General features: G+C 42.9%; 4 protein-coding genes, 2 long non-coding RNA genes and 4 other non-coding genes across 11 annotated transcripts; 2 read left to right on the top strand and 8 right to left on the bottom strand.

The window, feature by feature from the left end:
* Positions 1–5,227: 5,227 nt before the first annotated feature.
* TOGARAM2 (TOG array regulator of axonemal microtubules 2) lies at positions 5,228–46,963 on the bottom strand. The gene is given in 21 exon segments (XM_075089793.1): positions 5,228–6,065; positions 8,362–8,448; positions 14,701–14,917; positions 16,103–16,307; positions 17,645–17,748; positions 18,683–18,800; positions 19,874–20,032; positions 21,243–21,478; positions 23,206–23,311; positions 24,897–25,038; positions 27,128–27,292; positions 28,485–28,638; positions 29,575–29,765; positions 31,602–31,648; positions 32,886–33,058; positions 34,637–34,872; positions 35,314–35,430; positions 36,372–36,503; positions 37,495–37,532; positions 37,534–37,626; positions 46,791–46,963. Coding segments are annotated over 21 exon segments (3,138 nt in total). The 3' UTR covers positions 5,228–5,820.
* Positions 46,964–68,514: 21,551 nt separating this feature from the next.
* WDR43 (WD repeat domain 43) lies at positions 68,515–93,250 on the bottom strand. The gene is made up of 18 exons (XM_075088668.1): positions 92,958–93,250; positions 88,215–88,349; positions 86,465–86,586; positions 81,246–81,366; positions 79,888–80,027; positions 79,308–79,410; positions 78,155–78,219; positions 77,601–77,772; positions 77,001–77,087; positions 75,042–75,173; positions 74,449–74,586; positions 73,532–73,618; positions 72,151–72,182; positions 71,267–71,330; positions 70,273–70,386; positions 69,751–69,820; positions 69,043–69,098; positions 68,515–68,947 (listed from the first exon to the last, which is right to left on the bottom strand). Exons 1-18 carry the CDS (start codon positions 93,189–93,191, stop codon positions 68,828–68,830), a joined length of 1,992 nt encoding a protein of 663 aa, XP_074944769.1. The 5' UTR covers positions 93,192–93,250; the 3' UTR covers positions 68,515–68,827.
* Positions 76,128–76,206, bottom strand: LOC142055859 (small nucleolar RNA SNORD53/SNORD92). The gene has a single exon (XR_012660104.1). It is a non-coding gene; the product is annotated as a small nucleolar RNA SNORD53/SNORD92 (small nucleolar RNA).
* On the bottom strand, positions 79,684–79,767 carry LOC142055863 (small nucleolar RNA SNORD53/SNORD92). Its single transcript, XR_012660107.1, has one exon. It is a non-coding gene; the product is annotated as a small nucleolar RNA SNORD53/SNORD92 (small nucleolar RNA).
* On the bottom strand, positions 81,025–81,108 carry LOC142055861 (small nucleolar RNA SNORD53/SNORD92). Its single transcript, XR_012660106.1, has one exon. It is a non-coding gene; the product is annotated as a small nucleolar RNA SNORD53/SNORD92 (small nucleolar RNA).
* Positions 85,964–86,040, bottom strand: LOC142055860 (small nucleolar RNA SNORD53/SNORD92). Its single transcript, XR_012660105.1, has one exon. It is a non-coding gene; the product is annotated as a small nucleolar RNA SNORD53/SNORD92 (small nucleolar RNA).
* LOC142055143 (uncharacterized) lies at positions 90,917–92,427 on the bottom strand. The gene is made up of 3 exons (XR_012659820.1): positions 92,198–92,427; positions 92,072–92,113; positions 90,917–90,996 (listed from the first exon to the last, which is right to left on the bottom strand). It is a non-coding gene; the product is annotated as an uncharacterized LOC142055143 (long non-coding RNA).
* Positions 93,251–93,297: 47 nt separating the features above from the next.
* Positions 93,298–101,329, top strand: TRMT61B (tRNA methyltransferase 61B). The gene is made up of 7 exons (XM_075088664.1): positions 93,298–93,881; positions 93,989–94,091; positions 98,181–98,371; positions 99,607–99,698; positions 100,113–100,348; positions 100,950–101,030; positions 101,214–101,329. The coding sequence occupies exons 1-7, from the start codon at positions 93,363–93,365 to the stop codon at positions 101,255–101,257; spliced, it is 1,266 nt and encodes a 421-aa protein (XP_074944765.1). The 5' UTR covers positions 93,298–93,362; the 3' UTR covers positions 101,258–101,329.
* Positions 101,060–113,255, bottom strand: SPDYA (speedy/RINGO cell cycle regulator family member A). 2 transcript variants are annotated; one of them, XM_075088665.1, is made up of 8 exons: positions 113,183–113,255; positions 112,591–112,657; positions 110,097–110,343; positions 108,977–109,035; positions 108,619–108,704; positions 106,868–107,039; positions 105,405–105,702; positions 101,060–101,586 (listed from the first exon to the last, which is right to left on the bottom strand). In XM_075088665.1, exons 2-8 carry the CDS (start codon positions 112,648–112,650, stop codon positions 101,498–101,500), a joined length of 1,011 nt encoding a protein of 336 aa, XP_074944766.1. In that variant the 5' UTR covers positions 112,651–112,657; positions 113,183–113,255; the 3' UTR covers positions 101,060–101,497. The 2 variants fall into 2 exon arrangements, with proteins under 2 accessions (XP_074944766.1, XP_074944767.1); XM_075088666.1 differs by lacking the exons at positions 112,591–112,657; positions 113,183–113,255 and adding an exon at positions 111,182–111,344.
* LOC142055141 (uncharacterized) lies at positions 111,430–114,165 on the top strand. The gene is made up of 2 exons (XR_012659819.1): positions 111,430–111,628; positions 113,199–114,165. It is a non-coding gene; the product is annotated as an uncharacterized LOC142055141 (long non-coding RNA).
* The last annotated feature ends 7,365 nt before the right edge of the window (positions 114,166–121,530 follow it).

The raw sequence follows: 121,530 nt of genomic DNA, 5'->3' as shown, positions 1-121,530 counted from the left end.
CCTGCAACGTGCTACCCTGCCTGGGCCTTATACAGAGACCAGGATTAGACCCATAGCTAAGCAAGCACACACAGCCACATAAAATAGATGTTTTTCCTTCAGAAAGCCTAATTAACACATCACACATGCATTTTCTTCTGTAACATCACAAACTGGCAAACATGCAGGCTTTGCTGTCAAAATGTTATGGTTTGCACTGGGCTGTGAAGTGTTTTTCCCCAAGGCAGAGGAATAATGGCAGCTACAAATTAAAATGTAAGCGTAACAGATTCAAATGATTATGAAATGAAACTGATAAATAATTTCTTAAAAGGCAGCATTGTCAATGATCACGCAGTCCACCAAGAGTCAGAGCTAAACCCAGAAGAGCTTGTTCCAGCTACGCAGGAATTCATTACGCTGGCAAGCACTGGCCCACAGCAATAAATTATCACATAGCTCTGGGCTGAACGGCACCCAGGCTGGAGTATAAATAGATTTGAGAAACCCTTCTCACCTGTTGTTGGCCTCACGGTCAACCTATCCTTCTGCAAACAACTTACAACAGCATTGCTTGCCTGCTGTCCCAGGTAAATATACATATACATATACATGCCTTTTCAAAAGCAGTGCATCTATTCCCAGTGAAATACATTTTCTTTTCTTACATATAAAATTGTGATTGAAGACAGCTATGAGCCAGAAATGACTCAGATTGCAAATGTGCACAGCTTTGGGATTTGGGCCAAGTTTTGTTTGCTTAGGCTTATTGTGAGCAAAGAATACACCTCCTTAGAAAACTTTATTCTATGCAGGACCTCTCAGGTACATTGTCCCCAAAACATGTAAATAAATGACACCATCATAACGCTGAATAATCAATAGCGGCAGCAGATGACTCAAAGAAGTCTTGGAAAAGAGGAAGAGGAGGAGAGGACCAGTGAGGAAAGGATATGGTGGGACAGATTTATTCTTTGTTGGATTTGCACTAAGATTTTAGGCCAACACTTACTGGGCCAAGAGCAATCTGTAAGTTTGCTAAAAAATAGCTTCCTACAGGCATGAAACATGAACTACTGTCAGCCCTGGGCAGGACCAGAAGAGGGTCATGCTGTTACCATTATCTTCAATGGAGTATTAGTTGCAGGATCACTGGAGAATGAAAAAGCAGTACCTGCCAGCAGCTGTCAGACTGTGCAGGGAGGTCCCACAGCTGCAGAGGTCCAGCCTGCCAGGGCACCTACCAGAGCCATCAGGCTGATTCAGCTGGAGGGAGGCTGTTCCCTGGGGAAACAGGAGCATGCTTTGTTTGCACGATGTAAGGCTGAAAATGAAAACTGCCAGAATAATACGGCAGTCAAAGCAATAGAGATCCTAGTGTTGGCACAATTATGTCCATAGGAAAGTCATCTTACTAGTATCACCGATTTCCCTTCTTGAAATAACATGTACTACTATTTGAATATTTGCACTGACACAGATGTGTCGACACTGAGCAGTTTTATAGCCTGATATATTTATACACACTGACAGCACACACGGAGGAGGAATATTCTGCAAAGGAAGCATCTCCACATGTAGACACATGTATAGATGTGCATGTGTCTGTAGAGGAAGCCAAAGGAGCAGCAGTCAAACCACAGGGACATGAAATTTTAGGCTACGTGTGAAAGCCTGGGCATAACTGCAGCGCTGGCCTCTGGGCACGAGCATCCTTTCCAGGTCCCAGCAGCGGGTAGCCACAGACCTGACCATCCTGCAGCCTTCACTGCAGTCTCCGAAGGGGACAGAGTTTTTACTTTCTGCTTTCAAATGCAGCAGAGGTGAAACGTGTTAAACAGCTGTGAAAGTAGCATAGTCTTCATTTATCCAGGGCACAGCTATTAGCACAGAGAGAGGCTTTACAAGCTCCTTTACCACTGCCAGTTGCATTCAAAAACTATTGGGGGGAATTTTAAGGATACACAGGGGCAGTTTGTTGGCCAAAGTTACTGGTTTTTTCAGCTAAAGATACCAAGGCAGAGTGGAGGCTTAAAAGTTCAGGTCAACTCTAATTTTAGCTGGAGTGGTTTTCTCACCTCTGCCAGTATCAAAGGCAGTATCACAGTATCAGGATTCAGTGTCAGCTGTCAGAGATTTGGTAGCAATGCAACCACTTTTATCCCCATCATCACTATTTAACAAGGATGAAAATAGCTACCTCGGTGCACCTCCCCTCCTTCTGCTGGAGAGAGACACTTCAGCAGCTGGTTCCCAAGCCCACCTTTAACCTTGGCAAGAGCAAGTTCTACCAGAATCACCTTGTTACACTCCATGACCCAGCTGCATTTCTGCAAAAGCAGCACCTTTCAGGTGCATTCTTTAATTCTCTCCTCCACCTCCCACAGCAGCACCACAAGGCAGCATCGACATTATTTATAACAGGAACCTTCAGCCTCCGCTCTACCCTTCAGGTCCATCCTTCCTTCCTTGTCCTCCCTCCCTGGCCACCCTCCCTATTTGCCTTATTTTTCCATACCATCCCCAGAGTCCTCTTGGCACTGCCAAGTTCATGCATTTACCTTCCTGCAGGGTTTTACGATTGCATTTCCACAGGGAGATTCAGGGTCCAGCTAACACATTTGCATGGCACAAGCACTCTGAAGAGCAGATGAGCCACACCACCAGGCATGTGCTTTGACTCTTGGTGAGAAGGAAATGCCCGTTGGTGGAAAAAATGAATTTTGCAGACTGGATTCAGACTACATTGCACCAGTCTCTCCACTCATGCAGCTTCAGAGCTCTAATGCTCCCTTGGCACAGGGCCATGGCAGAAGACAATTCTCTCCCTACTCCAGAGGGGAATGTAAGCTTTATTCTCTCCTTTATGGTAGAAGCAGAGTTGCCTTTTCTCCCCCACCTTCCCTTGATGACAACTCCTCTTACCTTCAGCAAGCAGGGGGAGCCATCTGTGACAGCCAGGGTCTGCCTGGGGCTCTGGCAGTATATAGGGTAAGAGTAAGCCAGTGAAGAATATTGCCATACGTTTATTTTGCTATACTAACTTGTGTAGGTTAGCAGCTGCACTGCACAATAAATGCAGTAATTAAACTGGCCCTTCAAGTGCAGCTTTCAGTCTCCTCTCTGGTGAGACTTCTGTAATAAAATTATAATAAAAAATAATTTAGAAAAAATAAATATTTAAATTCTTACCAATACTGGAAGAAGGACCAACACTGCTCTGCCTTTTGTGTCTATCATCCAGAAAAACTTGGCAGCTTCTTAATAACTTCTGAGATGACCACCTGTGCAAACACATGGCAGGAGAGCTCACCTGAGCTGAATTAACCCCTACCTGTTAACCCCTCTGCTTGTCACTGCAGGCAGTCACATTGTCAGGCAAATATGATCTCACTGTGGTAGAAGTGCCCCTCTCATGGGGAAACTGTCTCAGCTGGAGAGTTAAAAAATCAAAACACCTAGACAGAAAATAGGTAATGGCAGGCAACGCTTTATTCTTGTCAGCTGTGGGGAACAGTATGCATGAAAGAACCGCTCGAGGCCAATAGATAGTTAAGAAACCAGTTACATGTGTTGCTTTTCAAACCTACTTTGCAAGTGCTACAACTAAATGCATAAAAACAGGTTCTGGGAGGCCTGGTATGATGTGCACACAAGCTTTTTTCTCCCAAGTGCAGAAACTTCCCCCCGTGTTCCCAAGGGCCCAAGCACAGCCAAAGAGAAAGTAAAACCAAAGAGCTTTTATTCAGCCCAGCAAAAGCAGCCTGCACAGAGCAGTGTTTACTGGGCTCCAGAGGGAGAGATCTGCAGAGGAAGGAAACAGTGAGAACAACTTTTGATGTAGAAGAGGTAAAACCAGGAGGCCCTCTAGAGAGGCGAATCACTTAAAAGAAAAAATAAAGTTACCTGTTAAAATGGAACTCCAGCAGTAGCAAACTGCAGGTGCTTAATGAAGTGACCATAGTTCCAGATCTGCTATTTAAACACCACCACCCTCTATTTCACCCTTAGCGTCTGGGCGCACACATATACTGTGCAGAGCCCGATCACACCCGCAAAGCAACTGCATGCTACCAGGCTGTTCCTCTTTCTGGTAAGCTGTTATAAATTTCTTGAGATGTTAAACTCCAAAATGCTCTAGCAGATCTGCAAGGACTATGGCTTCCACTAGGCTCTGCAGGATCACCAGGGACACCTGTGTTTCAGAGCCAGGTCCCTTGCCTAGGTCACATACCAAGACTCACAGAGATGTGTTCCTGAGTGCTCCCTCCTATCAAAAGTTGGGAGTTAAAAACAAAAGAAGAGCAGCAAAAAGTGTTTTAGAAGAGTCTACTAAATAATTTTGCTGCTTTAGTACTGTACTAAAAAGAAAAAGATATTCCTTAAGAGGTGACCCAGTACAACAATAGTATCTGGCAAGTTGGAGTCCTGTATAGCTTCAGACATACCAAACAACACAGCAAATAAATGTAAGATCCCAAGACCCCTGGGATGGGCAGATCTCCCTGGATTGTTGTATGGCCTCCCAGCTTCATACGAGGTCCTTGTACCTGTCAAGAACCTGTCAAGGCTCTTTTAACCTTCCATCGACCCTGTGTCTTTCATGGCATTATTCTCCTATTTTTCTTCTCCCCAAAAATTCCATTTTTCTTTCTTTCAAAACTCAATGCCGGTATATTGCGATTATATGAACATAGACCAGGCTTCTCTGTTTTCATATCTGATTATGCAGATGCACTGACATCTGCTGCTTTCAGCCCTTCCTCTCTTTCTCTCATCATTTCTCCTCTTCATGCTTCCAAACCTTTGTACGGTAAAGGACTGGCACATCCCTTCCTCACTCTGTTTCCTGAATCTTAGGTTCAGAAGTGCTTTATTGGTCCACATATAAGGCAAACACTTCACAAAAAAAGAGAAGACATTTAGGAAATGTATATATATTTAAAAATTGTACCTGGTCCCATGATGCCTGCCCACAGCTTACCTCCCGGCAGCTTCTGTAGGACACCCTCAGCCTGCGCAGCACCCCCTGCAAGATGGCAGAGCCCCCTGCCCCGAGCCCTGCTCCTGCACCTCACCAGAGGTGCCCCAAGGTGCTGTGAGGCAGTCAAATGGCACCAGACACCTTGCCACATGAGCCCATTGCATGGGGGAGCACAGGGGACTACAGACAAGATGCACCACCTGAAGTGGGAAGAAATTTTTAGTGCAGCTGGGGAGATTTTTGCTGTCATGGGACTGGGGGTCTGAGCTTGACATGGACATCTTGGGTATCTGCAGTTGCACCAGCAGCTACCAGAGTCTTGTAAAGGGGCCACGTGGTAGCTTCACAGCTTCTCACCTATGGCATACGCTGGCACATACAGTAAACTGCACATCCTCCTATAACTCCACCACATATCCTCCAGGCTAGCAGGTCCTGGTTTCTCATTCTCTGCTTCCCAGATCAAGCCATCTAATCCTGTAGCCCAAATGCTTCCAAAGCCCATCTCTTACTTTGTACGTAAATATATATATACACATCTCTTACTCTCTAAGTACATATATAAATATATTCTTTTCCTTTTTACAGTTAAAAATTGCATCTTACACATGGGTTTTTTTTTTTTGGTGTCTATGCGAGCTTCTTAGGAAAGACAAGCTCAAGATATAAAACTTTTGACAATACTTCCTTCTATTTTTTATTATTTTTTAAAAGCCTACATCAAAACATACTATGTCTATCTGTTCCTATAAACTGTAGGGTAAAACCCATTCTTCAAACACAGAGAATAAAACAAATGCCACCACCACATCCAACTTTGCCTGTCCCACGTCAGCTTCCTGGAGCACACCAAGCCTTCACCCGACGTTCAGGTCCAAAACTTCCCAGAGGTTTTTCGCCACATGCTGAGGCTGGCTGGCAGCATGCTCCTTCAGGCTGGAGCCCATCAGCTGGTAGAGGATCGCTGCAAGCTTGATGACCACAGCCCTGACATTGCCACTTCGGACAGGCAGGGTCCTATTTCCCAGGAAGAACCAAAGCACAGGTAGGGCATAGCGCTTGGCAGCTCGGGGTTTCATGGGATAAACAGATGCCACAAGCACTGCCAAAAGAGAGACATGCTTCTTAATAGCCATAATGCAAACAAGTACCTATCTTTATTTTTGGTTCTTAGAAGCCTTTTCTGGCTAATATAAGCAAGCGCCAAGAGCCTGGTGATCCAGAAACAGGCAACAGTGGCTGATCATCCACTGAACAGAACAACCAACTTCTAAAGACCTTAATTTCTCCAAATCAGAGGCTTTGTATCCATGATAGACTTAGCAAAGTGAATCATACACATTTTGTAAATCAATTCATTGTCTGCTTTTGCATTACAAATGACAAAAATGTCAAATAGCCGTTTATTTCCATTAAGAAGTTGGCTAAACCAGCTGCTGAAGATTTTGAAATGCAGCTTAGAGAGGTAATTGAAAGATTTCTAATAAAAAGGATGATTACTTTTTTGTGACCTTTGATGAAAAATACCAAAAATCTAATCTGGCAGTTCCCTTTGCTCAGTGGCACACAGCAAACAGCAGTACTATACCACACTTCAGAACTCCAGCCCACAAAAGATGTGTGCTGCTTGACCGCTTTATTAGAAACATCAGTGACTAACTGATGTCTTTGGCAGAATGGTCTAATTTGAGCTTTTTTCCCCTCATACTTGGTGGCTTCTAATGAAGAGCTGTTTCAAACTTCAGGATGTCTTAGATAATTACCCAGACCCCATTGCCATGGCATTTGAACATCTCACAAGTGGAATGGCATTTGAGTATTGCACAAGTTTAATGGCATTTACCCTCACAATGTTCCCTGAAATAGGCGAATAGAGATAGAAAAATCTTACACAGGGGGCTGAAATTTAACCAAAAAACAAGCATTCCCTCCCCCTCTCATTCCCTCTGAAGTCTGCTCTCAGCTCATTTTCTGAGCTGAACTACATTAAATACAAACAAAAATTTACTACCAAAAGGCTCCTTGCATGGCAGATTTTGCTGAGAGATCAAAATCTGAAATGGTCTAGGGACAGAGTTCTTATTTTCTGTTCAGTGGAAATGTTATGCAGTAACCATTTATTATTCTGTAGTGGAAGGACCTTCATTTTCTCTACGCTGTTAATCTAGCATCCGTCATCAACATTTAAACGGCTCCTGAAAGTACCTAAAAACAATTCTGGTAAGCAGGAAAAGGGTTATGGTACCTATTTTAAAATGGGAATCAATTTGATTTTAAATGCTATTAAACACAACGGTCACTATGGAGCTTCAGAAGAGAAAGAGCTGTCTGTTCCCACTAAATCCCAGAGAGAACATCTGCTCTCTCTAAAGTAGTCCCAATTTATGTTCAAATGCTTTATTTCAAAAAGATTAAAATAACTGTAAAACTAAATTCTATGTTTATGGAGATTTACTTTATTCAAATTATCTTTAAAGGCCCTTTTAAGAAAAGGCTATTCACTATGGTTAAACATGCCCTTTTGAGATTCATAATGAAGAAGCAAAGTGTATTAAACCTTGGATTAAAAGATGCTGGCCTAATTAACAATGGAATTAGCCCTAATTAAAGCAAGGCTATAAATAGTCTTCTCTAGTATATATTGAGATTATAATTTTTTCCATTCCTTCACTATTGCTGACATAGCAAGCTACTATTCGAAATCAATTATCAGCTGCATTTGTAGTGTGTCAGACACCGTTGATACAGAAATAGACTGTTTGCACGTCGTGAAGTGCTCAGAGTCCAAGGTCATATCTGCAATACAGGCAGGAAGCCTCAGCGCGTTAACGGGCTGAATTGCCTGCTTCTGTCCCTCTGCCCCCAAATCCTGCCTTGCACAAAATCCTCACCTGTAATATGTGTGTTGAGTCTTCACCTACACTATGATCCCCAAGCTCTGCAGGATTCAGCCTCAAAAGTTTCCAACAGGAAAACAAGAATCCCATGATGACAAAACAAACTGATCCTCAGAAATACCAGTTGCCACAATTTTTTCTGAAGGCTGGTTGTTTGCTTTAGAAAAGGGACCTCTTACAGACATCCATGACCTTTACTGTACTGTCCTTCAAAGAGACAAGCCAGCCAGGGTATTTTTAGCCCTTCTCTTTCCTTGAGGTAGGTCCTGAGATGCCCCAGTGAGAGCTCAGCACCATCATCACACATGCTGCACACCTCTGCAGCAGTCAGGCAAACCCCTGCCAAATACACCTAGTATGTGTGTTTTGCAGGAGGGACAAGCTCAGGACCTTCTGGTGTTTGATGAGCTACTGCACTGTCTGTTCAGAGGCATTCCCTCTCAATATTCCCTCTGAAAATGTCTTGACTTAGAAATGGAAAATAGCTGAAGCAGGCAATACCTGAGAGACATTCTGTGACATCCAGCAGAGCTTGGCCGCTGAGCAAACGCACTCGGTGGGCAAATGCTTGCAGCAACAATGCATTATCTGAAAGAGAAACATTTATTTCTGCTCACTCTTCTGAGGTTATAAGAAAGAAAAAAAAAAAAAGGATGGAGGGGAAAGGGCAGGGGTAACTGCATTTTGTAAAATAAAGTAAATTTCTGGCAGTTTCTGAGTCCTTTTCCTCTTCCTTCCTTCCAGCTTACTTGGGAGGATTTTAAATTAAAAAATAAAAGCTCCCATTTCACATTTATAAATCCAAAGTTGACTGCTGTACAGGAGCTGTGTTAAACTATTCACATGAGGGCCCTCAAAATTTAAATCACATGTAAGCAGTGAAAAGGTTTTGCATCCCGGAGCTTTACAGAAGTGACCTCCTCCCTTCTCTAAGGCAAAAAAGTGAGAATGCTCAAAAATCCACCTATCCATTCACACTTTAAGGATAAGCTGGTGTTAAATCTTTAAGTTACCTGTTGGGATCTATGGACAAGACTTCAAGTCACTCTTACAAGAGAGAATTACTGCTCATTTCCAACACCATATGCCTTTGGGGGCTCTTTTAACATCTCTGAAATCAGATCTTGGCACAGAGACTAGAAAACAAACTGATTTCCTGATACTTGACTGTCATATATATTTTAGTTTTTCCTATGCTGCCTGTTATTGACCTAGGGTCTTGTTTTAATTTATAAATTGTTGCCCAGATTGGTCTGCAAGCCTCCAGTCTTACTGCTTTAATAAGGCAAGCAAAGCTTTTCTTGGAGGCAGAATGCACATGGGAATCACTAGAACACTTCACGGCGTCACCAGGAGTGGCACCGATAAAGCAGGCAACCTACTTCTTTGTGAACCACTGCAGAACCAAATCCCAAAGTGTTTTCAAGTAGCACTGTGCTATTAAATGCTCCTTTTTGCATGAGATATAAAAAGGAAGTCCCTAATGATTTTCTTGCAAGCATGCAGTAAAGAACTGATCCTGCTACCCTAATTAAGCTCTGCTTTGGTAATTACACTCTTCATTCACCATTTTAAATAGGCACTTCACTTTCTGCCTCATACTCTTGCAGTATTGGCAGAGGCTGTTTCACACTTGCTGTTCCTCCCCAGGGATTTACCCTACAGCTGCTGCTTTGAAAAAAATGCCCTGAGATCTAGAGATCTTGAAGGAGCACTTTAAGATTACTTCAGTGAAGTAATTAATCTTTAATATCAGTACCTACACAGATTTTCAGGGGAACACTTGGATTTTGGGTGGGTGAGGAGGAACTGTTTGTTTGCTTAGTTTTTAGGAAGCTACATGTATAGGCACTATTCATGTTTCAATTTAAGGGTTTCACAGAATCACAGAATGGTAGGGGTTGGAAGGGACCTCTAGAGATCATCCTGTCCAACCCCCCTGCTTGAGCAGGTACACCTACACCAGGGTGCACAGGACTGCGTCCAGGTGGGTTTTGGATATTTCCAGAGAAGGAGATTCCACGAACTCTCTTGGCAGCCTGTTCCAGTAAATAAGTTTTTCTTGAGCTTGGGGAAAGTGCTACTTGAATATTGACCATCTCTCTCGGACCCCCCTACCTTCTAGAGCCCTAGCCCATGGGATTCCTCCAAGAAGGTCTTTAAAGAGGCCAAAGTTATCTCTCCTGCAGTCCAGGGTTGTAATCCTACTTGTTGCCTTGCTTCTACAACACAGAATCCTGAACTCCACCATCTCATGGTCACTGCAGCCAAAGCTACCCCCAACCCTCACATCCTCAACTAGACCTTCTTTGTTTTAGTATAAGGTCCAGCAGCACATCTCGCCTCGTTGGCTACTCCACCACCTGTGTCAAAAACTTATCCTCGATGCTCTGCAGGAACCTCCTGGATCACACACGCCTCGCCGTGTTGTTTTCCAGCAAATATCAGGGTGGTTGAAGTCCCCCATAAGAACCAAGGCTTGCAATTGTGAGGCTACTTCCAGCTGTCTGTAGAAGTTTCAAATGCCCTGTGCATTTTGAAACACTAAAGCTCAAGTCAATAACAAAATTACCCAACCATAACTTTAGCTGCCTTGAGACCTACAGACAGAGGAACTTTTAATGGCTTTTAGAGAAAACAAGGCAGCAGGCAGTTCAGTTCTTATTAACTCAGCTTTAATTCTCTGCACTACATATTGGCTAAACCTCTTGGCCACAGGACAGGCAGCCCAGCATTTGCAGTCTGAGCAAAAGAAGAATCTGCTTCTCTGTGCTCTCATTTTTATTGTGGCCCCCTCTCTTTGCTATGTTAACACCTGCAGGGGAAATTTCCCTTCCCCTCTTGCAGAGGTCTGGTTCCTCTGGGAGCTACCCGGACTGCTGGCCTGACTCCACACCCTGGCGTCAGGCAGTGGCCATGTGAAGGACATTTCTTTCATGAAAGAGGACAGGGTCAGAGAGATGTCAGAGGAGAGCAAGATCTATGTCTTGGTCCCATCGCACTCGAGTTTGGTTTGCTGATTCGCCCCATCTACAAGGTGGCTCCCTCAAGTCAGATTAAGGTCCCAGGTCACAGCTAATGAATGTGTGTAGCCTTCAGCTGGGGATGTCCAAGCCACTGTAAGGGTTAAGCTAAATAAATAATTCAGGCTTTATTTGGGAGCAAATCAGTTTGTTTGTACGTAGAATTTTGGTCTCGGGAAGGGGGGAGTTATTTCTGGTTTGGGGGTTGTTTTATTTTTTGTTTTTACATCAAGTGATCAAGCAATTTTCTAATCAGCCTGCATTTTTGCCTGGATCATCAGACATGACAGATGAAGTTTCTCCTAAAACTCAGAATCTGAGGCATGTCAACAAAGTCTCAGAGCAATAGCTGGGCTCAGCTCTGAAACTCAGTGGAGCAATGGGGCAAGATGTTGTATTCACTTACTCTAAGCTAGCAACATTGCACAATCCTTTAGATTTAGAGTTCTGGGGGGAGTTTGTCATTCGCCACTTGATTTTAAATTGTAAAGGCAGACAATTTTAAAGCCTATGGGAAGGTTTCACTCATGCATTCTTCCAGTAGAGCCTACCTTCCCCCACTAAAGCTCTAGGTGTTGAATTTTGAAGCATTTGTGATTCAGTTGCCTGTTTGAATTTTTGCAAATGTCCATAAAAATGAACAGAACCAAAAAAATATATCCCTCCTTGTTTGCTTGAACCTGTCTCTGGGTAAAGTCAGTGTGAAGAGAGACAGATGTGCCTTGCTCCTGTCCTGACATCTGCCAGCATAGAAAATTTACAGTGATCTCTCAGAATTGGTGAGAGGGGAATGACAGAACGCTCCATACAAAACCCTGAAGGGATCTGTTTGCCACATCCTCTCTTAGCAGGATTCTGCAACTTTTCCCCAACCTCTCCCAGTCACCACAAAAAACATGTAAGGGCCAAGAGCAGTACAGGTCTCACACCCTTCTCCCCACTTCATGGTCAGGAACAACCCTATACTTGAGACACAGAAAGGCAGTGGGTCAGCAAGTTCCCTGAGTTTGCAAAGCAGCTGATGTGGAGAAAGTTGTTAATTCCCCTTTAAGACCTGTCCCTTCAACACTAAATTTTTCAGGCATGTTCACCCAGTGCTGCATTTTCACAGCTGACATAAATCTAGGTGGCAAGGGAATTTACAGCAGACCTTGGCTATGTAGTTATTGGCTATAGCAATCTTGCCCCATGCAGAACAACATGTGGAACAAGCCATCATTTACAGCTGGATTTATACCTGTTTGTTTTAAAGAAATGAACTTGGGAAATCATAAATTCCCTTTAAAAAAAAAAAAAAGACGACAAAGAAGAAAGGTGGAAAATAGACAGGACCAGCTGATGCCTATAATGTAGAGCCTCCCAGGAAGCAGTTCTACAGAAGCTCTGATGGGCCAGTGTCCCTTTGCACCAACAGCAAAGCAATTCATTTGGGAAGTCAAATTGGGCCCAAACAACCTCCAAAACTCCCTTTGTCCCTGAGTTCTAGCAAAGTTGTACTCCAGGATTTATTGTTCAGCTCCTTCTGTACCAAAGCAGACAACAGCACAGAGCCAAAGGCTCCTGGGACTTTGGGGAAATGCTGGTATGCGTTCAAACCTGACTGGGAACTGGTATGTAAGGACTACACCACCACAGCTCACCAGTTACAGCTGGCAGGAATTCAAGTCCTTTGATATCTAGTATAAATGACACAAGTGATCTGCAAACCTGGCATCAATCATAGAACCCAAACACTTTATGTGGAGCCTGTTTGTCTGTAGTAGATTTTCATCAGTGTAAAAAAAACTCCTGGTGAACACTTTCATTGATGGCCTTCATCTTTCCAAAACCAAACTCCCTGCATGCATAAGTACACACACACCAGCTCTCATCTCACATTTCAACAGAAGTCAGAGCTGGAGTAAACAGCAGATGAAGAGCCCCAGGGACCAGAAACTTCTGGTCACAGCTGCAGCAATGACAGTGGTAGCAAAAGTATCGCCAGAGTGTTTCTGAATCAAGAGGGAAATTCAGACCTGGATCCATCTCACCAAACTTTAAACACTACACTGAGGTTTCAGCGGGCAGACGTAAATACCTCCTGTTAGCTACACAGAGTAGCATGAGTCTTCCTCCCTGATGGAAATGTGTGCAAAATGAAAACCAGGTAACATCAACACCTCTCTGCTAGATCCTTGCAGCTGGATCCTCCAGCAAATCCAGCTGCCTAAAATAAAGTGCATAAGAATAACCTAAGAGTCACAAAGAACACTTGCTACAGACTTGGGTCTTTGTTTTTAACCATGTCCTCTGGCTGCATCCAACCCTACCAGCCCCTTCTTCACTTAGAGGGCCACCCAGTTGTCTATCCATGTTCTCAGTGTGGTGAATCATTAATACCAACCATAAAACTGAAGTGAGAGAAAAAAAAATGTTAGTATAAACCCATTCTATTTTACTCACATCTTTTTATTTCTGCTTTTCTGACTCCCTTATTTTTAGGTTACTGCCTCCAAATTAAGGCAAATTGAGGCCTGTGGCAGGTGAGGGGAAGCAAGGAGCTAACTTCAGGGTAGTATCTCCATATGATTTTAAGAAACACATACTAGCCACATGCATATAGTTTCTAGGACAGATCACAGGTGAATAATTCCAAATGCACTGACCCAAAAGTAGCTGTTAAAAGCTGTTTTGATGAACCGTAAAGACATCAACGTAGACTTCTGTAGTATTACCCATGGAGGAACACGCCACTATATTTGCCAGTCCAGAGCATGCAAACCCATAGCTTTTGGACAGCAATAAGGGACTGGCTGGAGGTATACTCTGCAGGACAGGTCCTACCAGCTGAAACAAGCCTGAGAATCCCTGAGAGCTTCAGCATGACCCTGGTAGGCAGCACAACCTGTAGCAGGCCATATGGTTCCAGAGACAATGCAGATCAGCACCTCACCCTCCCTCTACTGCAGGTATATATTTAACATCAGCAGGCATACTTGCAGCCCCATGCTCAAGCATCCAGAAAAGGTGATGATAATGGGCTCCTGACCCTTCTGGAAGAAGGAAGCCAAGGCATTTCTAACCCCACACATGTGGAGACCTTCAGCCTGACTACGGAACAAGCATTTCATCCTTCATCTGATATCCGCTATGATCCTTCATAACACAGTATCTTATTAAATTCAAGGTCTCAGTCTCTGAATTCAAAAGGACGTTTTCCTTTGGGCTTTACATGGCTAAACTACCACCTAAAACTGTCAAATGAGTAACAGAGTTCAAAGCTTTTCATACTGGTGTCAGCAAGGGCCAGACATCTGCTCAGGAGGCCCGACACTGCCAGAGCATGGAATGAAGCCCAGCAAGAGCAAAAAGCCTCCACCACCCTTCCCACCATGCGTTTCAAGGAAAAAGCACATTCCTTTCATCTTGTTTTAGTGGATATAAACTTAACAGACTGCAGATCTGAGAAACCCAATTCAATAAAAACAAAACACATGCAGTTTTGCAGGAGAGGGGGGGAAAAACAGTCATGACAGATGCTAGTCACTTCCCTTACGCTCTTCTGGCAGGAACTTAAAATAATCTCTATAATGTCCTCTCTACTGAGTTAATAAACAGATATATGATCCAGGTGATAAGAAGCATCCATTCAGCTGCATATCACAACATGATACAACAGATTGGAATAGAAAGAATAGAAAGGCAGGCAGGACTTCATAAACACCTTGCAGCAGCTGGATATTTCCACAGATGACAACAGCTACCAACTCAGTGTTCATTTGACTCTGAGATGGAGAAACCACGGTTGAGGAGAGTCAGTGTCCGAGGTTAGCCTTACCTAGGTGTGCAATGAATGCTTCCAGCACTTTCACAGCTGCGGTATAAATCCCTGCATGCTTTGAGTTCAGGTTGTCAGTGACTGCTGCTACCAGAGGGACCAGCACTGGGTGTAAGACATCTCTGAGCATGGGCGTCATCAAAGCCAGCGCCTCCAGTGCCTGCTGGTTCACTTTCTTGTTGCAATCCTGAAGTCTCAGGACAAAAACATCAAAAATCTGTTAAGAAAACAAACAACATGAAAGCTGGATTAAAATGTCTTTGTTTCAAGAAGGGATATAGAAACAAGAACCCAGCAATGCAAAAGATGAATGTGATCCTTTCTGTCAGGTCAGAGCTTGTTAGCACAATTTGACTGTTTTCCTGTGGGCTACTCACTGTAGTGGTTGCACAGCCTCATCTGGTTGAAAAGATTTTCATATTTTATTAAGAAGTTTGGGTGGGGACAGTATAGTTCATATGGTGTTTTTACCTATAAATCATTAAATTAATCCCATTTTAATAATGTAAAATAGTATCTTTGGCATAGAAGTATGAAAAGGGGTATTTACAATGCCCATTTTTTCCATGAAGTTCTCTCAGGTACAGAGGCTAGTTTTGATTTTGCCAAAACTGCGGCTCAATGAGATCAAAGTTTGTTTTATCTGTCTCAGAACCTGCGTCTGGAGGAGTGCAGGGGTCTGATAAACTCTTCAGGATCCAGACCATTTGTGTGGCTAACAGGTAGACTTCTGAAGTTTAATGTGCTCTGCAGTTCTCGTTAGAGCAGGTTCAGTTCCTTGACAGCCACATTATCAGGCACCATTTTCTGGAAAAGTGGAAAAAGCAGCTTCTGGAAGGAGAAGGAAGAGAAGAACTGTCTCTAGCTATTTTCCTCCTCTTTCCAAAAAGAAAAAAAGACCGCCAGGAATGGTGAGAACAGCCTTTCCCAAGCAGGAAAAGGATGCGGATGGAAGTGAATAGGCAGAGTTGTATCTGTGCAAGGCGAGATGAAGTTTACAGGAACATCCTTTGAAAAAAAAAAAAAGAAAAAAAAAATCTGTTTTTAAGTCAACCCAGCCTGCCTTATACTTCTCTCTCCCATCCCAACCCATTTTTCTTTCAGAGAATAAATGCCAAGCTTTCAGTGGCTGGATTTCCTTTATTTCAATCTAATTGGTAGCAGGAGACAGCAGAAGTTACGGCAACAGTAAATTCTGTCATCACCTCATGATGCACCAGTAGGCACCTGCCAGAGAAATACATCTGAACTGAACTTGCCCTGAAGCCTGGAGTTGAATTAAATTATCTTGGGTAAGAAGGGACCGGCCTGTCCCAAACAACTAGTATGTAGTGCCAAGACACACTGAATGGATTTTACTGGTAGAGGCTTGGGAAGAGAGAAATAGAGATGCCCTACATACCTGGATAATATTAGTGGAGATGAAATGGGGGCTGCTTTTGCAGTGGTCTAGGAGGAACACCACTCCCTGTATTCGTGTCTGGAAATCTTTAGCTGTCAGGAGCCTGATAAGCTCTTTGAGCTGCTCAGTCTCTTCCGCAGTCCGAAATGACACACAATGGATTGTCTCATGGGGTAAAACATGTACATCAGAGCCAGACCTCAAACTGGAAAATAAAACCAAGGTAAGACCTTTTGGTGATAGTATCTTCAGCTAATTGTGAGGAAAACATCTTAAGGAGACTTCCTAATAATGTGATTTCAGCTAGGTCCTGATCTGAAAAGCACCTTTGATCTGATGACAATCATTACAGGAGACAATCTGCAAGTAACATTATCACTAGTGCTTACTTAGGAAGACCAAGGCACAGAGGATGGGATTCATCTCATTTATCTTCAGGTTTCTTCCCAGGTACTTATCTAGCATCCCTTTGTGGGGAAGAATAGGCACTACTTCAAAGTTTAAATGCCTCATCTTATGGGAGGAGTCTGTATTACAAGGAAATTAATTACTCTGGAGAAGTGCCTCCACAACAGGTATGGGAGTCTGGAGATGCATCTGAACAGATGAACCCTACCCAGAGAGATTAAGTGGCATATCTGAAAGGATCCAGAGGATCAGTAACAGAGATAAAAACAGAAGCCAGCCATCCCACTAATGTGCTCACATTATTGCTTCCCTAGGAACTGCATCCACAGCTTAACAAACCCAATGGAAACAGTTCTCTTGGATCAACATCTCTGTGCCATGACCATGGGGAGATCCTTATTATGTTAGTGAGGTGTGTAGTCACCTTCCTGCCACCACTGAGCACAACTGAGCTAAATAAATCCACTCTGTTATCAGAGGAGAACAGGTACAAGTAGCTCTCCCACCGGCATGGGGACACAGCAAGGACCAAATTCCTATCTTGAATGCTGATTGCAGCACATGGGAAAAAACATGCTGTCCATCAACCAACCAGTAATAGGTCTGAATGACATGAATAGCTACAGAAAAAGTCTGCGTTGAGACATCTGTCAACCAGAACTGCTCATTAATTGTCTTCCTGGTACTGTCTGAGGGTCAGAAAACAATGATTTAGCCAGGCCAAACCACATGCATGAAAAGTAATAATTTTGGGAATGGCATCTTGGTTCTAGACTGGGACTTCTCATCAAACCACCCATCTGAAAAAGACTCCACTCAAATAAGAACACTATGATTGAAATTACTTGTCCCAGATCAAACAGCAGAGACGCAACCCTCCCACAACACTGTCCTCACCACTGCACTGGATCTTCTGAGCTGCACCCAGTGGTTGTCTCTTCCTCTCTTTGTGGAAAACCCTCCAGAGAACCTGTGTTCAGCCTAATGCAGAAGTAGACATTTTTTCTCATAGAAGATTTGTGGGGCAAGGAAAGAATTTCGGTCACAGCTCATCTCCACCAGAAAGATTTACTGAGGAAGAGACATGTAAAGTTTGTCATGTGCTTTGTCAGATACAACAGAAGCACTCCATACCCGCTATTAGTAGTCAGGTTGTCCTGGGGCATTGTCAAGCCACTGTTCCTAGGCTTTCTGTGGTCCTTGGCAGATGGAGGTCCATATTTATGGTCATCTATTCCCTACACGAATATATATATATAAAAAACCCATGAATCTATAGAAGATAAAAGAGGGAATTACTTGTTTAAAACACAAGTTAAAACCAGGATCACTACCATGAAGAAAGGCTTAGGAAAACATGCATTAACTTAGAGAGGGAGGCAGGCCAGAGATTCAGTGTAATGTCTACGATTTGTTTTCAATAACCCAAGGCAGGTTATAGGTGCTACCATAATGGGCAGCAGTATGAAATCGTGAATTCATTAATCTTGAGGACAAATGGGAATAATGCAAACTGGTAGGGAACAAGACTTCTTAAAGGGAATAGTGGCAAACTTTTAGACTCTTTGCAGGTTGGCCCATGGTGTTGGGAGATTATTTGGTTCACACACACTGTCCCTATTCCTGCACAAAGGCACATTCCTTTCTAGGATGTAAATGGAGAGGAATGAAAAAAAAATAGGGATGATTTTCCACTGCATGCTGAATTCACAAAGCCTATTCCAGCTCCACAGTGCATGACAGCAGGGCAGTATTCCCAGAATACAGACAATAAGTGTACTAATTATGATTGCCTTGTGCATCTTTTGTATATTTTGAAATTTTCTTGGCACTAGTACTTCCTTCATCTGTTGCAAAGACTCTATTATCTTCTGAAGCACTAGTCTCACTTCCTTGCTTTATTAGGGTGTGGTGGCAGTGTTGGGGTTTTATGCTTGAAGGTAAAACCATTTTCTCCTACTTCCCTTTCATATATTCAAAATACACCCATATTTCTAACCATACTAGTTCCTTCACTGTCTGCAGATAAACAGGCTAAGGATCAACAGTTCATTCCCAGGAGCAAAATGATTCAGTGGAAGAATGAGATAAAGAAAGATTGGGTATGTTTAATCTCATATTAGCAACCTCAGTACTTGCATAAAGGAGACTTTTCTCCTGCCAAGCACTTACTTTCTGCTTAATTGTTGCCATAACATCTTCCAAGTCACGTGAGGGGGCTGACTGTTTCAAATACTTATCAAATTTTCGATGACTCATCAGTATCTTCAGCATCTTCCGTCCATAACACCTAACACAGGAAAGAGAGAAATTACTGTTTTTTCTATAGACTATTACTGTCTCTTCTCCCTAGCCTTTTGAATAAACAAAGGAAAAGCATTAATAAAATAAGTTCATATTTTAAACTTTTCAAGTGTAACACCTTCATGAGAAGGTATTACCTATTCAGCAGAGAGAGAAACCTCCACTTATTGTCACAGTACAACGCTGCCAACTGTACACAAGAAACAAGAAGAAAACACAGGGCAACAAGAAAATACAATTTCACTCTGAAATTGTGGTTATGCTTCTCTGGGATGGCAGGATCCCATGGGACAGCGAAGCACATCTCCTGCTTTGCTGTCATGGCTAACTGCAGTGTTTTGCTGCCATTGCACAATAATTTACCTTTCTTTAACTGGCAGAGAAGCTAGGACAAATCACCTCATGCTTACTCTTTATTATTCTATACTACATGTACGCTCATGGCAGGTAATTGCTCGTGTGTTCGTGCCATCTATTAATGGGAATTTAAATTAATAATCAAAGTAACTTTTTTGGTTGGTTGGTTGGTTGGTTTTGCTACTATGAAACTACAGGTATATTCAAGAGGAAATTTGGAGGCTGTTCAGCCACAGACAACAATATACAATGATGTAAAGAAAAATTTGTGACTATCCCAGGCAACTAAATCTGCAGAAGAGGTTTAGAAAGTCTGAATACATTGGTTAAAAACAGCTGGAATTTTTCTAGGACAGTCTTAACCTTACCAGAAATAAATGCTTGGGATCCTTCAGTGATGAACAGCAGCCAATGCTTCAGCTTTGCATTGCACACATAGGCCAAACAAAATTGTTTGACTGACTAATCTGAGCTCAGCTGATCTGAATAAAGAATCATTCAAGTCACAGGAATTTGGCACTAATCCTTCTTGCTGGACAACCTCACATTACCCAGTAGAGTCATTTCCCCAGACAACATTATCCACACTGTGAAGTAACTTTCTTCTTATTTACTTTACTTTCCACCCTTTTGTGGTTTTATCATTTATAGCCAGACATCAATCAGTTTTCAAACTTTAGGAGGTGAAATAAAGATCATCACCTTGTATCCTGATGACAGTCCTGAGCAAGCTTCACCAGCTTGCACACCAGCAGCTCTGTACTATCACGTGTGCCTGAGAGGAGCTTGTCAGCTCCAATTTGCTTCATTGCAGTCAGTAGGTGTTCGGCCGCACACTTCCGCACCAGGGCATTGCGGTGCCTGGAAACAAGAGGACAAACCCTGGGGCAAAGGGAAAAGCAGGGCCAGAAGCACAGGCCTCAGTCATAGCATGCTCCCTGTCATTGCCAGGGGAAAGAGACCTGTGTTCTTGCTGCAGTTTTAGCCACCCGTAGAAGATCCTGTCCTCAGATAAACACAAAGTTGGCATTGTACAGAAGGGCTTCCTGCAAGGAAGAGGGAGGAATTCAATCTCCCTAGACTCTTTGATACTCAACTTCTTTCCTGAAATTAACTCTGAGAAAGTGGGAAAGATAATTTATGCTGACTCATAAGAGAGCTCCCACTATACAGGCAGAGCTGCAACAGGACTGGGGCTTGTCCCACCTGTTTATCTCCAAATCTGCAGACCCTTGAAAAAAGTCAAATGGGGGGAAAAACTCTGTGGGGTGTGAAGCTGCAGAATACCCAGCAATGCAGCCAGTTTGTTCTTTGAGGCTTGGCAAGAGGTACGTTTTAGCGTTTTACCCTTTTCAAAGGCTGCGGAGTGTAGCAGACATTTTAGCCAGGTTGTGCCTTTTTGAAACTATCAGGCACAGCACTAGTATTTTAAGGCAGCATTTGCTTCAGCTATCCTATGGGAGTCGGCCTGTGAAGGTGCCTGTTAAGTGACTCACCATCTCAAGGCTAACACGCAGCGTCAATCTGAATCAAAAGTGGAGCTCTAAGGACATGACAGTCAGACAGCCTCCTCTCGGAAGGAGCTGTGCCTGCTGAGCAGGCTGTGCAGCACCCAGCGGGTTCTTCCCTGTGTGCTCCATGTCCCATCAATTAGCCTCCTTATTTCTCTAAAGTTAATGGCATAATGATGATGCATGTTTTTTCCAGCACCTCTGTGGTTAGTGTTGTGAAATATCAAAGGGCGCTCACCGCTGGAATTACCATTGTCCCTCTTCCTGCAAAGCCACAAGGCTGTGTCTATGCTGTGTCCACCCTTTGCAGGGACTTTCACTTCCCTGTCATTTACCATATCTAGGCAGCGCTGGCAGACTGTGAGAAATGGGCTGCAGTAGGGCAGAAGTAGATGACAAGAGGAAGGGAGCAAGGCTGATCAGAGAATCTAATCACCAAGTGCACACAAGATGCAGAAGAAAGGACCCTTCCCTCCCATCATTGCCCTTCTGCCTCCCATCCCTTCCCCCTACCCACACAATTTAAGGTGAAGGATACCACTAAGAGAAGAATGACATACTGGATTCCACTAGCCATGAGAGCAGTCATTGCTCGTGCAGGAGTCACACTCTGCACCATGATCCCCAGGGATCGATTGGCTGCTTTCTGAATGAACTCGCTGGAGTCCCCCATCTTCTGGAGCAAGACCCGAACAACCTCATCCACCTCGTGGTCCATGTGATTCTTCACGGTCCTGAAGAGCTCTCCAAGAGTGCTGATGGCAAAGCGAGACACCTTCGAGCGGAGGTTGTTCACCTGGTGAAGTCATAAGGGGAAATGTAAGAACCACCTTGTAAAGAAAATCAGTTCCCCATGACAAACATCCCAGGACAAAAGAAGGCTTCTTACTGTGTGCAGTAATACTGGTATAATACCCATTATACAATACAGTTTTAATGAGACTGCAGGCCTAAAAAGTATTGTTTCACCTAGAACAAAGTGTGCTACTTAGCCTATAACGTACACTGCTTTGATTTTAGGCCCTTCTATTGAAAACAAACAAAAAAAATTAAAACAACGGCTGTTTTTAAACTATGAAGCCACAATTCATAAAGAGAAGATAGAGGAAAAGTAGTAGTTTCCTCCAGTTAAAAATTGCAGCACTGACAGTTTGAACACTCAACAAGGAAACAGAAAATACGGGCTTAAGTCTACAGACTAATTCACAGCAGGGACTTGAGTCCATCTGCTGCTCTGTCTACTAAGAAGAACCCTAGCTGTTGGACTCAAGGCACTGAAGGATCCTGGAGATCACATGTAGTTACAGCTGTGATCAGTGGGGTTTTACAGCATTCACTGCGGCTCTGGAGTGATCCCTGCTTCCAAAAGGCCCTCCCCCAGGGGTAAGGAAGAAGCATCTGAGAGTCATGTGCTTCATTTGAAAGATACTTTGGACAGGCCAGTGGTCCTTTCTGCTAGATTTAGTTGTGCCTGCTAGTAAAAATGAAAAACATAAGTGCTAGAAGTGCTTGTGAAAGCAAAACCTGGGACTGGACTGAAATGAAAGCTGAAAGATGTCTCTGCACATGAGTATGTAGAACAAAAAGGAAGACATTTCCTCAGAAATGTAAAAGTGATATAAAATCAGATGAGCTAAGCTGAAAGGACTTTTTCCTCTAACCCTGATCTCAGAGTGGGAGAATCTGAGTCCTGCATATCTAAACAGAAAGTTTTGAAGAGTCCAACAACACAAGGGGCATTCAAGCCTCCGACATCATTAAATATTGGATAGAAGGACTGATTTTCATGGAAATTATTTAAGTCTTACTGTCTTCTGTGAGCAAAGGAAAATTTAATATATTCGACAATCATGTATTAAGAGTACAAGGCAGCTGGCTCAGGCCACAGGCAAGTGCCAAGTTGGAAATATAGCCACAGATTTTATTAAGGAGCTTAGGCTGAGACCTCTCTGTTAAATGAGAGATGAGACAGTGAAGCTGTGCATGACTGCCCTGCAAACCCCACAGCCAGGATGTTCCACGCACCCAGTGCCTGCAGTGCAAAATTCCACTGGTGCACAGAGGCAACAGATCAGTGGAAAGGGCAAATTAGCATAAAGCATGCAAAAGGGAGAAGGAGAAGACATAATCAGGAAACACTGGAAAGTAAATACCTGCAGTCAATCCCCCAAGATGCTGAGGAGGAGGAGGAGGAAGCTGGGAGGCAAAAGCTGCAGTGTTTAATTACAGCTTGGGCAGAGATTTGGGCTGTGGCAAATCACCTGTTTAGTGACTGAGATTCTGCATTTGTATATTGCATTATAATGACACCTAGCTCAAAGAGGAGAGAGACAGATGCCCTACATACTAGTAAATATAGCTACATGTACAGAGAGATCATATAGATAGGTGACATAGCTATTAGAAAGATGAGGTCTAGAAATAGTAATCAAGGCAGACACTGAGCACACATGTAAATGAACAAGAACGTATCTATTCTATGTACATAGGTACATGAGATGCAATTAAACACAATGTTCTTACCTCTTTGCAAACTGCCAGGGAAACGTCATGACGTCGGCAGAGAAGGACTTGTAAATGGCAGATAGCCAGGCGTCTGATGCTGAAGAGCGCCTTCGCCTTCTGCTGCCTGAAAGGCAATTACCAAAATGATTGATTTTTCTCACCACCCAAGAACTAGGCAGCACCCTCGGAAATTACCAGGGTGTCTGCTCAATCAAAGGGAGGTGCTTCTCATACAGCACTTAATTGTGGAACTCGTTTATGCGGTCAAAAGCATACAGAAATCCAAAATGCAAATAGATGTTTTCAGAGTGAATGTGTTAATTTGTGGCCATTAAACAAGACAGCCTTTCCAAAATCCTTGGCACAAAAGTCCCTATGTCACTGCTTCTTAGAAGCCGTGACACTGTACCATGTTTCTGTTTCTTGCACCCTCTCTGGACCCTGTCCCCGAGATACAGTCCTGCCTGGCTATTACTGGGGCATTTTCCCTCCTCACCATCCCCAGAAGGCAGTTCAGGAGTGAGAGTCTGCAGTGCCACTCCATAGCTGAGTTTGCACTCTGCAATCTAGTTCTATGTCCCCTCCCCATCCCCCCAAAAAAGCAGTATGTCCTAAAAGATTCCACACCTGGGAAAGAATAGCCAAAATGCGGGATTTTCCAGAAAATCCCTACTTAAAATAACAACTACAACAGCACAATGTTATTTAAAAGTAGCAAAACCACACATCTTTTAGCCCTTTCTTTGTGAAGGACATGACCTACATGAAGGCACATGATGCAGTCCCTGGTTCACCAGGGCTGCAGGGCAAGACTGGGGACCCATGCCCACTAGGGCTCCTGAGTGTAACCTGGACCCCTCACACCCGCAGCAGCTCTCTGCACCTCACAGGGCACCAAACAGTAACAGGGAAGAGAGGGAGCAAAACAAAGTGAAAGTACAAGTAAGATTTTTTTCATGGTTATCCCACTGTGAATGGAGCCCTAGTGAGTGTATGCTGACAACCAATATCACCTGAAATTTGTAGTCTCCTCCTGGCTGTGTCTAATTTCAGGACACACTGTGGTTATCAACAAAACATCTTCAGCCCATATTAAGCAGTGAGGAGGAAAAAGTTTAATTCTAAAAGTGCAAGATTCCTAAAGGATTCTTTTTTTATTTTCCTTGTCTTCTGCCATGAGCCCTTCAGGAGAAATGACAGGCTGAACAACTGCATTGCATCTCAGTCCATTTCTCAGAAACAGGAACTCCATGTAGGTGGTGCTGGGACTCGTGCAGCAGGTCACAGGGAAGCCCTGTCTCCTGCTGCTGCAAGCAAGAGGATCAGAGGTAAATCCTTACTCAATCCCACCTGGGCCAGTGACCTGAGGCCCCCAAATCTCTAAACTCAAGACTGCTTCCATCCTGCTTCTGGCTTCAGCCAGCAAATCATCTTGTTCCACAACTTACTCTCTTCCCTGAAGATTTCATTTGCAGCTACATGGAGCAGAAGGCAAAGCTATGAAGCAACATGAACCTGCTGTAGCACTGCTACTGACCATGGCAAATAAAAGGCTGCCCTCACATCTTTACACTGTCATTGCTCTGGAGTGGTTTCACTGGTTCCCTTTGGACATCTGGGCTATCTGGGCTCAGAGGCACTAGAAAAAAAATGTTTCTAACTTGGCTTTACACTAAGAGGGAGACAAAGTGAACAGGGTGCTTTCTTACCAGTCATCACTGCTGAGCCATGTGAGTGCGTTGAGCAGCCCCTGCTGTGGGTTAGGGAAGGGTCTGACTTCCTGGGTGTCCCCACACTCTGTCTCATCTCCCCACTCCAGGAAGTCCAGACCAATGGTCGGCAGTGAATTTGCTGTAAGGACAGGATCAGATAGCAGCATTGCATACCCCAGAGCAAGACACTCCACCACTGAGCAGACTGCAACCCACTCTCCCAGCCAAGATTACATATGGGTGTGAACTGGCATTGGTTCAGAGACTTCCCTGCTGAGCCCAGCACCCAGCTATCTCCCAGTCACCCCCAGATGGGCATCAGCTCCTTGTGTATACCTGAAAATTGCACACACAGAGACAGCTCCCAAGCCTATATAGGTACCACAGCCAGCTTGCAGATTTATAGTACCACAGAGCTCACACTCATGGGTAGCCAGTGCCACCCAGCAAGGCTTACTACCCTGGGAGTAAGCTCCTGAAATGTCCACATAGCGCTCTGTACCACCTCCCTGTTACCTGGAGCACTGGGGACAGAGGCACACTGTAACTTTCCAAGGAAACAATCCCAGCTGCCTACAGGGAGCACCAAGCCTGAACAACTGAGTCCTGCTGGGCTTGAGCAAATCCCTAAGGAGCAACCACCGGGGAACAGTGATACCTGACCCTCTAAATCTGACAATGCCTCTGTTTCCATTTACTTCAAGTATTCTAGACAGCAGGCAGCTGAGTGTACATACATTTTAGCATACTCTTGGGAAAGTAGTAGTTTATGGATTTTGCTATTTTCCAAGTGTTATGAATATTTACTATTTCAGAGGTACCCACTGGCTATATTTTGAAGATGCTGAGGTGAAATTTATTTGTCATCAAATGTACTTGTTTGCAAACTGTGCAATGCCTAAGCTTTCTCTTGTGGAAAAATACAATTTCTATTCTAGGTAGTTGTGACAAAAGTGCCTTCCAAATGCGAACTGAGAATAAAAATATGTAAATATAGATGCAAATTGTTGGCAAAAACACTCTCTTGATGATAAATATACAAGGTATAAGAAAATTCAGATGACAAATGCATTTGTTATGAAGCCTATTTTTCATCAAAAGCACCGTAGGTCAAAAATTTCATGTCTTGCACTCAAAAGCTCATTTTCTAAAGTGTAGATGAAAATATCTGAGTTGTCTAAAAGTATTGAGTATAAATATTGCACAGATCTAGATGAACTGCTATGAACTCTGTAGGGTTTTTATGCTACCTTGCATGTTCTACAAAGTATGGAGTATGGAAGAACTGTAAAGTCAAAATATTAGATGGGCACTAATTTGAATGTCACTGATATCACTGTCAATGACATCAGTGATTCCACTGCACAAGTATGTAGATATACACATCCATATTCAATATGAATGAAGCATTCTGGTCAATTTTGAAAATCAGAGTAGCATCACTAGGAAAGACAATGCAAAGTATAATTTCTAGCTCCCTTTTTCTTAAGTCACACTACTCTGGGTCATAACACAAGGTAGGCTACCCACAAAGGAAAGATGAGAATCACTATGGATTCACTAGCTGTTGTATGTTTCTCGCAGGTAGCAAGCAGCCTGGGAGTACCAGGCAGCCTCTCCTGTATGTCATCTGCTACACACAGCCACCATATTTGAGTGAGGTGACAGAAAAGGCACTGCTTGTTCCCAGTTTGCACCACAGGTGGTAGGATGAGAGAGGCTAGAAGCCACTGAGCACTTCTAGGTCCAACAGCGTGATTGTACCAAGTCACTAATTTCTATGCAGAGAAAACCCTTGCTGTGATAGCAGAAAAGCTGGCTGGAGAGCCAGACAGCAGCACAGGCAGAGGGCCGAGGCAATGGGTGGCTAACTGATCATGGTGGTACACATATGTTGACAGTGAGCACACCCTGCCAGGCTGCACTGGAGCTCAGCCCTGCAGTTACAGCTGCCTCCTGGGACCAGTATTATATTTTAGACTATCAGTATGGGCAAAAGCTAGAGCTTAAACCTTTACCACTAGTTTATTCAGCTCAACTTTCCAATGGATCTGTAAGAACCAACTGCTCCAGTATCACCAAGCTAGAGTGGGTCCAAAGCATGTTTGGTCTCAATCCTCAGGACAGGCTTTGGGCCCAAGATCCTACTTGTGGTTGAGGAATGAGGCAGTTTGTGCTCCTTGTACAAGGAAAGAGCTGGTGCAGGGGCTGGAGCAGAGTGGGCTTACCTGAGGAGCTGCGCGGGAAGCTGCCACCCTGGCTGATGATGGGGATGCTGGGCAGTGAGGGCCTGCTGTCCCGCTTCCTCAGGGCAGTACCAGCACGCTCTCTGCGTATATTGCTCATGTTATGGGAAACGGAAACTGTCCCATTGATAGGCGGTAGAACAAAGCCTGCAGAGACCAAAAAGGACCTTGTAAGTGGAGAGTGCTGGACAGGCTTGGAAAGGGATAGAAATCTTGTTGGAACTGGATAACATCCCTTTGTTGTCCCAGACAAATCCAAGCGTAACAGTCGCACACTAACGTGGGACAGTGATCACAGAATCATAGAATAGTTTGGGTTGGAAGAGACCTTTAAAGGGACCTAGTCCAAACCCTGCAATGAGCAGGGACGTCTTCAACTAGATCAGGTTGCTCAGAGCCCTGTCCAACCTGACCTTGAATACCTCCAATGATGGGGCATCGACAGCTTCTCTGGGCAACCTATTCCAGTGTTTCACCACCCTCATCATAAAAAACTTCATCCTTACACCTAGTCTAAATCTACCCTCTTTTAGTTTAAAACCAAATGCAGTCATGGTTTCCCTAAGAAATGAGAGGAAAACTCATACCACTTTTCTTTTGCTTTCCTGTTTCAGAGGCTGGATAGGAAAGTTACATTTCTGGGGCTCTGACCTCAGCACTCCTCACCAGTACTTCACAAAACAATAGCAAGAAAAGAGCAGATAACTGACCGATGCCCTTGGGCTGAGTGCTGACTCTTAAGTTCCCTGCTGCTGCACTCATGACAGTATGTGCAGCAGTACAGTCAGAGCCTGTCAGCTTCAATTAAGTCAGTAACGCTGCTTGCTTGGGTGGTTAAAGCATAAATGCTGGCTCAGGGCTCCAGCACAGCTCTGCAGTGTGAGCTCCTCAGCAGGGAGTGGTGTGAGCAGGATAATCTGTCCTATCATGTGAGCAAGATCTTTTGTGCTTTAATTAGAAATAGTTTAATTTTGTTTCTTCGAGGTTACACCTTGGTTGAAAAGCATTCTTTTGGACTCACTCATTCACCTTTCCTGGAGGCTACTCTCAATTAAAGAGTTTGAAGACCCAGTGTAGTTTGCAAGACAGAATTATCTAGTCTGAAAGACTTTATAGGAGAATGGGAGAAGGTGATATTCTGTGACTGACTCAGTGTGTGCCACAAGCAAGACACTTCATGCCTCTGTATTTTTCTTTTGAAAACAGAAATAAAACCTATTCTAACTTCCACTCAGATACAAGTGTAACAGCCTTCCAGTCTGATTTCACAGACATTTGCAACACTATGCAAATAGCAAGCAAGTGAACAAAAAGGCCCACAACTATAGCAACCACTTACTTTCTTTGGTTGCATCCTCAGGGTCACCACTGTGTCTAGTGAGGTACAAAGACTTTTCTCTCTCTTTCTCCCTCTCTCTACGCAGAAGTGCCAACTCTCTCATTCGCTTCTGGTGTATTTTCTTCTGAGCTGATTTTGACAAGATAATATGGATCTAGATGCAATGGAAATACATCATGGAGCGTAGAGAAAGATACGCAAACCATATACAACACCTCATCAGGAACACAGTGGTAGAGTGTCACCTTCTTTAATGCAGCTCCGTATACATCCCAATAGTTTCAGAGGAATTCCTCCTTTCCTCACCTTGGCATACAGTTACACCCAGTGATGTGTAACACTTCATTGCCATAACCTTCTGCTAGTCCAAGATATGGTTTCTCAATCTATGTCAGGAAGCCCTGCATGAGCCAAGAGAGTCATCGGAGTGTTCCAAGACTTATTAAGAGCTCAAATTACCAGTGAACAGGCAGTTCAGTTCCTACAGGCCAAGGCAGGGGAATAAAAACCATCTGCAATAACCAGCAATGAGAGGTAATTTGCTGTTTCTTAACACTCACAGCCAGTAATTGCAGCTACTTCTCTCTTCCTTGCTTCTGAAGGACTCAGCTGCTCTTTGAGAACACAGGAGTCCAAAAAAGGAGTCATGTGAAAACAAGTTGGAGAAACATTGATGCAGAATAGAGAAATTGAGAATGAGAGGGTTGTGAGATACAGCAAGAAAGGTAACCAAGGAAAAGCAAGCTTTCCCATTTTATTTTGCAGCCTTGCTTACACTCAACATTATAATATTTGCTCGTGTGCTTCTGAGAATGCACTTTGCACATGTTCACCTATGTGTAACTTGCTCTGCCATTCAGATCTGCTCTAAACTGGCCTTCATACATAAAGAATGCTTCTTGCACAACCTTAGCATATTCTCCCAACCAGTGACTTCTGCACAAGTGAAAATACTCAAGCAATTGCTCTGTAGCTATCAAATGTATTCCCAAGAGAATCCACTCCCCAGGAGAAGACGACTATGATTTTTAGTGACAATTTGTTCTAAGCACTGAAAGGAAGCCTACTAACACCTGTCCTTAGCCCTTACCCTTCCATTGCTGTCCTTCAAGTCGTCATCACTCAGAAGGGGAGGGTTCACGGGATAGTCCATCTTGTTGGCCTGGCTGAGAGGGAAGCCTGTTAGCTGGGGCACACGTTCACATAAATGTCCAGCAGGCTTCATGCCTCCAAAAGCACGATGCTGGAGAAGAGGCAAGACGGGCTGCACACTCTGGAGCTCTGATAAGACACAGATATAGACTGTGTATGAGAACAGCAAGGAACATATCACCTCTCCAAACAGACGGGGTACTACCGTATTGCACTAGCAGAAATGACATTACTTTGTTGGCCATCAGACCCAAACTTACTGCATGATAAAGGCCTCAGCCCTTGGTTTCTTGGGAGCAGCTGTGTTTAATAGAGAAGAGCAGAGAGATTGAGATAGCCCTTGCCAAAAAGATTCTTATCTGTTCCTATCCATTTTGCTTTTAGTAAACATCCTATTTTTCCCAGTTACTAAAAGAACTAGATTTTAATAGCTATATGCCTTTGTAGAGGTAAGAATCAACACTTCCTCCTCTTTGCTGGAATATTTTAGAGGTCATTTAATGAAAAGCTTCGGATTTCTTGTGTTCTTGAAGTAGAGATTAATTTTCCCCAAGGAGTTTCATTCTAAATTGTAGCAGATCAGCCCACTTTCTGGGAAGCCTGACTAAAGGTTGATTTTTCTTAATGGGAACAGCACAGTGCAGGTCATTCTGAAATACTCTCCAGCAGAGCTGTTAGAACTCAGAGAACTAATCATTCCTTACATGGCTTCACAGATGACAAAATCATGTGATAGCCAAGTAAAAATGTAATAACTTTCTTAAATCAGGATTTTTTTTCCCCAGTGGAATGGTCAAGTCAAAAATAAGAGAGACAAACATGGTTTAATGATGTAGCTCATTTTTAGTCCAGACTGTATCCAGCAAAAATGTCACCTTACTTACTCAGCAATACTTCTCCCTAGTTGCGTTCAGCTTCCTACCTGCATACCAGCAATAAAGGAATCATTCCTATGGGGCATGCCCATTATTTGGCAGAGCTAACACTGAGCTGAGGGACTAGCGGATCTTATCCTTTTTTCTGCATCAGCAAAAATTATTTGTTAAATTCTCTTCTTTCCGATCGATACAAACGCACAGATGGCAAAGGGACAGCAACAGTGTCATTCAGGTTTTCAAATTAGAAGTGTTGGCTGACACAGGTGCACCAGACACTGCATTTTTTCTTGCAGAACTCTTATTGCTAGTGATAATGCAAGGCAGGGATGGGGGAGAAGCCAGTAGGCGTCTCCTACCCCAGCCTCAGTTTGCAATACTGACAAATGCAGATAGAGTAGGGGAAGAGATTTGTAATCATAAACCTAGCACATGTGGTTTGAGGTAAATGAGTTGTACAAAGCAAACCTCAGTTCGCTACTCAGTATTTAATTTAGTCTTGTGCTTTAAGAGGACAGAAAGCTCAGATCCTGCATAGGCTGGATCCTTCGTTAAGTCTCTTTCTCTGTAAATGGAAAATTCACAAGGACTTCCTATCACATGAGGTTTCACTGTTTCTCCCAGTGCAAAAATAGGCAATGTTGATGAATCTACTTCAGATCTCAAAGGGTTCAGTTCAGAAACTGCTCCAAGGGAAAGTTTTCTCCTTCAAGTGTAGCAGGAAGGAGTGGGAACATTTCTCATTTCGTGTGAAACGCCTCACTTTTCTCTAACCTTTGTAACATTAGAGAGCTTGCAGGGAGATAAAAAGGTATGAGTGTGAGGTAGAGGAACACTTTCTATTCCTCCTGTGCATTTCTGGGGCCCCAAGGTACCTCTCCAGCTCCTGCCATACATAATCTGATGCTGGAATCATTTTCACTGGATCACCAGAGCACATCTCCCAGTGACTGGGCTCTGAGGGAGCCATGTGAGCACATCAAGAAATCAAAAAAAATTACAGTATGGTTTTCAACAGAACTATCATGGTGCCACACATGGGTCAGAAGTCCCATGGTTACTTTAGGATAGCCTTGCCTTGCGTACCTACCTAGATATTGAAGAGTTGCATCTTCACTTCCGCTACCTGATCTTGGCCTTAAAAAAAATGAGGACAAAAGAATATATGAGGAGATAGAAAAAGAAGGGAGGGTAGTATTAAGGGAGGAAATCTTTCTTAGCGTGGTTATTCTTATGAAGGAGGAAATGCAGCCCATAAAACCAACAATACACAAAGCTGATTAATTGCCATTAAACTTTCAGTTGCTGGAGTCACACAGAGCTCATCAAGCTCCAGCTGAAACACAGGAGTAATTCTTCAATTTGGGCCTTAACTATTAAATTCTGCTGTCTCTCCTTTTGGAGCTAAGTGGTTCTCACCATTACATACACCCTTTCTGAAGCAGCAAGAAATGTTAAGCCAGCCATAAGTCTGTATTGAGGGGAGCAACCTTTACACTGCTGCAGAAGCCTAATTTGCCTGGTCATGACTTCAGCTGATGACAGTATCTTGTTACACATGGTAATACCACTGCTGCCTCCTGATAATGTTTTTACACCTCCCTGCTCTTTCAAGAAGAAAAAGGGGTTTTCCAACTCAACTAGTAGGTAAGTATATTCAGACTGCACTTTAAAAGCCCTGCTGAAGCTTTTAAATTGGAACTATATTTCTATGACTCCCTATTTATTGTTATAGCTAGGATAAGATTGACAGCTAGATTTCCCCATGCATAGCCAAGCAAATATCTTTCCATTAGTTACAGCCCTATAACTGTCCTCTAACACCTTGCCCCCTTTGACCTTAAAACCATATGTAAATATTAAACACCTATAGGATTATACATCTATAAACTGAAATTTATCTGGGCTCTCATTTCACAGTGAAGGCCCAAACACAGAGAAGTTACAACTAACATTTACAGAAGCAGCATCTGAATTTGCAGATGGCTATACAATAGCCAATATTTACCCTACCATATTCTTGCAGGTATAGAAACAGGCAGACAAAGATCATACACAAAACCAGATGCTGTATTCAGATCCCTGCAATACAGTCCCCAAATGGCACCACAAAGATTACAGAATGAATCAGTATCAGAGTCCGGCAGAGGACCTGCTTTTAAGGTCCTCTTAAGTCTTCCCTCCTCCTCTCCCCTACTACCCCTGCTCTTAGAGTGTATGTTTTGTCATTATGCTGGATCACCATAGATATGCAAAATGGTGAAAGCACAGAAGTTTCCGTAAATATATTGGAGAGCTGACTGTGGAAAATAACCTCACAATACAAGAAGTACGAGGTGAACAGCATGTCAGACAAACAGACGCCTTGGCTTACCTCATCTCCAGGGTCTCTTGGAAAACCAGGTCCTTGGGGGAGCTTGGGAGAGACACTGCTTCGCTGCCAGGATCCCCTTCAGATGGTCTCTCTGACTTGGGGATAGGGGGAATTAAAACCACTCCCAGTGACTTCTTCCCATCCCCACTGCAATACAAGGGTGGCAGGGAAGCCTGGGAATAGTAGAAGGTAGCGGTCAGCTCAAGCATCCAGCCTTCCCCCTTTGATACTATGAGAAGTTTAGCCATGCTTTTAGGTAGGACTTGACAGGAAAAGAAAAGTCAAACTGATGGGGCAGCTTGGCCTAGGATGGGCAATGGAAGGGGAAGTGGTGAGGCAGAGACCATGTCGCATGCTGTTGCCAGCTCTCTCCCTCACTCACTGCTCTGGCAGTGGCTACATTCCCACCTGGCATCCATCTGCTTGGTGTAAGGATGTTCTGGGGTGCCATTGTCTCTGTTAGCCTTTCTGATGGTATGGGAATGAGTTTAGATCACTATCCTCTCCCTGCTCCTGAAGTGCCTACCAGCCGTTGCTGAACCGCAGCCAAGCCCCCACAAAGACATTTTGCATGCTGACAAAACCTGCTTTTCTCAAGACCATAATTTTTCTGCTTCTGCCCTTCCTACAATCCCCCACCAGCCTTTCAGCCCAGATGCTAATGTGCTCTCCCAGATGCTTGGTGCTTTCCAGCTCCCACACAATTCATCCTCTCAGCCTCACTGTCATTTATTAAGTTCAGCAGAGCTCTCTACCCTGCTGCTCTGTGTAAGGTCTCTCTGCCTGCTGGAATTACTTCAGGTTCCCCCTGCCATGGCTAGGAAGGGGGGTGGAGGGAGCAGGGGAAGATGCATGCCCTTCCTTAGTATCCCATCATTCTTGTTTCAGCTAAAGAGGCAAATAAGGACCTGGTCAAACACCGGTGAAACCAACAGACTTAATGTCAGGGATACATTTGGTCCTGTATCTGGAAGGCTGAAATGAAGTACACTAGCCTTTTATTGGTTATCCTGTTTACAAAAGTTATTTATCTGCCTTGTCCCGCCCACCACCGCAAAACCAATCCAACTGCAGCTTCTGCCCCTCCTGCACAGGCAATCAAGTGGATGGGGTATTGACTCTATGCCCCATGGCCAGAATTGCCAGTTCCTATCACTTACCCCTGGGCAGACCCATGGGAGAGGATAAAGTTGTGCAGGGGCTGGTGAAGTCTAGAAATATTAGAGATAACTGTGCAGAAGGATATGGCTGTCCAACTCAAAAGCTGAGACAAACTAAAGCTGAGTTTTCAGGACTGCCTGCTCCAGAACACATCTTTTTCCATGTAAACTAGACAGAGCTGATATAAAAAGCCACCAAGACACTGGTGTGTCTGCAACAGTAACAGCAATGTACAGATGGTTCACAGATATGTGTATTTTACTAACTGTAGAAGGATATACTTGACCAGATTAGGCACATTTAGTTGCTCCCACTGGTTGCTGATATTTTCTCCGTCACAGAACACAGCAGGAGCCACTAGAGAGCACAGAAACTATTCAAAAACATCTTCTCCTTTTGATATACACTGAGGACATGAAGTCTGCAGTATGCATGTTGCAAAGAGAGCCTGAAATGCAATGTCCAGCTGAGCTCTTCCCTGGCTCAGCTGCTTCACTGGGCTCACACCACAGGGAAAGAAGATCTCAAAACTCTGCCTACAAGAAATAAACTGAGGATGCCCCACACGTGATTTGGCTTGGTTTCCTTACATTATATCCTTTTCCGTCTGACACTGGCTGCTCGTTATTCCCATCGCTGTCATCACAGCTGGTGCCATTTTCCCCATGCTCCAGCTCTCCGTTGCTCACCCTGCTGGGCTCTGAAGAAGGACGCCTGTTCTGGATGGGAGGCATGGGCTCAGAGATTACCAGGCAACTCTGGGAAGCTGACCTGGAAACTACTGGCTTCATGATAGCCCCCTGAGGGTCACTGCAGTCAATTAGGCCTGCAAAGCAGAGACACAAAGCATAATAGAAATAGAACTGCAAGCGTACATCATCTGAAGCTAGATATTTCATTGAACAGATATCTTGGAAACTTCTAAATAACTGCACAAGGAAACATGCTCATGCTCCCAGCCACTTGAAGCAGGCCAGTGGGCAACACTTATCCACTTCCACAGAGCCACCAGAAGAACACCCTGGACCACTGGGCTCCCATCAGACAACAGGGAGCCCATGGATCTGAGCTTACCCAGAATAAGTCACCTGTACATACACCCTCCTGCTACTCTCCCTGCCCCACAGCAACAGGAGGGCTATGCAGGGGACTGAGAGCAGGGGACTGAGACACATGCAGATAACTCTTCACTGGGAATGTGTGCTAGCTCTCTAAGCTGGGAAAGGACCCTTCTTCCCACAGGAGAGCAAGCAGGCTCCTGCCTTACCGCTCCACGATGCTAACAGGCCCTCAGGTGTCCTCCTCATCTTTAGCTTGTTCTTGATCGGAATGGTTCCCAGGGCAACGCTGCTCACATCCTTCTCTTGGGGGTCCTGCATCAAGACTTGATAAGAAAGGTGGGACAGATCACTTCCATCCCCAGTTCTGAGGTTGTGCACACTAGCCTTGCTGACCCAGCCACCCAGGGGAGAAATGGCCCTTGGATAAGGAGGTTTCCCAACTCTATTGCCATCCCAAAAACTCGGATGCATCTTCAAATGGTTTGTTAATATGGACTGTAAACAAGCTATAGAGCAGGTAAAACAGAAGTGAGTTAGTTGACCTCACACCTTTACAATCAACCTATCTAATGAGTGAGGCATTTAAAGGGTTTTTTTGAATAATTCAGAAGATCCGTTTGTTTTTATTTTTCATAAAACTAGCATCAGTTTAATTCTTCTGAACAGCATTGAGCTAGCAAGCCAGGAGAGAGACTTTGAAAGCCCCACTGGTAAGAGGAGGAAAAAAAGATTCCCATTTCAGGACTTGGGTTCTGTGAAGACTACTAGTAAAGACCCACAAGGCGCTACTGGGATTTCTGGAAAACGGAAAGACATCTCAGCAAGCAGGCAGACCTTGCCAGTGTTTTTACAGCACTCTCCCATCCTCAAGGTCAGATCTGATGGGCAAACAGAAGAAGAATTGGGAATTTACCTATGGTGAGACCACACATTGATAGCAAGGATAGAAACAGAACTCACATCTTATTACCATGCCCAATTTATGGCCAGTTGGGCCACAGTCCCTGTCCTAGCTGCCAGTAGTAGTGATTTGGCTACTGCCAATAATGGAGAAAGCATAATAAACTAATGATAGAGAGAAGTGATGTCATGTGTACCACTGGAGGAAGGCACGATCATCTGCAGCACTCTGTCAGCCACCTACTCTAACACAGAGACAGCACATGAGGACTGACCTCCAAGGACCATTTCTCCCCAGAATCAGGGTTTTTTTCTTCATTTGGACAAGGCTGCCATTGCATAGTCAACCCCTTTCCATCCTCACCTTCTTCAGTAGTCCAGCTGCTGCCACAAAACTGCAAGTTCAAATCAACAATTGCGCCCCATAGAGCTGTGCGTCTGGGTTTGAATTTGGGAATGCTCCAACAGTAGACAGCACCTGGGGCATGGTACTTAGCTTTAAAATAAGGACATTACAGATGACTCAAATTCACAGCAGTTGGTATGGAGAGGAAAAAACAGACATCCCTTTGCCATGGGAGACTAACATGGCAGTGGTGCCCTGCAGTCCCAGCCTCTGCAACGTTCTGTTTGACCTCTCAGTATTCTGCCTGGTGAGCGCTTGCATTCCAGCACTTTGACAGCTGAATGTTCTACAAATCTGCATATGTTTTGCATATGTAATTGCTCATCCACCACTGCAGGACTTCTTTCATCTTCTTTCAAAGGGTAGGAAACCCACAATGGTCTCTAGAATTTGACAACATCTAGTAAGTAGACGCTTTCCAAAGCTAGATTTAAAGTCATTTTATTCTGTAATTCCTGCTCGATTTTGGGCTGGGTTTTGTTGGGTTTTTATTTCTCTTAACAACAAAGAAGATATGAGGACACAAACAATTAATCACCAGGAGTTATAACTAAAAGAAGGTTTGCATGCTGCATTACATGTCCCAGTTATTCACTGGGCTTATTTGATTACTCTATCTGTAGGATATAAATTGTCCACCCAAACATTCTCCTTTGTTCTGCTTCACTGTTACAGGGGTTTATTCCCTGGTTTCTTTACTGAAGAGACACCCAAAACCAACATAAACATGGCCTGCCTCAAAAAATTTCTGATCTTGGCTGTTCCTGAAAATTCTAAATTATACACAGTGTGTTTCCCTGTCCCTTGTCCTGGCCAATATCTTCCCCATTATCCAGCCTCTAAGGCTGGGTTCTCACTTGTACAGCATGAAGAATAGCTGCTGCACTTGCCAGCATCTCCAGGGTTTTGTGATCAGCACTTTGAATGCAGCTTTTGTACACGCTCTGCCTCCCTGAGCCGAGCAGCATTCCTGGACACTGGCACTGCTGCTGCAGGTGAACATCCTCCAGGCAAAGGCTGCAGGAATGGGATTGCAACAAGGCTCAGCTGAAGAAGTCTCCAGTCTGCTGCAGCCCTTTACCTGCTGCAAAATCATCTTGTGTTGCCATGGCAGGGGGGCGATGGGCTCTTCGCAGATGAGAGTCTACCCGATGTGCTGCTGGTCACTGGGCCTGATACAGCTGCTGGTGAGTTCCCCCACAGCATCAGGAGCCTACATGGAAAAATAACACTGCTAGTGCAAGTGACAGTCAGTGATGCCTGGCATTGCCCTGCCTACAAGGGATTCCTGCATACAAAACTGGTCAAGTTGAATGACCAGTTTAACAGGTGTTAAACCAACACAAAAATATATTCAAGCTACGCATTTTCCACATTCTGTCAAAATCATGGCCAGAAAGTCCAAATGCTGGAGGAAGACCGTCCTAACTGGATCCCAGCAGCTGCTCTCTCCATGGCTGTATGAGCATGGCAGCAGGGGCAAGTCTCTCGCCACACCCACGGCTGTTGGACACAGTGCAGCGCATTGAAGTTGTTCCCACTGAACTCAGTGCTGCTGCTGCAGCAGGAGCATCCTTTCGTACATTTAATAACAAGGAGCTGTAATGTTCATGGGGCAAGTCCAGTGTGACAACCGAAACAATGGGTGTTTCCTTAAACTTATTCATTTCTTATGGCCCAAGCGAGAGGTAAGAGGGGATTTTGCAGAGCGTACCTTAGGAGAAGAGGTCAGAATGGTAAGCCAGCAGTAAAAGTCTTACAAACCTCAGTGAGTACAGAAGGACGCCAGTGTGAACTGCTTTTAAAAATCCACTCATAGGTGCCCCTAAAGCTCTGCAAACAGAACAACTGTCACATGGTAGCTAAATACAGCCAGAAGGATCTATCACAGACACAGTTCTGTTAAATTATTACAGAAGGAAAAATGCCTCTGCACTCTATGGAAGAAGCAAAGGCAGGTCCCTATTAATGTGTTCTGTAAGCTTAAAACAAATAACAAAGAATGTCTGTACAAGGACTTTAGGTACCCTACTATCAATAAAGCTTACAGTCAGATAAAATGGTATCCTCAAGCAAATTTCAATAGAAATCGTTCATATTGCAGCAAGGCCCTGTACTGCTCCACCCCCTGCCCAAGAGATTTATCTCTGCTCAAAAGCTGTCAAAGCATTCATCTGTAGTAAAGCAAGTGATTTCAGAAAGGCTGGAGTTAGCTGAGACAGTTAACCCACTTCCAACTTTCACGCTTTTTGTTAGTCTAGATAAATTCACAGAGACAGCTTAAGGTCAAGGAATGAAGGTGCTTAGGGGGGTTCTAGAGGCTAATTCCATTACTTTCAATGAAAGGCAGGCACTAAATACCTTTAAAAATACAAATGTAGGTCTATTTGGAGTGTGTACTTTAAAACAAGAAACGGACGTATGATTGTGAATGGGACTAGGGCATAAAGCAGGGATTAAGATATATTTTCTTTGGTCTCATTGCATAGAATAAATATCTAAGAAATATGTCAGTGGCAATTTTGGCTGGTTAAGATCACCTCCTAAATAAAGCTGAGCATTGCTTATAGTATTAAAAATGCCCAAGAGAATGCAGTAAGTATAAAAAATGAGCATAACCTGTAGCTAGGATAGAAGGCTGCCTCTGCCACTGACTTATCCTGTAACACAAAGCCAGATTGTCCATGCCTCAGTTTTGTTCCTCTGCCAGGCTGTCCTACCTAAGTGCTAGCTATAAAGCGTAATTAGGAAGGGCATTACTTATGGCACCTCCATGGCCCCTAAAGGCTTAATTGCCTAAATTCAGGGCATAGTTCCTAATTCAGGCCAGACACATGATAAGGAAAACTCCAAATGTACAACTGTGTAGAGTGACCCCTTTCTCCTTTGCACCAAAACCACTGTAATCAGAACAAGAATGGCAGAGCAATTTGCCCACAGCCTGGGGGAAGCACTGGGTGTGCAGGATTCATCTTCTGCCACTGCTGACAGGAGCATGGAAAACAAGCTGGTGCCATTCTCTGTACAGAGGAGAACGGTGGCAGTGGTTCACTGCTGAGTGAAAAAAAAGTGTTAGAAAATGGCTTTCTGAAGAGGAAAAAAATGGAATACAGCTGCATTTGAACAGCTTCAGGGCCTGGTGATGTTTCAGTAGACAGTAACTGTACTCCTTTACATCCTTCTGCAGGGTTAATTAAAAAAAAATGCATCCTCTGGGATTTTCAGCTTCTTTGGATCATTAGCATCCAGTAAATGAAAACAGAGATTATTTAATACTATCATTACTTACTTTCCCAACTAACAAGCTATTTCTCTGGTGGCTTCCCAGCATAGCAAACATACAGTATTATGTGAAACGTGCTGATGCCAACAACCCTATAAAGCCTGTCAGGGTCAGAGTTGCTGTGGAGGTTGAACCCAATATTTCACTAGCCAGAGGCTTGTTGTGAGGATAAAATGAAATTGGAGTGATGACAGTTGTTTGGGGATTTTTTGGCCAGTGGATTTCAGCTTACATAGCCATAATGCATTTGTAGCATGAAGTTTTTATGCAGAGGAAAAAGCCATCGCCCCAGTGGAACTGGGCAGTTTCCCCAGGCTTGTGGGAGAATCACGAGGCAGATCCCCGTGCTACTAATTACACCTCTCCCCACTTTTCTAAGTTCTTGGTGTCAAAGCCATTTAGGTTAGACACATAACTCATGAGAAGTGCTCCTGTATCTTTTCTGCTCAGTGATCCAAGCAAGATTACACATCCAAAATCTGTTTTCTCTTACCATTGAATTTGCTGTTTGAGGAATTTCTGAACCAGCAAGCTTCCTCAAATATTTACTGTGCATGGCAAGGACCACAGACAAAAGATGTAACGTGAAAAGCATCTCCCACGTGATGCTCTTTTTACAAGTTCTGCCCTCAGCTTTCATTCGGAAGACCGTAAAAGTTCAATGTCCCTATCAAAACTCCTGCAATGGCTGTTTCTCAGCAGAGCAGGGCTGCTGAACCATGAAACAAGAGTTACCACAAGCAGCAGCTTACCCAGGGCAGCAAATCAAGAGTTAGCAATAAGCTGATCTGAATGCCAAACCTCTTTAGCTCCTTCAAAAAGCACTTGAACAATCCCTCATTCCAGCTCTAATGAGGTGCTGTGCTGGGCAGCATGGTTATCTCCCACTGAGCACTGCAACAGTCTCCACTGGAGCAGTGGCCAAGGGCGGTTGTTCCCCAAAGGTGGGTGACCAATTGCTCTGCGGGCTCCTGTGACTGCCAGACACAATGAGATGAGAAGGAGCCAAGTACCCTGATGCACCTTGGCCTTGGGCATAACCCTCCTTGTCGAGGCACTTTGAAGAAGACCCTGAAACTGTGAGATCCTGAGCCCATGCAGGGGTTTGCAGAGCACCTCCTGCAGAGGGCTCCTCACCCTGAGGAGCCTCTGGGTGCTAATGCTGTGTGAACATAAATTAACTGACAGCAGTAGTGCTGTGGGGGCTAGCACTAGAAAAAGCAAGCAACAATCTGCATGCTTGCAGAAAAGAAGCTGCTGCTTCTCTTCTGAGAGCAGGTCTTCATGGCACTTAGGATTTCTGCCACGAAGGACTCTAGGAAAGGCTCTAGATGCCCAACACTCAACACTTGGGTACAGAAGCAGTTACAATCAGCACCTTGACCTAGTATATCCTCAAATTAAGCCCAACCAGTGACCTATGTATTGAAATGTTATGGAAGCTGTTTGTCAGCTCACACCAGTTTCTTGTAAAAGCATCTTTCTTAGAAATATCGGGCTCATCTCCCTTGGTACCTTCTTCTCAGCTGCCTTGGGGAAACAGGTCTCCCACCCAATACTGCTGTGTGGAGCCACCTCAGAGGGCTACTAAAACACATTCTCTGCCAGTAGTTTTCTCCTGGTAGGGCCCTGCATACTGTTCCACACGTCTTTCATAAAAGCACAAACCAACTCCAAGCACTCTGACTGTACAGCAGGTTCCCACAAACAGCTGCATAAATCCAAGACAATGCCAAGTGAGCATCCTAAGGGCTCTGTCCTGTTTCTGTGTAATCATCAGGCATGGAAATTCTCAGTGATCTGAAGCAACTTCATTCACCTGCAACATGGCATCCATGTTTTGTATTGAAATTTTTCATTTTGAGTAACAAGCATTGGGAGTACAAGGTACAGGGCTGACATGCAAAAGCAGGAGCATATCCTCTAACAAGACCAGTTTAATTGTCCATTTTATTACTCTTACAGCTATTCCACTAGAGTCCCAGTGCTGTTCTTAGTGCTGTATGAACCTTGAAATACAACAGTTCCCACTGCTCAGATTTTATTCCCTGGTCTTTGCAGTATTTAAGCACCTCTGTCTTGTTCAGGGCTTAAGTCCACCATTCAAGCATCACTGAAGTATTTAAAGCCTCCATTCACCTAACCAACAATGTATCACCTAACTCCACAGGCATTTAAATCCCTGGAGCACCCAAGTGTCCAAGGGCTGATGGCTGCTAAACACAGAGGCTGTCTTGCACCTGACCTGCTGCTCAGAGCCCCACACCGTGGTGCACAGAGGGCCCAGTGCAGGATCTTCAGTCAAGGTGGACAAATACCTATTTTCCAATACCCACCAGCTGGCAGCATCTACCTTGGGTGAGCTGGAGGCCGCTAAGAGGTAAAGGAGTAATTGGCTCTCTGTGCAACAAACTACAATGCTTACAGGGAGGGAGACAAAGAGAGCGGCCAGATTACAAACACACAACACAGTAGAGCTGGCTGATGAAATCTTGCGATTGTTTGGCTCACTGACCTGACAGAAAACACCACGCTTCCCAACTGCCATCACTTCCAATGTCCAAAAGTAAACAAAGCCGAAGAACAGCATGAAAAGTGGAAGACTGCAGAGGCAGGGCTAGCTCTGCTGCCGAATCATTGCCTGGCCTGCAGAGAAACAGAAATATAAATCTTAAGGCCAGAAAAAAGAAGCATATAAATGTGACCTCTGCAGGCCACAGATTTTGAATGTCAACTTCAGTTTCTTACAGGTCAATATCTCCAAATGAAAAATGCAAATGTTGCTTGGAAGATTTGCAAAGCTCTCAAAGGCCCTGGGGTGATGGATATTACGCAAATATGAGCTGTTACCACTGTCATTACAACAGCAGTCCCTGCAGCAGAGCCCCAGCTTGCTAAATTGTTAGGGATGAGGGAGCATGGGTATCACCAGGAAGAAAGGGAATGAAAAAAAGTGAAGCAAAGACATTCTCTCTGGAGAGGGAAAGAGAAACAGAGGGAGAAAGTAAGCAGCAAACTCGTCTGAAAATGAGAAGAGTGAAGAGTCCCTGTATCTCAGCCTTCAGAGAGTTCAGTTTCTCTCCCCTCTGCTGCTGTGGCAGGCTGGCATCTCCACACCCCAAAAGGAATTCAAGATGCATTAGACTGTGGATCTTCCTTCCCTCCTCATCCTTCTACATCTTTCCCAGATCCAATTTACAGAGATTCCTACTTTTAATAATAAACCCCTTCAAAAACAGAGGCTAACCTGGAGGCAAGCTTGTTCGTCAGAGCTGTATTGCTTTGGGACTAGGCATTTACGTATCAGAGAGTCAGTGAGCTCACTGAAGTTCACTTCTGCTCTCTTTGCTTGGAGCAAAATGATTTCACTTGTCTCCCACATGCTTTAGAGTGAGGTACCAAAGTTAAACTTAGTAAAACACAGCAATTTAAACCATTGGCAAGACCAGACTTGTTTACCATCTGTAGGGATGAACCAGCACCCCCAGGAGTCATATAACACTGACCTAAACCTCAGCAGGGGCCAATTCAGAAAGTCAGTTTGAGTTTGACCTTCCTTGATTCTACCTGGAAAATAACAGTGTCAGCCCAGGAAGGACCAATGGTGCAGTTTTTTCTTTTTGGCCCCAGTCAGAGCAACGGGACTTTGAGCAAGAGCTGAGTTGCATCTTGCCCATTTGCCCACACACAGCAACAAAGGGAGCCCCAGGAGCCTGAGGGCAGCACCTGAGCCAAGGTGGGAGCTCTCACTCTGCCTCCCATGGTGGGGCAGAGGCCAGGCTGTCACTTTTCTTATGAGGACCTTCCCTATCTACAAACCACCCCGTCTGCTTTGCGGTTCCTGCCTGTCCTCTCCCCTCCTTCCATATGCTACCCCAAGCATTGCTCTTCTTCCACATTTCCCAGGACCATATATCTGAAATGACACCCGAACTCCAGCACACAGCTGGAATCACCCAGCAGTTTCCCTTGCTTGGCTTTAAGACTTTTCAAAACAACTTTTTGAAAAGAGAAAGATAAAAGGAAGAATCATCAAATCTTTCTCCCAGATGTCATAGCCTGCTGGGAGAGATGCTTGCACCAAGCAACCTCCACCTGAGCACAGTAAAAGCAACCCCTCTACCTAGCTCCTGCCAGACCCCACCGGAGCACCACCTTGCTGAGAAAGCAACAGCGCACGAGACAGGGCTACCCACCAACCTCCTTCACAAACACGTGTGTCCTTCACTTTGGAAATCTAGCTCCATGTTGTTAAGCTTGTAATCCCCCAGGAGCTGTAAAGCCCTGCTGTGGGTTGCCTCCCACAAGGGAACGAGGATTTCTTCTGCTCCAGACCCTGTGTTTCCAAAACTGGAAGCAGGGACGGCCATTTGTCAAGCTGGACCCTTTCTCCAGGAGGACAGCAGGCTCCCCCTTCCAGGTGTACGAGCTCAGCAGGCAGTGTCACATACCAGGAATAAACAAGGCTGCATAGCAACCACTTCTCTGAAGAAATCTTGAGCATGAGATGCAAGGAATATCTTTCGCCTGCTGGGCTGGCAGGCAGCTCCGCAGGTGCTGCAGCCACGAGCACCTGAGGGACCTCAGCAGCCCTCCAGCCTTCAGGCAGGGACACATTCTGAACTGCAACATGCTCCCAGTCCCTCCCTGCCTGCTCACAACCGCTGAGTGAGAATCACCCCTAAAGCTGTGCACAACGTGCAAGAAAGCAGCAAAATATGCATCTGCTGGAACCTGATAAAAGGGAGGGGAAGGTTTCCACCCCATTTGCTGCAGGGTTTGATGACATCTCTGCATCGTAAATTGCTTAGCTAGGCAGCAGGAGCTTGGACCCCCTCCTGGTTAGATTGGTGTATTCCATACCAGCCCCACAGAAAGCACCGTATTCAGTCAAGATTAGGAAAAGAGGAGAGCTAATTCCTTCAGCCTGGCCCTCTCCAACATGGCATGGCCATAGTCACTACACTCTCCACTAAAAGCTGCCAAACTGGAACTCTCCACCACCCCCATTACAAATATTTTATCACTCTCCCCTGTGCTGTGGGTAATTATGCAATATGCAACGCAAAGCAGAAATTTAGCTTTGCTACTGCATGTGTTTTGTTGTTGTTATGCTCACTCAAAAGCTACTTTCAAATGTAAAAATAACTCTTTTTTTCATCATTTCCATGCCTAGTTTGGAAATCTTCCATAACAAGGTCACTGCTGGCTGTTTTTATAAACACTCATGTACACAAAGAGAAATTTTGTGCAGAGGTGCAAGGGCTCACATGAGGTTCTCTGTTAACCATGAGGAACAGCAGCTCAACCTGTCTTTACAATGATATGGATGGAGAGTGTCCACATGAGTACTATAAGAAAAGAAATTCAGACACTAAGCAGTGAGTCCTGGGCCACTGTACCCAACCTGCAAGCCAACAGATAAGTGGAAAGGGGCTCTTTAGCTGTAAAAAATGTGCAAAAATTCAGCTCCTACGGGGGGGGGGGGGGGGGGGGGAACACAAAAAAAATCTGCAGGAGTTAGCAAACCTTCTCCAACTAGCAAAGGCAGCACACTCACCCTGTTGTGATTTGGGAAGGTAACTGTCACCTCACTTGGTAAAAGCAGCAGCAAAGCCAAAGGGAAACATCATCTTGTCACTGTTAAGCCACCCCATTGGTACTGGTGCTGTGGGATTACAGGATTCAGCCTTACAATGAGTCATCTTAAACCACAATTCTCTCAGATTCTCCGAGGCTGGGTAATCAGATATGTGAGAAAATAACAACCCTATATATTGCAGAATGGCAGAAATTAGCTGACTGCAGCAAATGGGTCTCCAAATGGGACACCTCCTGCAAGAAACAGGAGAATTCTCCTAAAAGGCCTCTCCTTTTTGCTACAAAAAAAAGAGGCAGAGGACTGCCCTCAGACTCCAGCACTGCTTTAGACCTTAGGAGACACAAGGAAAATTCTGCCTCAGCCTTCAGGCAAGACTTAATCTGCTCCAGCTCCTGCCTGCAAAGCAAGCTTAGCAGAAATGCTGCTTGTTCACCTTTCTCCCTATTTTCTTTTAAGGCAATAAACCCTTTAAGATAGTGAATTGTCTCTTCCTACACGTGTGTGCAGTGCTGGTCAAGCTGTCAGCTAGGGATGTTACCATAAAATAGTTGTGGCAGTAACTCTTCAAAGGACTTTCCCCAATACAGTGTTTGGTTGTTCCCTTTAATTAAGGGGCCAGCAATGAGCTACCAGCTCAGCTCTAATTAAAAAGTTAAGCTCTTAGGAGTCTCAAAATGAGCACTTCTACAGGGAAACAGCAGCTCTGAAAACTGTGATCCTCGTTTAATCACCAAAAGTGACAAAAGTAGAGCAAAGATGATCAGCTGGTCAGGCTAAGACCACCCAGAAGCGTCTAATGTCCAGTCTCTCCCCCAAGCACCTGGTTACACTCTCTTTTCTTTTGGCTTAATAATACTGAAGCTGATGGGGCAGATTCAACCAAAGAGAAAGCTGAAAGCCTACATGCTTAGCCTTAAAAACAGCAAGCCAAAGTTTCTTCCTTTCTAAAAAGAAGAAAGAAAATTGCAGCTGTAATCGGGGAAGAGAGTACATTCCCTCCTGACCCTAACTTGTGTCAGACCAGCTTCATCTCCAGCAGCATCACCCACATGGCCATGCTGTTATGTCACCTACACACCCTGTAATGATGTATTACATCATTATATGGGGAAGGGGCAGTGTCCATGTGCTCACATGCATCCTGGAAATGAACCTGGTGATAGCTATCATGCTGTTCCTTGAGACAACCACCGGATAAACCTTGCCACAAGGTGAAACCCTCTCTCTCGTCCATAGCACCCCAAGCACCCCCACCAGCCCCCCCTGACAGAACAGTCCAATCACCCCTTATAAGTTAACAAAACAAATTGCCTTGAAATCATCCCCTTTCTCTAGACATGAAGCATGGCCTATCTATTTCAAAAAACACATCTTGGACTTATTTGGCTAAACCTCCACACTCTGCTTTGAAGCCACAGGGCACCGCAGGCAGAGGCACAGGGCTGAACAGGGCTTTTCTCCCTATCCACAGCAGGGATGGAAATCATGTCACCTTACATGCTTGTATGCAGAAACCTGATCAGCTGTTACTCTCAGCACTTTTTCTTTCACACGGCACGCTTGCTGACCAGCACAGCCCTTTGCAGCAGCCTCCTGGCACACAGGCAGCTTCGTTTTTGTTCGCAGGAACCTCTGCCAGATTGCGAGCCCTTGGGCTTTCCCCATGGCTACTTCAACATGCATTAGGCAAGGGCAATACCATGTGGTATCTGAGCCTGCGAGGGAAATGGCCCAAGCACACAGAGTAAATGTTAATTAGAGCCCAGCAGACAGCTCTGAGGCCAGTGAGCTTATACAGACCTTTTTAAAGTGTTCATTTTTATCAATCCTGAATTCACAGTGATAGGAAAAGGGAGAAAAAAAGCTGGACAGACACCAGGAGTTGATCTGTGAAGAGTACAGATACTGCTGTATCTGCCTTTCTCCACCTGCCTCAGTTTTGCCCAGCCCTGGGGTGCATCAGGACCTTCCTGGCTTTTCCTTATTCATTAGACACTGTCCCCTAATCAGCAGCATTCTGAGGGCCTTGAGAGGGATACCACCTTCCACAACCCTTCTTCCACCAAGTGCTGTCATGAAGAATACAGCAAATTATCCAATGAGTGACAAGAGAAGTGTGCAGGGCATGCACCTCAATGCCATGAAAATAAAGCAAAGAGAAGCTGTTAAGATACAAAAACATGCAAGGTAGAAAAACCTGCAGCTTCAGCATCTACATTTTCAGAAATCTCTGTTGCAGTGGAATACTTCTGCACCACTGCGTGCTGAGGCCAATGCCTGAAATAAAAAACTCTGAAAAACAGGGCTTCTGTTTCCTTAAAGATGTGTTTTGTGAACAAAGCTCATGAAAGAAAATGGGAAAAGAAATTACAACTTTAAACTTTAAGGCATAAACACAGAGACTTAGAAACTAAACACTAATGTCAAGGAAAATTACAACAGTAATACTTTGGACTCATAATTATATTGCAACTTCTTCCCTCTGATGAGCCCAGAGAAGTTTGCATCCCCACAGGTGGCACTTAGCACCCTTCATGAGGTGACTCAAGCAGTGTTAAAATACACTGGGAACCGAGGGAGGCAAAAGCTTCTCTTGATCTAGCGACAACTCTCTCTGGCAGGGTAACAATTGGGATTGGGTCAGCTGGAGGAGAAAATGCTGAGGTGTTTCAAAAAGAAGTCTAAAACAACAGAGGGTTTAAGGGCACAGTTCTCATTTACAGAGGTACTTTATTAAGAGTTGCTAGCTAAGCATTATTAGAGCTTTACATGTGGGGATCAGGGGTTTTCAGACTGATGGAGAGAGTATCTTGACTATGGCTTGCCAATTTTTTTTGATGGAGAATGCAGTGATTCCACAAAATTGATGTGATCTGTGAAAATGTGCTTGTTTCAACTATTTCTGTGAAAAAATAAGCTTTAGACCTGAACATTTTGTATTTCTTTCGTTAAATTCTTCCATGAAATTATAAAGTTATCTCCATTCTGAGTAACCCTAATTCTATGCAGTGAAAGCCTACTTACCACCTATCCCAAACATATTTCCAGATCAGACTTTGGTGAGACAAAAGCGTATTTCCAGTGCTTTCTCCATATAGCAGTGGAGCAGAAATTACTGTATGTCTGGGAAGTCATAGAGAATATTTCAACTTCTGTAAGGGTTGAAAAAAGGACTTCAGGATGCATCTTGGACACTCGTGATACAAAGGGATGTGGGCAAATAAACTCCAAGCTGCAAGTGTGCCCTAGAGGACAAACACAAGGTGTCTCAGATAGAATCATAGAATGTCCTCAGTTGGAAGGATCGAGACCAACTCAAGCACATCACGGTGCCAATCCCCATAGAGGACCCACAAACTAGAACAGAGACCTCCATGAGGCAGCAGAAAAATAGCCCACCCTCTGGTGATCCAGGGCACTACACACACACCGTGCTTTCCTACCCAATTCATTCAGGATCACGTGGTCCTAAACTAAGGCCACTTGGTTCCCCATGTTGCTAATCTAGTTAACTGCATATTGGCTAATTGCAGGCTTTAACTCTCTGCCAAGTGCAGCATCTCACCCTCTGTTTGCTCTGGCTACCTGAAGAGTCAGCAGCCACATGAAGCCACACCTCATCTGGGGACGCAGAGAAACCAGCTGCTAGCGCCTGCTGTCCAGCGCAAGTCTGCATTTCATTTGCTTTGCCATAAAACTACTATATAATGTGGTAGGGGGGAGAAACAAAACAAAAAACCAATCATCACCTCAGTACATCCTTCACAAACACAAAGTCTGGGGGAAAAAAAGAAAAAGACCCTGGTTCTTACATAGGCATGTCAAAAGCAGGGCCAGCAAGCCAGTTTGCTAATCCAGTGTATGCAAATATACCTCTCATATTCCTGAGGGTCAGATATGACTCAAAAGGCCAAAGCCTTCTCCCCACGTTTACCAGAATGTAGCCCAGATAATCTGGAAGACTGAACCCAGCTGCTATGGTTTTTACCGAATACCCAGTCTCCTGAAGGGCAGCATGGGTACCTGCCTATTGGAGGCAGACCTGGGCTGGGGCATCTCTAAGGGTGTGGGCAAAGTCCATCAGCTCCACCGACACTGCACCATGGACCACTATTACAGAACAACATGCTGTGCTAACTGCTACACCTGCTCTGTTGCCTTCAAGTGCAACTACAGTGGTTACAGGCCCTGATGACTCGCTTTTAAGTGCTTCAGCAAGCTACTGTACAAAGCGAGGCAGCTGCACAAAAAATAAAACACTTTCCCACAACAGCACATTAAAGCCAAGGCAAGAACCATGAATTGAGCCCAGTGATGCAGAATTCAGTCCTCAGACTTTAAAATCCCTCTGCTTCTACAGAAAGATTACTTGCACTTGTCCCAAGAGCCCCATTTTTCCCCTCAATACCATTCATCTGGTGAGCAAAAAAATCTGTGGACACAGTTTGGGATGCAGGGCTGAGGCTTCAGGACTGCATTTCTGATTTGAAGGGCTCATGAAGTTTACAAGCAGAGAACACACAACCTCAAAACCTGTAAAGCAACAGGTATGTTCATGCTAACAGAGACAGACCACCATGGAGATGAAGGATGAAAGCGCAGGGTAGGCATGTTTAGAAACCCACATTTTCCCAAGTGTTTGACCAGGTGGCAGCCACCAAACCATGTTTGGGATGCTGGAACTGCTAAGTCCCCTCAGTACCCACCATAGCACAGCACGGGTCAGACAGCTGCCAGCCCTGAATCCACTGAGGGAAAAGTGACACAGAGAAGCAGAGCTGTTTCTTTATTTTAAGTCTTACAAACAGCTGGAAAAAGATCTTGTTTCATTCATTTCTGAAAGAGAAAAAAGTGTGATCATTCAGACGGAAAAATAAAAGTGCTAGGACATTAAACAATTTATTCAGGCTATTGAACATCCATATAGCGAAGGTGATGGAGACTTGGATTAGTGATAGAGACAAGAGAAATTAGGCCTGCAACTCATTTTACCTGCCATCAACTTTGAAGAGGTCCTGAAAAACACTTTCATCTTCCATCAATCCCTGGTTAGAGTTTGGCAAAGCGCATACCACGAGCTGAAGGATACCCAGACTCACAAGCAGGTAACAGCCTGTCTCAAACAGGCAGTGACGTAACAACTTCTTCCTCATTCTCCTGTACTGGACAACATCGTGACAAAATAAACATGGAGACAAGACATGATGAGGAAGGACCCCATTTGCTTGTTAACTGCTTTCCATTCAAATCCTCTATGGCTCCAGAAATCAGTTGCCTGAGCACTACAGAAAGGAAAAATAGGCACAGGCTGGTGGATTTTTCTCTAAATAAATAAATAAATCTGAGTATTTACAGATCACAATAAATTCATGGAGAAGACTGCAGCAGTATATGGGTATATTCCCCTTCTCACCTTCACTATATTAAAGAAAATTCTGCATCTATGGTAGAAAAAAAGATTCGTATGGCTACCTTGAATGTGAAAGGGGCGGTGGTTTGGGGTTTTTTTTGTTTATATAGCTGCTTTTGAAATAAAATTATATAGGATTAAATTCCGCCCCCTTTTCCCTCCATTGAATCTCCTGGGGGCAAGGGAGGATGCCAGACCAAGTCTGACACCACTGAAATCAAACTGCCACCATGCCCAGCCTGAGGACATTTTGAGAAACGGCTCCTCTTCTGAATCGCATTATCCCTGTCAGTCTTAGATAGAGAATTATTTCCAGTCACTAGCCCACAGCAGACGATAATAACAAATGAAAAATAGCCAAGCTATTGTTTATACTAGATGCCAGAAATGAAGTATGGGGGAATTCTGCAGGCACAGCACATCAGTGGGAGAACCAAGGAGGAACAGCATCACCCCTGCCCGCTCCATGGTGGTGGCAGCACAGTGGGAACAGCTCATTTAGCAGACAGCTCTTTTTCATCAAGCTGGTAGCTGTGTGCTGAGCCTTTTGTACACAGTGGAGTTTGCTCACGAAAAGAGGCAAACAACAAGTGTATTGAAATGCCACAAATCCTGTATTTGAAGCAATTTGAGCCTCCATGCAAAATTAGGCCTCATGACTGCACTTAGATGCAGGCAGGTAATTGAAACATCAGTACATCTAAAAGAGACCATGTGAGTGCCAAAAAAAGGTAGAATTTGGGGACAGGGACTAAAACTTCACGTGGAACTAGTGCCTGGGTAGAGGTTACTGATAACCAGTTTGTGGATCCCAAGCCAGCTGCTCCTCAAGGCCCTGCAAAGTAGATCCCACATGGCCTCACCAAGAACAAGGAGCAGCTGTTCAATGGGGTGTTCCATTTTGCAGTGCATATCTACCTTCTCATATCCTCTCTGTACTCTGGCTGCAACAGTGTGTTCGTCCCCGTATCTTGTTGACGGTCTTGGCCAGCTACACTGCAAGATTGCTCAGGCTGGAGATCCTTTCTGCAGTGTTTTCCTCAGGAATAAGGGAAGTTCAGCAGCATGCACTTTGCCTCCACTATGCATTCTTCTGCAAGAAATTCTAGGCATTCAGCCACAGATAATAATGCGTTTTGGTAAACTAGGTAAAAGGTTACCCTTTCTTTGCAGATGGGGAAACTGAGGCACAGAACTTGGACACAGAAGTTTTCAGCCTTGATAGTTGCTCAGTCCTGAGCTACTTTGGATACCACTGTGATAGCTTCAGCTGCTGAGGAAACAAGTCTCTTTCCATACACCCTACTCACGCTGCATTATTCAATTCCTCATCTGCGTGAGTGCGATTATGTTGGTGGTTTCACCATTATCTTAAAGCAAAGCCAGGACTTCACCACCTATCTTGAACATAAAATTCCACCACCTAGTTAAAAACATTTTTCTGAGAATTTGGTAAGGCTTCTTTACAAGGCATGCTGCCCCTCAAGCAATGAGAGGACTAAAAGGTGAGCTTCCCACAGGCAATATCTTTGTGCTCTGCTGTTGGGCATCAAGGGCTGCTCCGTACCAATGTGGGCATGCCTTAATGATGAATTTGATTGTTTTTGAGCAGTTACTGAAAGACAGTAGAGGTTTGCATTATCTGTACCTAGGAGTAGGTAAAAGCCTGAACAAAGAAGTGTCCTTGAAAGTTGGTGCTAATGGCAAGGTTAATATTGTGACAGGTTCTGCTGGAGTCTTACGAAGGGTCATTTCCCACTCTACAGCTGCCAAAGACCTCTGGGTCTGTGGAGCACACATTGACCATGAAATTTTAATAAACCCTAGGACTGTGGTTGATTTTGGTTGCTCAAGCTTTTTGGTTTTGCATTTGTTTTGGTTCAGGGATTTTTGGTTCGGTTGGGGTTTTTTTAGTTGGTTGGTTTGGGGGTTTTGGGGTTATTTGAGGGCGGGGTTGTTGTTGGTTTTGTTTGTTTGGTTTTTTTAAACCATAGAAGCCACAGGAAACCATGAGGAGAGATGACAGTTTAGGTCTTATCTCATTTCCATCGATAGTAACAGCAAACCTGTAATTGATTTTAAATGTCAGGGAAAAACTTTCAACACACAGACTAAAGGATGGAATAAAGCTTCTTTATGTAGCCTGCTGCCTGTGCTTTTTTTAAAAGATTCAATAAAAGACTTCACTAGAAATATATTCTTCAATAAAAATACAAATTTTCTCCAAACACATAGTTTGGTTGTGAGCTTTTATTTTCTACAGAACGGGTAAAAAAGACCAAAACAATTTTCAGCTAAACAGTAGTTGAGATGGTTGGACACATTTGACAAAGCTGTGCAAACATCTGAAACAGCAAAAACTCTCATTTTTATGTCAAATTCTTGCCTTGTTAAGTTTCCCCTAAAATACATATAGAGAGAGATATATGAGATATATATATAGGCTAATATGCCTAGTGCTTTTGTAGGAAGCCTAAAGTTTTAGAAATTTCCCAGAGAAGCTACAGCTTCTCAGAGGAAGTTCTTTGCCAATTTTTTTCCTAAAACAAAGGAGTTGCCCACTAGGATCTCACTGGTCCCATTGGTCCCCAAAGAAGCCCTAAGGAGAGCCCCGGAGGAGCTGCAGAAGGGACACAGTGCACACAAACTTTCACATGCTCAAGCAATCCAGATCAGCACAGCATTCAACAACAGAGCCTTACCTGAGATAGATCAAAATATGCCACCAGTTCAGCCAGCAAAGGAGTACACAGGGAGGCTGGCTGCAGAGCCCTGAAGCCTATTACAGTGGGCATTTAAGGCAAGCCTAACTGTGTGTGATGAAGGAAAACCACAGACCTGTTTCTCTGAGCTCTAATGAAGTCTGCTTGGACTGAACATCTGCTAAGGCTCACCCCAAAAGTTCTGATGGACCCTTGCATGGATGGATCCAGGCACCCTCCTCATACTGGCCAAAAGGCCAACTGCAGTCATTTCAGCATCTGAGTGGCCTTCCCAGTGTGAAGAGACATGCAGTACACTGTTTCTTTGAGGATCAGTGCCACTGGCTACAGGCTTCTTTTTCAGGAGTATCAGAATTTTGTGTACCAGCCCTAACACATAAAAAATATCTGCTACAGAGCTGTTGGTGCATCACCACAAGAGACAGAAGGAGCTAGCATGCACTGAATCTGGTTTTCACATGCATTTTTCTAGGAATAACAAAGGGTATTGTAATCCTGCATTGCAACTGATCCTTTAAAAAAAAAAAATCTTTGAAATTATGACTCAGATGCTAATAAGTAAAATATACTCCCATGCAACTAGCCAAGGAGTTCAAGTTCCTTTGCAAAGGGCATTAACCACAAAGCAAATAACATGTTTGCTGCAAGAATGACAAGAAGGGAAACCTACCTTCAACTCTGGTTTTTGTTTACATGCTTCCATTAGTACCCAGGGAAGTTTAGCTCTGGGCTGGGGGACATGGCATAGTCAAGTCCTCAGGTTTCAGATCTCCTCTGGCCATCCATCACCCTGCAACTTCTCCTCAGCAATTCAGTCCCGAGGCATTAAGCTGTCACAGCTCACTAAGAAATTAGGCCCGATGACACCTAAGCAGATTCATTAATGCATTAAGCAAATGCAATCCAATTGGTTCCTTTTTTTAGGCATTTGGCAAGCAGCGTGCAAACAAACCCGGAGGATGAGGCTCTCAGGCGAGGGCAGGCAGCTTGCCAGCATTCTTGCTTCAACGGAGGGAAGGAAAGTACCAGCTCCACAAAGCCGCACTAGAAGAATTTACAACCTACTTCTTCCTTCAAGACAGTAAAAGACAGAAGGCAGCATCAGTTACTTCTGCCTTCTGGAGAGGCGATGCAGTTTCCATAAGTGTCATAGCACACAGGGCATTTTAACTGTAAAGGCAATGTGGCACTAATCATGACCAAAACAAATCCTAAGAGACTAACCATCCCTTGCACGTGGACTGAATGACACAAAACACCTCTAGATTAATCTTCAGAACCATACAGGGAATATTCATTCTCATCATCCATAACCACATGGCTGCTGGCTATGCAGCTGCACTGACTTACAACCTTTATTGTTCGCTGCTCTTCCATCCTAATAACACAGCCTAAGCAACAAGGCCACCCAACCAAAGCAGTCCAAAGGGAGGTAGTTGCTGGTGTCAGGCACATATCTTCACTGTTAATTCTGTCACATCCCATAACACACACCAGCTGGCACAGGTGGTGAGACTCACCCATCTCTCCTCCCCAGAGACTCACGTTTCATTATTGATAAATATAGGCATTGGTCCTGTAATTCAGTACAGCTACAGTTTTGCGTGACACTTGAGTACATTATGATTGGCATATATTTGACTTGTGCAGACAGCGTGCTCATAGTACTTTCAACTTGGGCTATGATCTCAGCAGACCTCACAAATTAAGCAGGACCAGGCAGGAAAGATACTTTGAGGAGCATCCTTAAGTGCAAAAGGACACAGGACATGCAATTCCTTAAGAAACACACTTCTAGGAGATTCTACTATATGAACATTTTGGTAAGACATTTTGTGTGTTTTCTGCAAAATATGCCGCCTTCGGTGGAAGAAGAAATCAGTGAAATCTATACCAGTATGGTCTATACATTAAGTATACCCATACTTAAGTATAGGAATATTATCTATGTGATCTGATCAAATAGGATGTAGCTACTTGTATTCTGCTCATCTAAACTTCCCCCAAGGCAGCCACCACATGCATTGCCATTCTTCACTGCAAGGTGACTGTAAAGCATCTACACAGCAGAGGATAACACAGCAGTTCCCTGCATGGTGCAAGAGTGGCCATAACGCTGGGTCAGACTGAGGGTCTGCCTTGCCCACAGCTGTCCTCTGCAGCGGGCTGCAACAGACACCAGATAAAAAGTAAGAACAGGCAGGCACATAGTAGTGCTTAACCTCCTCTCCAGGTTACTTGAATTTACTAGGCTAATGCTCTCCATTATTTTCTATAATAAACACAAATGCCAGCATCATGGTTCTGGAGAACCTAGCAAGAACAAAATAACACACATGCAGCTCAGTGCTTATTCTTTCCTCCAATATCCAAGGACTGCACACAGCCTGACACTGCAACTGTCTCTCTAATAGAGCAATTCTCATTTTTCATCTAGGCTTTGCACTTATGGAAAGTCCTCATGTGCCACTTTTCCAGAAAAAAGCTACCTAGATTGCCACCAAAGGAAGTGAGGTAACCAGCCTTCAGAACCCCTACTGATAATTTCCTCATTTTGTTTTAAAAATCTTTTGTTCTCTCAACACCTATTTAATTCAACTGCTGAATATTTAAAGAGATAAGATGCTTTGCTCAAGTTTTAACTTAGTTGCTGCTTCAGGTAATGGCTGATAAAGCTCTTGAGTTTTAAGGCAAAACAGTGTCTATTGACACAGATACTTTCGCTGTTTAGAAAAACAAGCTTTGGTTGAAATGCTTGTGAATAAATCAGCTGACAAATATAGCTCATTTTGCTATCTACAAACCAATACTGACTTCTATGCAGAAACTGATTATTAGCAAATATTTTCCAAATAGCTCACAGAAGCAACATTCAGCTGAGTAATTATTCTTGGAACAATTCACCACACGGCTGCCTCTGCACTCATGGTACATGTGCAAGTGGGTGCCCAAGCCATATGGCATTGTTTCTGCTTCCTAAAAAATTGAAGCAGGCAAAAAACAGAAACAAAATGAACCCTAAATTACAGCTGCTTTTCAGTTTGAATTTTGAGCAAGCAATAATATGTACCAAAATTCTCGAATCTTTGTGATTTCTGAATATTTCACTGAACAAACCAGTAGCTAGGCAAAATACCCTCCTGCAATAGCAATCACAATAAAGCTTTTCCTAGAAGATATCACAACATGATCGTACATTTTATTCACAAAAATATAGACCAACCTTTCTTTGACATATTCAGCCTGCTCTATTAGTTTTTCATCATAGGACTCTTAGTAAGTCTGAAGTTCTGGACAAAGCAGTCATTTGCTAAAAAAAAAAAGGTATAGTTGTGTCAAAGTATAAGCTTTTGTGAGTGTGTCCTACTAGACAGATATTCAGGGGCTCTGCAAGTGCTTGGCTAACACTGGAGAAAGCATTTCTATTTCCCATGCCCCCAGTGGCTGGAAGGACACAAGACCACACAGTTCCACATCCCCAGACCCCCACGAGCTTCACTGGCACCCAGCCCACCCCCTGCTACCTCCACAGGGAAACCCTTCTGCTCATAGCCAGGTCAGGGCACACAAGCCCCAAACAGCTGTGTATCTCAGCAGTAGAGCAGTAAGCCAATGTAAATCAATGCCTGTCCATTAGTCTTTATTTCACCCAACAGAAGCATGGCACTTGCCTCTCCTGAAGGACAGCTGTATGAGCGCAAGATGTATGGAGCTGGAAAGCAGCAGTAACAACTTTCAGCCCATCATTGCAATATTTGGGTTTTGCTTTGACACATCAGGAGGGTTAAATGAAGGTAGAACAGATCTTGAATAGAAGGCAGTATCACCGTATGACTGATCCTTTAGGTTTTGGGGAAGGAAGCGGGAGAAGAGGAAGAACCATCAGCGTGCAGTGTGGTTTGCCAGCTCATCACAAAACCTTTCCAACACATCTGACATATCAGCAGTCTCCTAACCAGCAACTGCAAAACCTCCAGACTCCTGCATGGCACATAAACAGTTAAATATATTTCAGTGCAAACACCCCTACCTCCTCTTTACAAGTAGGAGTCAGTGTCTTACCCTGTTTCACATCTGGCCATCACCTCATTTTTTTAAGCTGTGTAATTAAGAGCTTATATAAAGTTGATTTAAAGAGAGTCTGCACTCTGGATGACTCCACTGAGAGCAACGTAAAAGAGCCTTGACAGGTCAGGGTTGGGTTCATTTGCTTTGTTTCCTTGAATAACTGAAGTTTCAAGGAGGGGTCCTAGGGAGTGCAAAGGATCCAAACAGAGGTGTGACTGGAAACCAGATCCCTTGGGGATCTTTAGTTCTTGTCTAATTCATAAATTTCCCAACAGCTCACATAAAGCACTCTGAAGCAGAGATCAGGGCTGGGTTTATGCCCTCCATTAGGATGAAATATTGTATCTGCCCATGGCAGAGCTCTTATGCCTTGCTCTAAAATACCGAGCCTGGGACTGCCAGAGACAGGATTCTGAACAAGACAGGTGACCTAAGCCCCTTCCCACCTCTCAATTCACACATTCATGATTAAGCACACCTTGTCTCTCACCTTTGTGAAACAGGCCAGTTAACTGCAGCTTTATTCCTCTTGCAAACCTCTGCCTAATTTTCAACTCGCTGATTTCACAGCCCTTTGCAGCCACATAATCAATAGCTTATTTATAAATACCTTCTCAAGCTTCATACACAGTGCCAGCAGGTGATTGTCACAGCTCCAAAACCAGGTGCACCCTCCAAAGCCAGAGCTGGATGGATACACCTTCATGTCTGTGCCATCATTAGCAAAGCAAATTCAATAATACATAGCCAGGGTGTTTCAGAGGGCTTGGCAAAGGTTTTTGGGTTCGTATGCAATGTTGAGCACCCTGCAGAGGCTATTTGAGGGCTAATTGGGAAGGGAGGAGTGAGAAGAAAACCACAGAGCAAGGTAATGGGTGAGGACCACTGCCAAGGAGGCAGTTTCTTATTTTCAGTCAGATCATCAACTCTCAGTTCCAGATGCATCCCCTTTTCTCCTAATACTTTACTCACTATCTGAGAGCAGTTTGGTGCCCACTAGAAAAAGGGAGGTTCTTCATCTCAGTCAGCCTGTTACCTAGGGCAGGCATCTACACCCCAAACCGGCTGTGGGAACCAGCCCTCTGAAACAAGGCTGGAAACAAACTGAAGAGAAATACGAAGAAAAACTGAGGCAGTTCCTGAATTTTCCCAAGTCAATAGCACCTGTTTAGCACATACTCTTTGGAGAGGTATTAGGTGCCCGTGGGGAGGCGTTGGGGGTCTCTGTGAGGAGAGGCCAGGGCTGCCCCGTGCTGGTCAGGGCCGGTTGTGGCCGGTCCCGCAGCAGCCCTGCCGCAGGGCACAGCCCGGCCTCTCGGCTGCCGTGGTGGTACCCTTGGGAAAACACCTCAAGGAAGGGCAAAATGCCGCAGAGACAGAGAGGTACGAGGAGAAAAGTGAGAGAAACGGCCCTGTGAGCACAGAGGTCAGAGAAGGAGGGGAGGAGCTACTGCAGGCATCGGAGTAGGGATTGCCCTGCAGCCCCCAGAGAGGAGACCATGGCAGAGCAGGAATCCACGCTCAGCCTGTGGAGGACCCCACACCAGGGGAGGTAGATATTTCCTGAAGAAAGCTGTGGCCTGAGGAGGACCTGTTCATCCTGAAAGACTGCAGCCATGGAAAGTACCCTTGCTGGAGCCGGGGAAAAGCATGAGGATGAAGGAGCAGCAGGGAAGAGCTGTTATAGACTGACCGCAGCCCCCATCCCCCTGTGACAGGGGAGGTGGAGGTGTTGGGAATGAAGGGGTGAAGTTCAGTCTGGGACAGAGGTGAGCTGTTTTACTTTTGCCTTTGTTTCTCACTGTCCAAATCTCTTTTAACTGGCAATAAATTCATTTTCCCCAAGTCGGGTCTGTTTTGCCCATGATGGTAGTTGGTATGGAATCTCCCTGCCTTTATCTCAGCCCGTGAGCTTTTTTCCCTCCTATTTCTCCCCTGCTGTCCCATTGAGGAGGGAACGGCTAGGTGGGCAGCTGGCAGCTGGCCAAGGTCAACCCACCACAGGTGACATTGCTGCACTGGCACTGTGTGACAAGAGGAGATGAAAAACATAAGGTCTCCATGTAAGCTCCAAGAGAAACATGGGGTGACTGGTCTCCACAAAGCCCACTCTAATTGCTACAAGATGGCTCAGGTACAAAGGCAAGAGGTACCAATATAAAACACTATGATAACTCCTAGAGGCCCCCTTTGGCAAGGTCTGGAAAGCAAGGGAAGATATCTGCAGCTGTTTTAAGACTTCTTGTCGCTTGCAGCTGTATTCATATTTCTAAAAGAAAATTACAGGGTGGCACTCAAGTTCTTCCCTTGAGGCACGCATCAGAGGTGAACTTGCACAGTCACTCATTTTTGTTTCCCCCCTGCCTCTAATGAACAAGGATTTCTTGCACACACATACACCTCCCGTTTGCTCCGTCAGCCTTTCCTCTCTTCACATACTAAGCCAGAATTGTTCCCCATGAAATCATACCTTAAACGGTTTTAGAGTACAGAGATGTAGAATGCTACAGTTCAGATAGCTGAAGCAGGTGAGGCACCCCTAAGCCTCCCCTCTGTTCAAGCTATTACAGTACTATTATACAAAACAGTGTTAAATGATGTTTTTGAAATGACACTGTTTATTTGGCTCTAGCAAGTACGACGCATTAACCAAAGGAAGGACTGACAAATGGAGGAGTGCCGAGAGGAACAAGAACAGGCACTCTTAGGAGACGCTAATCCAGCAACTGGAAGCATCAAGCTGATCAGGGAGGTTAATGGAAGGAAGATTTGTACAGGAGAATCTACTCTAATCTAATCCTTCAACAGACATATTGCGATGGCACTTGAAGCCCCACTCAGCAAGCCCTATTTTTGACATTCAGGGCATTTCTTAGCAGATACAATTAAGACTCTAATCTTAAATCCTTGGGAGAAAATAAATCTTGGGCCTCAAAGTTAGAGGCCTTGTCTAATCATCCACTCCTAGTGTGGCATCGGCTCCTGCACGTGGCCTCAATGTGGTATGCTAAACTCACTCCAGCAGTTCGCTAGCTCCCAACAGCCTCAGCAGATGACACCTATGACTCTCCTGGGGCTCCGGGACCTTGGCTACTCTCCCCACCAGTTTCTTCTCCCAACACATCAGTGACATCTCAGTATCAGATCCTCTCAGATCAGGCTCTGCAATGTATTTAACCACATACTTCAGTCTAGTGCAGAAGTTTCAACTGTGGCAAATGCCACACTCCAACCATCACTGCCTTCAACAGATCTGTGGAGAGATCAAGGCGGAAATATGGCCTTTACGGAGGAACTAATGGAGGCATTGATTGAGAATAGGTTTTTTGCAGTCACACCTGAGGAACCTAACTGCCCAGAAATACGGCTATGCCTGCCCTAACTCAGCATTTCGGTCTGATCCCCTCCCCTTTCCACACAAGCCCCTACCAGCAGGGAAAGGGCTAAGTGTGGGCAACAAAGCAGCACCACAAGGTTTTAGGACTGGCATGCCAGCCAGCAAAGAACAGGACCTTCCTGTTTCAGACCACCTGTGTATTCAGCCTGTTTACCAATAAATGGTTCTCTTGGGAGGTGCTTTTTGAAGCCATGGGAACTAAAAGTATACTTACAAAAAAATCGATGAAAGCTGAGATTCTGCGCATACTAGCAAAGATTCATGCACCCAAGAAACACACTGTGCAAATTAATTTGGACACATAGACCATGCTTATTGAACTCCCTTTTCTACAGATATCTTCTCACAAGGACTGGATTGGCATCCTTTATGGTCCCTGAGTGCACTTAAGTTCTGCGTATTTCCAAAAGTGCTATTACTCTTTACTTATAAAGTGATGAAGTTCGTTCTTTTTTTCTGGCATTCCAACATTTTAAGAACATTGCAACAGCCTTCCCCACAGAGAAGACAGACTGATGCAACACAAGACAAAGAGCCAAAAGTCACATGCAAAGGGACACACACTGAGGCTTGCCTGCATGATGGACCACATGGGCCTGGGGACAGATCCCAGGCAGCGCAGAGGGAGGCAGGAGTACTGCAATGGTTTTGTGTTAGCTGCATTTTCCCCACCATTTTGCAAAGCAATCAACAGTTTGGAACTGCAGACTGAAAGACAAGAAGAAAAACCTGCCTCAATGGTTATTTTGTCTCTTCCAATCCCCAAAAATTATATTCCCCCTTCTGAGTGTATTTTAGGAGTTTCACTGCCTGGCCCAGCACAGAAGCAATCTGAAATTTGATCCCCTTTCCAAAATAGTTTGGATTACAGCACTGTTATCAACACATCCAGTTTTAAATGCTGGACTGTAACTAGTTCCAGGACCACCACTACTTCCCAGGGAAGTTCTGAAAAAAAAGAACTGAGAGCATCGTGTCTGGTGAGCGGCTCCGGAATAGGATTTCACTTGCACTGCTGCCCTCTACACTACCCCTCAGCAGCTCTCCTTGCCAGGACTGAGAGGGAAACAAAATATTCAGGCTGAAACCTGAATTTAAGATGGATAAATTCAATGAACTTGAATTTAAGAACAAAACGAAACAAAAAAAACCACCAACAACAACCAAGCAAACCACCAAAAAACTGAAAACTGACATAATTGGGCATTGTTTTCTTCATACCTAAAGGAGATGAAATGAAAACATTAAAGTCACTTTAATAACAATCAATTCCAAATAAAATGTCAGCAGTTCTGTTAGAATACTACAATAAAATGCTTCAGCCTCTCCCCAGTAAAAACAGCCAAAAAACTTCACATTCCCTCCTCAGTTTTTCCCTCCCTTGTCATTCACTTCATCCTCTCCCTTTTTTGTGCATCAAACTATTTGTCTGCTCAAAATTCATTTTTACTTCTGCAAATGTACCATTTCCAAGTTGAATTGAAATCTTGTTTCAAATTTCAAGCTTCCAGAAAAGCAGAAGTATTCAAGACACCACTTCTGAACTAAAAACAGTCTTGCATCCATTACAACATACACTTCTCCCAAAAGACAATCAAACTAAAAGGAGATCATCCATGAAGAGCAGTGAGGACCGCGGTTCAGGCCCATGGTGTGGCAACAAGGGTGGCCTTGCCCAGGACACAGGAGGTGGATGTTAGTCAGCCCACCAGCGTGTGCAGCGTGGTTTCCTACTTGCTTTGGAAGCACCAAAAAGGACCTGGATGCCATCTAGTGCTCTTCCACTCAGGCTTTAATTGTATAGAAATGCAAATGCTAATTTTTCCCATCTTTTACAGGCTTAGCACATCTACATCAGGCTGGCTTTTCACGAACGCAGCAGGGCACCTTTGGAAGGTCCAGGGATGTACAGCCAAAGCGTCCGCGCACTCACGAGCACACTGGGTGCCAAGCAGGCGGTTGCATTTCTTCTGCTTGCAGTTTCTGGCAGTGGTCATCATGGCACTAATACATGTTAGAAAAAATAATCTAGAATAAGAAAAGATTGGCAAGCTAAGTTAGACTTTATGGAACTTGGCAGGGGGAGTCAACTCCTGGAAGCACCAACCAAGCTCCAGAATTGTTATCACACCCCTTCACGAAGCAGCAGCAAGTGGAGGTCTAAGTGCCTTGCAAAGGGAATCTTCTGTGGCATTACCTTATAGAGAAATGTATTTATAGATTGACAGAAAAAACCTTCCTATAAACATGAAAATATTTTGCTGGAAATGAGGAGACGGTAGAAAAGGAATTGTCATTTTTGAAACACCCTTTATTTAAAGGTAAAGCTATTCAGTTTGAAGAAACCACCAGAGTTCATATTTTCCAGAACAGCCTTTCCTTCACCCTGTTAGTTTCCTTCACTAAATGTACCCCTTTTCCAAATCTTTCATTGTTTCTGCAAACTCCATTTCAGCTATACGCCTTGCTTTGAGGAGCCCAAATGCATGACAAAGGTTCAGAGAACCGCAGGTTTGGAGAAGACCCAAGCTCCTTCCAACCTACAAGTGCTGGAAGCCAGTCAGCTGAAACAGCGACTACAAATACCTCTGTTCCTACGTTCCCTGAGGTCACACCATGAGATTTTTTGCATTAGAGATATCACAGCACAACTCCAGCAAAAGCAGATTCTACCAACCTTCGCTGTCAATCCTCCTTCCCAGAAAACCCAGGTTCAGCTGGGGGCAGAAAACATTTCTTTGATCTGATTATGGGAAATTCCAACTCGAAGCAGCTGTTAGGGTCATTGGTTCTGGTACCAGACAGTCTGTGTGATATCATTTCAGTCTGACTTACCTCTACACCACCTTTTTGGGAAGCGTCACAAATGGTCTCACCCGATTCAGAGTGGGAAGATTTTTAATACTTTAAATGATGTGGACATGAAAAAGATTCTTGTTGGTGCCAGTTTCCCACAGCAACCGTTGCCGTGGTTATAAATCATTTATTGCCCCCTGTTGGCCAACAGCTGAATATAAAGAAACCGTTTACTATGTGCCGGAGAGCATGACAAACACAAGCCCACTCCTTCTGAAACGTGCCATCAGGCACCGAAACACTGTTGACTGTTTTATTGCAACAGCTTTGGGAAGTCACTAAAATAACCAACAGAAAAGTGCCCTCTAATGTTGATGAAAGCAAACAGTCCTCCAATTCATGGATGCAGAGATCAAGGGGGTCCTATACTTATGTGTGCAGTAGCCATTACAGGACGAACCTAGAGACAACCCCCTCCCCTCCAATCTCCCATGGAGCTTAATGGAAATATTTGCTTCCCAAGGACAAAGTGCACCACTAATTCCTTAAGTTATTCCTAAATAACTTACAGTGCTCATTACTGAGCCAAGATATTTGAAATAACCTAGTTAACCCCATCTCCTTGATTAGAAGAGCTTTGGATAGGCTTCAGGTCTGAGCATGACTTCACTTCCCCTCCTAGATAACATGATATTCACTCACACAAATCTTCATCTCTCATACCTCCTTGCTGAGCAATTTTGTATCTTCCTGTCGAAACTGAAGCAGAGATGAAGACCCGTAGACAAAGTTTTCCTCATGCAGAGGCCCAGGCTCCCGTCCAAGCACGATTTTCTTTATGATCTTCTTGATTTTGCAAGGGCTGGGTATAAGGTCATTTTGGAGAAAAGACCCAAAAAAGAGACTATGTTTTAGGCAGCAGTTGAGTCAAAGCAATGATGCTGACAACAACCAAACACATTTTGGCAAGTTATTTTCTCTGCTTGAGTTGCAGTGGCTTCCCACACGCTATTTCTGCAAGCCTAACAGGAAGCAACTCACTCTCTCCTGTTCAAAATAAACCCTTAGAGATGTTTAAATGAACTAAAAACAACCACAGCTGTCACAACATAAGAGCTGAGGCACCCAACACCATAACTTAATATTAATCACTACCTGCTTTAGAAGATCATCTCCAAACCACAGCTCCAGCAGCCCTCCAGGTGACTCCAGATGCTGTGCACACCCAGTTAGAGAGCTTAGGGACCTACAGCTGGGAGAAGATGACAAGACTGATCCCAAACTGGCCTTCTGGCAACCAGCCAAAGTAGCAGTCACACACTTTTAGCAGACTGGAAATGTAGGAATAATTTTTCCTTCCAGAGTCAACCATTGCTTTCTAAAGCAAAACTGAAGTTTTAAGCCACCCACCATAACCAAACTCACAAAATATCTGCTTCCCTACAAACCAGGGAAATGGAGAGTTTCCTGGATGGTTCATCAAGGTCCCACAGCTGTAAGTTTGGATACACCTGCAAGGAAACAGAATGGCTGCTACAGTCATCCCTCTCCAACCCCCTCCTTCCAGGGAGCAGAGAACCAACATCCCAAAGGCCACAGATGAGTTTCTAGGAGACTTAATCTTGGTTAACCTCATGCACAGGTTAAAGGGGCAAAGGGCAAAACTGTGCACAGATTGAGTTTTCCTTACCACCAAACAGTTCCCTCCCACGCAAAAATGGTGACTATAGTACCAAGCCCTTGTGCCATCACAAGACAGCCTAAACTGCAACTTGGCTGATGAGCTATATGCCACCTCCTTAATTTTCATGTGCTGTTTTCAAATGTCTGCATACTGATGTTGCCAGTAATCAGGTATTTTCTAAGAAGTAGTTGTGCATCCTAAATTTTTCCTTCTTTTCTCCCCTTCCCCATCCTCCTCCTCTACTCTGTCTCCATAAGGCTGTTTTGCTTTTGTTTGCTTCTTCTTAACTAATGACATTGAGATAGTTGTTTTGGGACCGAGAAGCCATTAGCAAAAGTAATTTAAAGGATAAACAAAAAAAAAACCCTTTCATTTTTAAAAAACCAATTAACTGACTTCCCACAGCATGCAGGGAGACCCAAAGCAGAACATGCATACTCCATGTCCTTACGCAGCATAACCTTTAACAAACACAGGTGCATGTCCCACATGGGGAGCTCTTATTCCCCTACCAAACTTCCAAGAACCAGATGAAACACAAAAATGCTAAACAAGGAGGCAACAAGCACCTCTTGCACCCAGTCCTGGTGTAGTACTAAGTCCCTTTGGAAGTAGGACCATAGCAAGAGGCATGAACGTGAGCCACACTGCCTAACAGCAGGATGCATTTAGCCACAGTGCGATTATGCCACCCTCAAAGGCACAAGTCACAGGTTGCTCCTGCTACCCGGTAATCCAGGGAATTTTTGTGGAGCTGGTGTGACACCTCCTGGCTATCTCTGGTATTGTACCTTACTACAGCCAAAGTTTGTTTAATTCTGGAACCTGGCAATAAGGCCTCCATCATATAGAAAAACAGCAAACAAAAATGCCTTGTGCTGTGCAGTGTGGTGCCTGGACAAACGTTAACTACACACAGTACTAGTTAGGCAAATAAAACCAAAAGTGTGCTTCAGAGTTTCCACCCAGTTGATTTTTTGACTGCTCAGCCACAGAGCCTTGCTCTGGACACACCTTGGACTCTACACAAACCCTCACCGAGCCTTTGTGGCTCTAAATGAGCAGCTAGTCTGTCCTCCTTACTCTCTTTGCTACTCCAAAACTAGCAGGATTAGAGCTGCAAGGGAGAGCCTACCCCATTTCCAGCCTCTTTCTCTGGAGAAGGCTGTATCTTTGAAAGATGAAGACACAAACAGCTTAGTCATCAACCAAGTCATGAGACCTTGGTTTTGCAGATAAATAGTTGTACCTATTAGAAAATGCACAGAACTGTCAGTTATAAGCTCTAAGGTGATGGAAAGTTTTGGAACTACCAGCACAATTGCTTGCAGCTCCATACCCAGTTTCACACAGAACTGCTGCTTGAACATGGTGCAGGTGGAGGGCTCAGAGGACAGCGTGACCTGGCTGTCATACCAGAGCAGGAGACCAGAACTCGTACCCCTGCTACCAGCTTGTTGTCTGATACCTAAACAGATTAGCACAATCTTAACAGCCGTGAAACTGAAGAATGAGCAAGACATTCTTGAAATCCCCCTCTTCTTCCCACTGCCAAGTTCTCCCACGGCTCCTCTCCTGCCACAGGTTCCTGGTGCACTGACAGGGCAGACACAGGTAATGCCTACCTTACAGGTGCAGTTTCCAGTGCCACCACTCCCCATACCCAAACAGTGCCAACAAGATACTCAGCCTGCTCTGACCCCCACCCAGCACTTCTGCTTTGTCTTCTGGAAAGGCTGGGATAAGATACATGCAAGACCTTGCACAACCAAACCACAGCTGCTCCTTGTGTTACTCCACACCCCAAAAGCTCAGCAGAACAGCACTCACAAGAGATGCAACAAACCCTCACTCACATCCCTCTCTTTTGCCCGATTTGAAGCCTGCCTCCATGTAGTAACATCAGTACTGGTTAAAAACTTACACATCAGCTCAGCGTAATGTGGTGGCTTGTGCAAGTACAGACAGCACACAAGTTGGCATTTATTTTCACAGCATCTCAGAAATTAAGTAAAAAAGCCCAGCTTTAAAAATTATTAAGACACTGATTTACCGCCAGTTAAACTCTCCAAAGACTGGAAGCCTTCAACTGCTGCCCTTCAACCTCCAGCTCCCCAAAGACAGAACACATCCCTTCCAGCGTTGTCAGTGACATAATCCCCCACGCCTCCAGGCAGCGCTGTGACCCCAACACAATCCCCAAGCAGTGGGCAAACCAACAGAGGACAGAAATTTATGGAGCTGAGCAACTGCTAACAATAGATGCTTTGCAGAGCACCGCAACTTTTTATGTTGGCTCCCTCCTCCACTAGAAATCTGCTATCTGCAAACAGCATTTCATCCTTCACCCACCACCCTTAGCTACCTAAGGTCTCTCTCAACAAACACCACAGGACAGGTATTTGGTAAAGGAGATGTATATTTATTCACTTTACAAAGAGGGTGGTATTTAGTTGCAACAGCTGCATTTATAGACAAATATATTATTGTACATTATAGTGGTGAATGGCTCAAACCTTTACCTTGTTTTGTTCTTAAAAATGTTTGCACCACTTCAGCTTCCATTAGCTGAGCAAATAGCTGTCCTTGTTCCGCCACTGAGAGATTAAAAATCTGTAATAAAGGTATAGCTGTGCGCTACGTATTCACAAGCATTCACCTTCTCATTTCCCTGTGTTACTCCCCTCTCCCCACCCAATTCAACAGTCTATCCCTCTGGGTTAGCATTATACCTATATACAGCCTCCATTAAAACAAAATTAGGAGCCAGTGATAGTTCTAACGTCCTTCTGAAGCACAAGAAAAGTCATTGATTTATACATAGAAAAATCTCGAGTTCAAATTTGTTAAAAAAGAAAAAGCCATTTTTAAGTCAGGTTGGCATTTAGATATTGCCAAGGTATGGCTAATCCAATGGGGGGGTGGGCGAAGAAGAAAAGAAATTCAGTAGAGAATTTCAATATTACAAAAATATCTTTTTTTGTCTTTTTCTGGTTTGTGGTTTTTGTTGTTTTCTTTTTTAAAAAAAAATTCAGCAGGATGCCCACTTGCTATTGCTAACTGAAGCATGGAAAGAAGGTATAGACCGGTTGTCCTTGATCCTTGAATATTTGAAACAAATTCAATATCAAGCTGAACCAAGTTTACCACACAAACGGCGGTGGCAGATTTATTTCACTTGAGATACAAATGCATGCCCACATGACAGGCATAATCTGACCATGAGGTGGAAGAAATGTTTCTATAAGTAAGCACAGGGAAATAGGGCGAGAGAAGGCTGGCGTGGTTAAACATTCTGGATTCGGAAATGCACAGTGTCCCACATGTGCCCCTGCACACAGGCCGTGCATGAGTCTGCACTCCCTATATGCAAATATGGCATCTTTCAGCAAGATGATCCAGAATTTGAGTCTGGTGGCCCACATGTTTTAACTGTTATTCTTTCGTGCTGTTATTCTTCTTCGCTTTCGTTTTCTGGTTCCAAATCAGAATCACCGTTGATCTCCTTTTCAACGGTCATTTCTTGTTCATCAGATTGCTCCTCTTTTTCTTCATCTTCATCCCAGTTTTCCTGGGGAAAAAAATAAACACGAATGTTTGAACCTTTGACAGCCGTGTGATTTCTGTTACAAGCAATGGGAGAAGATCTGATCCAATTCCACTTACATCAGAGTCTTTATCTGCAATCATCTCATCATCTGAGCCTTCCTCCTCTGAGGATTCTGCAAAGAGAAAACAATTCCTCAGTCTGGAAAACAGACTTTAAAATGTCATTGTGCAAACAAAGCCCAACCCCACATGCAGCTAAGTCTCCAAACTCTGCTATTTCAATTCCAAAACTAATTCTATCTGAAGATTAGGTTGATCAACCTGAATTAGGAACAAGTCACTTCCATTACGATTATACGCTATGAAGTTGCAGTAGATAAAAAAGGCCAGATTGGAAGCGTGCAGGCACACACACTGACACCCGCTACCTTCACAACCTGCAGACTCAAACATAAAAGTGCCCTGACTGTACCTACCTCAGCAGAAGGGCGGGTAGTGCTTGGAATTTGAGGTTGCCAGTTAAGCAGCATACTGAACTTCCAAGTAACAGATTTTTAATTTGTGAAGCAGGGTTGGGAGGGAATGAAAGGAAATAAAAGGATGGGAGGGAAGGACAGAAGGAAGGACAGACGGAAGGACGCATGGACAAACTACAAGATGCCCACATCATTAACCACTGACTTTCCTGCCATGGGCTTCCCACAAAAACCCTCTACCTGCAGACCGTACACTAACGGATAAGCAGAGGAACATGATGAACAGCCACCAAGTATCGGCAGTCACGTGAATTCAGGAGCCGAGCTACACCTAGCATATGACACTTACCATCCTCATATACCAGCTTTGCAGTCTGATTAACCTCAGGTACATCCTGAACTGATTCCGATGCTGCAACCTGAATGGAATTTGCAGATTAGTCTTAGATGCATCATATATTCCAACCTTAAATGTCAACAAAACTCGTAACAACATAAATGAGGTCCACATCAAGTTTAACACAGATTAGTTAATTTATAGCAGTGGTTTAACAGCCAAACAAGTACAAAGGACAAAGTCAAATTTTAGAATCATGTGCTCTGAAGTGGCCCAGTACCTCCCCTTTATTCCCCTTTAAAACTCTATAGGTCAGTAGACACATTTGGCAGGAATAAGTGAGTAACATTTCCCATGAGCACAGACCAACTAGAGAGCCAATTAAGTGTGCTGACTTGAATGTTATCAGCATAGCTGTGCAGCAGCTGTATTAAGTTCCCGATGACAGGTCCCATCAGATGTAACCACAACAGGAAATTATGTCTGCAAACACTACTACTTCTACACATCCCATGTTATTTAGTTGGAACTCACCTGGGTGACAAGAATGAAGAGTCTTCCATGCAGACGGGAAAGCTTTTGCAAAGTTTTTACTCTGCTCTCCATTAACTGGTATAGCATTCCCAGCTGAGGAATAAGGTCTGGCAACTGAGACAAGGATGAAGAAAAAGGAAGCTGTTGACCAACACATCCTAAATGTTTTTTTTAAACTACTTTTGTATGTTTGGGGCAAGCAATCCTTGCTCACATTATTCTCGATAGAAGGGAGAGCTGAGGGTTCACAGAAACCACCTGCAGCCTGATCAATTAACATTTAGCCATGTTTAGAAACATATCTACTTTCAAGACACGGCAATTCTTGTACTACTTTTCCTTTCCACAGACACAGCCGTAAGCAGGTGTCAAAGCACTGCTTGGAAAGCTGTGTAAATGGGACCTGAATATACACAAGTGTACGAACGCAGCCTCAGCAATGCATGCAAGTTCCGACACGCAGCAATCCTATAATAAATGGGAGAAAGGACTAAGTGCCAGAATGCTTTTTTAACTGAGCAAGAGCGCTTTATCCATCACTTGTAAGGCAAGGCCAGACTTCATCCCAGAAGCTACTACTTTACTTACTAGCCTGACAACTTTGGCATACCCTTACCGTATAAATCTAGCCATGCCCAAGATAGTCTCAAGATGAGCATTACAACAGCAAAGCAAATTTAGTTCTGTAAGATTTAGCGACACAGGCTAGATTACTCTTTGACAGCAGTTTTGTTCCCTAACTCTCACAGGTTGTGACATAACTTATCTTGGTTTGACTTTGGGATGACTATAATTACGTCATGAATGACTAAGACCAACAATTTATAACCAAGGTGCAGCAATATGGCAAAAGTGCCAACAAGTACAGCCCCTGTACACTATTTGGGCACTGCCATAGGTGGAGAGCAGAAGGCAGTTCCCTGAAGGGAGAACATACATCAGCTTAAGCATTTAAATCTAGTTACACGCATTATCATTAATGCAAGATACTTACTGTGGAAAGGTAGGATGCATGCAGAGTAAAAACTGACTTCAGCCATCGAACCATTAGCGAGGCACTGGAAAATAAAAATAAATTCTGTCAGATATACTGGATGACAAACACCCATTTCACATCCTAGATGCTAAGCAGATCCATAGAAAGTGCTCCTATTTCTTTATATAATCACATAAATTCAGATGGAAATATTACAGTTTGGATATCCAGATAAGATACCTATGTGAGTTATTTGTTAGGAAAAGAACAGACATTTAAGTGAGGGATTAAAACTAGACATGTTCAGGGGTCTCTGTTTCTGACGTCTTTTATGAGAGATTTCCGTGAATAAAAGACCAAAGTATGCTACTTCTTTCTCCACCTACAATGACAGATTTTGTATTTCAAACAAACATACACATACCACAATTAAGGACACCTAGTCTTAGCAAAGCTATCGTTAAAGCAATATAACAAGATGGGCGGAGAGAGGGGGGTAGCACAGGGGCAGGAAGAGCTGGTTTTGTTATTTAACGCAACACCAGATGCCTAAATATATTTTATAATTAAACCAAACAAGCTATACATCTGATAGTTATTTTATTTTACATATTCATCAGGTCCACAGCGCCGATATTCTGGGACTTCGTACACTTTCTCAGGGTTATATGCTTATCTCGGGTATGCTTTTCCCTTTTTAATTTCACCTCAGCCATCCTGACAAAGCTCTGTCTTCATAAAAGTTCCTCTTTGCACCCAGTCAGGTAAGAATTTTTACCACAAGATGCTGCAGTTTAATCACAGTTACTATGGAAATCAACCACACAGGCGGAGGGAGGGACCATATCACACACCCCAGAAAATTTTCAGGTAAATTAAACTGTAGCTGAGTTTTCTCTTACCTGTATGGGTTGCCCTGCAATCTCTTCGTAAGCTAAAAGAACAAAAATAGACAGCAATAAGTAACAAACACATAATGAGTTTAAAAACCCAACATTACATCCATGTGACAGCTCTAATATGGGGGCAGAAAGACCTCCAGGCATTTGAAGCATTGCCAGGCTCCAGAATATTACATTGCTGGCTCTACCATCCTATACACAGGCTGGTAACATGCAAAAGCTGCATTTCATTGTTACAATAAAACTGGAACTCTTAACAGGCAATATATCCAGTGAAACTTAAAGCTGGCAGGAATAATTACAAGGAAATCCCTTTGTTTATATGTCTCTGTGTATCTGCTTAGTAGAGCAGCTGTTACAAGGTGGACAAGTTGGGAGAATAAGGTAATAAGACGTAAAGGCTATTTTACAGAACAAATCTCAAGCTCTGGAGAAGAGTTACATGAAGGTCTGTCCATCCATGAAGATTATATAGCCAAACACTTGCACGTAGATTCTCTGACTAAGGTTTGAGAGAAGAAATGCTGCACCTCATTACCGTAAGTCTAAGGAGGTGTCACAACACATGCTTAAAAGTCTAAACATTAAATACCAGGCCATCTACATCGTTCAGTTAAGATTAGCACAACTAAAAATTAAATCTTACTGTGGCCGGCACATTAGAATTCAAGAGATATCTAACCATTAAGTTGTGTTATAGAGTGTCAGTCACATAGGAATAGCAACTAATCAACGTTCAGTTTAAACAAAGTAATGTCTAGATAAGGCTAATCATTAAAATATTTCTGTCCAAATACAGATTTTATTTAGTACCACTGAAGAAGCAGTTCAGAAGCCAGATCCCTTTTAAAATTATTACTAAGTGATGTCACAAAGCTTAAACATAGCAACTGGGCTTCTCGGTTATCTTCAAGAGGAAAGAAATTGCCCTCAATTTCCAAATACTATCTGAACTCACCACTCTAAGTACATATTCTATTTTTCTTTCTCACATGAGTATCTAGCATATTTATGCTCACATAACTTGCTCTGGCTAGCACTGCTATTTTCATGTTTCAAATTATCATCCATTTTAATAGTTTAAAAGAAGATGTAATGGTAATTGGATTAAACAAGCTTTAGCTTAACCTCTTCCTTCTCTTTTTCCCACATAATCATTTAAGATAATACTACATGATCTAATGCTCTTCCTAGCTTTGACAGTGGCACTTTGTTCTTTGGTTAAGCCTCAGCCAGAGAAGATAAGAACAATTTCTGTCCTGTAAAACTACCAAACCAATTTCACTGGTACAAAGAGAGAAACATATTCTGGATTCTCCCCAGCTAGAACGCAGACCAAACGTGGCTTGTATGACAGTACAAGGAATGCAGTCTCTCCTACCTCATGCAGCAGTGGAATGACAGCATGTACAGGCATTCTGGCTACTGTGTTCTTTATTACATTTTCCTTTCTTGTGTTAAGCACTCTCTGTTAAAATGGAAAAATATGATCAGAGAGTCATTCAGTTAACATGTGTATGAGCAATGTGCACAATCAAAAATTCCCTGGCTTTAAATCTTTCTACTGCATTACCTTTGTATGCTAAGATGAGGATAATGAGTAAAAGAAGATTTACTATGAAAAGGAGTTCCATTTTTCAAGTCTGCCACAATTAACGAAACAAGACACTTGATTAACCCATCTAAAACTAGCCCACCCACCCCACATTAGAAACACAGCACCACAGGCACATTAAAATCTCCCTTGCTGTTTTCTGTGCTTCACTTCTGTAAATAAATGCCTTTCACCAGTATCTGCGACAAGTGAGTTCTATTCAGTATTGAATTCTTAAGATTTCTTTTCCCTGCCCCAGAACTATTATTTCCTCCTAGACCAAGTGCAACAGTAAGCTTTTCCAAGTGAAACTGTTGTCATCAATGCATTTTTCAAACAGTGTCTACTTGGAAGCCATATACTCAGGAGACTAAGTACAAATCATGCTCCAGCTCAAGCTAAAGGGAAGATGGCTGCATTAGTAACAATGCCTGTAAAACTACTGAACTGTGACATAACAAATTTATCATAAACAGAAGCGCCTCAAAATTCATGGACTGACTCAGAAAGCAAGGTAGATAATAAAAAAAAGCAATAATGCTACTATCATTTATAATACCACTGCCTGGAGCAGCCAAATCAGCAAAAAGCAGCTGGGAGAAACAATGGGTTCTTGACTGTTCAGCCTCCCCAGCTTTCAAGAAGGCTCCCCACAAGTCTCAGTGAATAGACTGAACAGCATACAATGATCTTGTAACACTTACATTTAAGATTTCTGCATCATTGCTTTCCAAGCCCTGAACCAAAAGTACTGCGAAGCTATCTGTTTGCGGAAGGCCACCTGGAGTTTTTACTTTGCTCACATCGATATCCAATGCCCCTAGGCGCTCTTCAATGCTTTCCTGCAGACAGTAAACAAGGGCAGTGCTGTTTTAGTGCAGTTTTTCAGAAATATCAGCTGAAAGCAAAGTACCTAACCTACAGCACTCCTTCTGATTCTGCTGGAAAATAACACAAATTTTGCATATTCTTTTAAATGTACTGACAGAGAATAGCCTGAGAAAAGAAGATGAAGTTTCAACTGAAAAGCAGTAATATACCTTAGCACAGAGAGACAGACACAAGCATGTGACAAAGTTCTGCAGGAACATGGTGAAACTACAGGCAAGGCACACAGGACCTGAATGAGGGAAAGGTTCTGAACAGAGGGAAGTCGTCTTCATACAAAAAGATGATATCCTTAACCTTGCTTCCACACCAAACAAAGCAAGTTCAAGTTCACCTGAAGAAGTTGTAACAATGGTTTATGATTCTAGTTTCTCCATTATGGCTGTGTTTAGAAGAAGCAGCACTTTACCTCTGTGTCTCCCGGTTTCCTCTTGTTTTTCTTTTTCTGCTTTCCCGAGGATGGAGCTTTGACAGCTGTACTATGTCCTGGAATGCCAGGCACTAGAACTTTGGTGTCCGAGTTCACAACAGGAGTCTTTACCTAGTAGACAGAGATAACCACATTTCCATAAATTGTTAGTATCTTGACCTTCCTTCCAATTTACAACACTGATTTTATTCCGAGACTCTCACGTACATGGTAAAACCAGCCTGCCACAACCCATTTTCTTGACATACATATTAGGAAGATCGTATGTTTTTAAGACCAATTAATAACCTCAAGCAACAGTTAGTTTTCACAATTAACTAAAGCAACAGTCTCTCTGGAATCACCTGTGAATAATTTTTCTTACAAGCTCATTCAATAACACTCATCGAACTAAGTGTTTGCATACAACAACAAGTATTTGGATGTTTGCTAGCAATAGGTATCACGTGTACCAACAGTCAGGCCCATAAACCACATGCAGATTAATTCAGCTTCCACTGGAAGGTAAGAACTGATCATGAACAGCAGCACAGTGTAACAGTAAAGGTAGTTGCTATTCACTTCAATCCCACCAATTTTCTTCCAGGGATTCCTCAGGAGCAGAACTCAGTGCTCTGAATTAGACTATGATCAGGATGACAAACAGAGCAACCTTAGGTTATACCAAACAAGCTATGGTACCCATCTTCAAACAACACAAAGGAGATCGAATTTTAAAGGCTATATATTTAATAACCAGGTGCTCCCCTGACCCACAGAGGCTGTAAGGGAGTACGCCGCTTCCAGAATATCAGGAGTGCTAGCTGCTACTTCCAGAACACTTCTTTAACCACAGTGCTTCTGTGCAGGCCTCTTTCTGAAGTCCCTGCCCAAACCCTGCTGGGTGCCCACTGAAGTGGTGCAAATATAATATACTACGGTGAGCAAAGCAACTTACATACATTGTGTGTAAAAGTCAAAGAATTTGATTTTGTGGCTCAAGAATTTCACTGTCGAACAGCAATGGTGTTAAAATACTACCCCCTTTGCTCACCATACTAATCACTGACCTTCTCCCCACAAGGCATGCTCAGACAGCCAAGAGAAATGCGTCTTCACTGGAATTCAGCAAAATGCGAAACCAAGAAGGGTATCATCACCGCATGCCATGGAGTTCCTATACCTCTCACTGCATTTCAGCTCTGCTAGCTACCGGTTACAGGGCTAAGGAATCAGCACAAACTCCTGCCTGGCTGATGGAGCACCAGATCCAGCAGCTAACTTGAGGGTTAGAAAAACAGCGCTGTCTGCTCACTGCACTGATGCTGCAAGCATTACAAATTTTTAAGGCCTTGAGTATGCACACTAAGAACTTCACAGCCTGTCTCTAAACCCCCAGGGGATCCTGCATGAAAGAAAAGAGTTTCAAGTGGCCTCAGTGGAGACTGTTGTCATCTAAGTGTCAGGCTCACACTCCCAGGTGCCACATCCCTGCGAGCAGGCGGAACATGTGAAGGCCAGCTTGAGAAACAGCCAAAAGGACATGCCCTTTAAGGCTCCATTACATTTTATTTAGACTCTAAAACAAAGCCGTCCCAACTTCACCTCAAACCATCGGGCCAAAGAAGCTGTACAAACTGACAGACTCCTAGGGGAAGGACTGACCTCAGGCAGAAAAGAAACCATCAGCCACTCCTGTCTGTCAGGCAGACCCGCTGAGAGCAGGACTTCCTCCAAGCTACAGGAGGGTAACTGTGTGCAAGGGCAAACTAGGACACACAGCAGCCACAAAGCACACTTTACCCACACCTGCTTGAGTGCTATGGACATCTGTAGATACCACTGCAGCTCTGAGCAGGTCCCTCCAGAAATCCAACCTCATTTTAAGAGACAGTGAATTCTACTATTTCCGGAATAAAACAAGAGGCACAACAAAATTGCATTTCACACAAAGCTCACCTTTGTTACAGCAACATCTGTTTTAAGTGACAACACTTTCTGGATGTCCCTTATCAAACATATGTGGGATTCAGCGGTGTTCAAAGACTAGAAGGACAGGAACAAAACCAGTTAATATATTTGAGATTCACCCCTGCGATTCATTACGCTACTGAAAGATGAGAACAAATTACACAGGCATAAAATAGAATTAACTTCTTTTTCCACTCTAGAACAGCAGCTGCTTCGCACATCTGCTTTTTGTTACCAGATCTCTATGCTCTCCAAAGAACCTTACACAGGTAAACTGCAACAGTATTAAAAACAGTTTCAGTGGCCTAACTCAGTAACAGCTGAAATGGCAAGAAACAGCCAGCGATAACATCAAGTTGTATTTTAATTCAAAGAACTGAAGAATAAAAATAGCCTTTGGAAACAGCTCGGGGGCAACAGTCATAGCTCCCTGAGAAGGAGGAAGGGATAAGTTTTGTCTCATCATACAATTTCAAAGTAGCAAAACATAAAAAACACCACCCCACACTCCACACCAACACCTCCAACTGAGAGCAGTATGCAGTCCATGTTACAAAATTCAAAAGCTCTTCAGTAAGCTTTACATACCACTTTCTCCATGATGGGTTGTAAGGTGTTTCCATACACAAGCAGCAGAGACTGTTTGTCTGCACAAAACGCAGCTGCTAGAATAGGGACTGGTGTTGGTGTGGAGTCCCCATCATTTCCAGGCGTTGCTATCTGGATAGTACAGTTTGATGTTAAGGGTTTTTTGCAGTAACTGAAAAAAACGGAATGAAAAAATTCCAAAAGGTTTAGCTTGAACATTTCAATATCTTGCACATCTACGCACCTTTCATTAGAAAGCCCTCAGCAAACTCAGCCAGTTTACACCTTTTACAGATGGCTAAGATGACGTACAGACACACAAAATATTGGCTAAAGCAACACTTAATACCAAAGTGCAGCACAGCCCACAGCAAGTAAGTTCTCCAAAAACGTGTCCAGTAACCCAAGACAAAGAGCCACCTGGAACCTGGTTGGCAAACAGACACAAGAGCTTAAAGGAGAGCTTAAAGGCAGCAGCAGGACAAGACTGAACTTGGCCTTACAGTAATCCCAGACCTTTACCAAAGACACCCTCAAGATGAATACTAACTTACCCATTTAAGATATGTTCAAATAAATGCAACTGCCCATCTCTGCACACAACTGCTAACTTTACAGGCTGAAAGAAGGCACAGAAAGATTTCAATTAGCTCAAAGGACAAACCTCCCATAACTACAGGACATCAAGAAACAGTTGAATGGTTATGATTTGACTTTTTTCAGTAGCTAAACACATTGAAGATATAACTAAATCCATAAGGGAAATCAAAGACACTCAAGAATATTTAGTGCAACTATTAGGAGACAAAAAGATAACTCCTAACTGTACTTTACTGTATCACTACTAATATAGCCAAATTTGAACAGTTTGGACAGTAGCAGACATATGTGATTGTAGCAGCCATGTTCCAAAAATATGGTACCAACATGTCTAGAGGCATAGGTCTACAAAGGCACTGACATTGTAAATATGCTTGGAGGCAAGAAATTGAGATGAGTGCTCTGAGCAATTAAACAACAGGTGTACATTACAGAATACTCTTATCCCCAATACATGCAGTAAGAGGGCACAATTGGAAACATTAGAAAATTCAGCATGAAATACTGTTCTTAGAAAGGAATCTAAAAGCAGCAGGAGTAAATTGTTTTAAATAATTACTAAAACAGTTTGTGAACATGTTTCACATGCAGACATTTTTCATAAGACAACTACTTTGAAAGACTTGTACTTTCTGAAACTGAGAGACTTGGAGAATGATGCTGCTACTTTAACTCATTAGCGGCTAGTTAATTCCAAATGCAGCTACACCGCCAAAGCCACCTGAGATCAGAAAAAACAGAAACATACCCAAACTGCGTTTTTAGAAAGAAATCTTTTCTGTTTTTTTTTTAATGCCAAGTTCTAACAACCATTTTGAGTACTAATTTGTTCTAAATAGGAAACAACTGACATTTCTGCCATCACAAGCAAAATTTCTGAAGAAAATGCTGAATTTGCACTTAACAGCTTTGAAGATTTTTATTTCAAATCATCAGCTTTATAAACGCACCTGTAATACATATCCTTACACCCGTGAACTGGCATTCAGATCTCAACTCTGCATAACAGAAGCCAAACACAAGTTTCTTTCTTTACACCTTTAAAAGGAAACTGGTATGACAACTGAAAATTCTTGTGCATATTTGGTTACAAACTATTGGTCCTACCTCTTCTTTGACTTCTGATACAGTCAGGTCAATAAAAGTTGGTTCATCTGTTACTGTGAAAGACATCACGGCATTCTTTTCTTTCCTATCTGATCTGATCTGCCTGGAAGACACAAACAGTACACTATACCATAGCACAAACAGCACCCTTGGCACGTGAAAAGCATTATAAAGCCCATAAATCATCAGCAACCGTCTACCCCACCCAAAAATACTCATGCTCTAATTTCACCTTTCAGCTTAGAAATTCCAAGTACAAAGTAACTCCCAATTTGTCAAAAAATTTGAGCATAAACATGCAAGTACCAAGAACAAGGAAGCCTGTTACACAGTATGTTCTTGGCATACATTAGCGATTCAAACGGCAACTGGAAGTATGCTCAGACACAGCCAAGGAAATTCACATCTTCATTCAATAATCAGTGAGTTGAAAGCACCATTTAAGAGATCATCACTGCATCTCTCCAGTGCCCCCTCTGCTTAACCTTCTGTTTAATCACAGAAGTTCAGAACATACTCCTTGAGTCTATCCTCAATACTGATCATAATCAAAGTCACAAATTATGTAAGACTTACATACCATACACTCAGTAATCGGTCATGTATAGCTCCAGACAAGAAATAAAGCCCTGTAATTCCATCAAAGGGCTTATTTTCATTCATAGGTTTCACTGTAGTAAACATTAATGATGACACTGATGTAGCATGGCCTGTGAAATGCTAAAAGAAAAAATACAAATCTTTCAACAATCGCCATAAGCAGTCGTAGGGCAAAAATTAAAACATTACTTCACAAAGAACATTAGGAAAGATTCAAGTGTTACTAAACAAACAAGGACATTTCAGTGATTATTTTTTTTAACCAGTGATCAGCTTCCTTGCATTCCTGTATTTCAATAAAATTTTTTCTGAGCCTCCAGATATTTATCAGAATTTTAAAAGTTGAATGGGGAATCAAAGACAAACTCACTGGGACTAAGTCCATGCAAAATAAACCACCTTCACCTGTACTGCTGTTACTGTCAGAAAGCATATTTTTGGGGTTTTTTCCCCCACACAATTTTAAACATCGACTTTTACAATAAAACTAGATTCCTAGTTTCATTCTCAACTGTAAGAGGAATGCACAGGTCTGCTGACACACTAAGGCTGCTCAACCCCACCTCCCCAGAAAAAAAATAAAAAAAAAAACCCCGAAACACCAAAACAGTACTTCAATCGACTTCCATAAATAGCAGTTTTGGTCATCATAGGATGCAGACATACATGGTAGGAGCATGTGCCAGCAAGTCCACAGTAACAGCACATGTGTACACACTTACCTGACAGCAAGTACCAGGAGGTTCAGAGACTAGCTGCATCCTATCTGTTAACATGCAAGAGCACATGACTGCATTCACAGAAGAGCTAAAACATGGTAATTTGCTCATGTCTGAGCCCTGCTCAGGGAACAATGAGGGTTTTACCCCTATGCGTTCCAACTGTTTCAACAACAAAACCAGTAATGCCACCAGTTACACAAAGTTTAGCAAAGAAACCTGAAACTTTAAGGAGGGACTCATGAAAAAAGTCAGGGAGCTCACGCACAAAGCCATGCCAGCAGTAACTAACACCATGGTGAACTGAGCTCTCCTGCTAGAAGGGTATCAGAAAGGGACTCACTGAAAAAGAACAGCATCCATCTTCTGCTGCAGGTTTGAGAGAGGGTGCTGGTAGCATGCTCAGACACAGCCAAGGAATTTAATGTCCTCATTCAACTCTCAGCAAGTTGAAACCACAGTTGCGTGTATCATCATGGCAACAGCTTCCAGCAATCCCAAAACTGCCAACTGTCTCCTCACACCCAATAAATTTTTCAGATGTCCTATCAGGGAACACTAGATACATAATGTCACCAATCAAGGACTTTTTTTCACGTCGTTTAGCGAAGTTACTTACTTTGTAGACTTCTTTGGTCTCCAGGTCCCACAGTTTTATAGTTCTACCGGCTGACAGCAGCATTTTCCCATCTGGACTGATGCACAGAGAGGTGACACTGCTATTGTCACCTTTCCACTTGCTAGAATTTGGAAGAAGGGTTTTTGTACAAAGGGAGAAAGATGAAGATAGAAAAAACAATATTAATTAGCATAATCTCAAAATCTACATCATGGCAAATTTACAGCAAAATTTAAAAACAATTTAAGTAGCCAAAGATGAGGTCAAAGCTCTTCTGTTTCTGCTCCTCTCCTTCAAACTAGTTTACACAAAATACAGCAACTCAAAAATGTAAAGCTATTTAATACTGAATAACTGTTGACACTTCTTTAATACTTGCCTATTCTATTATGAATACCTCTCTCAAAGTTCTCTATTACTCCAAACAGGGTAAGAGGAATCATACCAAGACTTCTCTTTGCACCATAATCCAAAAACCTTACACCAACCCATTCAGCCTTCTGAAGACTAAAATTTGGAGTTTCAATGCCCATTCAGTTCCTGGCCTTCCTCCCAAGTCTGTCAATGACACTGACAATAATAAACTTCGCCTTAAAGGTCTATGGTTCAAAGCACTATTTAATAAATAAAAAAAAGTGCTGTCACAAAAAGCTTGTATCTGCTTTGAAGGAGTCTGATTACTACAGGTTTCTCACAGGACAAAATTGCAAGGAGAGCATTAACACAAACCCTTTACAGATAGGAAGTACCCTGCAACCCACCACATTCTGACTGTAAACAACTGCTCTGGCAATGCCTCCAAATAACTTTCACGTGCCCAAGGAGCACTTCTGCCTTCCAACAGAGCTCATTTACTGTATCAGTTTTCCTATTTCATAGAAGCTGAAAGTTTTACTGCCTACAAACTTGACAAACAACATTACACCTTACGGAGAGTATGACAAGATTCTGTGTTCTCTTCCAAAGAGAAGGTCAGGACTAAGAATTTCAAACTCTTTAAAAATACTTTTTTGGGTCTACATTACTAAATGTACTAAAGAGACTAGCCTAAACTAGACTGCAGAATATAAATCCAGCAAAAATCCATTAGTTTTTACTTTGGATACTCTTCACAGGAAAGAATTTTAAACAGGATATCATGAAGCAAGAAGCTGCCTAAGATGTACAGAACACCTCTAAGTATTCAGAGTATTTAAGACATGAAAAAGCTACAACCAGAGAAACAAGAAGTCATCCAGAATGTTTCATACTGCCTCTCTCCAATACCTTGTCTTGCGTCTTCAGAAACTTTCTTCCCCAACTGCTTGTCCCTCTGCCAGAGGTTTCAATGTGTGCTGCACAGACTTCCTGAAGTGGTTCTATGGACTACTTCTACAGTAATTAAGAAAGTGAAGCCTAAACCCATGTGGTTTCAATTCCCTATCTAGCAGTCCATACTTCTATGGGAAAATTCCTAGAAGCCTGCAAATCAGAAGTAGTACTTCTCTACCCCAGGAGCAACCATCCTAAATTCTCTCTGGGATACGCAAGGATTTATTTCCAGGTCCTGATAAGTGTTAAAGAATGCAGGCAATCTCACATGTACATTGGGCATGAGCAATTATTTTAGATAATTTGTTGCTTCTAATCTATTCAATTTAGGTAAAATTTTAGGGAATTCATTTATCCTACTCTTTCCAATGTCATTTATCTTAGGTATGACTCATAATATCACCAGAGAAAATTTTCAACTAAAAAGCATGATATTATATTGCTGGTGTAATGTATACACTTCAGGAGTGATTTTTTTCTTGTTCAAAATTAAACAATACAATGCATCTAATTACCTTTTATAATCACAGCCCCCAAAAAAAGTGGTGGTATGGGATGGAACAGAGGGAACACCCAAGAAAAAGCACAACAAGAAAAATTCTCACATTTCCCAAGAAAGCAGCATGAGTGGGACCCACCTCAAGTACCTGTACATGAACACACACGCTATCACAGAGAAACAGTGGGATAGTTTGCAGGACAGGAGCGCTGCAATAAATGCACCTTTAGGAAGACACTTCAGCAAGGACACACCAGGAAGGCAAAAAGGAGAGAGGTTTCTCCACATAAAAGGGCAGCATGAATGCACGGAGCTTTCCTCTGAAACAGGCAAAGGGCCAGTAGAAACCTTACAGGTAAGTTATGAGGAGAGACCAACAAGGGTGGTATGGTAGGCATCTGCTACAGATCGTCCAATTTAAAAAGAAATAGATAAATCCTGCTAATCTCATGCCCTGGTTCTTCTAAGGGACTTTAACCACCCCAGCGACTGCTGGAAGGGCAGCACTGGAGGGCACAAGTAGACCCAGAGATTGCTGGCAAGTGCTGATGACCTTTTCTTCCTGCAAGTGATTTACAAGCAGATTACAAAAGATGCTTTACTGCACCAGCTACTGCAAGAAAAAAAAAAAAAAAAAAAAGAACTGGTAAGGGACGTGATGGTTGATAACAACCTCGAACTATAGCAGCCACAAGACAATGAATTTAAAGACCCTAGGAAAAATGAGCAAGATAAACAGCAGAATGACAACCCTGGACTTCAGAAGCACAGACTGCAACTTATTCAAAGAAACTGATTGACAGGATCCCACTGGAGGCTGTCCTGAAGGGCAAAGGGGCCCAGGAAAGCTGGTTGCTCTTCCAAGAGAACCTCCTCAAAGCAAAAGAATGGTCCATTCCAATGAGCAGAAAATCACCAGGTCCTGCAGAAGGCTGACTTAGCCAAGTGGGTAACTTCTGACTCAACTCAAAAACACAAAAAAGGAGTATAGAGGAGGTGAAAGTAGGACAGGCTACACAAAGGAATATAAAAATATTGTCCAGGCATGCAGGGACAGAATTAGGCAAAGCTCAGCTGCTGTTCAAACCAGCAAGAAATACAAAGGCCAACGAAAGGACACGTACAGACAGCACATCAGCAACAGTCAGAGGATGACTGAGGAAAGTGCGTGGGCCTGCTGCAGAATGGTGTAGCGACCCATTCAGTACATAGAAAAGGGCAAAGCACTGAAGATCGAAGTCCCTCAGGCCTCCCATGTTCCCAAACTTAGAGGCAGAGTCAGAAGGAGCAAAGCACTCCCCATAGTAAAGGGAGATCAAATTAGGAATCACAACAGCAAATACAACACATGCAACTCCTTAAGACTGAATGGGATGCATCCAGAAGGGCTGAGGTCAGTGTAATTGTAAGACCACACTACCATTTTGAATGGCCATGCAGCTCAGGATGAATTTCCCATAAGGTGGGGGGGGGAGGGTAGAGAGAGACACACACACAAGAGAGAGGCACAAGAAGGAGAATCCAGGGAACAAAAGGGAAGGTTATACAACAAATCTACCTGGAAGCCATTTCCAGTCACACAAAGGTCAAAAATGTGACTGGGAACAGCCAGCATAGATTTACAAATGGCAATTCGCACCTAACCAACCTGACTGCCTTCTTAATGGGTCAACTGTCTTCGTGGATGAAAGGAGAGCCATACATGCCGTTTAACCTGACTTTAGCAATGCTTTTGACAATGTCTCACATTAAGTATCCTTGCAGACAAACTGATGTAGACTGAATGGATGGACTCTAAGAAGGGGTAAGAACTGGCTGGATCACTGAGCTCCAACAGTTGTGATCACTGGTATGAAGTCCAGCTGGCAGCCAGTTACAGGTGTCGCTCCATATCCCTACTGAGATAAGGATATCTCAATACTATTTAACATCTTCAGTAATTGCCCAGGCCTTCATTAATGACCTCAAAACTGGACAGAATGCAAGAATGTAACAAGTTCACATCCAATACCAAATTAGGGAGAAGAGTCGATACGCTGGAAGGCAAGGCCGCTATTCAGGGACATCTCAACAGGCTTGAGAAACAGGCTGTCAGAATCTCAAAGCTCAAAACAAAAACATGAAGTCCTGCAAGTGGGACAGAAAAATCCCAGTACATGCTGGGGCAAGTGGCTAGAAAACAGCTTTACAGAAAAGGAGCTTGCAGTCCTCATAGCTAAGTTGAATAAGACTGAGTCCTTGTGGCAACGAGGTCAACTGCATACTGATTTGCCTTAGCCAGACTGTGGCCAAGAGGGCAAGGAAAGTGATTCCTCTCCTGTGTGCAATACTTTTGAAACTGCATCTGAGCACTATGTCCTGTTTGGGACAGGACAAGAAAGTCACTGACACAGTGGAATAAATCCAGTGGAGGGCCACGAAGAAGGCTTAGGGACTAGAGCACAATATAAGAAGAAAAGGTGAGAAGGGAACTGGGCGTGTTCAATACTAAGAAGAGAAGGCTAAAGGGAGATTCTACGGCCATCTTCTGCTACTTTACGTCAGGGTCTCAACACAACGTAAGGATGCATCTCCTTTTTAGGGAAAACAAAGAGGTTACTGATGATGGGCTGTCTAGAGCGCCCACTCCATCTTTAACAAAACTGGTAGAGCTGCAGTAAGAATGACGCAATGGTGGGAAATGCTACAAAGAAGAAACAACAGCATAAAAGAAGGGTCAAAGCGCTGTCATTCACTAGTCTTTTACTGAAGTAAGATAACCAGGATCGTTAACAGAAATCTTGGTTTCTTCTTTTAAGTTTAAAAACAGTTTGGCTTTATTACAAAAGAAACTAAATGCTTATACTAGACATCTTGTTACCCTGCACTAAGCTGTGTTTTGCTCAATGGTACTTTAAATGGCAGCAGCCTGCTCAGACAGCCAAGTGGAACTGTCCACACCACACATCAGTAGTGAGCGAAACCAACTGGGTATCATCACAGCAAGGCCCGCTGAGCAAAGCCAGGTGCATGTAACAAATTTAACTGGGGTGAGGCGTTCCAATATCTGCTCCCCCATATTTCCAAGGATATCTTCTGGAATTCAGATTTTTCCGCATCACAAATGTGACTGGAAGCCCACGTCCCACTAAAAGTTAGCATGGAGGGACCCAAATCCCTCTCAGCAGTTACTCATTTCATCTAGTCTTTCCAATATACAGAGGAAGAAACACAGCTGTGAGAGTTACTCTTTCACCCCTTAATAAAACCACTTCCAATATCAGAAAAGTAACAGCCAATTTTGTATGGTGGGCATGAAGCCTGGAGAGCAGAGTGCATCATTTCCAACAGGCCCTCACTAAAACCTGTGAAGGAGGAAATACACAAATGCAAGTGTGAACAAATCTGACCAAAAACCAGCATCACTTACCACTTTACTTTGCAGGTCTGTGCGTTCCATTCCACAATGTGTTTGTCCTCTGAACAGCTATACAAGCAGGAGTTGTCCTGATGCCATCTCACGCAGTTTACTCTACTGTCATGACCACCGTCCTGCAAAAGGTAGAAGAGGGTCAACTCATTAATAAATGAGGAGCTTTTGACTACTGAGACTTCCCCACACCAATAATGTGAACAAGTGGCTCTTTCAAGAACTAAATTCAAATCATTGGCAACTTGAAGAGAGGGTGTGGTTTTAAAGACCGATATACATATACAGTTATACACGTTAAAGATATTTCATGTTTTGGTATGTACACATAAGTATTTGAATTAATTCTTGTTCTAGCACCTCTGGGTTAACAAAAAAATTGTCCTGCCCGCTATTTTTATACACACTGCCAAACAAGGCTGTCTAATAGAATGGAATTTGCTCAAAAGAAAAGCTAGCACAGATATCCGGCCGATAGTCATCTAAGTGCCTGCCTGCTTAAGTACATCCAGAGATGAGTATCCTTCCCTTTGTACTCAGCATACAAGAGTAAGCTATCATCAGATCAGAAGACCCTACAAAGGGTCATCATTCACCTCCCTGAACCACCAAAATCTCTCCAGCCTATACACACACTTCAATAATTTTTGAAAATATTTCTGAAGTTTATAAAATTTCACTACTTGAATTGGCACCAGCTCAGACTACTCCCAAAAGTGTCACTGCAGTGTCACTGCAAATCAGCTTTCAGCAAGACAAAATACATTACAGCAAGATATTCTGTTCAGTAAGAACAGCTAAAAGTTATGGCTTTTATTCTAGCAGGAATAATCTTTTAATTGAACCTATCTGTTAAAAAAAAAAGTAATCACCAAGTAACATCTGCTATCCTGCTCCTATAGAAGAGCAACCGGTGTTTTTCAAACTGACTGAAACTGTAAAGTTTAACCTGAAATTCTTTCATTTTGTTCATAGTTTTCAGGCAGAAATACAGCTTTTCCATAAAACAGAGTTTATATTTGTTAGCTAGTGACACATGATTTTAAGAAGTCATTGCTTGTTCTTCATTTGTGAACACTGATCACCTACACACAACTAAGTTTAGAAGCAAAAGCATGCCCAAGTGCCTCAAAGTGTTGCATAGAGTCATTCACACAGATTTATTTTGCTTGTTACGCAACCCAAGGTACTCAGTAGTAACAGGGAAGGTATCGATAAGATGGGCAAACTTTGAAAATCAGCTTTATCTCAGCTGAGAAAGATCACGTACTGAGAGGGCTCAAAAGCTGCCACAAGGGAGGTAAATTTGCATCTGTACAGAAACGTCCATCAACAGGACACCTTCCCAAGAGTCAATGAGTCCTTCAATCCTGCCCTCCTCTCCCACAGTACTGTGCAGGAACTGAGGGTACAACACCCCCATGGAGGACCCAACTCCCCAGTTAGGCATTTCATTATTACTGTTATTTTAAATGCAAAGTAACAAATCCATGCACAATGCTAAGATACTGAATTAACATTGAAACATACAGTGTACATACTGCCAATGACAGAAAAAGCACCACTTGAAGATTCCTAAGCACCTGAATTACTGTACCTCTATTCATATATGCAGCTATTAAGGAAAAAAAAAAGCATCTGAATAATTAGTTTATTCCATTTTTGAGTAGCAGAAAGAACAGCATAAACTGACTGAAACCATCAGTATTTGGTAGGATGTGATGGATGTGATGAAGGGTATATTACTTACTAGCTTGCTCTGTAATTCTCCTTTTACTGTGCTGTACAACAAAATGCTACCAACTGCTGTACCAATAGCCAGGATATCTAACTGCTTGTCCACTTCTGCAACCTCAGACTTCCGTTTTTTCCTCTGCGGGCCATCCTGGAAAAATCAAAAAGAGAAAACTTGAAATTAATTAGTCTGACCAGCTACTCTAAGTGTTAATGGAGAGGGGAAAAAGACTTCTAGAAGTTTCAAGACCCAGTCAGCCAGCACAAACTCTGCTAAGACACAAAATGAAGACACTGAAGTGCACAGCAACCTAGAGACTCATCTTGTACATGGAGGTACAAGGTAACAAAGTTGCTATGAGTCACTTGGAAACGTGGTAGAGGCCATTTTGCTAGCCTAGCAACCACATCCATGAGGGAAAAACACCACATTTAAGTTTTTCACAGAGTTTGTGTTCCAGAGGCAGAGGTAAAGATTAACACCATCAGAATGCTTCATCCACAAAATGGAAACGTTTGATCAAGAATGATCAGTTTATTTTTTCTCAAAAGCTATTCAGAAGTCTTGCAAATATTAAGTATTCACAATGCCTCTTAAGAAAGTGCTACCCCACCCAGCAGAGGGAAGCAACCAGGACTCAAAGTTAGTGTTCTGCCCAAGTCCTGGCATCGGTACCCGAGGACCTCCTATGATCGGGCAATTTTTAAGTCTTCACCCTCTTGCTTTGCAAGTGCTACCAACCACTTCAAGGAGGGATTTCACTTCATCTTTCTTAACCAAACACAGGTGAACACAGCACATCACTGGGAAGGGGAAAAGGATAAAACAGGCTCTTGAGCATATGAAACTAAAATAAAGAAGGCAGAAACTACGCCTTTTATTCTCACTGGGTTAATCCTACATAACTACTCACACACACACAAAAAGAAAAAAACTGTTCAAGGATTTCAGAATTAAAAAAAACATCCCTAATGCTACTGTTTAGTTTTTTAATTGAACTTTGGTAAGTCTCCTTACACTCATCATGTCACAGCAAAGCATTCTCTCCCATTTAAAAAAAAATTATACACAAGCTAATGCTTCCTCTACACAACAGATATATTTGCACTGATGAACAGCCAGAAGAAGCCAAAGGAGACTGAGAGAATGTGAACAATCAGCTCTGTGCAAGATCCACGTCGTATAGCTAATCTGTCATACAACAGATATCGCACAACGAACGTGTAATTTTTACTCGGGCCCAGAGATACAATGACAGTCAGGATTTGGGAGCTTTCACCACAACTGAGATTTAAAAGTTTAACAGAGCAGGATAAATGCTTTGGTTCTTTGAAGCAGGACTTTCTCTTCCTCTGTATTTAACACAGACAACACCTCATGCAATGAAAAGTGTTTTGGTTTAGGCCAATAAATACCAAAATGTTATACAGATACTTTTACATCAAAAGCAGTCTCTTGAGAAAAGAGATTACATTGGGGTTTTTTGCAAGCATTTGTTTAGGCTTCGTCTTTCCTGGGAAAGAAAATAATTTATAAAATATTATGAAAACATAGGTGCTGAGAAACCACCACAGTCACAAAGCACAACCAAGCATATCAATCAGGTTTTAAGACAATATATGAAAAAAGACTCAAATAAGTTTTTAGCAGCAATACCAAGAATGCCATCTTGAAACTGCTGCCTGACGTGCCAAGACAAGGGCAATGTAGCCTGTGGAGACACAAGTACAGTTTATGTGTTTTCTGGTACTTGTAGATCTCTAGGTAGTTTTACTAATTACCCAAAAAAAAACCCCACTCCAAAGCAAAACCACAAATAAGACCAGCTTTTATTCTCTTCCCTTGCATAAATCTTTTAACTGAAATTTGTCCACCCTCCATTGCAGTTTGTTATGGCCAATTTCCCTCTGAACAACCCAAAGGTACAACAAAATTCCCACTAAAGTCTACAGTTATTTTCCAGTGTCAAGAATAAAGCTAGAGGCAGTGAAGGTTTTTCCAATTACTTTTTTCCACAGGTATTTCTTTACTGACCACCCTTTATCAGCATTATTAGTGGGGCATTCTGTCAGAAATTTTTGCATGAAAGAAATGCCAGCAGAAAATTAAGACACCTATTAATGTTGGAGATAATATTTGACAAAAAACACTCTGAGAAATAAAAAAAGTTGAAAAATTTTTTAAAAATCAAACTGCTCTACCCTTCATTAGCTTCACACATAGACAGACTGCCAGCTGCAGTAGAGATCCATGTGGGGTCAGGGTCTTAAATATAAGAGGACCCCATTTTCCTGGATGGGGTAGGATAGGACACGGCACCTGAACTACACCAAGTATCAGTTTCCTTCTGATTTTTTTTTTCCAGACTCAAGCTTATTTAGAAATCCTTCAACTTCGCCTGAAAAAGCACAGTGTTTTAATTAGTAGAGATGGTTAAAGTTATTTGTAAAGGGACTGTGTGCATATTTTTCCATAATGTTCTTACTTGAGTAGGTCAGCCACTGAGACCTTTTTTTTTAAACTAGAAATCCGATCTCTGCTGCTCACATGTGAAGTAAAGCACTTAAAACACCAAAATGGGGGGAAGCCTAAAGAGTTTTAAGAGTTGAAGACGACAGAGCAGTTGCAGCTTATTAGGAAGAAAGTAGAAGAAGGTATTTTGAAAGTGAGTGGTCCACATACTCTTGCAGAAGGCACCACTTCACGGAGCAGACGATGGCAGTAGGCATCGGCAACGCAAAAGCACATGTGCAGGGAACATCCCAACAAGCCACCGCTGCATCAGCAATTCCAGGGCCTGCAGTTCAAAACTGAATTTCTAATATTCCCCTGTAACACGTGGCCTTTGTTAACGTGGCAGCAGCCCAAAACATACTTAGTTTAGGTGTGACTTGGACAAACACCATTTATAGATATCTACTGGCACAGTTTTACTCCTGAACACCAGATACTGGTACTACCCAGACAGATGTCAATTCTCCAGAAAAAAAAAAAAAAGGACAAAAAAGACTAAACGTGAGAAAAAACACATTCAATAAAATATATTTGGCAGAATCATCACAGCTTTAGTTCTTCAGTTCAGGCTACGGACAAACCAATGAATTACAGACGTTCATGGCATAATTATGCTAAGAAACGGTATGTTTTCCAGCTCCACTTGAAAACGTACCAACTTTCAAGCAGCGGACAGCGTTCAAACTACTGGAATAATTAGACAGCACTGAAAGTTAGCCAAATGCCATCTGATTAAGCCCATATTCTGTACAACCCTAAAACAGGTTAAACTGGAGCATCTGTGGGGTTTAGGGGCAGGTCTCTAGAAAAGGGATAGTTTTTAAAAGCCACTCAGAAACCTCCTGTGCGTGACTTATGGCACCACAGCAGTGCACTGTTAGCTTAAGTTTTATTTCACACAGGATAGATTAGCCCCATTTTCACATACAAGTTGAAGAGTGAAGAACAACCTACACAGCCCTGCAATTAATGCAGGTATCCTTTTTTCTTCAAAGTTATGTGACAAATGAACAGGTTAAGGTCAATCTAAAAGTAACCCTTTCTACCGCATTCTCCAAATATTCTGAGAGTTTTCAAAGTTCAGAGACTAAGTTGCTCAACTGAGAAAAATAAGACAATACCATCTTCCTTTATATTGGCAACCTGTGTGTTAAGCATTTTGAAATACGTCTTACAGTATTTCAAATAAACTGTTAATATATCAAAAGGAATTCTAAAAAGCCCTCCCTAATTCTTATCATAAAGGGGGTGGATTTCACACACTTCATCCAAGAGATACTTTTTTTTTTTTCCAGAAAACGGCATGTTGTAGCTAAAAAAACCAGGATTACTTCAACAAAAAAAGGATGAAAAAGTACCTTACTGTACATACTCCAGATATTTTCAGGCCGAGTGCACACCTGAGATGAAGTTAAATAAAACAAATTCAAGGTGGAGAACATCCGAGCCCTCTGATGCGTGCTCTGAATGAAGTTAGCGAATACCTTCTCGTAGGATTCCTGAGCTCGGGAAGATGCATCACGGACAGCATAGCAGCTTGCATGGAAATACTTCCAAGGGTAAGGAAGCGTGGAGAGATACTGCCTTTACTGGAAAGTGAACTGTACGTAAGCTAAGTGGACACGCAGCAGCCGACCTGCTCTGTGGCATCACCTTTTCGATTGAGGTGGGATGTGCCATGAAGTAACATACCTTGCTCCTTCAAGGAAGGGTTCTTCCACGCAGATGATACGAAAGACAAATTATTTTACACAGTCAGTGCTTCTGCTGATAACCCCATTTTTTGTTTAAAAAAAAAATATTAAAAGTCTCCACTGTTGCTTCCCCCACCAACACGTGAAATTTGCCTCATAAAAAGCAATCCTGCGATGCTCCTCTGACGGGAGAAGATTCCCCCCACACTCCCACCCCGTGGAACTTCACGCGTGGACATGCCCCAAGCACGGCGGGGGGGGGGCGGGGGGTGCAACGCCGTAGCGGAACCCCGCGGAGCTCCGTTCCCCCCCGCGGCACCCTCAGCCCGCTCCCCTCTCCGGCACGAGCGCATCCGCTCCCCCGAGCCCGCCCGGCCACGCCGACCCCCGCCACATGGCGCCGGGAGGGCGGGGTGAAGGCGAGCGGGCCTCGGCCACGCGTCGGGGCTGCTTGGGTTGCCGCCGTCCCCATCCCACCGCTTCCTTCTCCCCGCGGTGTCCGTCCCCCCCTCACACCGCCCCGCTCCCTCCCCTCACACGCTGCCCGTACCTTGCTGGGGGGCGGGCGTCCCCCCGGCGGGGCCCAGGCCAGGCAGGTACAGGCAGCGCTGAGGTGGGCGGAGGGCACGTACTCCTGCTGCAAACGGCTGTTCGTCGTCTCCCACACCCGCAGCCGCCCATCCGAACCGGAGATGGCGAAGAAACGACGGTCTCGGGGTGAGAAAGCGCAAACGGCCCGCGCCGCCGCCGCCGTCTCCTCCCCGCCACACGCTGCCGCCGCCATGACGCTCCTCGCCCGACCCTCACAGCGCCGGCGCAGCCGACAGCCTCGTGCTCGCCCCGCGCGCGCGGCGCCGCGCGCGCCCCGATGACGCTGTCTTGGCGTCATCGGGGCGCGCACGGCGCCGCGCGCGCGGGGCCGGCCGTTGAGTGTCGCTTCCTACTTTGTCTCTTCATGAGAGCTTGGCGTGAGCTGCGGCGGTCCGTGTCCTCCGCCCTCTCCTCCGGCGATGGGTCAGGCCCCGGCGGGAGGCCTCGGAGGCGGGCGTGGGAGGTATCGTTGTCGCCGCTGGAGCGGGTGAGGCGGCTACTGCCGCCGGAGAAAGCGGCGGCGGTAGGGCGGTGCGCGGCCGCCCCTCCGGCTCCCCCTGAGGAGGAGGAGGAGGAGGTAGCCACCGCCCCTCAGGCGCCTTCTGAGGCGTCGGGAGCGTGTCCCGGCCCTTTCCGCGCCGGGGAGTTTGCTCTGGCGGAGATGAAGAGGAAGCACAACACGGTGCTGAGACTGTTGTGCCGGTTGGCGGCGGGTTCGGTGCTGGCCAGCCCCGGCGGCCTTCTGCCCCACGGCAACATCATTGGGCAGCTGCCCGGGCAGGTGCTGCGCACGGCGGCCGGGGCGCGGCTGCTGCTGAGGCGGCCCTCGCTGGAGGACTACGTGCTGCTGATGCCGCGGGGACCCGCTATCGCCTACCCCAAGGTACTGACTGCCCACCGAGCTGGTGGCTGCTGACCTGGGAGGACACGGGCCCAACCTCACTCTCGGTTTCCAAGACTAGTAACGTGCCGTGTTTTTTTCCCCCGCAGGATGTAAGTGCGATGTTAATGATGATGGACGTCCACCCGGGAGACACCGTGCTGGAAACTGGCAGCGGGTCTGGTGCTATGAGTTTGTTTCTGTCAAGAGCAGGTGAGAACCTGGTTTTAGAAAACATAGAAGCAGCTGCAATTCCCTTATCATACGTTACTCTTTTTTTGACCAAATACCTATGGTCAATTCTTACAAAGTTTTGCTGCACTTCACACGTTCATATATAGTTTGTTGTCTTAAAGGAAGATTATATCTGTGCCAGAGCCAGTGCAGTGACCGCAAACCATCTTCAGCGTATTTTGAAGGTCATAGTACAAAGGGTTACCGAAGGCCCTGCAGAAAGCTGAGTGTCAGCCATCATTATTGTTGGCTTTGGCTTAATCGTACTAGAGTCTTTCACTAATCTCTTGCTTTTCTCAGCTTCCTTTTCCTCATTTCAATGGACCATGTGAATAATCAGATTTCTGGGTACTAGTGAAACTGCTTATGGGGACACACACTATTATTTTTTCATGTTCTAGCTAGCCTGGTTTGATCTAGATCTCAGTGCTCTAAAAGGTTGAGAATGGTTGCACTCAGCAATGTGAGTGAGGGGGAAACCTCACCCTTAAACTTCATCTCATCTGTAGGTATCCTGTTAGTGGACCATATTTCAGAGTAATTTGATTTATGGGCTCCTGATAGAACTTCCTGAAGGAAAGAAAAAGCCCAAACCAAAACAAAAATCCCACAATTGTTTGCTGTAACTGCTTTTGCACACTCTTGAAAAATAAAGTACCATTTGAATTTGGTTTTCAAATTGTTGGTTTTTTTTTTAATGTATTTCTGCTATTGCAGAATATGGCCCTTCTCTGCAATATTAAAGGACTTTTGTGGGTAAAGATGGGAACCTCATCATGGATCATCTTGAACTGAGAGCAGAAAAGCAGCAGCTGCATATCCTGACAGCTGATGTGCAAAGACAGGGTTTGTGGGCAGCCCACCACTGGAGCAGCTGAACACCTGAGGGTGCCTGTGGTGGTCGCTGAACCTGAGAAGCACCCCATACCCTCAGCTGCTGTAAAACCTCAGAACTAATTTTGCTCCTTTGTTCTTTTCCAGTGTGTGCTATAAAACTTAGTTATAGACCAATGCGTATTTGTAAGATGTTTACAGTTTGGGCTGCCTTTGTGGTTGTACACTGTATTGTTCAACATAGATGTTTCAGTACTCCCACTTACAGCCAGCCAGGCATCTGTGGGAGGTGATGCTTCTTCTTACACTCTTTTAAGGGAGATGAACCGAACAAATTGGCTGCTTCTTTTGTTCCAACCCATGAAATAACCTTAGAACTGTAGAGCAGCCAATTAGTTTTCTCTTAGTTTCCCGTGTAGCAGTGCTGTATATCTGCTGTCCCTTGGCATGCGCCACAGGATAACAGTACAGGGCTTTTTTGAAGCATGAGTTTTTTCTGAGGAAGTTTAGTATTCAGGAAGTACAATACCAGTGTCATCAATCCACCCCTGCTCTGGGATGCCAGGTCATACTGCTGAGGGTCACGTGAGGAATTGGGAATGTCACACACGGGCCATGGTGCAAACTAGAGTGCTGAGATCCACCAGGAGCCTAAAATTGGTGAGGGCACATAAGCAGCAGCAAAGGGGATCTGGGGAGTCCCCTACAGAGATGAACAGAGCAGGTTTTTTTTAGTCCTTTGTTTTGGCTGAGTAATCTCCACCCGGCCTACTAATTCAGTTCAAAATGCTTATTTTAATGATCAGCCATTAAATGCTGCCCAGAGCTCACTAAGCTGCAGGTAGTCTTGATACACATTGGGCCCGGGTTTTGAGGTCAGCAGTTGCACCTCTGCTCCCTCTCCCTCTTTCTGCCTCCTGCTGCTATTCCTGAGTTCCTTCCGATCATCTCTCTGCAATAAACTAGGTTTTTTGTAGTTCCACGATGGGATTTTGAAGGTAGTATGGGACCATCCTCAAAGCAAGCATTGCTGCCATGGGAGCTGGAAGCTGACAAAACATGACAGAAGTCAGCACTTCTGTTTCCAGTGATGCATTTGGAGAGAGGGAAAGTAAGAGTTGTTAGCCCGTCCCACCTTCCCCTACATGTAGACCCTAAATCCAAAGAGAGAGATGGAATACCTGATATCAGCGAAGGCAAAAGTTAGCTTTTGCTAAATATAGCCAATAATTTTCTGCTCTGCATATTCAGTCCTCTGTGGCCATTTCATACAAACACAGCTGGACTTACTGATCATTCCTCTCCTTTTTCAGTCTTCTGACCACCCAATTTAGCTGTAACTGTGCCAAGTCAGCAAAACCCTTGGCGTCACCAGGCTGTTGACCTGATCCACAGGAAGAGAGCCGTCCTTGTGCCTCAGTTCAGTTCTCTTGAGGAGAGGGAAACTGGTATGGGATTATATTGATATTTTCAAATTTTTTTAATCTAAATCAGCACCAAATACGGACAGCGTTAGTCACAGCTTAACACAATTTGGTGCTGACCCAGAAATAAATAGATTTGACTTGCACTTTCCTAATAGTGGCTAATTCTGCCACCACTTAATACAGTGATACCCAACAAGAAAAATAGCTGCTACACAGGTAGATGCCAGAATTTAAGTCTAGTGGACACATTACCAAGGTCTGTGGAGGTATTTATTTTCTCAAATTCTCATTGATTTAACAGATTTCGCTCATCTCCTCTCTTTGTGTTACTCTGTTTGTTTTATTTTCTGCTCCCTCTTTAATCTTTCCCAGAAACTACTGACATGCAACAGGACCAAGTTAAGACTCTGGCATTTGCCATGACTTTAAGGTCTTTGAGAACTGGAAAATATGATGTATGCAAACTTGGCATACTGCAGCTTCACAATAATGAAGAGTTTTGCCTGGCTATTTTAACTAGTTGTCCTTATTTTTCCAGGAGTCAGTTTCAAAATGTAGGAAGTTTTTGAAATGAGCAGAGGAGGGAGTAAGACTGACCCCAATGAGAAAAATTTTCTTCTTCCAGCGTTTCCACACTGTTAATCTTGAGTAATGAGGAGCTGGTGCTGTGATTCTACAGAAGCTTAAGGTGATCAGAGGTAACACTGCTGCAGACCTCCCTCCTTATGTGCTGGCTTTGGCCTCTGTCTGGCCCAGGCTGAGCTAGGTCCAGGAGAGACTGCCAGGAAACCCACCCTGCTGCTGTTCAGTCTTCTGAACAGATTCACAGTGGGATCATGTAAGTGAGGGAAGGAGCTTGGTGACTCTAACCTAAAATGGCTTAAAAAGTCATGGAACCATGCTGCTGACGGATGAAAGCTGTCTTTGCCCGCTAAGAAGTAGTAAGGAGAAAAGGGAGGTAATGGTGTGATAGGTCTGAGAAATTAGCGTAATACAAGGATAGAAAAGTACAGCAATGCCCATGCTGCTGTCTGTGCCTGGGTGTCCTCGTAACACTTCCTGTGTGAAGCACATTGTGTGTTGGACTCGTACGGTAAATTTCAGGATAGTGAATTTATACTTAAGTAATAAATTATTTTATTACTTGTTACAGACAATATCAGGAAAACACAAGCCTGTGTAAATCAAAGAGTACACTTGAAAACTTGTCTCTGGGGCTGAGATAAGTGAGCAGCTGTGGGGGTTTTCTTAGCCCTTCCCGAACCCTACAAAGGGCCAGGTAGAGAAAGACCTAACAAGAAAAACAGCAAACCTTTGGAAAAATGAGGACTGTCAATTTTAAACCAGCAGTTTCAAATCTCACTAACAGAAGCAGCCACAGTCTGTTGGCTTTATAGCATCTGTGAGGAGTGACCCATGCTGCAGTGCTCTTGGCAGGTACCTCTGGTAGCTGCAGGAGGAGAATCACAGATTGATGGGGCCAGAGGTGCTCAGGTCACCTTGTTGCAGGAATTACTTCAGGAGGACATCTTAGGAACAGTTCGTACTGCTATAACTGTACTTTATTCAGTCTGTTGATTGATGGATTTCAGTCTGTGAAGGAACTAACCCAGCACTTGATCTGCATATATTTGACTTAAATTTAAAGAAAAAAAAATGGTAATTTCATATGTGATTATTTCCTAAAGTGAAGTTGAGGTTTAAAGGTGTGCTGCTGGCATCTGCTATACTACATTTTTCTAAATTCTTTATTATGGGGTGGGGGGTGGGGGAAGTAGTAAGTCTAGTATCTTCTGTTTGCTTTCAGTTGGGCCCAAAGGACGTGTTATAAGTTACGAAATCAGAGATGATCATCATAATTTAGCTAAGAAGAATTACGGGCACTGGCGTGCTGCATGGGAAATAGGGCATACGGAAGAGTGGCCGGATAATGTGGATTTCATTCTTAAAGACATTTCAACAGCTGCTGCGGATATGAAATCTATAACACTTGATGCAGTAAGTCCAGAAAAATCCCCCCATTTGACATTTATCTTTTCTGCATAAATTAAAACCTCCAGTGCTCACATTCACAATGGGATTCCTATATCTAGTTTAACAGTAAAGAAAAAAAAATCAGATACTCATTAATGAAAGAAACATTGTGATTTTTTTTGTCAGATTACAAGTATTTTCAAGGTTTCAGATGGTTTCCCAAATGAAAAAGCGATATGGCTGTAGCACAGAAATAGCACAATTAATCACTGCTGTCCTGTAAGCAAAGACAAACTTACTTTCTTGCATTTTGGAGAAATTGATATTTTTGTATCTGACTAAGGCATATATTTCAAACATTAAGAAAAATACATAAGCTTATTGAAAATATAAATATGTAAACATTTTTCTATCAGCTATATAGAACGCACAGTGTAACTAAGGCCTAAGTCAGAGCAAGGAGTGCTCTTGCTTGCTCTCCTGTCCTGCTTTTTATATCTAGATTTTATAAAGGGAGCTGGGGAAAACAGCTAGATGTCAACCACCCTCCCATGTAAAGCAGACAAACTGCTTCCATTAACACTTTAAACAAACGACAATTGTGTTAAACAGTTTGAGCAAAGAAATAAAATATATAGCATAAAAATATAATTTTAAAAACTTTAAATCCACAGTAACAGTCCACAGGAAGGATCAGACATTGCATATCCCATTGTTTTACAGTGTGAATAGTTTTCTAGCAGTGTGAATAGTTTTCTAGGAGGAGGTGGATAAATTGCCAAAGACAGAAGTTTTCTAAATCTCAAAACAAACAGCAAGTTCCACATTGAGACTGTAGTGTGATCTTTTCGTGAGAAAGATGCCCTTGAACATTTGTTTGGTTTCTTTGTTTCAGTTGAAAGCTAGATATCAAAAGGTGTTCGTAAATGTAGCCCTCTAGAAGTTTTTCTTAATGTCAGTATTATGGAATTTAATTAGCAGGAGGTTTAACGTTAACACAGGGCTGCTGTGTTAGTGAAACGCTACTTGCTGTTTTAATGGAAATCCATTTGGAAGCAGAGAGGACTTCATTTTGTAAATGTGGGGTGCTCATGTTTCTTTAAGGTTTCGAGGCAGTAATAAAGCTGGTTTGTGATAACATACTGCTGCTGTGTGCATTTGTTTTCTATAGATAAATATTGGTTTTTCAAGCATTGTTATAGAAAAGATTGATACATATGTTTTCCCAGAAAATATTAATATATATCTTTCTCTCGCAGGTAGTTCTGGATATGCTTAACCCGCAGTCCGCTCTTTCTGTTGTACACCCAAGTCTGAAACTGGGTGGTGCGTGCGCTGTGTATTTAGCAAAGTAAGTATTTACTTCTGGCATTTATTCCGGTATCCCCTAACATTGTTACAAAGCCAAACATCTTTTAAAATAGACATCCAGCATTAACGAAATATTTTTTTCCCCACATAAATTTTTTTTTAGGGAGTTGCACAAGTTGTGTTACACTTCTAACACAAGTCACACTTAACTACACCCTTTGGCCTTTACCTTGGGAATGTTCTTGTTATGGTCAGTGGAAGTTTTCACTTAATGACATCTTCAAAATAACCATACTGGTTTTTTTCCACTTCAGTAGTCAGGTTGCTAGCTCTACCCTAAAACTAAAGAACTCGTTTAACCTCAAAGGTAAAGAATGTGACAGATGAACTGAGACTAACAGTGTATGATTTGAGTTTTCAAAATACTACTTTATCCTTTGCGTTTCTTCAAAAGCATCACACAGGTTATTGACCTTTTAGACAGAATACGTACCTGCAAGCTCCCGTTTTTGTGTGAGAGGATTATTGAGGTAACTTACAGGAATTGGTTGGTACACCCTGCTAAAATCAAGAACTGCAAATCAAGCCAAATGGTGGAAACTCAAGAAAATATCAAAGAACCGTCTCAAAAAGAATACGGAGAAATCCACATTCAGGATCAAGTAGTTCTTAACGGAAGTGAATACAACGGTAAGCACATTATCGCTGATGAGATATCCTGTTACTGCAATTTGATAATCCAAGGATATAGTGAAGGCAAAGTTTGTAGGAAGAGGCAGTATTTTTTTCTTAGTTCAGCTGAGATTGCTGTGAAGAACAGGCAAGCTTCTGGGCAGCCCAGACCTTGTCAGGTTTGAAAAAGGATATATGAACAGTTATTTAACTTCAAATATCTTATTAAAAATCTAGACTAGGTGGAAAATACATTGCAATCTGCAAATAAAGAATTACTGCCCTTCTACTACTGATTTCAAAATTTTTTTAAAATAAAATCTAGTCACATATACTCATTCCATAGCTTCTTTAGAGGACCCTGATGGGCTTAAGGATGCCATAGAAGAAATGTCACCAGTGTGCTCTGTTTTGTCATCATGCTGTTCTGGCAAATCCAAAAAAGATGCCTCATACCAGCATAGACTTGCAAAACCCATATCAGAGCAGAGGTCTGAATGTCCTGATAGGTGACAGCAAAGTGCTTTAATAGAAGCAAAAAGAAAGCATTGGCAACTCTGGTCTGCATGGATGTTCTAAACTTGTTGGAAAGAATTAAAAAAAAATTTACTTCTCACAGAATCACCTCCTGATGATGCTGAAACATATCGCTTGGTGCCTTACGTGGCTAGACCATCTTATTGGCAGGATGGTCATTCAGGTGAGACATTGGGAAATACTTTTTTTTTATCTTAAACATTTAGTGGTATTTTATTTTCAAAAATACTTTTTTTTTGTACTAGCATTTGACATGTTACTATATCATGAAATCATAAAACTTACCGTAATAAACTAATCGTTGTATATTGAAATACCGAAGTAGTAACTTTTGTTTTTTAATTAGCATTCCTTACCAAGCTGAGAAAGTTCCGGCCACGGCTTTCTTGACCCTGCGGAGATGTTAGCTGCTAATTTGAGTATTGTATCAGAATAAAATAAAATATTACACAGTAGCTGCTACATTTTGCAAGTTGTGTAACTTTTAAGTAATGACTGCTTTGATTTACTCTGCCTATAAAGTTTGAAATCCCACCTACTATTTAAAGAGAAAAGCTTTAACAGAATCATCAGGCTTGGTGTTGCTATGCAACATGAATTTTTCTGCAAAGCAACGCATCTGTTTCCATCTCATTCTTCATTGCTTGTAAACCAGTCCATGGATTTGTCTTGGTTGAAGGTGCTACCTCGTCTCCTTTTGCTGGACAGGCTCTGACAGTCTACCAGAAACAAGGAGAAAAACGTGTAGTAAGAAAATAAGGGATCAAAGCCTGCCCTTTGAAATGTAAGCGAAACAGCTTCTGGCTGCACTGCCTACTGTCTGGTAGCTATCAGTTTCTTTAAGAACGATGTTCTTAAAGCGCAACTGTAAGAGAAATGGAAATTCACTGAACTTTTTCTCTTGATAAAGCTGTGCCTGTTCAAGAAAAGACCAGTTGTGACATACAGAGTTTCGGTTCACATCCACCAGCCATGCTGAAGGTTGGCTGCCTATTTCTGAGCTTTATACAAAGCATTTTCAAATCGTCAAAATAAACACAATTTGTTCTGACCTCTGTCAGATATGAAAAGCAAGATCTCTCAACTAAAAATAGATTTTAATTAAGTCTTTTAGAGTCTCACATAAGCACGTGGTGATGTTTAACATGTTACATTTATTAAATGAGGTGTTGTAGCCGCCTGACTTATTCTGTATCTAAAGGAAGATTCAAATGACAGATTTTCAAAGTTGAAGGATCACTTGAGAATCACAGTTGTACTGAAGCTGTCAAAAGCAATAACACAATCCTACTATAATAGTGGAAATTTGGGTATTAGTGAGAACACATGCAAATAAAATGTAGAGCTATAAATAACTGTAACCCTGTCATAAATAAGTATACTAAGAACTCTGAAGTGGTTAAGCACATGAAAGTATCTTTGCAGAACTGAGGCCTTGTACAGTCTACCCAGGAGGTTGACATCTCAAGTGCCTTCCGCTCATATTAAGTAAAACAATGAGCATTTGCCCCATAACTGCTGTATGTCATAGAGGCTTCTCACACAAAGGCTCGGGACCCTGTTTGAAGTAGCTTAATGTGCAAAGACTCAATTACATAAAACAGTTTTCACAATAAACTCTTGTATTGTTTTCTACTCGTACCCCAATCTTAAAAGGAAATCTTGTATAAACTCTGTCAACAACTAAGATACACTTAAAGGAAAATGTGAATTGTGATTTAATGTATGCCCAAACTGATGGCAGCAACTGAGCAGCCTGCCCTTTCTAAAAACAGCTCTCCACAAAAGCGCTTTAACTCACACATGCTCTTTTAATTCACATGACCCACACCAGTACTCCTACTGTTTCTTCCAGCCAATCCTACGTGTTTAAAACAGGATTCTCTAATTTATAATGCAAGAATAGTAATAAATGCCTAATAGACTGGAATGCAACCCAGAATCTGACATATTGGATGAAGGTAATTTGAAGAGACTCAGAATATAAAGCAGTTGGTACTTCCAGGAAGTTATAGAACCACAGAATGGTTGGAAGGGACCTTAAAGATCATCTAGTTCCAGCCCCCCTGCCATGGGCAGGGACACTTTCCATTAGACCAGACTGCTCAAAGCCCCATCCAGCTGGCCTTGAATGTTTCCAGGGATGGGGCATCCACAACATCTCTGGGCCACCTGTTCCAGTGCCTCATCACCCTCATAGTGAAGAATTTCTTCCTTAAATCTAATCAACCCTCTTTCAGTTTAAAGCCATTACCCCTTGCCCTGTCACTATATGCTCTTGTAAAAAGTCCCTCTCCGGCTTTCCTGGAGGCCCCCTTGAGGTACTGGAAGGATGCTGTAAGGTCTCCCACAGCCTTCTCTTCTCCAGGCTGAACAACCCCAACTCTCTCAGCCTGTCTTCATAGGAGTGGTGCTCCAGTCCTCAGATCATTTCTGTGGCCCTTCTCTGGACTCACTCCAACAGGTCCATGTCCTTCTTATGTTGGGGGCCCCAGAGCTGGACACAGTATTCCAGGTGGGGTCTCACCAGAGCAAAGTAGACAGGGAGAATCACCTCCCTCAACCTGCTGGCCACGCTTCTTTTGATGCAGCCCAGGATACAGTTGGCTTTCTGGGCTGCAAGGGTACATTGCTGGGTTATGTTGAGCTTCTCATCAACCAACACCAAGTCCTTCTCCGCAGGGCTGCTCTCAATCCATTCTCTGCTCAGCCCGTATTGGTTCTTGGGATTGCCCTGACCCATGTGCAGGACCTTGCACTTGGACTGGTTGAATTCAGTGAGGTTCGCTCAGGCCCACCCTTCAAGCCTGTCAAGGTCCCTCTGGATGGCATCCCTTCCCTGCAGTGTGTCAACTGCACCACACAGCTTAGTGTGGTCAGCAAACTTACTGAGGGTGCACTGAATTCCACTGTCTGTGTCACTGACAAAGATGTTAAACAGTACCGGTCCCAATACTGACCCCTGAGGAACACCACTCGTCACTGGTCTCCACTTGGACGTTGAGCCATTGACCGCAACTCTGAATGTGACCATCCAGCCAATTCTTTATCCACTGAGTGGTCCATCAAATCCATGTCTCTCCAATTTAGAGACAGGGATGTCATGTGGGACAGTGTCAAATGCTTCGCACAAGTCCAGGTAGGTGACATCAGTTGCTTTTCCTTTATCCAGCAACGCTGTAACCCTGTTGTAGAAAGCCACCAAATTTGTCAGGCACAACCTGCCCTTAGTGAAGCCATGTTGGCTGTCACCAACAACCTCCTTATTTTCCATATGCCTTAGCATAGTTTCCAGGAGGATCTGCTCCATGATCTTGCTAGGCACAGAGGTGAGACTGACTGGCCTGTAGTTCCCCAGGTCCTCCTTTTTTCCCTTTTTAAAAATGGGGGTTGTTTCCCCTTTTCCAGTCAGTGGGAACTTCACCAGACTGCCATGACTTCATTGTCCACCGACAAATATGATGGATAGTGGCTTAGCAACTTCATCCACCAGTTCCCTCAGGACTCACCAATGCACCTCATCAGGTCCCATGGACTTGTGCACCTTCAGGTTCCATAGGTGGTCTCAAACCTGATCTCCTACAGTGGGTGATTCTTCATTCTCCCAGCCCCTGCCTTTACCCTCTACGACTTGGGTGGTGTGGCTTGAGCACCTGCCAGTGAAGACTGAAGCAAAAAAATCACTGAGTACCTCAGCCTTCTCCATATCCCAGGAACCAGGCCTCTTGTTTCCTCCAGGAGAGGGCCCAGACTTTCCCTAGTCTTCCTTTTATCACCAACATACCTATATAAGCTTTTCTGGTTGCCCTTGACATCCCTGGACAGATTTAATTCTACCAGCCTGATCCCTGGCTGCTTGGACAATTCCTCTGTATTCCTCCCAGGCTCCCTGTCCTTGCTTCTACCCTCTGTAGGCTTCCTTTTTGTGTTTGAGTTTGTCCAGGAGCTCCTTGTATATCCAAAACATCCAAAATGCCTCCTGGTGTTTTTGCCTGACTTCCTTTTTGTTGGGATGGATTGCTCCTGAGCTTGGAGGAGGTGATCCTTGAATATTAACGAGCTTCCCAGGGCCCCTCTTCCCTCCAGGGCTTTATCCCATGGTACTCTGCCAACTCTGAGGACAGGGCTTGTGAATGTGAGGCAGCTCTTCTCTGTCTGTAGAGGGCCTCGTCCACTCAGTCTTCCTGGCTGGGTGGCCTGTAGCAGACCCCCACTATAATGTCACATGTCCCTGCCCTCCCTTTAATCCTGACCCATAGGCTCTCGGTTGGCTCCTCATCCATGCCCAGGCAGAGCTCCGAGCACTCCAGCTGGTCACTGTCTTAGAGTCAAGGGACAAGATGTGAAAACAAAAATGAAACTATGGCAGTAAAAGCACAGTTCTGAACTGCATTTGTAACAGGGATTTCTGCTAACACATAGACATCATGTCTTGTCACACCAAGAAGGACACAGTAGTCCCTATGGCAGTCTGAAGGGCAAATATGGCCTTAATTGGCTAAATTAATTCAAAATTATTTGCAATATTAAATCATACCTTGGCCATAATAAAAAGGAGAGTCAACGAGCATTTTTTCAGTTGGAAAGGTGTCCATTGAATTCTGAGATGAATGTAATTCCATCATCTCCAAAGAGCCAGTAGATGAGGAGGAAGATGATGACAATCCTAGTCGTACAATTCTTTCCTTCTTACCACAAAGCAAGCAGTCAGTAGGAGTAGCACTAGGTCCTCGGGGCAGCTGTATGTCATCATCATTGTAGTTTCTCACGGCTCCACTGTGGTGCATAGACCGTTCTCGCTGCCATACATAATGTGTTGGAGCAATAGCCATCACCTATCAGAACAGCCATTACATCAGAAACCAGGAAAATAATGGGAAAACATACAGCTGAAAATGAGGGATCCAGTTCACATATGGCAGAGAATGAGTACTACATAGCTGAAATGGGTATCATTTATTACCTCTCTGCTCCTGCCTCGCCAGGAAGTTTGCAACCTTAGGCACAAGTAAGTGAAGTAGTTATGAATCAGATGTGGAAACACAACAGCTTACAGCCTTGTATATTCATGTGAATCATCACAAATACCAGTTTATGCTTTGTATGTTGGACTGAAAATGGTGTCTTTTAGTAACTACTAAACATCAACTAAATGGACCTTCTGGTTCACAACATCACTGAACCAATGACCTTTGGAAGCTGGGAGAGTATGCTGGGAAAAGCGTTCCCCACTTGCCTTGTCCTCTTGTACTTCTTCCATGAGCACCCAATCCCATCCCCAGAGATGGGATTCCAGAGTAAATGATAGTTTCTTTTCCCCCAGCTGTAGCAAACATTATGTTCTTAGAACATGACGGGACTTTGCCAGACAGGTACATTCCACCTGAAAAGTGAGGAGTGACTTTTTTCCCTCCTAATATGTTCGAAAAATGTAGGTTTTAACACTGCATTAATAGTAGAGAATGTTAAAAGTGTGTCCTTCTGAGTTGTTTTTAAATGCAGTGAAAAACCCTTACCTTAAACAGTCAACTGAAGTTACATTATTAATTTTGAAGGGATTAAAATTTCACCTGAGGTGCTGGGATTTTTATTTGAAGGTTTTACTTGTGTACAAAACTTATAATTTGTAAAGCAAACACACAGACACACATACAAAATTATTTCTAAAGGGAATTAAGTGAAACAACTGATGATAAATTTTAAATAAAAATATTCTGCATAAAGCAGAAATATTCTAGTCAATAAAAACTTCACTTTTAACAGTAGTGCAATGTAAAATATTCTAGTTTACCTTGAAAGCACATTTCAAAGAATGTATTTTAAATGCAGAAGGAAAAAAAAATCATGGAGGGTAAATGGACCATTACATTTCAGCTGCATCTTTTCTTTCCCATGGCTTGTCTATGCACTTTAGGGAAGAAATAACATGTATAGAGCTAAATTGTCAGCTGGTATTAATTGCTGTAGTTTCAGCACCCACAATATTAAAGCTCTCCCTACCTCTTCACAGCAGCGTCTGCTTACAATAGCCCTGTAGTCAATTCTGCTCCATAGCTGATCTCTTAACTTCAAGAAATCAGGGAAGAGCTTTCTCCAGGCTTTTCCCAAAGCCCATGGGAAAATGTCATACTTTGATTCTTCATCATCTTCTTCAACTGTATTTGCCAGATACCTTCAAACATATATATATTTGCATCTGTAAATGTGGTTCAATCTTAAATCACTGTATTAGTATGATTTCTAACATTAAAAGACATCACATTGAAGTAGTTCTTTCTCCTAATGTTGTGAGAAAAACTGCTAACAAAATACAGCCTTCTCTCAGGAGTACAGTATGCTCTTGATCAAAAAGTTCCATGTGTATCCTTTGGGTAAATAAAAACTTCAGCTATTATAAAAATTACTTTACCCTTCAGTCTCCTAAATAACTAGGCATGCAAGAACTAACATATCCTGACAGCTTTCTCCAACCTGGTAAGATATCCTTGCACTAAAATGAAGAGTTTCTGGCTGATTCTCTAAGTAAAACTTAAAACTATCTTACAAAATTTTAAACTTCACAGTTTCGACTGTTTTTTGACTGGATTTTAGCTATTCTTGAAAAATTATGTTACATTAAATTAGCAGCAAACCAATAAATACAGTTCTATCTTCATGTATAAATGAAAACTTTAAATGACTGTAACATCTATATTTCTCCCTTCCCTCACTATGTGCTACTTTTGGTTCTGGGTCATCTTCTCAGACAACAGGAAAACACTTACTTCCTCTGGATCCCCCTGATAATAAACTCCTGCAAATCATACCTGAAAAAATGATGACTTTTAGTATCCTCCCCAATTTTCTTACTTGCTCCAAAACCCTATATTCCCTCTAGTCCCAGTCTCACCAGACCCTTTGTCCCTTCCTAATCCTCTTGCTCTTCTGACCTGGCTTTTCTCCCTCCAGTGGAGTCAGGCGCCTTCCTCCTCCATGCTCAGTGGATGCTACCCAGATACCATTTACAGTAGAAGAAACAGCCATCTTTCTCCCCCCACCTGTGTGCAAATCAGAGCATCTGAGAAGCCCTATTACGGAAAAAGATGACCTGAGCACCATAACATTATGAAAGAAAATGCTGAATCACTCTGCAGGCAGCCAAATATGGACAGATTATATAGGTTTGGTAAAGAGAGATTATTGATTGCACTCCTGTTTCCAAGTATAAAAAATTTAGACTGTTCAAAGGTGTTCTCAGAAGTTCTCTAGCAACATTTTTACAGTTGACTTAAATAACTCTGACAGAAACTTTAACAAAAACTTATTCCCAAAGTGCTTATCATGATGAAACATTTCAGTACAAATGACTTAAAGGCTGGCAAAGATATAAAATAGGGTCTTACAACAGGACATGTGAGCCACGTATACATTGCCACGTGTTGTCCTGTGTGTATTTCTTGTAATGCTTAAAAAGGTTCACAGTCTTAAAGTTTGGTAAGCAGAATGCCACACTATGTATCACAACACCAACGCAAACATTCCCTCACTGCTCAAGCTTGTTCCACACAGGTGGTCATCAGAGGAAGAATGCTCAATTTGCACTATTTATGTATGGTATGTAGATTATGTTTCTATCCTTCATATAGAACCCAAACAATTACACACTCATTAAAGAAGTCTCGCTGTATATCACAAGTATCAGTGGCATAAACAAAGAAATAAAATAAAGCAAAGTTTATCCTCATAAAACCAGATAATTTCAAAGTACTTACAGAGCGACAAAGAAATTGATTCTGGTATGCTCGTTTATGGTGAAGTTAGCCCTCTTGAAATAAACGAAAGTCATTGCCAAGAGATACTGTTTTAAAATGTAAAATGTTACATTCATTATTAAGTATCAATATATTATTTCAGTACATCATTTCCTAAAATGCTTCGCACATTTATTTCACACCAAGATACTCTGGTCATTTTTATCAATGAGGAAAGCATAAATTGTGTTTCTTAAAGCTTCCACACAAACACATCAGAAAAAAACTTATGATCTGTATTTGCATCACAGACCAAGTGATTAAGAGCAGATTTTTCACTCAATGTATGTTCTGTTAACTAAGAGGGACATACACTTACCTTGTCTGCAATTCTACAGCAACAGTCCATCCAAAGGAAGTCTTGGATTAGATCATCATCTGCAACAAAAGAAAGTTGTAGCATTTCAAACACGAAAATAGTTTTTGTTAGAAAGTATTTGTAAACCAATAACAGATGGTCCTTCTGTTAAACTAAATAAAAAGGAAGAAGCTAGACTCAGCAGTAGAGAACAGAGAAACTGAGGGGAGAAAGAGATGAGGTATGAAAAAACTTAAGTGACAAAAGAAGAAAAACTACCAGAAAGGCAAGGTGGAACAAGGTGGACTATTAACTGCATTTCATTCATTCCCAGTAACAGCAAGTGAAGATGAAAAATCACTAGTATTTTTCCTATTTATGTAGCTTCTCCCTGTGTTAGGTGGTTCCATCTAATGGCATACCATTACTTCTGATGAACCATACAGCATTGAGATCTCTGCACCTTGATTACCTGACAGCCTCTATAAGTCAATACTTGCTTGATTACTTGTGGTCAGTGCATCACTATCTGTGAACATGTACTATAGGAAGATTACTGCAAACTCTCACTGATTCACTCCTGTATTCAAGGCTCAAATACAAACCAAGTGTAATCTTCCATTATTACTTAATCTCTTCACTAAATTAAATAAATACAAAACTTTATATGAAAGAGACATAAATGCAAAAGAGATGCTACAACTCCTCCAATCTTCTTCCCATTCCACCTCTCCTCCTAAATGTTTATTTCCACAATAAATAACGTGTTTATAAGACTGGGAGTCCAGCCTTTTGTAAGTCTTGTGTAAAACAAGATGTACATTATTTTACATGTATTTGTTGAAATATAAGAGAAAATAGAAAGGAAAGGGAAATTATAATAAAAGGAATTATCATACCACCTTGGTTTCATCCATAATTTAAGAAGATACTTTTCATCAGTTTGGAAGCACGTTTTGTATTTTTAACTTAAGCATTAAATACTTATTCGCTAAAATATAACAAAGTATGTTTTGACAAAGACATAGCCATTGGTATCTATATAAAAAGCACTCCCAAATTACTGAGTTTAGAAAACATACTTGCTTAATAGGTTTCTATTTTTCAGTCAATACATTGATATCTATTATTATTAACTTACCAAATAATTTAAAGAAAGCTGTCATTTCCTGACGCTGAATAACTAGACATGGTCCCTTTGGACACTTGTATTTATGACTAGGAACCTTTTTTTCACTATTTTCTTCATGGTCTTTAAAAGTAGGCCGCTTTAGTCTAATGAGGTTTTTTTGCTGATGTGATCTGGATGCACTTGATTTTACATGAACAGTGACAGTGGGAGGTGTCTGACACACCAGATTGTGTCTCATTTTGGTAAGTGAAGGTTCCTGTTAAAAAAGAAGAAGAAATTAACTACAAAAGTAGTCTGCTTGAGCAATAGTTCTCTGTATATCTTTTGCTCAGATGAAGCGTTTCAGTAGAGCTTTTGTGCTGGGTGATACAAAAATGTACCAGCACTAATTGTCCAAGTCTTGCACCCTAAGACAACTATGTAGATTAATTTAGGTCTAATATGATAAAGCTCTTTTTCAGTGGAAAGGGCTTTTCAATCTTTCTTTTTCCATTCAATATTTTGAAAAATGGAAAAAAATCCTTTCCAGAAAAAGTTGCTGTCTGATCCTCATAGCCCTATACACTTAGATCAACCAAAAAATCATCTCCATTCCTCCCCTCTAATTTGTGATTGCATATTTTAAAGAAAAAATAGAATTAATGCAATAGAACCATAATTAAGCCATGTAAGATTAGAATTAAAGTCTTGAGCTCTTAACTTCTGTAACATTTGATTATAGGCACTGGGAATAAAAACTTATCCCTCAGGTAGGACATACCCTGAAGGCATAACCAAGGAAACAAAGCTGAGGTGTTTGTAACTGTAAAAATCAAGAAGATAGCAAAAGGAGCATAGGAAAGGTATTTTTAGACAGGAGCAAATGCATTCACTCCTTCAGCAGGTCCCTCCACAGAGCACAGGTCTTTCTGAGGCCAGCTCGCAACAGCCTACCCAGCTCACCAGCTCCTAGTTAGTGCCACACTATTAAAAAAACAAAAAAAGAAAAAAAAAAGAAGAAACCCACCACACACAACCAAAACCCAAGAGAACCGAAACCCAAGAACCCCTCACGTGTAGACGCGAACGGGACTCTGGGCTCCGGCCAAGACTACCTGCCCACCACCACCGCCGCCCCGCTCCCCCTCAGCGCCTTGCCCTCGAGCCATCGGCTCCCGCCGCACAGCTGGAAATGGCGCCTCTCGCAGCCAATCGGAGCGCGCTCCGCACCCGCCTCAGCCAATCGGATGGCAGGAGCACTCTTACCTCCCGCACCCCCTCCTGCCGCCTGGGGGCGCTGGTGTGCGCGAGGCCCGCCCCGGACCCACCAGCCAATCAGAGAAGGGCACGGCGGTTGCTAGGTGGGCGGGCGCCGGGTCCCGGGGCTGGCGGGCGGGAGTGGCGGTCACTCTCCTGCCTTTCGCGTCCTTCGGGGTTACCCGGAAAAGCGCGCCCCAAGGCGCGCAAAGCGTGGCACGCTGACTTCGTGCTAATGTAGCTACGCGATGATGCGGCCCTCGTCAGGTGACGTCTCACTGCATCACCTTCCCACGCAAGACGAGGTGAGCCCCGAAACCGGCGCGTGCGGTCGCTCTGGGTGCGCCAACACCGGGACACGCCTCTTTTCCACGGTGCCGCTTCGCCCTCGCGTCCTGAGGGCGCGTTTGGTGTGAGCGGGCGCGCTGCCGCGGCCGCGATGTAGCGTGACGTAAGGGCAAAAGGGAATGTGCTGGACGAGGTGGCTGCCCGCGGCCCGGCGTCCCCCTTCTGCAGGGTTGCGGTTGTGACCGGTGGTCTTTCCTCTGCCATAAACTATTCTGAAAGTTGGCTTTCATCTCTCAGCTGCCCAACAGCACCATAAAAGCTTTCTGAGGACATCTCCCTGAGATGACACAGGACGTGAGGGAGAAGGTGTGCATAACTTTAAAGATGACTGAAAATACAGGTGCAATATACCCTGCTGTTACTTTTCCACAGAAGCACTTAATGCATGTAGCAGTATGCAATTAGTCTAAGGCAGTCTATTGAAATGTAATAACAAGAATTAAAAACTCCATTCTCTAGTAAGATTCAGTGTGAAATTTTATTGTTGTCTTTTGTTATAAGAGCCAAAGATTTATTCTAGGAAGATGGCAAGAAATACCTCCAGTTTCATTCTTTCCCCTTTACAGGCCAATGAAAGTGTAATGGGTCTCATTTGTTATGGTAATGAGAAGAGAGGTCTTTCTACTCCTTCCTCATCTCTTATTAATAATTTGCTAGATAACTTCATTTAGGTGCCCTGAGTTAGCAAGTATATTCGGGGACAGGTCATATCAAGTTTCTGATCATGTACTCTGGAGAGAGAAAAAACATATCAAGTGGTAAATGTATGAACTAACATCATCTCTGTATGGAATGGGCTGAAATTGGGAAACTTGGCAGCGAAGAAAATACCAAATCCATGAGTTGGGCAAAAGACTGAGGTTGTCTCTTAATAAACCTGTATTCAGGTTGCGTCACCCTGCATTAAATTGTTCTTTACCTTTGCATAATACTTTTCATCTAAGGAACTCAAAGCGCTCTTCAATTCATTACCATTCATTTGGTACCTGTGGAAAACAAAGAAAGGCAAAGGTACAGAAACTTCCATATAACCGTCTAAACCATTCACACTAGGAAACAAGCTTCTGTCATTTTTTTTTCACCTTGCTGCAAAACATAAAACTGCAATGATAATTGTTAAGTGTTTGCATTCTTATTCTTTACATTTTCGCATTTGTATTCCTTGGCTTATCAAGACAAAGTGGTTTACAATGTAGGTCTTCATCCACACAGAGCTTTCCAGGGTTTGTATGGGATTTTTCCTGTAGCTCTCCCCTTTCTAAAATATTTTTTTGAGCTGGTGGTTATGCAACTAAATATTAAAAGGTTTTTTTTTTTTCCTTTTCACTCTCAAAGATCTGATACTGTTAAGTTATTCAACAGGCATTGTGACTCTAACCCCTACTATACTGTCCCCTACCTCCTGGGACCCAGGGCTCTGCTCTGATCCTCACCAGCTGCATAATCTCAGCTCAGACTCTGAGGAAACCAAAGCTGTGAGGAAAAACCTGTGAGAAAGTCTGCAACTTTACCTTTCTTTCCTTGCAGGACTCTACAGACTGAGGTAGGACTGTTGAGATGGGGATGACTCAAGGATTCAACTTGGAAACATCATCAAAAAACATCAATGTGAAATGGTTGATGCCTGAACACAGGGACAATAAGGAAACAGAACTTTACCTGACTCTAAATCCTCTCCATGATAAAGTGGATTTAACTGGTTCTCAACTTTGCATATTATTAACTACAGTTTTTAGAAGGTTGAACAATTCATTCAAGAATATCTGGAAGGATGTAGTTTCCTGATTTCCAGGCAGCTCGGTGGACATCAGGGGGCACTGTTTCACCGCTAGGAATTTAAACGGAGACAATGTGGCATTTGTCCCGGCAAGTACACTGGAGTTAATGTTGTACTTAGTTCCTAATCCTGCCTATAGGTGGACATTAAATCAATTTAGCTACTCTTCATCTTTATGTGTTATCACAGTGTTAACTGATTTATACATATATATAAAAATATATATAAAGTGAATAAGACCTGGGTTTGAAAGACCTGGGATTTTTACAAAATCTTATTTCTGGGGAAAAAAAAATATTTCTATAAATGCACTGGAACTCAATTATATGAGATATATAGTTATATAGGTACCCAGTAGCTGGTACAATAACGCAGCTGCAGAGCAGTTTGCTTCCTTTAAATGAAAAAAAGGACCTAACACTTTTCAGTGATTGAGTTGTTTAGAGATAGGTTACGAAGCATCACTGAAGAAAAACACAGGGCTGGTATTTTAATAAATATATACTTCTTAAATCTTTTAATATTTATGAGGTAGGAAAACAAATGCCTTTGGCCTCTGATATCCTTTCCAGTGAACTCTTTTTTTGTTGTTTAAGAAAGATAAAGTACCGTGGGAAGAACACCTGGTATTTATTTTCAAACAAAGTCATTAAGAAGAACCATTGGTTCTCCTAAATACAGATCATTTTTCATAATAAAATACATGTTTTTCAATTATAGACTTTTCCTACTTATTGCAGAGTGTGAAATAGAAGAAAAGAAGTCTCTCTTCCCTGTAGAGATGACTCCTGACCTTCTTGAGGGGAACCCAGCTTCCCAATCAAATATGCTCTAGATGAAATGCACGCAGGCTGAGGGCTCAATTCCTAAAGACCACAACGAAACTGAAACTTTCATCTAAAAACCAAAGTCTGGGCATGCAGTTAACTCTTTCAGCATAGGGTGTAGCAAGTCACACAAGTTTCAGTAAATTAAAAAGGAACAGGTAAACCACCTGAACCCACATCTATCGCCAGAAACCTGTTTTTCACGTGGGAAGTAAGGATTTATATGAGTTGTGTGAAACATTGTTATGGCATCATGGTGTCTGGGCTAGGACTAAGACTGAACATGGCTTACCTGTTTGCTACTTGAGGTAGCAAGTAAGGCCGCTGGAAAGGTGCCTTAGTCAAATCCTTGCTTTTGACAAATGTTGCAGTATGATTAGAACTACAACTGGTCCTGTGCCACGGAAGTATGTGTCATCAATGGATGAATGGACAGGAAAATTGTTTTCAGCTTTGTTTACGTGAAAAGAACTTCTAAGCATACAGCAGGGTTTTCTAATACTTAAGTCCAAGAACAGCTGTAGTTATTCTCAGGTACTGAGAAGTTCAGGCACTAGAAGAAACAAATTATTTGGAAATCATGTAGTGAACAAGAAGTGTACTGACTAGACTCATACAGGAAATGGTAAAAGAATGTGAAGGCTGCCAGCAAACAGTGCATGTTAAAACCTGCTGCTTGTGCGTAGTTCGGAACAGCCAAGTGCTCTGCAGCAGAAAGTCTACATAAAGTACTGGGGACATACGTTTGACCTTGCTGTTTGTTTCTACTGTAGGTAGACTGATATATCCTGTATGAACATAACTAATTCAAAGCAGACAGTGGAAGCCTTTAAGTTTTATTTTTAAGGATTGGCACTTCTGTGCTAGTTGTAAATGAAATTAAGAAGTCTTAGCTGAAGAGTTCCAATTACTTTGTCAAAATAAATAGACGAGATAGACTACATTAGGTCTTCACCATAATGTCACAAAATGGCAAGCGATGAAAGATGTGTCTCTCAACATCAGTAACTCAAAAACTCTGAGTGCATATTTTACTTTAAAGGGAAAGGAGATGAGCTCTACGGTATTAAGTGTTTGGGTTTTTTACTTTTGAACCTTCTGACGTCACTCACCATATTCCAACTTTTTAAAGTCACTGGAGACTGTATTTTGTGTTGGCGAGTTATTTGTTACCCAGTTATGCCCATTCTGTTTCTTCATACTACATTGGTCAAAGAGCACTAATAAGCAGGACTCCTCTCTACCACCAAGACCCTGGAGCCATTTGTTTCAGCTGCCAAGAGGCAAGGCTTCCTGAGACACAGGTGCAGGAGCAAGGAGCAGGTGTGCATAGGCTGTGCCTGAGGCTGCGTGTGGGCAGAGGGACTGGATTGCCTACATTTGCATTGAAAAATGCAAACTCTTCAGCTTGTATTTTTCTCTTTTTCCCCTCTCAGAAACAACTAGCAAACCCTAGGCTTCAAAAATCTTTGCAATGAAAATGTAGCTGAGCCAATAAAACTTCAAGAATTTTACTTAAAACCTTTTTATAAAATCACATTAGCTGAAAGTATTCCATTCACATCTAGCGAATAACACACATGCATAGTCTCACTGATGTAATGTGTCTGTACAGATTAGTAGACAAAACCACAAAAGATCTAAGCAACTTATGCTGGAAATATATCTACCTTTTTATCCAGGGAGATGAGAAGTAGAAAAATTTTGGTGCTTTCAAAATAATGTCCTAATTTGTTTCCTGAAGGCAAGCGCAGCATTTCTTAAACAATACCTGTTCGAGTGGATAAATAACAGGTGGGAGCCTTCAAACTCTTAGCTAGCTGGTTTCTGATTCTATAACTGAGCAAAACATGTAAATTGCATCAAATCTTTCTCATCTCATTTTCCAGTTCCAAAGTTTAGATTTACCTCTCAGTTTACTGGTCACAGAATTCAGATCACAAACTCTTTTGAATACAGGGTATCTATTTACTCTCTGTTTTTACACTGTTGAACACAATTGAATCTTTGTCCACGACCACAGCCCCTGTAATAGGAAACAATAGTGGTAATTAAGACAGGACAATTCCTCTATTGTCAAGAGCCTTACTTTGATGGGATGGTATTCAGAAGACACCCCCCATTAAAGGATTAATCAAGAGTAATGTAGCTATAATTTCTGAAGTAAGGGAAAATTATTTTCATAAGCAAATAGTTTGGCTCCAGTCCCCTCATACTGTTAAGAGGACAGCATCAAGTTCAGTAGTGGGAAGGCAGAACTTCAAAGACAGCCCTCTGGAAACTAAAACCAGACAAGTTAAAATGTGAGCTGGAAAGTGTGGAATTTTTTGTTTCACTCCCATCCGATGGTCCGTGCTCCACACAGTTAAATTAGAGTTGCCAGAGTTTGTTAAACATTGAACGCCTCTCCCAAGAAGCAATGGGCTCTATAATTATTGCATGGCAGGGAAAAAAGGTTTCTTGTTTTTCTGAGTTCAGTAGTCACAAGCTGTAAAAGTTCTCTCACTCAGAGATTGAAGCAATAAAATGACTAGTACAAGGGCTGTAAATTAAAGTGCAAAGAGAAACAGATGAACTTTGGTAACAGCTATTGCTAACTGAAAAAACTAAGGGGAAGTCATGAACTAGGAAAGTAGTTACAACACAAAAGCAGTTTATTTCACTGAGGTAAAAAGGCATTCTGTGAGCTATGGAACACCTGGCTCTCTTAACCCTACTCTCTGCTGCCTGTTGTGTTACACTAACTGGTGGTTGTGGGATGTGATTTCTCTGCTCAGCTCATGGCTGTATTCATTCACCTTTGTTTGCAGTATGACTACACAAACAAGTTACGAGTGAGGCAAGAGTGGGTGGGGATTTGCAGCATGTTAGCCGCTCCGTGGAAACTGCCTGTGTGCATGCCATGACCCTGTTTACATTCTGGAATAAATGTCTCTGCTTATTGCTGGGTACAGCTGTGTCCATAGGTTGTTACTGTGGATTACCTGGCATACTGTAAATCCACACCCTAGCTTGCCTTGTAGCAACCTGTATATATAGACGAGTCTGATATGAGCAAATTTAATGGCAGACACCTTCAGGTTGTGAGAAAAGTACTTAATGTGCCTCCTGATATCACCATACTGAGAGACAGGACAACTATCTGTATAACCATCTGCTTTGCTTCTGCCTACAGTGCAGAGATGTTGTCATGCGATAAAACACGTTAAAAACTGTTTAGGACTCTCTCAAACAGCAAGTGTTTTGACAAAGTTCCATCTGTATCTTCTTTCACAGAGAATGGCTAAAAGGGCAAAAAAAAAAAACCTTAGACACCAGAATTGAAACAATTTTAGTGTAAACAGAGCTTCTCTTACTACAACTTGCAATCTCACGTTTTCCTCCCAGCCCTTTCCAAACCATACTAAACCAGTGAGTGTTCTGAGGGATTGGGCACAGTAAGAAATTAATATGCTTGCCTCTCTGCTATGAAGTAGCCTGGATGAAGAGTTACTAAGTTTTTTACATCTAATGCTGCACATTTTGACAGCAGATGTTCTGAAAGAACGCTGTAGCTGTAAGAGCCAAAGAGATGCATTTTCAGGTAAGTACAAAGATGACAAGCCTGTTACTGACTCCACCTGCCACAGCTAAGACTAAGCCCTGGCAGAGAGGTGAAGGATGCACAGTGTATCAGACAGGTTGGTTTCTATAATCCTCAAAGTTGCAAATAGAACCGACATTAATTGCATGAGCGTTTCCCTCCTGTGGCTACACCCTGACTAGTTTTATGAACCTCTGAACCAACAGCCCTTTACCTCTTAGTAGATACTCTTACTTTCAGTCAAAGGTCTCCAGCCTGACAGAGAACGAAGCCGTGGGCTTCTGAAGCTGAGGACAGCTCTATGAGCGTTTGCCACTGCCTCTGAACTCGTTTCTATCTCCAGCATGCAGGACAATTTCAGCAAAATACACAAACATAGTTATGTTTATAAACTGTGTTATTATTCAAGGGAAAAAAAGTCATGATCTGGAAACAGGCCAAAAATAAACAAAACGTGTGAACTAGCTTTTTTACAGTGTTCAGAAGTAGTTAGGAACTCAGTCTAGCAGAAAGACACAATTGCTCATTTATTTTCTTATTGGCTCTATAATTGACCAGCTCCATATGGCTGAAACATGTAAGCTCTCCATGATTCCAAACGTTCTCATTATTCAAACCAAGATAATACTACTTACCTGCTATGTAGTGTCTTTCGAACCCGCAGGAAAAATAAAATAGAAGCACCAGTTTTCTTTGCAATTCTTTGAGCAGCAGCATACATTGGTTTGTGAAGGCATGGAATCTTCAGAAACATATCATGGACAAGATACTCTACATAATTTTTCAATATTGTCCTCTTCCTACAGTCTCCATTCTACGCTTCATTCTATGGAGATGGTATAGTCTACAAAAGAAGTTGAACACAAACATACTAAAACTGTACTAATAAAAAGTTCCTAAGCAAGTCTAAAATATAGATAATATACAGCAAAGTCTACTGTCCAAAAAAAATGTTGGCACTTTTGAGCATAAGACTGTTTCTGGTTGTTTCTAACTTTGTCAGCCTTAACCAGTTAAAAGTCATTGTGAATTTTCAAAAGTCATTACTTTTGTTGGGAAAACACTAGTAAGACTATGTTTTGCAACTTGGTATCATGCATGGCCTATTTTCTAGGGACGAGACTGGTTATCTTGAGAAGGGTACACCCAAAACCCATCAGGTCTGCAGCCTCTGAAGAATCTCGGGTAGAGCTGGATTACCAAATACTCCAGTGGTACTGATCATGCTCTCTCCACTCATCTCTCTGATCTGCTGACCACAGTGTGTGTCAGAGCCACACCTTGCATCGTTTCCTGATACTTCAGGAGTGACTCATACATCCTTGCAACTTTCCCTGAAAGCTGATTTTGTCCTTTTTCTGTGCCTGGGGAGTATCACAAGCCCACTTACCCAATTTCTAGGGAAGACCTGGAAATGACCTCATAAAGAGCTAGGCCAGATCCTAGTATCGCACTAATTCTTACTGACTTGAGAAAGAGCGGGATTTATCTCCTCGGATCTGATCCACAGTTCACTGAAGTCAACTGAAAATCTCCCACTGGCGTCAGTGGCTCTTGAATAGTTTAGTGAACTGAACTTTATTCTCCAAACAGATCTGGAGCAGATGTAAATTACCGAGCAAAAGTCGAAAAATGCATGAATTTTCCAAATGTAAGGTTGCATATTCTCTAGGGCCTGGTGACCAAACTTTTTTTTTTCTTTTTGCTATGCGATAGAGCCAGTAATGTTCTCGTAGCTTTTAATTTGCCTGAGCTGTAATTATGTTTTAATAAGTGTAAACCACAACTAGCCTACACTGCAGTGCCTAATCAGCAGTCACCTATTTGATAAGAGGTATCTCCAACAGATGATAAAATTATCCTGTTTACAACCAATAAGCGAGGCCTTTCTTTTTGAGCTGTATGCTGAGGAAAGTTAATATAGAATAGCCATTGAATAAAGTCATGTATTCCAGCACAAAGTGTTACGTATTGCCACAAAAGGTACAAAAAAGACAAACGGGTACAAAGCCTTCTAATCCCCTAGACACCAAAGTATCTGTGTAATGAAGCTACTTTGGTATTTGGGCCCTTTTATCTTTTTAACCATATGCCTGCTCCACCAGCTTTGATTCTACAGAGAGGCTTCCCTCAAAATAACCTGGAAAGAGGGTAAGATAAATGCTATTGTGAATGGTCCTTCGTTTCCATTGCTTTGCTGGAGAATGACATTGCGTAGAGCAACTCTCTCTGCTTCTAAAATACTGAGCAACATTTAAACAAGAATTTCTTCAGATCTGCAAACCTGGGGAGATTCTAGATAACGAGTTCTTTATTAGTTCCTGCAAACTGGAGCCAAATTAAATGCTATGCTACAAAAAGCAACATGATGCACTTATCTTTGCACCATAGTTATGGTATGGCTTTCTATAGGTGATAACCAACAGTTCAGGGAAAACATCATGTATCACAGTAAAAACCCAAAACACGCTGTAACAGGCTTCTTTAGTCCACCCTAAGACCATTCAACCCTTAGGCACTAAAGGCTATGGATATTTTATGTATACTGACAGCAAAGACCTGTCTGGTATCTGGAGGTGATCGAAGAGACAGTGCTACTTTCAGCAGTAGCCACTGCCAGGTTTCAAGACTGCGGACTAAGGTTTGGATTTTAAAAACTAGACACAGAGGTTTACCTTCTCAGAACAAGGGCCAGGAGAACAAGGAGGATTACTATGTACTCAGCTTCTTCTTTTCTGTTCTTCTATATTTGCATATTTAAAAAAAAAAACAAACGCAAAAGCCAATCATAAAATTTACTGTTCCTTATTATCAAGGCTTACGTAGTTCAGCTTGGCGATTTGATAATGACAGGGTAACTCATCTCAAACAAACAAGTACATTTATGCAGATAATGAGCTTTACAATAAGGCAAGCATTTCTGAGCCTATAGATCCTGCTCATCTTTCTAAAGAACGCCATCATTTGACAGCAGCAATGTGCGAAGTCCATATCTGAGACTTCAAAGTCTTCCCAAGTTCTCACATTGCTAAGATCATGCTCTTATTTTCTGTCTTCGACAAGCATATCAGAGGAGTATTAAGAAGCTACGCAGAAGCTCAAGAAGAATCAAGATAAATGCTGAAAACACTTAATTCAGGCTGTACCAGGAGCAGGCCCAAAAAACAGTCATTTAACTCGGACCCATCAAAAACAGCACCTACCTGGTATCAGCAAGGCACTGTAGGCAACAGTAAACACAAAACCAAAGATACAACATGCACACAGCTGTGCACAGAGACAAAACCACAAAGATAGATAACCTGCACTTACATTACAGAACATGCAAACGTTTCAAACACTTTCATTAACTGAGGTCTGCAAATACAGGAGCGGCAACAAGTTTTTATTGTATAGTAAACGTTACCACCGGTGAGGAAGTTTAAGTTCTTTGGGAACACTGTTGGTTTCTCATAAATGCAGGAACAGACCTAAAAGGATGTCAGTCTGGTTTTCTAGTCTACTAAAATAACTTGGTTTTCTAGGACACTAATATATCTTTCGGAAATATCTATGCGTATTTTAACTGAATTAATAAAACTCAAAAAAAGCTTCAGAAAATATTTTCAATGTACCATACCTATCTTTTGTCTTCCATTTTGGCATCGCTTTTAAGCTTTGGAAAGCCATTTT

Source organism: Phalacrocorax aristotelis, chromosome 3 (assembly GCF_949628215.1).
Source record: "Phalacrocorax aristotelis chromosome 3, bGulAri2.1, whole genome shotgun sequence".
NCBI classification, from domain to species: domain Eukaryota; kingdom Metazoa; phylum Chordata; class Aves; order Suliformes; family Phalacrocoracidae; genus Phalacrocorax; species Phalacrocorax aristotelis.
Note: the sequence above shows the minus strand (reverse complement) of the source record. Positions and strands in the feature narration are given on the sequence as shown.

Bases quoted from the DNA above. Each gene is read 5' to 3' on its own strand.
- TRMT61B (XM_075088664.1), top strand. From the start codon at position 93,363: ATGAGAGCTTGGCGTGAGCTGCGGCGGTCCGTGTCCTCCGCCCTCTCC. The intron at 93,882-93,988 runs GTACTGACTGCC...TTTCCCCCGCAG, and splicing joins CCGCTATCGCCTACCCCAAG to GATGTAAGTGCGATGTTAAT. The intron at 94,092-98,180 runs GTGAGAACCTGG...GTTTGCTTTCAG, and splicing joins TTTGTTTCTGTCAAGAGCAG to TTGGGCCCAAAGGACGTGTT.
- SPDYA (XM_075088665.1), bottom strand. From the start codon at position 112,650: ATGAATGGTAATGAATTGAAGAGCGCTTTGAGTTCCTTAGATGAAAAG. The intron at 109,036-110,096 runs GTAAGTTAATAA...CTTTTGTTGCAG, and splicing joins AGCTTTCTTTAAATTATTTG to ATGATGATCTAATCCAAGAC. The intron at 101,587-105,404 runs GTATGATTTAAT...TGTTTCTGGTAG, and splicing joins TCCTTTTTATTATGGCCAAG to ACTGTCAGAGCCTGTCCAGC.
- WDR43 (XM_075088668.1), bottom strand. From the start codon at position 93,191: ATGGCGGCGGCAGCGTGTGGCGGGGAGGAGACGGCGGCGGCGGCGCGG. The intron at 86,587-88,214 runs GTAAGTAATATA...TACCTTTTGCAG, and splicing joins GAGAATTACAGAGCAAGCTA to GACGGTGGTCATGACAGTAG. The intron at 77,773-78,154 runs GTAAGTTAGTAT...CGTTTTTTTCAG, and splicing joins TTTGAACATATCTTAAATGG to TTACTGCAAAAAACCCTTAA.